The sequence below is a fragment of the Stegostoma tigrinum genome, chromosome 3 (genome assembly GCF_030684315.1).
Source record: "Stegostoma tigrinum isolate sSteTig4 chromosome 3, sSteTig4.hap1, whole genome shotgun sequence".
NCBI lineage: Eukaryota > Metazoa > Chordata > Chondrichthyes > Orectolobiformes > Stegostomatidae > Stegostoma > Stegostoma tigrinum.
This window is the reverse complement of record NC_081356.1, coordinates 8321033-8465211: the sequence shown is the minus strand read 5'-3', so window position 1 is coordinate 8465211 and position 144179 is coordinate 8321033.

Below are 144179 nucleotides of genomic sequence, written 5' to 3'. Positions count from 1 at the left end.
GGAGCCACCCACCCAGACCCATAACCCTATAACCCACCTAATCTACACATCCCTGGACACTATGGGCAATTTGGTATGGCCAATCCACCTAACCTGCACGTACTGGGGCTGTGGGAGGAAACCAGAGCACCCAGAGGAATCTCATGCAGACACGGGGAGAATGTGCAAACTGCACACAGACAGTCACTCGAGGGTGGAATTGAACCCGTGTCCCTAGCGCTGTGAGGCAGCAGTGCTAACCACTCAGCCATCTATGGGAAGAAAGCAGATTTAAAGTTTCGAGTCTGGAGACTCTTCTTCAGCCTTCCGATCCTTCTATTTGCAATACAGTGAACAGAGTACAATTAAAGCCATCCAAAACCCTCAAAATTGAATGCAATCATTCTTAACCACACTTTTAAGTAACCAATCCTACATTTTATGAACAATCAATTCCAGTCACTGGCTTGTAGCTTAAACGAAAGAAATAGCAATTTATTAACAATATAGTAAGTTTGGTAGACTAAAATTAAATAGCAAGGCAATTTAAGTGTTCTATTCTTTAAATCTAAAAGCCTTTTGTAGACAGAATTAGTCACACTGAAAAGCAGTGGAAGTGTAATTAGGGCTTTAAACGAGGTGATGACATGGTGGGGTTGTGAGTGGAGGTTTCAACTGGAGAAAGTTTTTTTAAAAATCAAACAAGAGGGCACAGGCACAGGCCAGTGAAGATGTGAGCAATTTTCAAACTGTGACAGTGAGGGCAGAAAGTAGAAGTGTGCAGCTGAAATTAGAGCCTGGAAATGTAATAATGATAAAAAAAGTCAAATTTTAAGGTTTTTTATCTTAATGCATGCAACATTCAGAAAATGGTAGATGAATTGGCTGCACAAATAAAAGTAAAAGACTATGACTTGATTGTTATACAAGAGTGTGCTTGCAGGGGGAGCAGGACTGGAAGCATTTAAGGATATTCAATGGTGTGGAGAAAAGGCAAGAAGAAAAAGGTGGTATAGTTGCATTATTCATTAATGATGGTATCAGTGTGGTGCTGAGTAGTCACGTAAGTGCAATAGTTGGCTTACGTAGAACAAAGTATAAATTAGGAAATAATGAAAGTATGTAACAAGGACATGGGTGATTTTAATCTGCATATTGACTGGACAAATCAGACGGTCAGGAAAAATACGGAAGATAGACTTGCAATGTGCATCAGGGACTGTTCCTTAGAAATGATGAAGTCTTGTTATGATGGTACAAGGTGCTGATGAGGTTGCACTAAAGAGCACTGTGTATAAGAGGTAACAAGGTGTAGAGCTGGATGAACACAGTGGGCCAAGCAGCATCAGAGGAGCAGGAAGGCTGACGTTTCGGGGCCTAGACCCTTCTTCAGAAAAAGATCTAGGCCCAAAAAGTCAACCTTCCTGCTCCTCTGATGCTGCTTGGCCCACTGTGTTCATCCAGCTCTACACCTTGTTATCTCAGGTACTCCAGCATCTGCAGCTCCTACTGTCTCTGAAGCATTGTGTATAACCCTGGGGTGAAGGCATTGTCTAAACATGTTAGGCCTTTACTCAGGAGAAGGAGGGGGGATTATCCAACCTTAAACCTATTGAAACATAGAAGGTTTAGAGGGAGCTGAAAATATCTCCTCATACACTTTTATCCCTTATTCAAAAGAACTGGACCTCCTATTTGAAAACCTAGAAAGGCTTCATCTGCTTTCTGTGACAATGAATTCCACAGGTCAACAATTAATATTACATATTTATTGATGTTACATCAATGATCAATGATTGTCTCTAGTAAGACATCAGTTTCAACTTCATATTACAGCTCCTAAAATATTCTCACACTTTGTAGGTAAAGAAGCGCAGATCTAGAAGCAAGGCTGTTTAAAACACATACACACCACCTCAAGAAGCTATGGTTAGCTTCTCCCAGAGGCAGCCTTTGTATTCTGATCAGCAGAGCTTATCACTTTAGGTACCAACTGTTTTATTCGACATCTTACCCCAATCACTTTACTGGTTATTAAATTCTTTAAACAGTTTTTTCAAAAAAATTAAAGTTGTTTTATCACTACCTCATCTCCCTCCAAGCACCTCACTTTGTAAATGCCTGATCACTTGGTTGAGGTGAAAGACTGCGGTTTAGGGATAAATATGCAAACACACTTTGTTGTTACATTGGAACCTTGGTGGACCTTTACAAATTCTCAGAAGCTCTTTGCTGAGGATGAAACATTCAAGCACAGTTCACTATCACATAGGAATTTTGCCAAAACTTTGAATTCGCCCATCTTCTTTGCTGAGAACATCCTCTGGCATCGATGTTGCTGTTGAAGGTTTGCCACTCTTGGAGCATCTTTTGTTTCCTCACATCATAGCAAAGACTGTGTTGTTGTGCTGCTAAAGGAATTAATTTTCTTTTGTGAGCTGTGATGAAAAATACTCATGAACCTTTTATACTTGTTCATATTCTTTTGGATAATATTGCCAATTTGTTACATTGAGTCATACACAGTAAGATTAACTATGTTGATTTGGTATGGCTTCGTTTAAACTTTTTTTTAGGTGACAATGGAAAGATTAAAAAAAATGTGAGGGGCAGGTTTTTTTTTTACACAAAGAGTGGTGAACTTCCAGACGACATTTAGATAGGTACATGATAAAGAAAGGTTTAGAGGGATACGGGCCATATGCAAGCAAATGGGACTTATTCAGTTTAGGAAAACTAGTCAGCATGGACGAGTTGGACGGAATGGTCTGTTTCCATGTTGCATGACCCTGTGATTCTATGACTCTGTATTAAATAAGTCTGCTTGCATCTCAGGTTTTAAAAAGACAAAATGCAAGACAATTACATGTAACAATACAACAAGAGCATTTAAAAATTACTTTGTAGTTTACAGCTTTACAGAGTGAATAAGGGGTTAGGGAGAAGATTAAAAACAAAACCTAAGATGTATTAATCTCTGGTTTACTCCTGTTTCTAAGCTTGAATGAGGGAAAGAAAAAAAGGATAAAAGAGATAAATCAATGACCGGAGAGGTGGTGTCATAGTCAGAGATTCAGGTTGTTGGATCGTTGGGATCTCTACTGGGACAGAAAGGACGTGTTCACATGAGTTTCATCTGAACTGGAAAGGGACCAATCTACTAGCAGGGAGATTTGCAAGTTCTATTAAGGGAGACTGCAAATTATTAGAGAGAGGGGTAAGTAGAATTGTAAACAGAAAGATAGAAAGGATGATTATGAATCAGAAAAGAGCAACTTAACTAGAAAAGACAGACAACAACAAGTCAGAGAACTAAGTAACTCTGAAGTATTAAACTGCATTTATTTCAAAGCAAGGAGTCTTCCTGGTAAGGCTTATGAACTCTGGGCATGTGTTGGAACATGGGACTGGCACATCATGTTATTTGTTATTCTAGAAAATGGATAAGACAATGTTCCGAGTTTTAGATGGGATGGGAAGTATAGAAAAGGAGGCAAAAGAGGAGGGAAAGTGGCAGTTTTGCTTAAGGAAAACATTACCATGGTAACGAGAGATGTTTCTGAAAATTCATCCAGAGCAGGTATATACGTTGAAGTTAGAAATAAGAGGAATGATCACTTTCAATTATATTATAGGCTCCTCCAATAGTCAGAGGGAAATTGAGGAACAGAGCCTTCAGTCCAACCAGTGCATGCCGACAGTAATCTCAAAATAAAGTAGTTTCATCTGCCTTTTTAATGCTGTATCTGACCCTGCATCTATTGTTTCCCCGGCACTTCATTCTACACCACTTTCCATATATTCGATTGATTTTTTTCTGGACTTCTTCTCTAAATCTAAAGCAATCTGGTAACTCTTGTAGTGTCTAGTTCAATACACTGTCTGAGGCATTCATAATTTTGTATCTGCTTAGAAGTATTATACCATTCTCCACTGTTGTTATATTTAACTTAACTTTTCTCCAACTGAGATTTACTTAAAAACTATCACAGGATTCATTTTGTTTTCTTGTAAAATAAAGCTTTTACTGTTTTATGGATTTTACTGTTCTGTGTCTGATTTTTAGCAACAGTTAATTGTGTTAAATGATCAGTCTTTGGCAAATGGTATAACTTCTTTCAAATATTGTAATTACTTTCTTTCATCACTGAATAATGAAGATAACTTGTGAATAAAGCTTTATCCTAAACCTCTGTTGTCTTTATGAGGATATTTAATTTCTCTCTCTCCCTTTAGCTTGGCTTTTCAGAAATTCTCCTTAGATTCTGTTAATTAAAGTTGAAAACCATTAAAATATTTCAAAATTCTCCGGCTATTTTGGCTGTAAAACATATTTTCAAATGTTTAAGTATCATTGAAATATTATAATTTGGGGAAATACATGTACAAAATGAGAACCCCTGTCCTTTTGCACGCTATCTACTCCTTCTCCAAATTTATGTTTGAACAGTGTGGTAAGATTAATGCAAGATTTTGTACAAAGGCACCCCGAGATGACAGTGACAACAATATGAATGAATTTTAAATCCAATTTGCAAAAGAGAGGAGGTTGGAACATTATGTTATGGCTGTACAGGACATTTGTTAGACCACAGTTCTGGTCTAGGTCACTTTTGGAATACTGTGTGTAATTCTGGTCTCCCTGCTGGAGGAAGGATGTTGTGAAACCTGAAAGCGGGGGGAGGGGGGCAGAAAAGACTGATAAAGATGTTGCCAGGGTTGGCAGGTTTGAGCTGTAGGGAGATGCTGAATAGGCTGGGGTTATTTTCCCTGGAGCATCAGAGGCTGAAGTATGACATTATACAGGTTTTTGAAATCATGAGGAGCATGGAAAGGGTAAATAGACAAGGTCTTTTCCCCAGGGTGGGGGCGTCCAAAACGAGGGGGCATAGGTTTCAGGTGAGAGGGGAAACATTTAGAAGGGACATATAAGGGGCAACTTTTTCCAACGCAGAGGGTGGTGCGTGTATGGAATGAGCTGCCAGAGGAAGTGTTGGAGGCTGGTACAATTACAACATTCAAAAGGCACCTGGATGGGGATATGAATAGGAAAAATTGAGAGGGATATGGGCAAAATCTTGTCAAATGGGTTTAGATTTACTTAGAATATCTGGTAGGCATGGACAACTTGGGCTGAAAGATCTGTTTCTATGCTGTACCAACTCTGACTCTGAAGGCAAATAAGTGGACATGAAAGCAGAAGTGAACTGATATATTAGACTAGGGCATTAATCAATATAAATGCAATGGCAGATTTTTAAGGTGATACCAAGTTGGGTTGGGGAGGCTGAAGAGTGACAAGGATGCAGAGATCCTTCAGCATGATCTGGACAGGTTGGGTAAAGGGGCAAATCTATGGCAGACGCAGAATAATTTGTATAACTATGAACTTATTCACTTCGGAAGCAAAAACAAGAAGGTAGGTTACTACCTGACAGAGATAGCAGAAGCTGCCGATGCTGGAGAATCAGTGATAACGAGGTGTCAAGCTGGATGGATACAGCAGGCCAAGCATCATCAGAGGAGCAGGAATGCTAACGTTTTGAACCTAGACCCTCCTTCAGAAAACGAAGATTTTCTGAATAAGTGTCCAAACCTGAAACATCAGCTTTCCTGCTCCTCTGTTGCTACTTGGCCTGCTGTGTTCCTCCAGCTCGACACCTTGTTATCTCTTACTACCTGAATGGCTGTAAACTGGGAGAGGGGAGTGTGCAGTGGGACTTGGGTGTCCTTGTGTACCAGTTGCTGAAAGTAAGCATGCAGGTGCAGCAAGAGGTAAAGAAGGGAAATAGTATGTTGGCCTTCATTGTGAGTGGTTTGGAGTACAGGAACAGGGATGTGTTGTTGTGGTTATACAGAGCCTTGGCGATGCCACACCTAGAATATTGTGATCAGAGATAATGGGAACTGCAGATGCTGGAGAATCCGAGATAACAAAGTGTGGAGCTGGATGAACACAGCAGGCCAAGAGCATCTTAGTAGCACATTAGATGACATTCTGGGCCTAGACCCTTCATCAGAAAAGGGGAATGGGGAGAGGATCCTGAAATAAATAGAGAGAGAGGGGGAGGCGGATCGAAGATGGATAGGGGAGAAGATAAGTGGAGAGGAGATTATAGGTGGGGAGGTAGGGAGGGGATATGTCAGTCCGGGGAGGACGGGCAGGTCAAGGGGGCGGGATGAGGTTAGTAGGTAGGAAATGGAGGTGCGGCTTGAGGTGGGAGGAGGGGATAGGTGAGAAGAAGAGCAGGTTAGGGAGGCAGGGACAAGCTGGGCTGGTTTTGGGATGCAGTGGGGAGAGGGGAGATTTTGAAGCTGGTGAAATCCACATTGATACCATTGGGCTGCAGGGTTCCCAAGAAGAATATGAGTTGCTGTTCCTGCAACCTACAGGTGGCATCATTATGGCACTGCAGGAGGCCCAGGATGGACATGTCGTCTAAGGAATGGGAGGGGGAGTTGAAAAAGTTTGTGACTGGGAGGTGCAATTGTTTATTGCGAGCCGGGCGTAGGTGTTCTGCAAAGTGGTCCCCAAGCGTCCGCTTGGTCTCCCCAATGTAGAGGAAGCCAAAACGGGTACAGCGGATGCAGTATACCACATTGGCGGATATGCAGATGAACATCCGCTTGATATGGAAAGTTATCTTGAGGCCTGGGAATCGGGAGAGGGAGAAGGTGTGGGGGCAAGTGTAGCACTTCCTGCGGTTGCAGGGGAAAGTGTGGTGGGGTTGGAGGGGAGTGTGGAGCGGACAAGGGCTCTCTGGAAGGCAGACAAGGGTAGGGATGGGAACCTGTTCTTCCTCTCGCCCATCCCCTCCTCCCACTTCAAGCCGCACCTCCATTTCATGCCTGCTAACCTCATCCCGCCCCCTTGACCTGTCTGTCCTCCCTGGACTGACCTATCCCCTTCCTACCTCCCTACCTATACTCTCCTATCCACCTATCTTCTCCTCTATCCATCTTAGGTCTGCCTACCTCTCTCTCCCTATTTATTTCAGAATCCTCTCCCCATCCCCCTTTTCTGATGAAGGGTCTAGGACCGAAACGTCAGCTTTTGTGCTCCTAAGATGCTGCTTGGCCTGCTGTGTTCATCCAGCCCCACACTTTGTTACCTAGAATATTGTGTGCAGTTTTGGTCTCCTTTTCTGAGGAAGGATGCTCTTGCTTTCGAGGGAGTGCAGTGAAGGTTTGCCAGGCTGATTCCCGGGATGGCGGGTCTGACGTATGAGGAGAGATTGACTAGCTTAGGATTGTTTTCACTGGAATTCAGATGAATGAGGCCGGTGGGATCCATAGAGACTTACAAAATTCTAACAAGGCTAGACAGGTGGATGCAGGAGGATGTTCCTGAAGGAGGGTGTGTCCAGAACCAGGGGGCACAGTATGAGGATTTGGGTAGATGATTTAGGATGGTGTTGAGGACACATTTCTTCATCCAAAGAGTGGTGAACCTGGGGAATTAATTACCACAGGAAGTTGTTGATACCAAACCATTGAATGTATTCAAGAGGTGATTCGATATAACTCTTGGAGTGAATGGAATCAAAGGTCATGGGGAAAAAGCAAGATTAGGCTATTGAGTTGGATGATCAGCCATGATGGTGATGAATGGCAGAGCAGGCTCAAAGGGTTGAATGGCCTCCTCCCACTCCAATCTTCTATGTTTCTATATGTTCAGGATATTCAGATTAAGTATATTACTACCATAAATTATTGCTGCTATCAATAAAAGTGCCTCAGGGAGGACCCAACTTTCATGGTTAGAAAACTAAGTTAGAAACTAAATTTTCAACTTAATGGAAAAACATTTAACTACACAAAGATGATTATTAATTCAGATAATTGGTCAAAATATGAAGAATGACAGAAATAATGAAAACATAAATAGAAATGAGTATCTAAGGAGAGGCTAGCTACACATATAAATATGCATTGCGAAATTTTCCACAGGAAATTTGAAAAAGAGAAGTGTGAATAGTGTGAGCGCCGGTCCTCTAGAGAGTGACAGTGGGGAATAAATCATAGATCATAAGTAAATTGCAAACAAAGTGAACAGGCATTTATCTTCTGTCCTTGCTACAGAAGACATAATCAAGATTAGAGGGAAAGCTGTAAATCAGGAGATGAAAGTTTGGGGTCAGGGACCATTATGAAATTTCAATAACCATTGAAATGGTTCTAAGGAACTGATGGAGCAGTCGACCAACATATTTTTAGGTCCATTATGGACATTATCCTCGGACCTGAATAGGGATTGCTAATGAGCAAATGGATGCAATGGGTATTTGACATACTACCTGACACACATATTAAGTGTGGTTAGACCACACTTGGAATATTGTGTTCAGCTCTGGTCACCTCATTATAGGAAAGAGGTGGAAGCTTTAGAGAAGGTGCAGAGGAGATTCACCAGGTTGCTGCCTGGGCTAGAGGGCAGGTCTTATGAGGAAAGGTGAAGGGAGATAGGATTTATTCCATTGGAGTGAAGAAGGATGAGTGGTGACTTGATAGAGGTGTAGAAGATAATGAGGGGCATAGGTAGAGTGGATAGTCAGAGACTTTTTCCCAGGGCAGAAATGACTACCACGAGAGGACATAATTTTAAGGTGAATGGTGGAAGGTATAGGGGAAATGTCAGAGCTGGGTGTTCAATGTTGAGAGTGGTGGGTGGAATACGCTACCACCAGTGTTAGTGGACTCGGGTAGTTTAGAGGCTTTTAAGCAACTCTTGAAAAGGCACGTGGAGGATAGTAAAACGTAGGGTATGCAGGGTAGATTGATCTTAGTTAAGATAATAGGTCGGCACAATATTGTGTGCCAAAGGGCCTGTATTGTGCTGTGCTGTTCTATGTTCTATGTATGTTCTATGTACTGACTAGCTTGTTGCATTGCATCTAAAATGCAATACTGTCTCTTATGAGATATCACGCTATTTTAAGAGTAAGTTCACAAATTAGCTGCTAAAGTATTCTCACGTAGTATTGGTAACCAACACAAAACCAGAAGCCAAGCCAGTTAAAATGCACACACGGTTATATTTGTTTTCCTTCGGAGAGGCTTCGCAGTGGATGCTGCTTGGCCTGCTGTGTTCATCCAGCTCCACACCTTGTTATCTAAAATGCACACAACTCAGGTTCGCTCCTTGTGGGAGTCCTTTATATTCTGATGGGTGGAGCTTATCGAGTGCTGTCAGTTAACCTTTCAAGTATTAACTGGCTGGCACAACAATACTGATTCCACATCCACAATATTTCTGGCCTGACCAACGCCAATGTGGAATTCAGGTGTTCCCATTCCCTACCAATCCCCACTTCCACAACTCTCCTTTCAATTTTTTATGGAGTCAGGTTCCACATGTGGTTCATGACCTCTCAAAGGAATCTCAAACCATAACATAACAATTTTGTGAAGTCATGTGCTCACCAAATCTTCAATGATTTTCCACATTATGACTGCAAAGTATGGGCAAAGATAGCAGTGGCAGGATGGGAAGTATTCGAGCTCCTGGTCCATCTGCTTTTTTGTGTAATCACACCATGCCTTTGGGACAAGCACACATGCCAACTTAGAAGACAAGTAGAAATCGGCAGCAAATTTATATATAATTTTTACAGAATCAAAAATGCTGAAAACTGAAAAACATTCTTGAACAGTCTTCTGATAAATGAAGTCGAGTTGTCCATTGGGATATGCCCAAGTTATAAATTAAGCTGTAGGTATGGCCAGTCGTTCATCACATTTATTGTTAAAGAAAATTCTTAAGTACATGACAGGTTTAAATGGCTAAGATTTGTTTTCTTAAGGTATGCCTTCTGCCAGAAGATTTTGGCCTTTAATATTTCACATGGTCTATATTCCTGCACTTTGGAATTTATAATGACTCTCCTTCTGGACAAAGCTAGTTTCGTTTGCTGGAAAATGGAGGCATTTTAAGTGTTAAAATAAATGTATTTGTATGGATTTCAATACATCATTCCAGATAAAGGTAAAGTAGTTTAACAGCCCTTGCTTTTAGAACTGATGTTCTTATCTTCTTAATTTCCGTCACAATGTTTCATCCCCAAGGATTATCCAACCGCATCATGTCTCCATATTCTTAAGAGTAGGAATTGTACCAGGCAACGTGACTGGCTTAAAAACTGACAGAACTGTAGATGCTAGAAATCAGAAACAAAAACTGAAATTGCTGAAAAAGGTCTGGCAGCACCTGTGGAGAGAAATCAATGTTCTCAGGAAGGGTCACTGGACCTGAAACATTAACTCTGATTTCTTATCACAGATGCTGCCAGACCTGTTGGGCTTTTCCAGCAACTTCTGTTTTTGTTTGTGAACGTGACTGATATGGTTGGCAGCCAATGACCACCTAAAGCAATATTGAATTTACCTTTTCTCATCTAATTCCTTCAATTTGCAAATTATTCTTAGGACAAAGGAAACCCAAACTTTCTTTGTTTAATAACAAACTACCTGCTCAGATACTCTTCTTTTGCTCATTCCTGTCTAACCTATCTGTTTAATGTATGGGGCTAATATTTTCTGTGTTTGCAGGATTAGTGTTTCTATCTATTCTTCTTTCAAACTCTTGTCCAGATCTAGTATCACTTAACAGTTCTGCACCAAACTGTTTAGCTCTGATAAAATACTCAATTCCTCCACTTACAACTTTCTATGGGCTACATCATATATACACCTTTTCCATCATTAGTCTTCAAGTTCTTTCTTTGGTGTTATCAGCCCTTAGTTCAAATAATCACATTTTATTTTTCTGTCTTCTCAAATTACTATCAATGGGGTATAAGGAATGTGTGATTTATACATCTTTTGACATAATTTACTTCGGAGTTTGGATTTTGAACTAGTGACATATTGATTTTGCTCTCTATTTATAAGAGGGATTATTGATTACCTTGTCAATATTTCTACACCCTTTTGAAAAATAAACTATATGAGAGTGGCTAATGGGAACATGTTTGTATTGGGGTAGATAGAATAAAAGTTGAAGATCATTTGCCTGGTTTCAGTACAAAGGATCAGAATTTTTTGCTTTAAGGAAATATCCATGGCATGGAAAGCTTTTGCTTTTACTTTGCAGATGTTTTGGTTGAAGTTGCATGTTTTGGACAGTATCTCCAAGAGAAAGGAGTTAGTTCAGAAAAGCTAGGAAGTAAATAATCACCACATAAGAGCTTTAGTTTGAAATTTACAGACCAGAAGTGTTTGGTTAGAGCCCTGAAAGAGTTATTCAAAAATGAATGAACCAATGCTCAAGAAAAATGCTGTCAGACGCTCAAGACCATGACTGGAAAGCAACAATTAAGTGAAATGTTTAGATGCAACAGAAAAGGGCAGTCTCTCTAGCTTGGAGTATGATTAATAAATGCTGCCAGGAGAGATTGAACATTGTATTTTACTGTATTCTGAAATCGTTCAAGCAATATCATGTGTAAATAGTTTGGTTTCTTCTATTTTATCTTTTGTGTCATAAACTTCAGTTTTATTGTTAAAACCAGTTCAGCAACATTGCATGCTTGTGTTTCAATGAAAGACAACCTTGTTAAATTAAAAGCAAATATGACCTAAGAAGCCAAATTTAAATCTGGAATCAGAGTTGTCCAGTAACAACATCAGCTTGGATCATAATAATTGTGGAATTTTGCAGGATTCAATTCATTGGACTTAAAAGGACCTGTGCCTTTCTTGTCAAAGTAATGGGCATTCACTTGTTCTGGACATAAAGCATCTATCTTGTGGTAAAGAGTATTTCACAGAATTTGAATATGGCTCTGACTGTTTCCAAGGATTTACTGAAAGTGGAAAATATAACAACGTAATACAGTCAGTTCTACTATAATACGTTAGTTGCATTCCTGCGCAACATCACGTTATAGAAAATCACGCTATAGAAATAACATTTGATGCTACAGACAACTGGCCACTGTACATATGGAAGAAGCTATCATTGCAAATGCTGGGGATATGTTATGCATTCTTGAAATGATCTCCTCCAACTTCTCTCCAATAGACTAGTTTACAATGATTTTCAGACAAAGCGTATTCTCTGCTGCTACTCAAGAGGTCTCCTCTTCAACAATGATTCCCAAGGTACAGCAACTGCGTCCATGTGAATTAACCTTGGAGCTGCTTCTGTGCTATCAGCACTCCGATCACTGCTCCCAGGGCATTAAAACACAAGCCCTCTGGCTTCAAATTTCCCAATGTTTAGTTGGAGTTGATTTCTGTTTTCCAGTACAGGATATTGGTCAACAGGTCAATCAGACACAACGGGGGGGTTGAGAGAATTTTTGGTGGACTGGAGCTGGATAGCACCAGCCTACACACATACAATTGTTCTGTTCAATGCATATTTGGTATTATGGACCAGACAAAATCCCTACAAAATGTATTAACAGATTAGCTTAGTCCTTAACTTTTTTTTTAATTTTCAAGGTAAATGCCAGGCATTGCATTTCAGATGCAATTCAATTGGTCAACCTGTAAGGTTTGAAGCAAAACACACCTTAATCATATACCAAAGTTAAAATACAACAAAAGAAAGAATAGATTGGATTAACTAGCTCTATTAGAAACTTAACAACATAATGATAGGTTATTTAACGACTAATCAGTAACTGGTCCTATAAACATGCCATTGGCAAAGGCAAATTCAGTAAAATTGATTGTCTCACATGTAATTCTCCAGTCCAGGAGGAAAAACATCAATAGAAAACTCAGAGAGAGAGTAGCAGGGATAGATACACTGCTGTTTTCAAACTCAGCTTCAAGACCCCAACAACTGTTACTGAAAAACTCAAACTAAAAATCTTAGTTCTATGGAAGCTTGACTCCATCCATTCAGGATGCTTCTTTTGTTCCAACATTTTAAAAAAGAAAACAGTCCAAGGCATCACATCAGGTTACTTTATTGAATTCAAATAGACAGCTCTGCACATCTGACTTAAAACATCCCTTCAAAAAAAAGGACAAAATACATCTCTTAAATTCATTTCACATTAACTATTTGGATTCTTGGTTTCCATCTAATTAACAATACATCATTCACAATGTATTAGCACAGTCACATGAAAGGCCTCGACCTGCCTGAATTAAATTAGACCCTTCCTTATGCATTTTTGTCCAGACTTTGTTAAGTCTTCAGTCGAAACATGAAGTTATTATCTTCACATAGAAGGTCCATAGAATGTAGGAAAGGATATAAAAGCACTTTGTTGAGAGTTGATTGACTGTTTCTTAAATTAATCTTTTAAAAAAATGCCAGATATTTCCTCAGCGACAGGCCTCAGGATTATTATTGTGCGGAAGGAGGCCATTTGGCCCATCCTGCCTGTACAGGCTGGATTGTCCAGTCTAGCCCTACAATGCAGGTCCAATTTCTTGCCTTTCCCTCATTTGGTCAGTTCAGCCACAATGCGATGTAAGTTGCATTCCTAGACAACATCATATTGTAGAAAATCTATAGAAATAATGAGGTCTTTGGGAAAAGTGAGGTTAGGGACAGACCACCAAAAAATTACATTCAAAAGCCACTCAAAAGCCTAACATAAAAGATAGCACAATTTTAGTAAATGCTTAATTCAGAGCTAATTATGAAATAAAAGTAAATTTAACACCTTATCTTGAAAAAAAAAGTCAAGATGACTTGATGGGGGAGAGGTTTTGAGGTAGCTCTGTTGTTAATGTAGAGAATGAGAGTCATCAACATCAACACCTTCAGGTGCAGTTGTGGTTGCAGGTTTATGGCAAAAAAATTAGTTAATCCAGAAGTAGATCGTTGCAGTTTAGTGTCTTCTGAATGTTTCTTGGGGGTTGCCTTAATAAAGACATCCAGTTTTTGCTCCTTTACCCTTTATCTTCGTTCGTGAAGAAGTTGCTCATAGGGTGCAAAATAAGATCTTATTTCACAAACTGCTGCCCTGCTGCATTCTGCATTGTAATCGTTGACCTCTAAGAGCTGTAACTGCTTCTCAATTTCCCTCAGGATAGAAGACAAAACAGAAGACGAAAACTCTTGTGGTGCTGCATCCTGGACTTCATCTCCTCATCTCCACCTTTCACATCCCCCTCAGCGACAAGTTGTTATAGATCAGATGTTAGAGAGGTTTTCACAGTGGGACTCAAGCAATTATTTAACATCGTCACTCTCCACTTCTTCAAATCCAACTTGCTTTGTAAGATCAACACAATGTTCTTTGATTCTTGGGAGTTCCTCTGATGGATCAAAGCCTTTAAAATCTTTGGACAAAATCTAGGAGAAGCTTCCGCCAAACTACATGCCAGCAATTCTTGCTGATATCACCCCAGGCCTCCATGGTAATGTCAAACGCACTCTTGATGTTAAAGCACTTCCAAAATTGAAGAAGAGATAATGGGAACTGCAGATGCTGGAGAATTCCAAGATAATAAAATGTGAGGCTGGATGAACACAGCAGGCCAAGCAGCATCTCAGGAGCACAAAAGCTGACGTTTCGGGCCTAGACCCTTCATCAGAGAGGGGGATGGGGAGAGGGAACTGGAATAAATAGGGAGAGAGGGGGAGGCGGACCGAAGATGGTGAGTAAAGAAGATAGGTGGAGAGAGTATAGGTGGGGAGGTAGGGAGGGGATAGGTCAGTCCAGGCAAGACGGACAGGTCAAGGAGGTGGGATGAGGTTAGTAGGTAGATGGGGGTGTAGCTTGGGGTGGGAGGAAGGGATGGGTGAGAGGAAGAACCGGTTAGGGAGGCAGAGACAGGTTGGACTGGTTTTGGGATGCAGTGGGTGGGGGGGAAGAGCTGGGGTGGTTGTGTGGTGCAGTGGGGGCAGGGGACGAACTGGGCTGGTTTAGGGATGCAGTTGGGGAAGGGGAGATTTTGAAACTGGTGAAGTCCACATTGATATCATTAGGCTGCAGGGTTCCCAGGCGGAATATGAGTTGCTGTTCCTGCAACCTTCGGGTGGCATCATTGTGGCACTGCAGGAGGCCCATGATGGACATGTCATCTAAAGAATGGGAGGGGGAGTGGAAATGGTTTGCGACTGGGAGGTGCAGTTGTTTGTTGCGAACTGAGCGGAGGTGTTCTGCAAAGCGTGCGAACTGAGCGGAGGTGTTCTGCAAACCATTCTTTAGATGACATGTCCATCATGGGCCTCCTGCAGTGCCACAATGATGCCACCCGAGGCAAATACGGAAACAGATCGTCTCACAGGCAACACTAGCTGCAGAAAGAGAACCCCCAGCTTTTGTTGTAACTGAGGGAGGGACAAATATAGCTGTTCCTTCTTCAAGATCCTAACAGCAACTTTGAAGAACTAAAACTAACAATCTTGGCTTTGTGAGAGCTTGACCAGACCCTTTTCAGGCTGTTTCTATTATTCCATTAAAAAAAAACACCAAGGCTTCACTAGTTTATTGTAGTGGCTCTGGTGGACTGCTCTGTACCTCTGCCTTAAAACATTTCTTCAAAACAAAACAGAACAAAATAACCTCTTAAAGCCATAGAATCATTACACTTGAAAGAACGGAAACCAGAAATTGGGGTAGGGCAGCTTAATTAGCTAATTTATAATTAGAAGTGGAATTGGTTGAGGTTGAAGGAAAGCAGGGAATAATGAAAATTGTGGATAACAAAGTGTGAAGCTGGATGAACACAGCAGGCCAAGCAGCATCTCAGTAGCTTTTGTGCTCCTGAGATGCTGCTTGGCCTGCTGTGTTCATCTAGCTCCACACTTTGTTATCTTGGATTCTCCAGCATCTGCAGTTCCCATTATCTCTGATCACAATAATGGAAATTGTGGTAATTGCTCTTTTGTTATAAAAATAGATTTGAAGTATTACATGCTTGTTTTAATGAAAGGCCAGCTTGTTAAATAACAAAAAAAAATCTATCAAGCCATATTTCAATCTGAGATCTGACTTGTTGTGTAATAACATCAGCTAGAACCAGAACACCCAAGTCAAATATTCTTTCCCTCTTTATAGTCCTTGACTATATCATTAACAAAATTATAAATGTAGTCAGATATTTGTTCTCCTTTCCTCACTGACTACAATTGGAAGTATTTTAAGAAAATACATTTTTTCATCATGCGTGCTGTTACTTTAAAGTGCAGAGATGAAACAAGTCTTCTGGAAAGTCAGAAGAAAAGATAAAATTTATCTTCCATAACACTTAAAATGTAAACACCACAAGCACCCATTCCCGAAACAGATAGAGATTTATAGACAAGAAAAGATTATTTCTAAGAGGCAAGGTGCAATAGATTACAAACAGTGCGGAAAGAAGTGGATTATTTATTTGCACAGTCTTTAGAATGGTGATTGAAACATGGCAACCTTGTAAGAATCTCTCAAGATTCACCAGAGAAAATGCAGCTTGGTCATTTCTTGTTACTTTCAATGAAACTGTGGCTGAACGTCGAGAATAAAGAAATATAATCTTTTGAATAAAATGTATGAGCCTTTTTTGTCTTCACAAAGGTGCATTTTAAGGTCCTCTGATTTGATGGGTAGGAGATAGTTTCACACTAGTCTTCTTAGCCAGACCATCAACTGACATGTTTTATGCATTAATGACGTATTGATGTTCTCTCCAGCTATTTCAGTCATGTGATGACAATATTGACATTTCTATAGTCCACACAATAATTCGAAGCTGGTGTAATTAACACACAATGAGAGTGACTTTTGATTTCCATTAATATTCCAGTTACTATTATCCTCTTGAATGACTTTATTTGAATAACTTCTAGCTTTTTCATCTTGATCACCTGTGTTCTGTTGCTTTGTTACCACTGAAAACAATTATTTCAGCATTCTTGTGGCTGAATTCCACACATTTGAATGTTGTTCATTCAAGTCTCTGCTAACATATGTTGTCACACAGTGATTTGTGCCCCTCTGAACCTCCTTGTTTACCATCCTTCACTGGATATCTGTAAGGCCGGGTATCAATTTCAGGTCTTATCCTCATTTAACAATGCCTCATTCCCCTTTAACTCTGCAGCTTCATTCACTCATGTGTTCCTAATTTCTTTGGTATCTTTCCTCATTAATGTTTCAATTTTTGGGTTTTGAAGCCTTCCTGTGCTTTACCTCTATCTCATCTCTCCACTTCTACAAAGAAAATCTTCTCAAAACCTTTGATCATTCCTTTGGCCACTATGCTCAGCCTCTCCATTTCCTGATTCAAATTACTTTTGATTTCACAAAGCACTTGGAATGTTGTGTATTATACATTATAATCAGATCTCCTTTTATTATTCGACATCCCCTTGTCATCAATTTCCCAAATAAGTCATTTAATATTTAACTAAAGAACCTTACCAAAGCTTTCACAATTTTGCATGCATTTATTAGATCCCATTTAAATTAAAACTACTGAAATCATAAGCATCTATTTTTGACCTGTTTCAAATGCTGATCTGCATGCTGTACCTCAGGAAACCTCATTCAAAAACAGAGAATCAGTGTCATCTTTACATTTAGATTACTGTAAACAAAGTGCAAGATATTTACATGTGGAGACAATGGCTGTAGTCTTTGTTTTTCCACGATTAGACTGGATCTCCCAGAGTTTCACATTTTAAAAAAATAACATATTTATGGGACGACAGCATTGCTGGTTAGGCCAACATTTAATGACCATCCCTAATTGCCCAGAGAGCAGTTAAGAGTCAACCACATTGCTGTGGGCCTGGAGCCTAATGTAGGCTAGATCAGGGAAGGACATCAATTTCCTGTACTAAAGGACATTAGTGAACCAGATGTGTTTTTCCTGACAATTGGCAATGGATTCATGGCTGTCATTAGATTCTTAATTCAGAGTTTTTTTAAAAATTGATTTTAAATTATACTATCTGGCTGTTATGGGATTTGAACCCAGGTCCCCAGAACATTACCTGGGTCACTGGGTTAACAGTCCAGCAATAATACCACAAGATTGTTACCACCCCCCCACTGAAAGTAATTAGATTGTAAACTGTTGTTGTCAACTGTTCTGGAGATGAGAGGAAGTTGGGAGTCAAGGATGGCTAAGCAGCAGCTCTACTTACCTACATACCAGTGTATTGTGTTTTAGATTGCCTTGGGAAAAAGGGAAATGGAAGCCATGTTTAAGATCAGGGCACATTCAATGGACTGAATAGCTTTTTCTCTATGGTTGATATTCGTTGTTTGCAAAACTCTTGAGTTGATGTTGGCTCAAGTCTCATTTTCTTATTATAACCAACAGTCTGGCAGCAGGTAAAACTCAGTTATTGCTCTGGAAAAGAGGGTTGACATTCTTGGACATTTCTTGAGGAGTGATAATAAAGTCATCTCATTTTGATTAATGAGCACAATTAACAGTAGACCATGGAATGGCCACAATGCTGCTGGCACCCGTGTTCACCCTCCTGATTATCATTTAAGCCTTCCTTTCCACAAATTGCTTTTAATTAAATTTATGAAATGTGTTAAGCTGCAGCAGGAATATGGTCCAAAGGCAGATGTAGGGAATTAGGCCATGATCTCTTTCTATGGTGGGACAGGTTTGAAGGGCTGAATAGCCTACACCTGTTCCTATGTTTCTATATTTTGTTCTGGGTTCTTTGACTTTTTCAGCTCCATAACTCACCTTGCTGTCTCTCTAAGCAGCACTCTTCAACACTTTGCATAGTAAATAGAGTCATACGGCTATGGCCTTTCGGCCCTGATTGTCCATGCTGACCAGATTTCATAAACTGCTGACCTAACGTATTATTGCCAGGAGATGCTGGAGGCAAGAGAAATGTGTCTTTTCATTAAACACATCAGGCCACCATCCATCAGTCACACAGCAATGATGTAGTGACTGGTAAAGACCAGCATGCTGGGAACAGTGAAAAATTAACAAGATAATAAAGTGTGGAGCTGGATGAACACAGCAGGCCAAGCAGCATCTCAGGAGCACAAAAGCTGACGTTTCGGGCTCCTGAGATGCTGCTTGGCCTGCTGTGTTCATCCAGCTCCACACTTTGTTATCTTGGATTCTCCAGCATCTGCAGTTCCCATTATCTCTGAAAAATTACAAGTTTTTTTTAATGGAATTTGACATTGGGTTTCACCAGCATCTCTACTTCTATATTCCAATTACTGACAGCAGTCTATGTACCACCCCATTTGGATGTGAAGAATGCCCTGGATAAAATTTACTGTCCAAGAATATGGAGCAAGAGAAAAACACAACCAGCAAAAACAAAGTCCAGTTCAACTACAAGAATGCCACTTCAACAAGAGCAAACTATTAATTCTTATAAATGTATACTAAACAGTTGTCAAGTTTGCATCCAGGGCAATAAGTGTGGAACAAGAGATCTCAATAGAAATGTTACAGTGGTACAATAATTGATGGACCAGAAGCAATCATTACATGTTCACGTATCGAATGAAACTGAGGCAGAAATTGCAGAAATCTTGCATCATTCACCACCAAAGCCCTTTGCTACTGCAGTGGAATGATCATAATGATTTATAATATGAGAACTATCATTCATAATCTACTCAGACATGCAATCAAAATTCGAAGCAAGCACCCTTATCCAATAACATGGCAATTGTTTGAGTCCAACATGTGCATGCTCTGAAAGAATACAGCAACAAAAACAAAGTGCTGGAAAAGCTCAGCAGGTCTGGCAGCATCTGTGGAGGAGAAAACAGAGTTAACGTTTTGGGTCCAGTGACCCTTCCTCAGAACTGAAAGAATAGTCAAGCCTCCAGATTAATCAGAATTGTCAAGCCGTAGACTTGAAGGAAGAAGGGATAGCTGTAAATTGACACAACTTACTTAAACATTTATATGGTTGCTTTGACTCGGGAAATATAAAAGTTTAAAGAGACCTTATAGCTGACCTGAAAGTGTTAACCTGGGAGCTTTGAATCATTGATATATGTAGAACTGTTTCTGGGAGGAGCTACTCAGTTCTGGTTACTCTTTCATAAGAGATAGCAATGTCACTGACTTTGCATTAATGTAGCTAGCCAGTTTTAAGTGAATCTAACCTGTTATCTTACTGTTACATAATTTAACTACTTCTTATTATTGAAGCTCTTGCCCTTTCTGTTGAAGATTTAGATGTGGTTCACCGTTTAAAACGACCAGCCCCGCAGATAAGTTTAAGAAAAAAAATTGGCATTTCTACACAAAACAAATGCTAACACTGTGAAGTGCCAGCTGCGGACATCATTAGTAACATCCACTGTGTTAACAGATTTGAAAATAAACTTGGTATTCAAAAAAAAACAAGCATTTCCGCCCACAAGTTACAGCTGCTTGGCACTCAATTGCTTTGTTGGCAGGACAGCTAGCAGCAGTCAGATAAAACACTCCAACATGTGTTGTAGCTATTCCGAATGTCGCCTGGCCTGATTTCAGCATGCTGATTAAATGGCAAAATTCAGAAGGGTGCACTTTGCATTGAAATTAACATTGCATATTGGGAAGCCGAGTTGATGTGATATGAAATTGCAATTGTTTGTTTGAGCCCATTGCTGGTCGTGTGTGTACAGCACACAATTGGAATTAGTTTTGTCTGCATTTGCAAGTCATTAGTGAGGCTGCATTATCTGCTTATGTGACTTATGTGCACTGTCTACTTTATCCAATTTCTTCAACAAATATTTAACAATACTTGCGAAGTATAAAACTATAAGGTGTCAGCAATTTTTTATGACATCTAATGTTGTATGAGTCAGGGTGTTGTTTTTATTGTCAGCTATAAACATATTTTTGGTTTATTTACTTGCATATTGAGATGTGTGTGACCTACAACATTGGCTTAGTCATTTAAAGTTGGAATGTTATGAAATGAAAAAAAAGTGGAGAAAAATCAAGTGTGCTATTGTACGTCCTATGATTATTATTTATATTTCTTGTTGGATTATTCACACTGTACAAAAGAGCATGAAAAATTGGAGCTGAGTTAGCCATTCAACTCTTTGAATATTCTCCACTACTCACTAAGATCATTGATTATCCTCTGCTGCAACTCCTTCTTCCTGCACCATCCTTATTCCTTTGAATCCTATCGTATCCAAAGATCTATTGCTCTCTCTTTTGCTTATATTCAGTGACTGAACATCCATTCTGAACAATTACAAGCCTTTGAAAGGAAATTTCCTCTCAGCTCAGTCCTAAATGGCTGATCCTTTATTATGAGATTTTCAATGTGGTCATGTCTTATTTTTCTAGGCATTAGGAAACATAGGCCTAGTCTACTCAATCTCTCCTCAATGGACACCAAACATTAAAAATGATCTTGATAACAGAAACAGTGTTGTCCCAGATTGCTGTGGTTACAGTTGGATAAATACAGATATTCTCTGAAAGTTACTGATATGATTATTGTTATCATATATGAACCAATGTGATTCTTATCTCATTGTTTAGCTGAACAAAGCTTTGACCTTCAGATTTGCTATCCTTTCTTGAGCCATTTTATCTTAACTCTGCAGAGAAGATGTGAAGGTAATCTTTACAAAGACAGGCTAACATTCCAAAAAGGATAGGGTTAGTTAATTTCCAGGATCACTAGTTTCTGTTCTCAAATATTTTCTACATAAAATGATGCAATTTCAGGGACAAAGTTCGAAAGCATTGTGAACAGTGAAACAGCTGGTGATAAAGTTAAACCAGCTTATTGAACACACACGACGGAGGAAATGTACTGCAGAGAAGCATGAAGAGATATAGTTTGGTAAGAAGAACAAGGAAAGACAAGATAAAATAAAGAAGATAATTACGAAATGCTGAAGAGCAGTGGGGTCCGAAGTAAATTGTTAAAAGTGAAGAACAGTTATGTGGAGTCCCAGGCTTTATTAGCTTAGAGTTCAGAAACAATGAAGTTATAGTAAATGTTTTCTGCAATAATTTTGACCACACCTAGAGCATTGAACTCAATTCTAGCACTACATTTTAAGAGGAGAGAGAAGGCACTGGAGAGAGTGCGGAAAAGTTTTACAAGAATTATCCAATTGATGAGAGTCTTCAGTTACAAGAATAGATTAGTTAAGCTGAGGTTGTTCTCTTTATTGTTGGGAAAGTTCATAGGTGATTTGATAGTGCTCTTCAAAATCACGAGGGGTCCACTCAAAGCAGATAGGGAAAAATTACTCTTGTTGGGAAGGGATGTTCCAAATAGAGGCCAGATCAAGAACTAGAGGGTATTGGTTCAATGCAGTTGGCAATGAGGTGATTTGAGGACAAACTATTTTACACAGCAAATGATTAAGATCTGTATTGCACTGCCTCAGCATGTAGAGGAGGCAGATTCATTGTAGCCTTCAAGTGGGATTAAAACGTTATCAGAAGAGAAAAGATTTGTAGACCAAATGGAAAAGACAGGGAAGTGGGATAGGGATTAGTTAAACTCTGACAAAGAATTCTCACAGACATAACAGACTGAATGATCTTCATTTATACTGTAACCACGCTATAATTCTGGTACTTATCACTGGCTGTTTCACTGGAGCGGCACAGTGTACAGTGGTTAGCACAGCTGCCTCACAGCACCAGGGACCCAGGTTCGATTCCAGCCTTGGGTGTCTGTCTGTGTGGAGTTTGCACATTCTCCTGTGTCTGCATGGCCTTCCTCTGTTTGCTCCGGCTTCCTCCCACAGCCCAAAGATGTGCAGGCCATGTTAAATTGCCTGTCGTGTTCAGGATGTGTCGCTTAGGTGGGTTAAAGGGGGAATGGGTCTGGTTGGGATGCACTGAGGCTTGGTATGAGCTTGTTGGGCTGAAGGGCCTTTTCCACACTGTGAGGATTCCAATATGGAATACATCCTCTTGATTTGACACAGGATCTACTTTCTACATCATTCATAAGACTTTCAGGCTAAGAAACCTAATTTCAGTAAGACCATACATGCAGATATTTCTGCTGCAGATGGAGAAGTTGCTCATATTAAGAAAAAACACCATGAGCCATGTTCGTTTTCAGGAGATTTGGTGTGAAATTTGGATGTGTCAAACACTGAAACGATGGATCTTCCATGACCTAAGATGAATAAAGGAAAATAATCCAACAGTGTTAACCAGGCTCCATGTGTCTTCTATGGATCAAGATTTTTAGTGAGCCTTGTGACGTTTGGGACATTCCACAAATATTTAGAAACGCTCATCAATTCAAAGTGGTAATTCTATTTCTCTCTCCACAGGTGCTGTCAGATCTGCTCAGCATTTCTCGCATTCCCTGTTTTTATTTCAGATTTTTAGAATCTACTGAGTTTTGCTTTGGTTTAGAAAGACTGAGCTGAAAATTCCATTCTTTTCAGGTAAAGTGCAAATTATGTTGAATTTTTTGGGAGGATTTTGCTGCTAGGTGCAATGAGGTTTCTCCCCTGTTCCTAACAAATTTGCCTCATTAATTACGTAGCCCACCCCCTCTGATTCTAGCATCATCTTACAACGAGCCCATTCATGGAACAACTCAATAATTACCAAATCCCTGTGGAAGGATTAGTATCCCTGGTGCCCAGGCTGTGTTTGAAAGGTCATTACGTACAATAGCATCCTGAAGCAGCACTAGTCGGTCACGGATGAAGGTGGGAGAAGGGATCAATGCCACCACGATTTCTTGACAGGATCCTGGGACATCCTGGTGAAAGTGTTAGTGTAAAGGAGACAGACCCCATCCCAGATGATGAACAGAGGTGCCATGCCACCAGAGACCTTAGGAATCATCATCAAGGTCATCAGCGCAGATACTGACACCCCAGTGAAAATAAGCCTTAGAAAGTTTGGCGGTGAGGACCTCTGTCAGGCAGCCTGGCAGCTTTCAAGGAAGAAATGTCCTGGGTGCTGGCATCCTAAGGATAGCCAGAAACCAGGCACCTGCTCAGCTCCAGGCAGAAGAGAGAGGAACCTGTATTACCAACAGTCAGGGATTTCATCCAAATACCCAGGCAGGAGTGGGAGTGCCAGACAGCAATGTGGGAGAGAGTAGCCCTTATTGCACAGAATTTGCAGAGGTGTAGACAGTCTTGAAACTGTCTGGCTGCCTCTATTGCCAGGTTGTTGGCTGCCACGGAGAACCAGGTCCAGCACTCTCACGCTCTTCTGGAGAGGCGCACACACACCTTATCTGGGCTCTCCATCGCCCCAGTTATTGGTCCCCAACACCAAAGGCATGCCTTTGGTGACAATGGTTGGTGCAGAGAACTTGGTTTGGACTCCAGGTGCCTGATTCTCACAAGGAGACAGCGCAGCGCTAGGAGGCACCCAGCTCGAGGAGGAACCATACACTGGCCCCTTGCCAGTTTTCACACAGGACACTGTGGAGGTAACAGGATCCTGCCCCCTTACTCTGAGGACGATCAACCTGCCATTGGCAAGCTGACCCTTAGCATATCTGATGTATATAGATACAAGTGCCCCAGGGGGTTGCCCTGCCAAAAGTGCAGGCCACAAGGGGTCTATATCAGAGCAGCTCTGCCCCAGCTGCAGAATCAGGGTGCACATGCAGACACACCGTGTGGGATTGGAAGGAGAAAATGTGATGAGAACACTTGTACAATGGGTGGAGAGAGCTGTCTTGTTTTTCATGTTTTGTACATTGCTGTTGGTGACTGTAACTTTCATGCTTCAGCTTCCCAATCTCTCTCTGTGGAGATGCTTGTCACAGTGTCACATGGTCCAGTGGCAGTTCACGGTTCAACGAGAGGTTTGTGCACAAAACCACCAACATCATCTACAACCAGGAGAAACATAGTGTTCACTTAGCTCTGTGTGTGCTGCAGGCACTTTTGGCTCTCCTGGATGACAATCCCTGATGTCTGGATCCCTCTGTGCTATCAAAGAGTTTCCAGCAGTGATTGTGCAGGTGAGATGCCACCTTTAGAGAGGGCCAATGGTAGCCAGGGAGTAGGTATCCCACGGGCCTTTACACTAAACCTTTCAGGGCAAATGACCATTGGTTCCACCTTGAAATCCCTCTGAATGGAGTGTGTTATAGTCACCCCTTTCAAAGAGTCATACAGCACTGAAACAGACCCTTTGAGCAAACTAGTCCACACAGACCATGTTGCCAAACTAAACTAGTTCCACCTGCCTGCTTTTGATCCATATCCCTTTCCTATTCATGTACTTATCCAAATGCCTTTGATGCGTTGTAACTGTAACTGTGTCCACCACTTCCTCCGGAACTTCATTCCGCACATAAACCACTCTCTGTGTAAAACGTTGCTCCTCGTGCTCTATTTAAACCTCCTCCTCTCACCTTAAAAATGTGCTCCCTAGTTTTGAATTTCCCCATCCTAGGTAAAGGACCTTTATTGTTCACCTTATCTCTGCCCCTAATGATTTTATGGACTTCTATGAGATCATCCCTCAACCTCGTATACACCAGTGAATAAAGTCTCAGCCTATTTTTATCTCTCAAATGCTTCGTTCCCAACAATATTCCTGGTAAATCTTTTCTGACCTCTCTCCAATTGAAAAATATCCATCCTTTAGCAGGGCAAGCAAAACTACATTCAGTACACCAGTAGAGGCCTCACCAACATCCTGTACAGTCTCAACATTCAAAGGCCTGAGCAATGAAGGCAAACGTGCTAAATATCTCCCTAACCACCCTATCAACCAATGAAACAATTTTCAAAGAATTATGTACCAGGATCGCTAGATGTCTCTGTTCGACAACACTCCCTAGGGTTCTACTATTAATTGTATAAGTCCATACAAATCCAGGAAATTATCCTGACCAGTCCCAGTGGTGGTCACAGACATTTTCTTCCCCTTGTACACTTCCAAGGTCCAGTGCAATGGAAGGTGACAGTGAGTGCTCCTTCCTCAACAGTTCCCAGCCTCAGCCTTACCATGTATGAGAGCCCCCAGACATCCATTTCTGCCTCCTGGTAGCCCAGGCAGTCAACCCCAAAGGTGTCACATTTCCCAAAACCTATAACCAACCCCAAGACATTCACCAACAATTCCTTACACTTCCTACCGAGACTCAAGCATGTGAGATGACCATGCCTGGTACTGTCATTCACGTTCCCCAATCCCCTTGAAATCAGAGAGTGTTACATACTGTTGATGATTCTTCCCACAAATTATGCACTTTACAGCCTGTACTTCCCATTGGAATTCTGTGCCGTCCCCCGCTGCGCAATGCCCTTGTCTTTATGCTTGACTAAGGCCTGCTATGCAGCAAGCAAGCTGCTTGGTTGTGTGAATGTACTAGTGGGTACAGCAAAGCCAGGTGAGGATGTTGCCAAAAAGCAGGTTGGCACTGAATGATTACAAAAAAAAGGCAGTCCAAAGATGTGCAGGCTAGGTGGATTGGCCATGCTAAATTGCCCATAAATTGTGTTCAGGGGTGTGTGGGTTATAGGGGGATGGGTCTGGGTGGGATTCTGCAAGGGGCGGTGTGGACTTGTTGGGCCGAAGGGCCTGTTTCCACACTGTAGGGAATCTAATCTAATCTAATCTTAGCTCAGAGTCAGCAGAGCCTAGATTACTACATGATTCATTATTAGATGCTGAGAGAGCTGACATCTTAGACTTGTCCAACATCTTCAGAAGATGAAAGATTGACCCAAGGATCACAGACATTTGTAAGAGGTATGGAAAAGTTACAAAAACTCATTGTGAGAGGACCCCTGTACCTTCTTCCAGTTTTGGCATTAGATCACTGGATTAAACTGTGCACATTATCATGGAACACTCTTTCCCTTAGCTGTGCTGAGCCTGTGACATTGGAACATTGAATATGATTTTAGAAGCATCATCAATAACATCACCCTTCATCTCCATGACCAAGGGTTAGAGATTCAACAATTCTGTTTGTTTTTGGAAATAAACCAGGACCAAGAATTTCCAACTTTGGACTGAGAGCTCCAAGGGAAATCGGAAAACGTTTAACTCAGAAACAAGTGGGGCCATTTTTAGGTGTTTTGGACAGCTGCCTAAAACACGTGTTAGAGACAATGAGGAAGGGAGGGTGAACAGAAACATTTTACACATGTAGTGACTGGAGATATCGTGGAGATGGTCAGTAATGATGGGTTGAAAGGGGGAGGCTGATCATGTTCAGGTGTGGGTGGAGATTATGGAAGTGGGGATATGGTTGGACAGATTGTTGATAAGGCTTTACAGGGTTTGTTGGGACAAGAGAAAACACTCCACTTTCTCCTGGCTGACCAGATGTTGGGATCCAACATATTCAAAAGACCCAATGCATGTTTAAGTACGCCCGCAACAAATGCTTTCTGATAAGCAAATCTGTTCCTCATGGAATTCTGCAGCAGAAATGAACATATGAGCTTTAAAAGTATTCCTGAAAAGCCCGAGGAAACAGGAATGTTTTGCCTCAACTCTACAGCTTTAATGACAACTACCATAGCATATGTTTGAACACCATTCAGTTATGTTTCTCCTGGGAAATATCTGATGGTGTTGCAAGCAAAGTAGATGGTCTTTCCTCTAATATTATCTTACTATATGCAGCAACGCTTATGTTTTCTCCCATAATAAAAGAAACTGGGCATGGATATCACAGTATTGGAGGTTCCAACAGACATTTATTAGAAACGACAAGAGAAATTGCTGGGAAAACTCAGCAAGTCTGGTAGGATCTCTGAAAAGACAGCAGGGTTAACAGTTCAGGCCCAGTGACCTTTCTTCAAAGGCATGTATTAATGCACAAACATTACCTTGCTCAGGCATAATATCAAGACGTAAGTTACAAGTAATTTGTCATGCTTCAAGTGATCTGAGATAAGATGTAGAAAAGGATCTTAAACATTCAGGTCGCATGCTGTGATACAGTGATTATATCATGAGCATGTTTCTTAAACGTAAACAGAAATTGATGGGGAAACTCAGCAGGTCTGTGGAGAGAAAAATAGAGTTAGTATTTCAAGTCCAGTGCTGGGAAATGATGGTATTTATGCTGATGATGGCTGGGCAGGAAAGGGAGGGGTGCACAATGGTGTGGAAGGAATGAGACAAATAGATGAAGATGGGGCCCAGAGAGGCCGTGAGAGAAGAGAAATAAATGGGAAGCAAAGGGATTGCTGATAATAAGCTGGGGCAGATGAGAATGCCAAAAAGATGATAATGGGAACTGCGAAGAGTTGAAAATGGGTTGGCAATACAGACAGCAACTACACTGGACAGGTCCCGTGTGGGTAATGAGGTGGAGCTTTTCAAGCTCTGAAAGGTTTAAATTCAAAATTGAATCCTGAGGGCTGTTAGGGACCGAGGCAGAAGATGAGGTGTTAGTCCTGCAACTTGCATTGAGCCTTTACTGGCCTTTTTCTTCCGCCCTGTCCAGGCACAAGTTATACCTTTCTCTACCATTTCCCAACTGTTTTTAGTTCTAAGGAAGGGTCAATGGACCCAAAACATTAATTATGTTTTCTCTCCAACCTGCTGAGTTTCTCCAGCAATTTCTATTTTTACTTCAGGTTTCCAGCTTCCACAGTTCTCCATTTTATTAATTTTGATTCACAAGCTGAGAGATAACACAATGCTCCCCCATTTTTCCCAAACCATATAAATATCTCCATCAGATATACATAATTACACAAAGGCACTTGTTGTTAATTCAGTGATTACAGAGGCCTCTTGTTGCACAGTGGTAGTGTCCTGATCTCAGAGCCTGGAGGATGGTTTCAAGTCCCACCTGTTGTAGAGGTGTACAATAACATCTCTGAACATGTTGATGTAAAAATATTTATAAAATGCTCAAATTGAATTTGTAAAACAATCATTTTAAACTTACATGTGAAACTTTGGAGGTTTGACAACTTATTCTGATTTGATGATGACATAATTGTCTAACTAGGTATCTGTTGATCTCTGCTGTGCTTGCACCATAACATGGTTGTCCTGTTACTGGTTGCATTCACTCAATGTCACTGCAGAACTATCATTGTGGTGTGATTCCATTCCCAGGAGGGTGTCTGGCTCAGTTAATCCAGGCTGATGTTGCTGAATCAGGGCAGCTACAACTTAATGAGATATATGCAGGACTGAACAACTTCCAAAATACAGGTTATGTTGCTTGCAGATAAGCCTGAATACAATATAGCGGCAAGAATGAATTGTATCGTCAATCAATCATAAAATTTTGTGCGGCGTCATTGAGAGCTGATGTTGCCCCCCCGGTCTGATCAGAATCAAGTAAGTGAGGAGTGCATTGGACGCCACAACAGGATTGCTCCTCATATCTCTCATTTGGTTTTCTTGAGATCATTACAAAGGACTGGCAGATCTGTGCAAGTAGTACATGGCCTATGGCACTGTAAACCTAAATGACTAAAATGTAACCTCAAATTTCTTGTTATTGAGAGAAGGACAAAAATGGCCAGACTGAGAGCATCCAGGAAAGGGATGGTTGCAGACACAGATGGAGAGTTTCACAACAGAGATGCCCAATGTGCCCCTGGGGCCAGGGCAATGTTGGCAGCAGTTCCAAAACCTCCTCTGTTTCAAGGTGTGTGAACAAAATGCTCCCATCTGCCAAAGGTGCTTGAATCTGAGTGTCAGGAAAGGCATCCAGAACTTATACAGATTGAAGCAGAGAAGGAAGTCCTCATGCACTAGGTGAAGGCTTTGGGATGTGCAACGTAATTTCTTGATTCAAGTCAAAGTGCAGCATCTGGGTAAGAAGGGAATTTTAGATAAGAGATAATAGGAACTGCAGATGCTGGAGAATCCAAGATAATAAGATGTAAAGCTGGATGAGCACAACAAGCCAAGCAATATCTTATAGGTAACTTTCTTTTGCAAATGCACAAAAAGCTGGAGAAGTTCATCAAGTCTGGCTGCACCTTTACAAAGAGAAACAGAGTTATAACTTTTCAGATCTGGTATGCCTCTTCTTCAGAACTGAAATTTTTGGATAATAGTTTTTTAATACTTTCGACAGAGGCAGATCCCTATGCAAAATACAGGGGGGATTTTACTGATAGAGAAAGAAATAAAGAGATGTAAAATGGGTGCAAAAATCTTTCTTTTATTGAATCATAGCCTCTGCAGCTAAATCAAACCACAGTTCTCATCACATCTGGACCATATAGGTCATTACAAATGAGTAAGACTCTTTGCACCATTGAATTGCATAGGCAAAGTTCCCAGTGATCATGTAGGTACCCTCTGTATTTCCATTAATGGGATATCAATTCTCCTAAAGTACGTCTGGTAGATATGTGTGGCATGATGAAGATCAGGTTTCTCAGCGATCCTCCTGCTCCAAAGCATATCATCCATGACTGAAAGTTCATATTTCAGTCTGTAAAATTTCCAGACTTCCAAGGCAGAAAATTTATGTTTTCTCAACTGAGGCAACTGCTCGATTGTCTGGAGATCACAGAGTGTCAAAGGGAAAATGCTCAACTCCAAGATAAGCTCAATGTTAGTCAAGGCTTTGGCTGTCACTGTGTGGAACTCAGACATACTCTGTGACAAATCGATCTATGGCAAACATGGACATTCGTTCTTTCTCCTGTTAAGCTGGTTGCTGTTAAGAGTAAGCCTTACTGTTATAGTTCTAATTGTATGCTCACCTATATGCTGTTCATACATTTTTACAAAACTTTGACCAATATCTCAAGTCTTAATGTCTTGGTTGTGTTTTGCAGCTATTAATGCTTGCTCCCTCTTTTCTCCCCATTGGCAGCTTGTTTCAATATCTACCTATGCTCCAAGGGATGACTGATAAAGGGGCCTACAAGGAGCAAGCCCAGGATCACTGTTGCATCCTGGATAATGGACTCAAACTGAAGGTAAGCCAGCAGGCTATGTTTATTTCGGGGTGCAGTTTGTAGTTCCATCTGATATTCTTTGCACTGTGAAGTATCGTTCATATTAGCTATGCATTTTCAGTTGTATTCTCAAAACAATTTCTCTCAGATTATTAAGTAAGTGCCTCAATTGATGTTGCCATTACACCCCCAGCTGCACAAACACCCAAACTTGAACAACAGTGAGCAAATTATTCCTTTGCAAGTACTTACGTATCAATTGTCAAAAACAAAGCTTTGTAGCCATCCAGTTTTTTTGTAGCTTTACTGTCCTTATCTCCCAGCTTTAGGCTGCACTTCAGCCTTCTCATTGCTCAGTGAAACAATCTTAAACATTTGTTCTTACTTGAGAGAACATTCATTCTAATCGGAAAAAGATTATGTCTGTCTTTTTGCTGGTTAATGCCCTACCTAGAAAAATGTACATTTTTTAACACTCAGAAACAAGTGTTGATGATGGTTGAGGAATTCCTCTTTAATCTGAAGTTTCTGTTGTCAAATACTTTTATCTGGTTGGCTTTCAATTAGTTTTCCAAATAACTTCCACAAAGGCTTTTTTTTTCTTATAAATGGCCACCACTGTTACCATGATGTGATTTTGCCTCCAACAAGCTTTTTTTTATCTGATGTAGCAATGTTTAGTTCATTACTGAAAACTTAAGAAATTAGGTGTGAATACAGTGATATTGAAGGCTCCAACAGATATTTATTACAACCATTTACTATATACAATCATTACATCCTTCATTCACTTGAGTGTCTAGGCTTATATTAAGCTATTACATTATGACTGTATATCTTGTACACCACAACTGCGTGGCAAAATTTTGCATGATCACCATGGACATGTTCTCTGACGACACCACCATGGTAGGATGGATATCAAGCAATGACAAGTCACAATACATAGAATGTTTGGTTTCCTGGTGCAATGACAACAATATCTCCCAGCAAAACTAAAGAACTGATCATTGGTTTCAGGAAGAAAGCCCCAATCCACATCAATGGAGCTGAGGCTCAGGGGGTTGGGAATGTCAAGTTCCTCGAAGTGGCAATAACTGACAATTTGTCCTAGACTTGTCATGTTAATTCTATAGTCAAGAAGGCACAACAATGCCCTTTCTCCCTCAGGAGGCTTAGAAAATTTGGCATGTCCATAAGGACCCTCACCAACTTTTATACACTCGAACCATAGAAAGCGTTCTACCTGGGTACATAATGGCCTGGTATGGCAACTGCTCTGCACAGGACTGTGAGAAATTAGAGAAGGTGGTGTGCACAGCCTAGACCATCATGAAAGCCAACCTCCCATCCATGGACTGCATTTATACTTCTTGTTGCAGCGGAAAGGCTGCCAACATCATCAAAGAGCCCTCTTATCCCCTGGCAGGCAGGAGATTAAGAAGCTTAAACACATGTACCAGCAGATTCAAGAATAACTGCTTCCCTGTGGTTATTAGTCTTCTTAATAGAGCTCTCTAACTGCAAATCTAATGTTGATCTCACTTTTATGCATCTCCTGTGCAGCCATAACCCATGAGCTGTATGTCCTTGTACATTACGATCTGCCTGTACTGCTTGCAAAACAAAACTTTTAACTGTACTTAGGTACAAGTGACAACAATAAATCAAATAAAATAAAACAACAGATGAATGTGTTTTCAATAGTCTGTCATGCTTTAAATGACTCCAAGTAAAATGGAGAATGCGATCTTTATACTCACAGGGAGTGTGCTATGAAGCAATGATGATATCATTAGTATTTTTCTTCAGGCTTTACTGACATTCTGACTATGAGACATAAAGCAAGAAAAGAAATAGCCTGCAGAGGAAGAGGAAGTAGCATTCCTTAATAGTTCAGAGGTGTAGGCATGCTTATCCTAAACTCTGCAGATTTCCTGACAAACACTGCCAGATGTGATCAAGCACCCTCCATTGGCTTTTCCCAGCAAAGAATGTAGTCTATAAATTGTTCTTGGAAGCACATCCAAGCTTGGTTAACTGGTGAAAACAAGATCCAAAGCCTAATTTTCAGCTGTCCGACTCATTCTTACATTGAATGGATCCTGAACCTGAAAGCAGCACCCAGTAGAATTTCTAACCCCTCCTGAGATTATTTCTATTTTTTACAGGCTTGTTAGCTTCTTCTCCATCACTTTGAGAAATATGAGACAGCTTCGTTTACTGTTTTGTTTTGGCCACGAATCTGATGCTTTATGCACTCTCTCTCCTATCACAGCAACACAGTATAATTTCCGTGCATCTGACTGTGGGAGCCAGTGGAATAAATGAATCCCTTTTCAGCAAATAACCATTAGTTACACAGATAATAAAATGTGAGGCTGGATGAACACAGCAGGCCAAGCAGCATCTCAGGAGCACCTGAGATGCTGCTTGGCCTGCTGTGTTCATCCAGCCTCACATTTTATTATCTTGGAATTCTCCAGCATCTGCAGTTCCCATTATCTCTGATATTAGTTACACAGACATTTGCAAAGATTTGTAGAATGTTGTTAGCACGACCAAAAACAACAGTGGAAACAAACTTCATAGAAAACTCATAAAAGTAAGTTGACCAATATGCACAAGAAGAGAAATTTTAACTGATATAAATGTGATAAAGTAGAGAATGGAAGTAATTGAATAACTGGGCTACTATGATCAGCAAAAATGGCCTTCATTGGTAGTGAGCTAGACCTGCCATCAGCACTGAAACACAAAGCTGCCTAGCTCAAATTTACCTATCGATCTGGACCCTTATGTAAGAGTTACATGCATTTAATAGCATGTAAATTTTAGTGGTACTGTACTGTTCTCCCACGTAAGTTGTGCTGTTGCCATTATCTTTGATTTTATTCACAATATTATGAATAACCTGATGACTCAGATAAGGAAAACAGATAGGCATATAGGTTCAGAGATAATGGGAACTGCAGATGCTGGAGATTCCAAGATAATAAAATGTGAGGCTGGATGAACACAGCAGGCCAAGCAGCATCTCAGGAGCACAAAAGCTGACGTTTCGGGCCTAGACCCTTCATCAGAGAGGGGGATGGGGGGAGGGAACTGGAATAAATAGGGAGAGAGGGGGAGGCGGACCGAAGATGGAGAGTAAAGAAGATAGGTGGAGAGGGTGTAGGTGGGGAGGTAGGGAGGGGATAGGTCAGTCCAGGGAAGACGGACAGGTCAAGGAGGTGGGATGAGGTTAGTAGGTAGCTGGGGGTGCGGCTTGGGGTGGGAGGAAGGGATGGGTGAGAGGAAGAACCGGTTAGGGAGGCAGAGACAGGTTGGACTGGTTTTGGGATGCAGTGGGTAGAGGGGAAGAGCTGGGCTGGTTGTGTGGTGCAGTGGGGGGAGGGGATGAACTGGGCTGGTTGAGGGATGCAGTGGGGGAAGGGGAGATTTTGAAACTGGTGAAGTCCACCCCCAGGCCTCCTACCCTCCCTCGACCTCTTCATCTCCAACTGCCGTCGAGACATTAACCGCCTCAACCTCTCCACCCCTCTCACCCACTCCAACCTCTCCCCCGCAGAACGGGCAGCCCTCCGCTCCCTCCGCTCCAACCCCAACCTCACCATCAAACCCGCAGACAAGGGTGGCGCAGTGGTAGTATGGCGTACTGACCTCTACATCGCCGAGGCCAGACGCCAACTCTCCGACACCACCTCCTACCGCCTCCTCGATCATGACCCCACACCCGAGCACCAAACCATCATCTCCAACACCATTCATGACCTCATCACCTCAGGGGACCTCCCACCCACAGCCTCCAACCTCATTGTTCCCCAACCCCGCACGGCCCGTTTCTATCTCCTTCCCAAAATCCACAAACCTGCCTGCCCTGGTCGACCCATCGTCTCAGCCTGCTCCTGCCCCACCGAACTCATCTCCACCTATCTGGACTCCATTTTCTCCCCTTTGGTCCAGGAACTCCCCACCTATGTCCGTGACACCACCCACGCCCTCCACCTCCTCCAGGACTTCCAATTCCCTGGCCCCCAACACCTCATATTCACCATGGACGTCCAGTCCCTGTACACCTGCATTCCGCATGGAGATGGCCTCAAGGCCCTCCGCTTCTTCCTGTCCCGCAGGCCCGACCAGGCCCCCTCCACCGACACTCTCATCCGCCTAGCGGAACTCGTCCTCACACTCAACAACTTCTCTTTTGACTCCTCCCACTTCCTACAGACTAAGGGGGTGGCCATGGGCACCCGCATGGGCCCCAGCTATGCCTGCCTCTTTGTAGGTTACGTGGAACAGTCCATCTTCCGCACCTACACAGGCCCCAAACCCCACCTCTTCCTCCGGTACATTGATGACTGTATCGGCGCCGCCTCTTGCTCCCCAAAGGAGCTCGAACAGTTCATCCACTTCACCAACACCTTCCACCCCAACCTTCAGTTCACCTGGGCCATCTCCAGCACATCCCTCACCTTCCTGGACCTCTCAGTCTCCATCTCAGGCAATCAGCTTGTAACTGATGTCCATTACAAGCCCACCGACTCCCACAGCTACCTAGAATACACCTCCTCCCACCCACCCTCCTGCAAAAATTCCATCCCCTATTCCCAATTCCTCCGCCTCCGCCGCATCTGCTCCCACGATAAGACATTCCACTCCCGCACATCCCAGATGTCCAAGTTCTTTAAGGACCGCAACTTCCCCCCCACGGTGATTGAGAACGCCCTTGACCGTGTCTCCCGCATTTCCCGCGACACATCCCTCACACCCCGCCCCCGCCACAACCGCCCCAAGAGGATCCCCCTCGTTCTCACACACCACCCTACCAACCTCCGGATACAACGCATTATCCTCCGACACTTCCGCCATTTACAATCCGACCCCACCACCCAAGACATTTTTCCATCCCCACCCCTGTCTGCTTTCCGGAGAGACCACTCTCTCCGTGACTCCCTTGTTCGCTCCACACTGCCCTCCAACCCCACCACACCCGGCACCTTCCCCTGCAACCGCAGGAAATGCTACACTTGTCCCCACACCTCCTCCCTCACCCCCATCCCAGGCCCAAAGATGACATTCCACATTAAGCAGAGGTTCACCTGCACATCTGCCAATGTGGTATACTGCATCCACTGTACCCGGTGCGGCTTTCTCTACATTGGGGAAACCAAGCGGAGGCTTGGGGACCGCTTTGCAGAACACCTCCGCTCAGTTCGCAACAAACAACTGCACCTCCCAGTCGCAAACCATTTCCACTCCCCCTCCCATTCTCTTGATGACATGTCCATCATGGGCCTCCTGCACTGCCACAATGATGCCACCCGAAGGTTGCAGGAACAGCAACTCATATTCCGCCTGGGAACCCTGCAGCCATATGGTATCAATGTGGACTTCACCAGTTTCAAAATCTCCCCTTCCCCCACTGCATCCCTCAACCAGCCCAGTTCATCCCCTCCCCCCACTGCACCACACAACCAGCCCAGCTCTTCCCCTCTACCCACTGCATCCCAAAACCAGTCCAACCTGTCTCTGCCTCCCTAACCGGTTCTTCCTCTCACCCATCCCTTCCTCCCACCCCAAGCCGCACCCCCAGCTACCTACTAACCTCATCCCACCTCCTTGACCTGTCCGTCTTCCCTGGACTGACCTATCCCCTCCCTACCTCCCCACCTACACCCTCTCCACCTATCTTCTTTACTCTCCATCTTCGGTCCGCCTCCCCCTCTCTCCCTATTTATTCCAGTTCCCTCCCCCCATCCCCCTCTCTGATGAAGGGTCTAGGCATATAGGTTCGTTTTTTATAATACCCCTCTTCTGGAAGCTGGTAAATGGGATAATGTCTCTGTGTACCAACAAAGGCTTGGCAGCATTCTGCTTATCAGGCTTTCATTGTGTGATCAGTGTAGGCTCAAAGCAATAATGGTGTAAACTTGATGAGTAATATAAGTGTTCAGTGCCACTGTTTTTATTTCAATCCAATTTCAACTTCCAATAAATCAACCTTAATGCAGTTGAGTAAAACATAACAAAAACACTATTAAGTAGATTTGTAAAGATTAAGTGTGCTGTCATTAGCATTTTTTTTCAAGGTGCAAGTTATCTTGTCAGGAAAGTAAGTGCTGGAGCTTAAAGATTTATAAGAAGACATAATTGACAGACACTTTGCAAACTTGAATGATATGGGCCATGATGAGAAATTTAGGAAAATTAATCAGCCTGTAGCGAGCACCTTCTTGATATCAAGATCAAAAAAATCCCAGTTTCCAGATTGGATGAAGAGGTGAGATTCTCACTCAATTTCTGCCTAACTGGATTCTAGTAACATTCCTGCTTTGCTTTGTCTCACTAGTGAATAGCCACAGGCCTATTTACATGGATTATCGTTCATTATTACAATTATTAAAGCCTAACCTCACCTCATTTATTTGCTGTTTCCTGTTCTCCCATCCGCTGGCTAGGAACTAACTGCTAACAGCTTGTGACATGATAGTCAGAGCAGCTACCTAATGACTCATCTTACTGCTTATTGATCCAGACCTCCAACCAACGCTATAACAGAATCCCTGCAGTGCAGCAAGAGGCTATTCAGCCCAATTGAATCTGCACTGACTCTCTGAAATGCATCCCATTCGGACCTGTAACTCCGCATTTACCATAGCTAATCTGCCCAGCCCTCAGATCCCTGGATACTACAGACAACTTTTGCATGACTTATCCACCCAAGCTGCACATTTTTGAACTGTGGAAGAAATCTGGAGCACCTGGCAGAAACCCACACAAACACAAGGAAAATGTACAAACTCCACACAGACAGTCAGCCAAGGTTGGAATTGAACGCAGGTCCCTGGCACAGTGAGGCAGCAATGCTAGCAATTGGACAACCACGCTCTCCACAAATATAACCTCAGAGCATAATTTATATTCACCAGCTGTGCACACCCTACATCCATTTACATTGTCATCAAATAAATACCAAGCTCACAACATCATTACTGCACATCAGCAATCTACATACAGTCCACTGCTGTACCTCAATGCTGTATTTTGGAGCACACAGGCACTTACAGTGGGAATGTTGCTGCAAGGACACTGTACGTGGATATACAAGCAACCAAGTCATGGATTGGACAAGGCTGCATCTCAGAGATGCTTGCTTGCTCCTTGAGCATTCACTCTCTTTGCACCTTCCTGGATGCTTATCGTATTCCTGCTTTGCCTTGCCTTTGAGCGAATTGGGCCATTAAATAGATCTGAATGACTAATAGACCTTCTACCTCGCCTACCTTTTAATTGAAGCACGAAACCAAGGAGCTTAATATGGTGGTCATTGGTCAAACGACATGCTGTATAGTATAGCACTATCTTATGTCGGTGTTAAGCCTTCACTGTGTGCTAGCCATGTGTTAGCTAAAACACTGCTTGTGCCTCAGATGATTTTGTCTCAAAGTCTAAAGGAGTAGTCCTTAGTCAAGTCAAGGGATACTGGTACAGTGTTTAAAGGGTGGCCTCCAATAAAATGGAGTGGTCATGGTCAACATGTATGGTAGGATGTGGGATTCACTGGGTAAGTGGTGATCACCATTACCATGGCCTCAACAGGGGGAGAGTGCACCATAATGGTGGGCAGGACTAAACTATAGAGTCAGGTCTCATGGAGCAGGGCTGAGAGTTGGGGTCAAGGGGAAGCAATGGCATAGTGATATTATCGCTGCACTGCTAATCCAGAAATGCAGTCAATATTTTGAGGACCTTGGTACGATCCCCACGCAGCAGATGGTGGAATTTGAATTCAATAAGAAAATAAAATCTGGAATTAAGAATCTAGAATGTCATTTGTTGGAAAAACCCATCCTGAACACTCATGTCTTTTAGGGAAGGAAATTTCACCTGGTCCGGCCTACGTGTGTCTCCAGACCAACAGTAATGTAGTTGGCTCTGGGCTGCCCTCTGAAATGGACAAGCAAGTCACTGACATCAAGGGCAGTGAGGAATGAGCAATTAATGGTGGACAGACAGTGATTCCCATATCTCATAAACAAAACAAAAAAAAACCGCTTAATGGTGTACAAGGTAATGAGAGGCACAGATAGAGTCGATAGCCAAAGGCTTTTCCCCAGGGCAGGATTGACTGCCACGAGGGGTCATAGTTTTAAGGTGTTAGGTGGAAGGTATAGAGGAGACGTCAGAGGGAGGTTCTTCACCCAGAGAGTTGTGAGCGCATGGAATAGTTTACCAGTGGTAGTCGTGGAAGCAGAGTCATTAGTGACATTTAAGCGACTGCTGGACATGCACATGGACAGCAGTGAATTGAGGGGAGTGTAGGTTAGGTTATTTTATTTTTGGATTAAGATTGCTCCACAGCACAACACCGTGGGCCGAAGGGCCTGTACTGTGCTGTACTTTTCTATGTTCTATGTTCTATGGGTTGGGTCTTGTGGGTGATCAGTATTGATGTGCAGTCTAGATATTACCAGGTAAAAGGGGATGTGGAGACTGGGAGGTGAGAATAGTGAGGCCTTTGATGATTAGGTTGAGCCGGTGACTCACACTGCCAAGTGAAACCTGCTTTCCATTCCATGTTCTCTCAATTCCTAACTGAGGGTGGCATGGTGACTCAGTGGTTAGCAGTGTTGCCTCACAGCACCATGGGCCTGGGTTCAGCCCCACCCTCAGACAACTGTCTGTGTGGAGTTTGTACATTCTCCCTGTGTCTGTGTGGGTTTCCTCTCACAGCCCAAAGATGTGCTGGTTAGGTGGATTGGCCAGGCTAAATCGCCCATAGTGTTCAGGAGTGTGCAGCTTAAGTAGATTGTAGGGGGATAGGTCTGGTTGTGATGCTCTGAGGTTGGGCGTGGATAGCATTTATTTTTCTGTCCCAACACACAGGCTTCTGTCCAAAGTGTGGGAGGCCCTCCAAGGTGAAATAGCTTCAATCATATACTTCCAGGGTACAAGTTAAAGCTATTGTTATCACATCACCATGCATGAGAAAGGCATGCAGGTCGGAGTTGGAGAGGTGCTCGTGCTGCTTATAGGCAATCTTGACCAAATACTTGGTCATTGCAGTATGAAATGAGTCTTCTGTGTAAAACAAAAGAGATCACGTGACCGCAAAAGTGGCATCTGGGGCCACAAAGAGCAATGCTAATAGATAATCTCAAAGGAAAGGTGAACTGATTTCCAATCACCTTGAACTGTCAGTATAATGCAACAGTGTAATACCTTCTTTAGTGATGTTGAACAGGGAGCACATAGTCTCAGTTCTCAGGCAACATCTACAATCTCCAATTGTCTCTTTGCAAAGTGATCAGTGATGCTTTCATTGGAATAAGGTGAAAAATCCAAGTCCTATACAGAGGCATTCCATGACCCTCCCCATCAGACTGCACCGTATGGAGGAGTCATTGTGTGTGAAGTGGTTTTTGAATTCCTATATTGCTAAGGGCACGCTCTGTTTTTTCTGCCCCTGCAGCAGAGGGATTTTGGCGCTGTTGCCGTGATGAACTAAAGGCGTAGAGCCACGGAGGAGGCAGAGATGGGCCAGCAAGCCCAGGACTAGCCACGACCCCAGAGGATACCAAGCATCCAATCTGCAGATGTCTCAGGAAGTTGTTATGAACTAATGCCAGGTGCTGGCCTGGCACCTGCAAGCTAAAGCGGAGCTGGGCATCCTGTCCCAGTGCTGTCAAGATGATAGCTGTATTTAAATTTTATGCACCTGGCAGTGCTTTGTGGGTTCTCTCAAACATCGGCTAACAATTGTGCCACCTCAAACTGCTTTATCTCATTCCCCCATTTTGAAGTCAGTGCTGCAGCCTGAGCACCACGTTTAGGCAACATCTTTACATTCAGCAGACTGTCCAAATGTCACGTTCCATTCCATCAATGTCCAAGAGATCTGTGATCATTGCTATCACATCTTAGAACTCTGCATTAGGTACTTTGGAATCAGCCATGATGTCCATATCTTTGAGATGTCCTCTGCATTTGAGAGGCCAGGTGCATGTCAATGTTGGTTACTGGAGGACAAAGTGCTACAACTTTCAACCATAGCTCACGTTTCCAGTAAGCAAACTCTTGACTGGAGTTCAACAGAGATAATATGTAACCTATTCTTTGACCATGACCAGCAGACAGTAGGCCTTATGAACATGGAGTCCTGCTACTTGGACATGTCTTCAGGATCAGGCAAACAGGGGATTCATTGGAGGTTGAAGAACTGGGAGAATGAAAATAGGTTTCCAAGGAGGAAGATGAAGATGTTGAGATAAAGGAACACCACTTCCTGCGTGATAGAGTGCAATAGTATCAGGAGCTACAAGTTAAGCGGGGCTTACTTGACACTTAGCTCCAGTGGAATAAGACTGGGTGCATTGGTCAGTCATTTATAGGAGAGATAGTGGAGTAGTGGCAATGTCACTGGACCAGTAATCCAGAACACCAAGTTAATCTTTTAGTTGCATGGGCTCTAATCTCACTACTGCAGGTAGTGAAGTTTAAACTCAATAAAAGGTTGGTATAATAGTGACCATGTAACCACTATTGATTGTTGTAAAAACCCATCATGTTCACTAATGTCCTGTAGAGAAGAATATCCATAATTTTTATTTGGCCAGGCCTCCCTATAACTCCTGAACCGTAACAATGTGCTTAACGTTTGACCGGCCTCTGACAATAAGTGCGAGCCGAGCCAGTGACCACTTCCTGTCAACAAATTCACTCCATTGTTGGTGCTTGAAGGGCAAGCCAACTGTTTCTATTCTGACTGACAAATACAGCTTCAATTTATTTGTTTTCAGTTAGATTTTGCTGGCGTTTGATAAAATTGATTGGTTCGACATATTTGAAGGCTTTACCATATGTGATAGACAGGAATTGAACAATGAGAAGATACTGGGCTATAGTGGACATGAGGAAATAGTTGCAGTGACGTGATGGGAAAATGAGCTGGCTAAGGACGGGTAAGTTATCTGACTTGGCCTTAAACAGCAATAGGCATAGGAATGTGTAAAACAGTGTCAGCCCTGAGAAGCCTTGGTTTGTGGATGTTGTTCCACAATGTAGGTAATAAAGGTCAACTCCAGTCTGCCAATGCTTGATCAGATGCAGGGCTGGTGTTCAGAAATGGTGCCAGAAATCACAGCAAATTCCCGCTTTTGACGAGTACATCTGCTTACAGAGATTGGGAGAATCAGGCTAGCATTAGGCGAGTATAGTGCCAGTGCCATGTTCATAGAATCAAGTTGAGGCCATTCGGCCCAAAAAACCCATACCAATCATCTGAACAGGGTGCCACAGAGACTCACTTCACTACCTTATCCCTGTAACCCTGTGTTTCCCATGGCTAATTCACCTAGCCTGCACGCCTCTTGACAGAATGAGCAATCTGGTATGGCCAATACACCCGAACCAACGCACTGTTTGAACTGTGGGAGGATACCTGAGCACCCAAAGGAAACCCATGCAGACATAGGGAGAATATACACTACTACATCTGAAAGTTTCTAACAAAATTATGTGCATTTCCTGCTTAAAGAAATCTTTGTTTCCATACCTGAGCCCACAGCTGCTATCTAATATGGGAGAATGTGTTGATATTTGGGCAATTACAGAAGCCAAAACCTTTTACTCTACAAAATGGATTTTTGTTGCAAAATCATATATCTCAAACCAACTACCTGGAGAAAATGCATTCCAACTCTGAACACCCATTGCCTAACAAAATACATTACATATAATTCCATTTGCACTAACTTAGACAGTACATTGAAATCACAAGAACCTAATGAGACCTAACGAAGGGGGAAGTGGCTAAAGCAATGTGAGACTATGATGAACTTGTGACTAGAACATCTTTTCAAACACAATATTAACGAGTTATTTAGTCAACAAGGCAAGATTGGAACGTAGTGCAAGAAAACTTGCAAAGCCTTGTGGAGAGAAACCTTCCATGAAAATTGACAAAAGTGACATGTAGTTGATATCTTGAAAGGTTCTGCCAAATGTTTTTCTCCCTTCATTTTCTCTTTTCTTTGACTGTATGTTGACGGCTGTTATTTGACATCTGGTTCCATCTGGAAATGATCATGCATGAGTTTTAAGAGTAAATACCAACAGAGTGAGACTGGGTAGTCTATATAGCTGTGGCATGTAGATGATGCCATGTTGAAGACTATTTTTGAATCTTTAAACTAAAGGAAGTGACATCAGAATTGGAAAGTTTGACTGACATGCTCATTGAGAAGTTTTCAATGAAATTAAGGCTACAGCATAAGTAAGAGTTAATTTGGCAGAAAGTTGTTTTTTTTCTCCTGGTTCAATTTCATCAAGGCTCTGACAAGACCTATGAGATGGACAGACATGTAAAATTTAAAACAAAGATGTTTGCAATGAGACATTATTGGAGGAGGAAAGGAGCGAGGGAATATAAACTAAATGGCACAATTCTAATAAGATTGCAGGAACTTAGACATGGGGTCTACCTAATTGTATCTTGGAAGTGGCTGGCCAAGATAAAGAGGCTATTTAAAATCCATACGGGATTCTTGGCTTTTTGAGTAGAGACAGAATGCAATGGCAAATTAATTTAACTGAACTTTTCAAAAATAACCATTTACACTTCAGACGGAATGTGATTTCAAACTCTGGGCATAACATTTTAGGAAGAGTATCAAGTTCTTAGAGAATCTGCCGCAAATATTCACTAGAATGATAGCAGGAATAAAGGGCTGCTGTTACATGTGGAGACAGGAGCGAGCTGTCCACGTGAAAGCTCAGACAAAGTTGGCAGGGATATCTGCAAGCATGAAGATTTTGATAATGAAATGAAAGAGAAGTGTTCAGGTGGCAGGAGGGTGGAAAGAGACAGGGATTTAAGGTGTTCAAAAGAACAAGTGACCACAAGAGGAGGCATTCTCTTAACAAAAAGACCCTAAAGAACTACCATTGCTGGCAATCAAAAACAAAAACAGAAATAGACAGGAAAACTCAGAGGTTCGACAGCATCTGTGCAGAGAAAGAAGATTTAACATTTTGAGTCCAAAGACCCTTCTTCCGAACTGATTGTAGCCAGGAAACGTTTAGGACATTTACTAAAGATATTGGGGGAGTTGGGGTGCTTGGGAAGGAGTAACTGACAAGTGGAGGTGAAGCTCAGAGTTTACAGCAAAGAAGTTTGGTATTTGTCAGCATAGACATTGGTAGCAGCAGAGTCAATGTAACCTTTCAAAATGGGATTGGACAAAAACTTAGATGAGAAAGATTTACAGAATAGGAGGAAAGAACATAAGAGCTAGGATCAAGTATAGATCATTCAGCCCCTCCAGCCTATTGATCCCATCTTGGTCTCAACTCCACTTTCCTGCCCTCGCTTCCTATTCCATTATGAGTTAAAAATCTATCTATTTCCTCCCTACATTTGCTCAATCTTCCAGCATCCAGTGGTCTCTTGGATTGTGAATTCTAAAGACCCTACAGAAAGGGCAGAAAGGGGCTGGGAGAAATTGGACAGTTCTTCCAAATAACTGACACAAATGCAATGGATTTCTTCTGCATGCACTACAATCCTAGAGGAAGGATCAGTTTTTAAAAGTCATCAGCAAAATGGCCCTTAAATAGAAATGGTGAAATGTCCTAAGATGTATTAAGACAGGAGGCCCATAAATTTTAGGAGGTAAAAAAGATTGTCAAATTTCTCTGAAGAATGCAAGGCATAGTAGGTACATTTTCCTCAGAGTTTTGGAATCACGCTATTTTCCTGTTGTTCTTCAGTTACTTCCTTGCATGTAATCTATGTTTCTGCAGTGCACTGAGAAACCATTTCTGTGCCTATAGTATTGTTTACCTTTCCAGAGCTGACAGTGTTTTCTTTAGGGTGGGCTGTGGGATGGGGCACTAACTACCATCGTATGGCAGTATTTATATAGAGTTCCCACGAGCCTGTCAATTACTGAGAGCTGTGGAGTGTGTCATTATTTGGATATGTGCCACACATATAAATTTAAAAAGAAAACACCTTCTCAGGGAACTAATGGCTAAATCGAAAATTATCTGGCAGACAGTAGTAGAAAGGACTGTGATGGAAATATTCAATTCTAATATAGATGAACTTCTAGTGAACAAAGAAATAGCACAGTGAAATTAGATGGGGAACTCTGGTCATCTCAAATCAGGAAATATAGAAGACTGGTAAATACAATATTTTGGTCTGACAAGTTTTTTTTTACAAGAGAGTTCTCCAAGAAAAAGGATAGCTAGATTAATTAAAATAGGGAGCAATATCAAAATCCTACAAGAGAAGAAAAATTTTGGCGAGAAAGACTTTGAGGATTACCAAAATAGTTTGAAAAAGATACTAACTGCAGCTAAGATAGCGCCAGGATGGATAATGTCATGACGCTTTATGTTCATAATCTTTATGATGGAGCAGATGTGATTGAAAGCTCGCCTTCACACCGAGATTATGAACAATCTCATTTTTTTTTACCATAGCTACAGAATACTAAGTAGCATTGGGCAGATGGGACAACACGGAGGAAAGGAGTCTAATGTAGATTGTGCCCAGGGCTAAAGGGAATTGGTTCAGTTTCTGCAATACCTGCAGAATCAAGTAATGACTCATCCAAGATTATGTTAGATGAACTATCTGATAGTATAGAATCAGAAACAAGTTACTGCAGATGGAATCTGTAGTGAAATTTTAAAAAATTGCTTGAAATCACTGTGGTCAGAGATAATGGGAACTGCAGATGCTGGAGAATCCGAGATAACAAAGCGTGGGACTGGATGAACACAGCAGGCCAAGCAGCATCTCAGGAGCACAAAAGCTGACGTTTCAGGCCTAGACCCTCTCTGATGAAGAGTCTAGGCCCGAAACATCAGCTTTTGTGCTCCTAAGATGCTGCTTGGCCTGCTGTGTTCAACCAGCTCCACGTTTTGTTATCTTGAAATCACAGTGGGCTAGGCAGCATCTGTGGAGAGAGAGCAAGCTTACATTAAGTTAATGTTAAAGAGTCATCTGGATTCATAATGTTAGCTTGCTCTCTCTCTATCCACAGATGCTGCCTGACTGTGATTTTCAGCATTTTTTTTCTTTTCACTTAACATAGAATCAGAGGCAGTTTGCAAAAGGCGCTGAAGGGTTCGAGCGTTTTGCATGCTGATTCAATCACTGCTGATACTGTCAGCTTGGGACAGCATGTGGATGAGGAAGAGAAAGATACCAAGGATTATTTACTTAAGAGTCAAGAGTCATGAGATGTACAACATGGAAACAGGCTCACTGGGCTTATGGATTGAAAAATGAAATACCATTGAAGATGCATTGGTTAGGAGCGAAGAAATAAGCATAGATCTAAAAAACATTCCTCAATGGAGCAGGAAAACAGGAGAGGCATTGGAAGTGTGTTAAATGATATCTACTCACCCAAGTTGTTTAAATTGCATTTCACCTGACCATTCAACCATGTTTGTGTCTCAAATATGGACCTACATGAAATTTTGCAATACTCAAGGAGGCCAAATCATGTCTTGTGCATGAGAGATACATCTGCCAATGTGGTATACTGCATCCACTGCAGCCATTGTGGGTTCCTCTACATTGGGGAAACCAAGCGAAGGCTTGGGGACCGCTTTGCAGAACACCTCAGCTCGGTTCGCAATAAACAACTGCACCTCCCAGTCGCGAACCATTTTAAATCCCCCTCCCATTCCTTAGATGACAGGTCCATCCTGGGCCTCCTGCAGTGCCATAAGGTTGCAGGAGCAGCAACTCATATTCCACTTGGGAACCTTGCAGCCCAATGGTATCAATGTGGACTTCACATGCTTCAAAATCTCCCCTTCCCCCACTGCATCCCAAAACCAGCCCAGCTCGTTCCCGCCTCCCTAACCTTTTCTTCCTCTCACCTATCCCCTCCTCCCACCTCAAGCTGCACCTCCATTTCCTGCCTACTAACCTCATCCTGCCTCCTTGACCTGTCCGTCCTCCCTGGACTGACCTATCCCTTCCCTACCTCCCCACCTATACTCTCCTCTCCACCTATCTTCTCCTCTATCCATCTTCGAGCCGCCTCCCCCCTCTCCCTATTTATTTCAGAACCCTCTCCCCATCCCCCTCTCTGATGACGGGTCCAGGCCCAAAACGTCAGCTTTTGTTCTCCTAAGATGCTGCTTGGCCTGCTGTGTTCATCCAGCTCCACACTTTATTATCTCACATCTTGTGCATGGATGTTCTCTGAAACAACAATCACTCAGCCTCATTTCCCTTCGAGTCCCCATCTCCATACTTTAACCTCCACAGGTCCCACTAAATTAGGATTATCATCACAATCAAAGTGAAATACTAGAAGGCTTTATTTAGCGTGCTGAGGCTTGTTGTGATATGGACTGCTCAAACAGACAGTAAGGTGAAAATCAAATCCAAAATTGATTTTCAAACAGAAGTGGATAAATATTTGAAAATATAAATAATAAATAAAAGGGAATTGTTGTCAGCTGCTACCACTTTTCTGTTATATCTTGTCAATATCCCTCAAAATTTTGAACACATCAATCAGATCTCCTCTTATTCATATCTTTGGTTTTTCAAAGAGACTACAATCTACCATAGTTTCTACTAGAAAACTACTCAAACTGCAGCACATCCAATAAGAAATGTGACCTTTCACTCATTTACCCGCTTTTGTACTACTTACATAAAAGCACTTTCACAGCTGAATGAACTTGTCTTTCCACCTCTTAAGATTTATATAGTTGAATATTTAATTCTCCGCTTCTCTACTTTTTTATGTTTCATCACTTAATGTATATGTCATCTCGTTATTCACTGTCCCAAGTATCACTTTATATTTCTCTGTATTAATTTTTATCTAGCATCTATATATCCAATTTAATTTCTACCCAATTGATTACCAATCTATTTCTTCATGAAGTCATTTATGGTTAAGCGCATTCCCAACTTGATACATCCTCTACAAGTTTTGTTAGTGGGACCTTGTTCTTCAACCTGTTAAAACTATTGAGAAGAGCGAAGGCCACAGAACTGATCCCTGAAATACAAAACTGCCTATTCTACAGATTGAAACAATATAAACATTCACCTTCACTCTTTCTGTTTTTTATTCTTAACAATTTTGCTACGCTGACTGTCAGTGATGTTCAGATTACCAACACATGCCTTACTAATTTAATATTGTATTGTGTTCAGCTGTTATTCCCCTGTCAATATTGCAAGGATTCTTCTTTGCTCTTTCAAGGACATTTCCTTTGCACCATCTTGTTTGTATTTTCTTTTAGCTCCCTTTAATTTGTTCTTTTCGTTCATTGTTTAAATTTGAACAAATCTTTCACAAATGGTCTAGTGACATTTCAAATGTATTATAAATAAAATAAAATAAATTTCCTTTTGAAGTATTTGATAGTACTCATAATTCCATTTTCTTTTGCTTCCTTTCATCTTCTGCAGTTCAGATTTTTTTTTCAGTCTATTAGTACAGTAATTGGTTGTATCTCTGTGTGTGTGGGTGTTGGAGTAGTCTGCTGTGAGAATATTGTAGTTACCAATCTGTAGTTATGTAAAGAATTAGCACGCACAGATCTACTGAATCCTATGTTAGAACGCAATCATCAACGAACTAAAACAGGCCATTCAACCCATCATGTTTATTTTAGTTATCTGCAAAAGTAGTTCAGCTATTTCCAGTCCCTTGCATTTTACCTGTAAACGTGCACATTCTTTCTCCTTAAATAATCCATCAATTTATTTTTGAAATCACATTGAATATGACTTCATCGTACACTCATGGAGAGCATTCTGGATCCAAAAGGCATGCTGAATAAGGAAGTTTATTTCGGATGTCACCTTCTCGACTTTTTTAACCAATTTGAAGAGTTTCCTTGTTATCCACTAATTTCAGACACTTTATCATTTTGAACATTTCTATCAAGTCTCCTCCCAACCTTCCCTGAAGCAAACATGTCCAGCCTCTCTCATTTAAACAAAGTCCATTATCCTTAGAAACGTTTTTGTAAATATTTTCTGCACACCTTCAAAGAGCATCAGGTCCTTCTGAACATGAAGTACCCAAGATTGGGCACGATAACTCAAGTTGACACAAGTGCTTTGTTAAGGTCAACCCTAACAACCTCTGTAGCTGTCATTATTTTTCTCCTGATGCAGGTAGAAATGTAATCAGGAAGCTTGAAATTTTTAAAATTTTGACTGCAAGAACAATTTTTTTTCTCTTCCAAATCCTGCCCTACTTTGTGTGGCATTTTGCAACTACAGATTTCCTAGAATCATGAACCTAATGACAAGGCATCTCATATACTTGGACTACAGTAATAAAAGATGTGACAAATTTAATCTTCCTAATATTGTATATTTTCCTGTCATTTTGTGGAATGTTTAAAATAATCTCTCCCCAGTTGAGTGGTAACCATTTCTGCCAGGTAGAGGAGATTGTGGGTTTGGAGTGAAGCAACTCTTGTGAGGTAATTCAAATTTTAAAACTGTAAAGCTCACCTTCCAGCCAAGGGATTCTCAGCCAGGGAGAGTGTGGACCTGCCAGGAAAAGATTCCTGTGTGGCCTCAGAACCTTTAACAAGCAGTTACTACCTTTGCCACATAGGCTGCACCAAGCACATAGCAGCACAAATGCAACAGCAGCCTGAGGTGCTTCACATGCCATGCACATGGGTCCAAGGGTGAGGTGTACAAAGACTCCAAGTTTTCACAAGGAGAGGTTGAAGGGTGGAGCAGTACACAGTTTGAAGAGTCTGAGGTTCTGCAGAAATATGGCTATTGACCTGAACACGAGAGACATGTCAGTGGAGGCCCCCTCTATCCTGAGAAGAGATCAGAAATCACACGACACCAGGTTATAGTCCAACAGGTTTATTAGAAATCATGAGCTTTTGGAACACACATCCTTTATCAGGAGAAGGAACAGTGCTCCAAAAGCTTATGATTTCTACTAAACCTCTTGGACTATAGCCAGGTGTCATGTGACATCTGACTTTGTCTACCCCAGTCCAACAAGGGCACATCCACATCACTGCTGTGAGTAGGTTGCTGATCTCCATATCCTTCAACAAGAAGAACAACACCGGAGGCAATACCACAAGCGAACACGCACAGTGAGGTAAAAGGTCACTATGGATAAATCACTCAGTAACTCACTGGTGTATACACCAAGTCACCACTACCCTTTTCACTCGGGAGATTCAATTTATCTTGTTTGAGAAAACCCCTGCATCTTAGATAGTGAGGGCAACAGGTTATACATTGGCCATCGACTTTCTCCAGGCACAGGATGTCGTTGAGTGCACATGTGTGGCAATAAGGTTACTACCCAGAATGTGGTCCATTGTATTGAAATCAAAGCATTCTGTTCTTTAAAAGTCCAATCCTCTGTGATCACATTAAAAGGTTGCTGTATTATAGCCTTTTATCCTAACAGGTGGCGAATTTTATTTTAAGGGAATTTGTTATGCAGTGAATGATACTCCCAACTCCCACTCTCTAAACCAATAGGATCATGGATGGGCACTCTGAGATTAGAGCAATTCTATCAAATAGCTTTTGGTAATCTACGTACGCCATGTCAATATGTACACTCATGGACACTTTGTGTTTCCTCATCACAAAGACACATCCCAGTTAGTTCAGGATAATTTGTCCTCAACAGACCATGCTGTGTTTTCTTCATTAATCCACACTTGTCCAAATACTTATTATCTTTATCCGGGATTATTTTTCTAAACTATTTCTTACTTTTGTGATTAAACTGACTGCCCTAGTTGCTGTCCTTATCTTTACACCCGTCTTTGAAAAAAATGTATTACATTTCTTGTGGTCTGGCATTGCGACTATATCAAGGGTGAATTGAAAGATTACAATCATTGCTTTTGTAATTTCCACCCTTACATACCTCAGCATCCTGGAATTCATCTGATTTGGATCTGCTGATTTGCTAAGTTTAAGGTCAACCAGTCGTTCCCTTAACTTTATCATTTCCTTTTAAAAGAGTTAATAACTCAGCATCTCCTCTTTCACTCTGACTTTGGTAAAAATATTCATTTAGTTTCTCTGTTATGTCTTCTATCTCCATGCATAAATCGCCTTTATAGGTACTTTCTTCTTTTTCTTATCCTTTTCAAGGTTCTCATGCCTATAGAAGGCATTCTCATTTCAACTGCCAGATTGTTTTTCATCATACTCTTTGCTCATCTTATTTCTTTTTTGCTACTTCTGCTCTGAATTTTCTATATTCAACTTGATTCTCACCTATATTATCAATCTGATGTCAGTCATTTGGACCTTTCTTCTGCTTCATCTTATTATTTATGGCTTCCATCCTGTCTTGCAGTCATCAGGCCAGACCCAAGAGTATCACCAATAAAAAGGAACAGCAATTTATATTGTGAGCGAACGAGTTGACAACTGGACTGTGGCCGAGGAGCTCCTATGGAGAATGCATCAGGGAACAATTACCCCAAGCTTTTGTTTGCATTCAAGAAATTCACAACCGTCAATAAACCATGGCCAGTCAGTGACATCTAAATCCCACAACTCAAGGTAAAAAAGTCAAGTTGATTCTGAAAGCCAAGGAATGGCATGAGATATATACCGGGCAGCAGTTTCCCCCAGCTTTTACTTAACCAAAGAGGCATGCCAAAGAAATGCCTTTTATCTGGACAGGATCCACCCCTTCTTGTGAATATGTATAGCTTGAAGCAAGAATAAGTAAACTACGTTGCACGTTTGACTGATAATTTTCAATTGACAGTTGGTGTAATTCTCGGTAAACATGGTGTGGTTCAGTCAATATTGCCCAGTTGTGGAATTGCATTCACTGTTTTTCACTGTTTTGGGAGCATGGGCTTGTTAAGGATAGTCAGTAGAGATGGACATGTTTGATAAATGTAGCATGGCATTTTGAACCCTTAAGTCCAACCCAAATGTGTATCTAGTGGGTGGACTGGCCATCATGCACTATGATGTGAGTGCAGGTTGAGATATTGGAAGGGTGACCACAGTGCAGCTATGCAATGACACCAAAACTGGTGTGCAGCAAATAGAGAAGGAAAGTTACTGAATCCTGTATGGCTGTGCTTTAGCGTAGCTTTCAACTCTGAATATCATTTCTAATACTTGCCACTTGGTATGCTGAAAAATGTTTGGCCAATTGTCTGCTGAGATGAAACTTGAATAACTGATTATTTCACTCTTACAGGAGGATTTAGCTGCAGCTGAGTGTGGTGTTGGAGCATCCTCATTGTGTCTTTAGAATGAATGACTCAAGATGAGCGTCATGGCGCATGTGGGCAGAGGCAGATGGTGGAGGTAGAGGCTATATGGGCTGCTCCCTGTGGAGGATGAAGGGTAGCTCCACTCGGCTTATCCAACCAGAAATGCTGAGCCTCGGGGCTATATACAAACCAGACACTATTGGAGCAGCAGTGGGAGATGCATGACAACTGTTAGTTTCCTGAGAAAGTCCTCTGTGATGAAAATGGAGGAGCTCATAGGTGGCAAAATGTCCAGTACATGAGGGCATAAGGTCTTGCATTGAAAGAGTACCCCTCTCATGGACATTAATATTGGGCAATCCATCAAATGGATTCAGGATCAGCATCAGTAGATTGTAATAGGCACTGTAGAACCATTGACTAGTTCAGTGCTTTGATTATATGAATGCATATATTAGGGAAGGCAATGGCCCAGTGGTTTATCGCTAGACTCTTAATCCAGAGACTCAGGTAAAGCTCTGGGGACCTGGGTACAAATCACACCTTAGCAGATGGTGAAATTTGAATTCAATAAAATATCTGGAATTAAGATTCCAAAGATGACTGTGAATCCATTGTCAATTGTTGGAAAAGATGATCTGCTTCACTAATGCCCTTTAGGGAAGGAAACTGCCATCCTTACCTGGTCTGGCTGACATGTGGCTCTAGCTATGTGGGCTATTAGAGATGGCAATATATACTGGTCTAGCTCAGCAATGCCTTCATCCTATGAATGAATAAAAAAAAGCCCAGTCAGTGTTCCCATGCTCTTGGGAAATTCAAGCATGCATATTGGTCATGAAAGTGATAAGACAATATTATGTTGATGCTGTTGCAACTCAAAGTGGCCTAATTGTATGAAACTGTCTCCTTTGTCCCTCTGTGACACAAGATAAACCTCACACCACCATAAATGCAACAGGTATGACAATAATAGTGTTATTATTTGCATAAGGCCCTGAGGAAGCTCACCATAGGCATCTCAAAACCTGTACAACTTCATGAACAGCTTGCCTCCACATTTACTCCAGCCACTGGAAAACATAAACCCAGAAAAAACCATTCAGACGATGAGTGAAGCAGAAGTCCAGAAGTGAAACTGATCAAAACTAAAAGATGATGATAAATCTTAGCACGGGAGAAAAGGTACAAAGCAACAAAATACATGTCAGATAACCCAAAGAAGACAGACACTAAACACTGCAAGTCCCTGCCTATACAATGGCACCAGAAATCTCACAGATATGAACATTGTTCAGCTTTTGAAAGTGAATGTCTTTATTTAAGGAAGTTTACAGAAAATGGTTCAAAGCTGGACAAAGCCTCAGAAGACAAACAATAGTCTGAAGAACCACCCATATAACAACATAACTGAGGTAGAATAATCGCCAAAAGAAGTTAAAATCAAGTTTTCCTAAAGGAAGTCAATAACAATTTGCTGTGAAAATATTTGTGAATTTGAAGTTAGGCACAGGTCAAGGAGTCAGAGAAAACCTTTATGAACAAAGTACTGCTTACAGTAAGCAGAAGATCAGCTACAAGCACCTCTCCAATATCGGGGACACCAACTACTGAAAAACCTTTCTACATTTCACATGACTCATTGAATAGAAGGTTATGCATTTACCTCCATTTCATTTAAAGGATGGAGAAGGTTAAACAGTATCAGTTGAAGGAAAAGCTACAGAACATTTTGGTAGGATCCACTAGTTAAACAAGAAGCAATATCTCTTGAGGTTAGTTATGAGGAGGGAAAAAATTGTTCCATTGTGTCAAAAATTGAAAAGTTGTGATTATAGTAGTTTAGTTGAAATGTTTTCCAATGTGAGCAAACTGAAGGGAATTCAGGTTCCAATTTACAATAAAGTTCAAAACAAAGGATAAGCAAAGAGGTCACTCAAACTGTTTACTCAACAAGGCTCCTCTAGTTAAACTAAAAAGGCAGAAGTTATATTCTACACAAGACCACTTTAGGCTTGAAGTATTCTATATGCAACAGGAAAAAAAATAGAAAATTGAGGACGTTTTTTTTAAAGAAGAAACTGCTTGAGAGTGTGCTTAGGCACATTCAATCATGGATTTAAGATGGAAATTAGAGAAATACCTGAAGAGAAAGAAAATAAATTGCAGGACTATGGAGAAGGGGAACTGGAATGGGGCTAAGGTGCTCATACAGAGGGCGAGCATAGATATCGTTAGCTGACTGCTTTTGTCTTATAAGCATTTCCTGATTCTGTGTTTAATTTTGTTTGGAAAATGACAGGCCAAAAAATACCAGGTGATGAAGAAAAACCCCCTCGTGTGTTTTGCAGATATTTAAATCCTCCCTATAAATATCAAGTGAATGGAACATTTTCCATTTCTTTGGTTCTTTGTAAATAATGGAAAAGCTTGTCACAGCACCTGTTCCTGCTACAGAATCAATGAAGAATTTAGATACTTTCCAATTATCTACAACATAATTATTATGATTTGCTCTTTGAATATGTAAGGTGATTTGCATTCATTTACCACATTTAACATCTTAAGGGCGTCCCAAAACAGTTTACAGCCTTACTGTGGTAATGTAGGAAATGAAGGGACAATAATTTACTTGCATCAAGTGAGTGCAAGCTTCAGCTTCATCTATGTCTTTATCAAGTCACAGAACTTACACATAACTAGCACAAAACTCCATGCTTCTTATGGCAGCCCCCTACATTACAACATAGATTCTGATTTGGCCGGTGGACATGGTGTCTCTGCTATCCCAAAATGCCTTATCATGAAAATATGTGATCTCTCAATTTCATTGAATTTTCTAAGCTTGCAAAGAAAATTGACTTTTATGTAGTCACCAAAATCCAAATTTAGAAATTCTAGTCATTAGCAGAAATTAAAAATCTGTCATACCGAAAATAGATCCTCATTTCGGTGAATTAACAACACACGAACACTAATATGCTAAACAGCAGAAACACCATGTCATAAAGAGATATCATGGCTCACTGGGATAACTGCAGTGGAAACCAAGTCCATCCATTCCTGGTGTTAACACAAATGTGAACTGATTTAGTCAATTTAGTCAAATTCATGTGACTGATGATATCAAGAAAATACTCACTTTCTGCACTTAATTCATAAAATAATTATTCATTATAAATAGATTGTCTTTAATCATGGGGAGGTGATGGCCTAGTGTTATTATTGCTGAACAGTTGGCCCAGAGACCCAAATAATATCCCAGGGATAACAAGGTGTACAGCTGGATGAACACAAACGGCCAAGCAGCATCAGAGGAGCAGGAAAGCTGATGTTTTGGGCCCAGAGCCTTCTTCAGAAATGGGGAGAGGGAAGGGGATTCTGAAATAAATAAGGAGAGAGGGGAAGGCGGGCAGAAGATGGATGAAGGAGAAGATAGGTGGAGAGGAGACAGACAGGTCAAAGAGGCGGGGATGGAGCCAGTAAATGTGAGTGTAGATGGGCAGTTAGGGAGGGGATTGGTCAGTCCAGGGAGGACGGACAGGTCAAGGGGGCGGGATAAGGCTAGTAGGTAGGAGATGGGGATGGGGCTTGAGGTGGGAAGAGGGGATAGGTGGGAGGAAGGACAGGTGAGGAAGGCGGGGACAAGCTGGGATGGTTTTGGGATACAGTAGGGGGATGGGAGATTTTGAAGCTTGTGAAGTACACATTGATAGCATTGGGCTGCAGGGTTCCCAAGCGGAATATGAGGTGCTGTTCCTGCAATCTTTGGGTGGCATCATTGTGGCACTGCAGGAGGCCCAGGATGGAGATGGCATCTAAGGATTTGCGGGGAGGAGTTAAAATGCTTTGCAACTGGGAGGTGCAGTTGTTTGTTGCGAACCGAGCGTAGGTGTTCCACAAAGTGGTCCCCGGGGACTGGGTTTGAATCCTGCCATGGCAAATGGTGCAAGTTGAATTCAGTAAAAATATAATCTAGAATTAATAGTCTAATGATGATCATGAATTGATTGCCAATTGTTGCAAAAACCCATTTGGTTCATGAATGCCCTTTAGGCAGAAAAAGTGCCATCCTTAACTGTTCTGAGCCTACATGTGACTCCAGGCCCACAGCAATGTGGTTGACTCTTCATTGCCCTGTGGGCAATAAATGCTGCCTTGCCAGTTCTACCCTCATTCCGTGAAGGAAAAAAAATCAATGGCAATTAGGAAATAGGAATGATTAACCTATAACTCTATGACTTAAATTGTACCCCTTCTTAAATTCCACCTTGTTCACAAACAGGCTGGCATACAATGACAGACAGAATATGCATATTAAGCATGGTAAAAGGAAACAAATCAGGGAACATACAGTTCAAAATCACCCATCTGGACCACAATAATGAGTGAACATTTTTGTTTTCCAAGTCCTTTTTATTCTTTGCTATTGGCACAAGATTGTTTGCACACCACTGCTGTCTGGAGATGAGAATTTGTCCTTTCAATTGCAAATGTTTTATTCCTCCTCCATCAGGAGGTTTGCAAAGCAAGTTGAGTGGAAGACACTTAGTTGCCGGAGACCTGCTGCTGCCTCCTAATGCGCGCGGGCGAGAGAGAGAGAAAGGTAGACGGTATTCAATTAATACTGAGTTTTCTACACCTATACCACACCCAGTTAACATTATCCAGGTGTATCCTTACAGATTTCATAGACTTCTGAAGCTACCTTACTTACACACACACGTACACACAGACAGACAGACACACACACACACACACACACACACACACACACACACACACACACACACACACACACACACACACACACGCACGCACTCACAAATTTCTCTGTTAGGCTATATCATTGGCCCGAGAGAAGCCATGGCCACGTGGTCAGGTGCCAATCATGACATTGTTGTTTGGAGACAATAAGGACTGCAGATGCTGGAAGCTAGAGTCAATAGGTGTGAGCCTGGAGAACCATAGCAGGTCAGACAGCATCCATGGAGTAGGAAAGTCGATGTTTTGGGCTGAAACCCTTCATCTGAATTTGTTATCAAATGGTTATCCCTTTCTTCAGTGCCAACTGGCTTTGTGATATGGGTTTTCGATCTCATTACTCCAGTCTTTTAAAAAAATAAACAAATCTCAATGTGCTCCAGTAAGCTTGAGTTTAAGAATTGCAACTACCTCTTTGTACAGTGTCCTTGGTTTAAGGCAGTATCTTCCTTTTTATGTTCACAATCCAAAAAAAGGGCATAAAAAGACATGGTTTTTTCATATTTCCACCCTGAGCAAAGATGAAATACTATTTCAAAAATATATTTCATCACATGATATGTGACACGCACTGAACTATTTTATTAGATATCTAAACTTCCATCCATTCATCCCTACTCTCTCCTTGAATAAGTCTTTGAGAAACTTTTACAATCTGTTAAGTGGTCGAATTATTTTATCATTTTACATTTGGAACAAGGCTTCTGTGACCAAACCACTTTTGTCAACAATGAGAGCCATCTTTACATTAAATGGCTCAATCAATATTCTCTATTTAACTGTCCTGATTTTTGAGTTTTAAATTTTTCACAAAGCAAATTTGCGAGAAACAGAAAATTCTGTTAGCTCTACGACAAATAATGATGGTGTTAGTTTCAGATAATAACATACAACATCTGACCCCAAGTCTTCACTTGAAACAATATTTGATGATACGATGATTTCCTTTGCACCAGTATATAAAATCATACTTAGTTTACCTATCTTTAAGGTCAATGTCCATGGGTTAAAGTAATTAAATTCCTCCTGTGACTCTAATTCAAATAAACACTCTAACTTCCTGCTTAAATGAAGTTACTCTCAGAACAGAAACTAGAATCATTTTCCTGCTTGTCTGCTTTCAGATCTATTTCCTTAAATTCAAATGTAGTCGCTTTATTTTTCTCAATTGCTTCACAAATACTCATTTCCTCGGATTGGAAGAGAAACCAATTTTTTCAAGTAGCTGATCAGTATTTTTGTTAAACAAAAGGACTTCACTGGAACAGTTATTGATTCAAACAAACACATCAGACTCAATCGTTCTTCAGATACCCGCTTTCTGAAGTTTGTTCTGAGCGATGCATGCTCATTGCTGTGCAATAACATTTAAACTTTGTGGCCCTTTTATTTCATTGAAAATTATTAAATCTTTTGCTCATTGAACTGAACATAGAAGCAACAATCAGTGTGAGGGTTTTGAAATTCTGTTTCGACCTGAGCTTGTTTTTCTACGTACATCCAGATGGATTTTGTTCATTCAACACTGAGTCTCCTACATCTACACTACGTCCAATTAACATTGTGTATCCAAGTGTATCTTTACAGATTTCCTAGATCTCTGACGCTACTTTACTATTTCTTCCCCTCATCCTTCTTCTAAATATTAAAGCCCAGTGATGCTTTCATATCGGGACTGGGATACAATTCCAGTGTTAGGATGGGGAGGCAATGGTCTCGGGTATTATCGCTGGGCTGTTAACCCAGAGATACAGGTAATGCTCTAGGGACCTGTGTTTGAATCCTGCTGCGGCAGATGGCGGAATTTGAATTCAATAAAAACCTGGAATTAAAAGTCTAATGAATCCATTGCCAATTGTAAGGAGAAACCCATCAGGTTTGCTGACGTCCTTCAGGGAAGGAAATCTGCCATCCTTGCCTGGTCTGGCATAAATGAGACTCCAGAGCCATGGCAATGTGGTTGATTCTTAACTGCCCTCTGGGCAATTAGAGGGCACTGCAGGAGATGGGCAACAAATGCTGGCTGAACTGGTAATACTCTTACCCTGTGAATGAATACAAAGATAAAGAGTATTTCTACATTGTCTAGTCAAATATGGTTGCAAACGGTAGCCGTTGTCTCCCAGTAATGATCCTTGTAAAGGATCTGGCCTTTAAAATAAAGCAGCAACCTGACAGTTCTGAAGGGTAAATGCATCATCGTATTTTCCAGGGCATCTGATGCAGATCACTCAGATTTGGTACCAATGATAACAGATGACTTGTACATTGATGGAAGGAGCACTTTTCTGTTGATGAACTCAGTTGTTTTATGACACATTTGACTCAATATGTGTACAGTCTATACTACCCTGCACTAAGGGAAGCCAGCTATCTTGTAAATGCCGACTGCCTGACCTGCAGCACTGACCTGCCCATGCGGTGAAGTGGTGTGACCTGGAAGAAATTGTATCAGTAGCAGTATTGATACATTTTATGGATTGAGGATTATGACTTCCCAGAGAGGTTCCTGGTTGCAAAAAAAATCTTAGTGCAGCTACCCTGTTGGCAGCCACTGGGATGGGGTGGCCAACTACCCCTTCAGATCATAAGTCCCGCTCCAGTAGATGGAATAGCCTCATTCTGCAGCAGCAGTGTGTTGTGGCTACCTGGAGGAAATAGCATCACAGGTGATGTCGCTAAAGCAGGGGATCAACCTTTAGTTCACTGAGGAGTGCAGGAGAACATGCCAAGAACTGCACCAGGAATATCAAAATACAGGTGTGGCGCAGTGGTAGGCACTGCTCCTACACTGCATTAGAGTCCCTGGTTCAATTCCACTCTCAGGCAACTGTCTCGGTGAAATTTGCACATTCTCCCTGTGTTTACATGGGTTTCCTGCGGGCGCTTCAGTTTCCTCCCACAGTCCAAAGATGTGCAGTTTTGGTGGATTGGCCATGCTAAATTGCCCATAGTTTCCAGGGATGTATAGCTTAGGTGAATAAGCCATGGGAAATGCAGAGTTACAGGGATAGGGTAGGGAAGCGAGTCTGGGGGGATGCTCTTGAAAAGTTGGTGCGGACTTGTTGGGCTGAATGGCCTATTTCCACATTGAAGGGATTCCATGATTCTATTGCAGACATCAGTCTGACGAATGCAGCGTCAATCATGTTACGCAGAGGCAGTCAGAGTGTGGGAAGATTAATGAAATCTTAGTCACCCCGTCACTCTATGCATCAACTAAGAAAGGCAGCATTGCATGCTAAAGTACATTAGCAAAAAACTTTTGGTTTAAAACAAGAGCAAATCATTTCCGTGCCCTTGTGCATTGTTTGGGATATTGGAGTATCTTTGTGGGATGACTTCACGGGTGACACTTATAAGGTCACTTGTGATTGCTTCTGTTTCCCAGAGATGACTGTGATCAATGTGTAATGACATGGCCAAGCTTGCATGTGGCCAGGATTTGTATCCCATGCAACTGGACACTGCATGCATTTCACATTCAGAGTGCTAAGATTATAGATCCCTTCAAGGGGCACTTGGTTTATGCAATTGCCCCATTAAGGTCCATACAACACATACACACACACACACACACACACACACACACACACACACACACACACACACACACACACACACACACACACACACACACGTCGAGCACGCATACTTAGAAAGAAAGAAAGAAGCACTTATGTCACATATCTTGGGTGTGATGGCAACCATTTTTGTTTCTATTGTGTGTTTCCTGTTTGGTTGAGGATGGAAGAGAATATAGCTTTCACTTGTTAGAATTTCACATGTCAGCCTGTTAACCAGAGTGACTCATAAAATCTCTACAGTGTGGTAAGAGTCCATTTGGCCCATCAAGTTTGCACCAACCCTGAAGAGCATCTTATCCAGAATCAGCACCCCCAACCTATCCCCATCACTCCACATTTAACATGGTTAATCCACCTAAACTACATATCTCTGGACAATTTTTACCGTGGCCAATCGACGTAACCAGCACATCTTTGGCCTGTGGGAGGAAACCGGTGGACCTGACAGAAATCCACGAATGCATGGGGAGAAAGTGCATATTTGAGAACGCAAGTCCCTGGTGCTATGAAGCAACAGTGCAAACCACTGAGCCACAGTGTCACACTCATGTGAAAGGAGTTTACAAAATCAAAACTCCTTCATGTTCTTTTTTCCTGCAGGCTGTGTAAATCCCATCAGAATTGATCTTCCACACATCTCCACTCAACTCTTTCATTAATGTCATTCTCTCCTAAAATTACCCTGTAAGCCCCAGTCTTACACTTAGCCATGGCAACTATCATGATTCACTGGACCACCTATTGAAGCCAGGATGAGGGTAAACCGATGCTGACACCACACTTTTGGTATTCCATGCCCTCCAACGTACCATTTCCTTCCACCCTTGTAATGCTGTGTTGCCCCATGTCACAATTATTGACCAGTCTGCATCCCAGGGTGCTATCTCTGATCCTCAAATTGACATTCCCAACTTCCCAAGAATAGCTGTAATCCCTGAAAACCTACTTTGATCTTGTGTGCATGGACATACAAGTTTTCCTGTGACCCAAGCCCCACCCAAATTTGGGTGGACCAAATTCTGTGAAGCTCTCTGATTGACCTGCTTTGACTGGGTGCACTGAGCCTATAGGGCTGACCATGGTTAACTCCTAGATCTGTAGTAAAATTGAACTTTTGACCTTATCCACCCCAAACGGCCCAACTCCCTTCAGTATTATTTGCAGGACACAGCTATGCACCTTTGGAATCTCACCACTTCAGGAGCTTCCTCTAAACTCTCTTCACCTTACTTTTCAACTCTACTTGTTGTGTGCGAATTCCAGGGCCTTCTCCTCAAAGGGGGTGAGAATGTTCTGAAGAAGAAGAGCCTTATTGGGATCAAAACATTAACTCAGGTTCTCATTCTTCAGATGCTGCCTGACCTGTTGAGTTCCTCCAGCGCTTTCTGTTTGTACTTATGTGCAAATGTCCAGGTTTGCAAGCGCACATCAAGTCCTGTCCATCTCTTGGACATTATGAGCCATTTCACCCTGCAAACAGAGGAACATTGGGAAAGAATAAAAACCGAAAGAACTGTGAATGCTGTAAATCAGAAACAAAAGCAGAAATTGCTGGTAATGCTCATCAGGTGTGGCAGCATTTGTGGAGAGAAACCAGAGTTAACTTTTCGAGTTGAACATTGTAATGGGAATCCTGTGCTACAATTACGCCTTCATGTTTGTGGCTGATGTGTTGGAAGTCAACCTTTCGCAGGACACCTCCTGTCCCAAAACTCAATCCACAGCTCCTGCATTTCCTACCCTGACATTAGTCACTCCGTTTATGAACAACTGCTTCTTTGAATTTGTTTTCTACCAGTTTGTATTCAGGCCCCTTATCCTAAGGTTCTGAATTAGCTTAGAGCAATGCTCTAGGTTAAATCTTTCTGTTCCACTTAGTATCAAATGGATTTCTGTAAGATCCCCTCTCCTTCCCCATCTTTCAAGACTGAAAATTCTGTCACCTAAAAATTGCCTTGCTACAACACAGAAATCCATCATCTCATACTTACTCACTTTAAATTGCATCTGCCACCTGTCTTCCCATTCCACTCGCCTTCTGCCTCAAGCTAGTCTAGCAACGCTTTCATGTAAGAATATGGTCTATTAGGTGTAATAACATGAGTCATATCCATGGTAATCTTCACCTGCAGCTTTATGACATATAAATGAGGCAGTTGAAATTACATGGAAATGTTGTAAATTAGCCACTTCTTTAATCATTGAGCTGAAGAAAATGCCAATTCTGATCAAAAGTGTAAAAAAAAACGGGTGGGCAGATTCCCAAACACATTCGCACCACAAAGTGCTTGATTTAAGGATAAGATTCTCATTGGGCTTCATCCTGCCTTGTGATGTTACAGCTGTTTAAAGATACCCCCCAAAACAACACTACTGTGCAAAACATTGCATGCAAATAAGTGAGTGAAAGCTGTCTTCAGCTTGCGTCTGGGTGACACATATTTAACTTCCCTGCTAGCTACACAGTTGACATTTTATATTTTTTTTGTTGCTGAGGCAGTGGTGAGTTTGTGCTGCATATTAATTTTTGCTTAGTGCAGGAATTCAATTTGGACTGTACATTTCATTTCTTTGCAGGTTTAGATTTATTTGATATTCACTGCTTTTAATTAACTCCTTGGCAGAGGTGCTGGATGGGTTGATAAAACTCATTGGTTTGCCCATATGATGAGTTACACCTGCAATCATTTTCCACATAGACGGCGGCGCAGCAACTGTCAGTTTCCATGGCAACTGAAATCTCGGTGATTGATTCCTTGCCAGTGTGGCACCACCACAGGGAGCTCAGGCTGTGATTTCTTTTATATGTGCTTGCAACATATGTCTAATTAAAACAGGATTACAAAGTCATTGTGGTATAGCTTCAAACAAATGCACTGAAAAAAGTCAGTTTGTGTAAATGTCAATCTGGTAATAAACATCATAGTTATAGGTTCTCTGAAGCACCGTTACTGAAAACAGATTTACTCTTATCCTTCTGTGTGCTGCTAAGTAAAACAAAATCATTGGAACAGAAAAAATTCATGGGAATTTCTTATCAGCCAGAAACACAATTATCATTTGTAAAGCACTTTAGAATTGGATACAGACTTTTCTTTGAGAGAGCAGCCCATTTAACAATGTTTAAAAGCGTTGTACCCTTAACACATGGTAAAGATATTACATTTCTATTGAAATGATCAAAAATTGCTTATTGAGGAGAATCTGCAAAATGCAAATTCAGGAGTGTTTAAAATAGTATATTTCATCTTGTGAAAAGGGCTGGGATTTGGGATGATTGTTGTCCCTTTATTTATTTGTTGGAACTTCTTGATACACATGATTGAGTTTATATTTGTGTCCTTTGAGATTGCAGGCTATTCCTTTTGGTTCCATAATTTTCCTATGCACAGGATTTGTCTGGCCTCCCCTGCAGCTACGTGGTTTCCCTTTCTTTCTCTCTCTCTCGTTCTCTCTCTCTTTCTCTTGCATTGTCCTGCAGAACTTACGTAGGTTAAACTGAGTGACAGATCACTCAACGGATGGTTGAGACGAAAGGGAAATGCATAGAGATTTGTAAAAGACCAAAAGAAAATGAAAACTGGTTGCTTTGAGAGCTGTGAGGTGTGAATACTGAAAAACAAAATATGCAGGAAACAGAGCAACGGGCAATAGGTCTATCTGGCTGTTTTTGCTGGAGGAGGCAAAATGCCACACAATACAATGTATATAAAGCCCTAGAGCATGTGACATGCTGATCACTGAGGTTTTAATTTGTTGGCCAGCAAGCTGTCATAATTTATTAGTATTATTCTTGTTAATAGAGGTTGTAAGCAAGCAGTTAGTGGATGTGTCATACAAACTGCAGCTGTGTTCCACTTCTTTTGCCCTCTGGATGGGTAATTGACTGAAATAGAGCTGGTAGCTCAGGTCAGAAAGAACTAAAGGAGCTCAATGTCTTCTTCAGTCAGGCAGGAAGAAATTGCCCATTAGTTTTGCCTATTACCATGAAAAATTATAGCCAAGGGTATGATTCCACTTGGAAGCAAGCTGCAGCATGCTGCTTGCTGTAAGCTTGCAGCCAGCTGTGACCACCTGTGATGCAGGTAGTAATTGGCTTGTCCTTGGCAAAACAACATGTGATATCTGCACTGGTTTGCTTGGTACTCATCTTGCTATAATTCCAAAGAAAACATTAAACATCAGTTTATATATTTTGAAAGAAATTACTTTGGTATTACAGCATGGAAACAAGGCTTACAGCTGAAGCAATTTGTGTTCACATACACATTCAGATGAACAGCCCACATGTGTCCCTGTCTTGTATTCTGTGAAATCCATTTACTCAAAACATTTAAATGAGAATCTTTAACTCTGGCAGTGCATTCTACAGCCATACAGCCAAAATTATATTTTTTTCCTGCTCTTTTTCTAAAGGCTGTGCGCATTAGACAACATCACTGCACAGTAGACCCAGGGTGGTGCTGCACAGAAACAAAACACTAATAACTAGACATTAGAGAGACGGAGATCGAGGGGGGACCTGACTGAGGGCTACAAAATCATGAGGGGTATAGGCAGGGTGGGTAGCAAGCAGCTTTATCCCGGAGTGGGGGACTCAATTACCAGGGGCCATGAGTTCAAAGTGAGAGGAGGAAAGTTTAAGGGAGATATGCGAGGAAAGTTTTTTACTCAGAGAGTAGTAAGGGAATGGAACGCTTTGCCTGCAACGGTAGTAGATTCGCCAACTTTAGGTACATTTAAGTCGTCATTGGATAAGCATATGGATGTACATGGAATAGTGTAGGTTAGATGGGCTTCAGATCGGTATGACAGGTCGGCACAACATTGAGGGCCGAAGGGCCTGTACTGTGCTGTAATGTTCTATGTAGGGTGAATAGTGGACACTTTGGATAACTCAAACTTTCTGCTGTACAGGTGTAGCGATTTTCTACAGCAATTTCCCTATAATGCAATTTTCTATAGCGCAACTGTAACTAAACTAAAACATTTTTTTTTCTGAAGAAGAGTCTAGGCCTGAAACATCAGCCTTCCTGCTCCTCTGATGCTGCTTGGCCTGCTGTGTTCATCCAGCTCTACACCTTGTTATCTCTTATTTAAGCTAATCCCCTGCCTGCCCTGTCATTAGGCTATAACAGAGCAGTTATCCCTTTAGTATTGGCTGTTATTTATTCCTCAAATAACATTTCAAAAACAGACTATCCACTCATTCTGACATTCTCAACTGTGGGAGTTTGCAGTGTACAAATTGCTGTGTTTCAAAAGTATTTAGCTGTAAAATGCTTTGGGATGTCATATAAAAATAAAACCTTCCTTTCTTTTGCATTTTACATGATTAAGTGGACTGTGAGTTTTAGATTAAGTCCACACCACAATAACCATACCATTAGGTTATTTATTTTTTCTCCAATATGTATTTACAACTATCTGCTCATTGATTTCTAAATGGGAGGGTTAAGACAAGCAGGTGAGCTACAGATTGTTTCATCCCTTTCTTCTTGAATTATTTTGCTTTGGGTGAGTGAACGTGAAGCGCAGTATTGTGATGAGAGCGACAGAAATGTCAGCTTTCTCTCACTTATGGGCCTAGACGAAAGCTGACAAAATGCTCAGATATTAACAAGTAGGTTCAAGTGTCAGCAACTACTGGGCCATAAACCTGTGACTGCCAAACTGAGATAATCATTCATGTAGAGTATCACAGCGAACAGTCGAGGTGATCAGCTTAAACCATTGGATGAGCAAACAGTCTTAATAACTGCTTAAGAGAGAGTCAGGACTCGCTAAGACTGATAGCATTGTAACAGATACATAATGTCTCTAATTTTCTTATTTATGTGACTGTTTAAATGAAAGGTTGGCCTTCAGCCTCTTGAATATGTTCATTCTATTAATCAAATCATTTATGACTTGTGCATTAGATGCATTCATCTACCTTTGATGCATATCATTGATATCCTTACTGAGCAGAAATCTATCAACTACAGTGTTGAAAATATCATTGCATCAAGTAGCCACAGCTTTTTAAAGGCAATGCATTCCAAATTTTTACTACCCTTTGTGTAAAAGATGCTTCCCAAATGACCTCGTTGTATTTTAAGATTGCAAACAGCAAATGCTGGAAACAGTCGGCAGGTCAGGCAGCATTAACAGAGCTAGAAGCAATGAAGAGGGCACGATTTTCCCTGTACTGAAGAAGAGTCAATGGACTTGAAATGTTAACTCTGCTTTTTCTCCACAGATGCTGCCAGACATGCCGAGCTTTTCCAACAATTTCTGTTTTTGTTTCAGAATTTTCCTAACCTGTTTCTAAGTACTTTTCCATCATTTCAAACGCTTTCCCCATCATTCCCCCCCTCCATGGCACCTTTCCATGCAACCACATAAGGTGTAACACTTGCCCTTTCACTTGCTTCATTCTTACTGTCAAGGCCCCAAGCACTCCATTCATATGAGGTAATATTTTATTTGCACTTCTTTTAATCTAGTCTATGGTATTCATTGCTCTCAATGCAATCTCCCTGACACTTGCAGGACCAAGTGAAGACTGGGTGATTGCTTTGCAGGATCATCTCCGATCGATCTGCATGAATGGCATCGACTTTCCAGTTGCTTGCTATTTCAATAAACCATCTTTCTCCTATGATAACATCTATGTCCTCAGGCTGCTGTGTTGTTGCAATGTAGTTTGGACGAACAACTTTCATTTTCCACTTTACAGTCTTCAGGAGTTGAGTTCATTAACCTCAGAGAAGAATCTCTCTCCCCTAAGTGGAGTGTAATACACCTCCCACTCCCAGCCTTTCTTCTTGGCTTTATTCTCAGCGGCGGACCCATTTTCACCTTTTCAACTTAACACTTACATCATTTTAGAGATAGCAGGAATTGCAGGTGTGGAGAATCTGAGATAATAAGGCGTAGAGCTGGCTGAGCACAGCAGGCCAAACAGCGTCAGAGGAGCAGGAAGGCTGCTGTTTTGGGCCTAGACCCTTCTAGACCCAAAACATCAGCCTTCCTGCTCCTCTGATGCTGTTTGGCCTGATGTGTTCATCCAGCTCTACGCCTTGTTATCCTAGCTTACATTATTTCACCTCTTTTACAACCATTAGCACTCTCTGTATATTTTGCTCTGCGCATTCTCACCATCTATTCTACTGCCTTCTCCTCCTTTTCTATCAATAGCATTAAAGCCACCATTTTCCAACCCTCTTCAAATTATAGTCAGAGGGTCATACCGCTTTGAAACAGACCCTTAAGTCCAACCAGTCCATGTCGACCATAATCCCAAATAAAACTAGCCTCACCTACTCGTGCTTGGCCCACATCCCTCCAAACATTTCTAATTCACATACTTATCAAAGTACCTTTTAAACATCACAACTGTATCCGCATCTGCCACTTCCTCTGTAAGTTCATTCCATGCATGAACTACTCCCTGTGCTAACACATTGCCTTCATGTTTTTTTTAAACCTTTCTTCTCTCATCTTAAAAGTATTCTTCCTCATGTTGAAAACCCCCACCTGGGAAAAAGATACCTGCCATTCATCCTATCTATGCCCCGTGTGATTTTGTAAACCTCTATACAGTTAGCTTTCAACCTCCACTGTTCCAGTGAAAATAAATCCCAGTCTACCCGACCTCTCCTTATAGCTCAAACCCTCCATTCCCAGTAACATTCTGATAAATCTCTTCTGAACCCTCTCCAGCATAATAATATCCTTCCTGTAACAGGGCAACTGGACACAGTACTTCAGAGTTCTGAAAAACAGTCACATCAGAATCAAACGTTCGACTCTGTTTCTCTCTCCGCTGATGTTAATGGACATGCAACATATAATGTTGTCATTAAAATAAGTTTCTCTTCTTGTTAAGGCTCATTCATGATTCATCTTCTATCGGTATTCACCAACCAGACTATTAGATTTGATGTAGGAAGCAAGTTTGATAATGGCTCTTCACACTAATCAGAATCTGGCCATTGTTAGTACCACAGCAGCCAATTTAACAATGCCTCAATCCAAAATTTCTCATTCTCGATTTCAATCCAATCTACTGATTATTTCCCTTGCTATCTCCACTACCTCCAGTGACTCTGCATAATTTTGAGATCTTTGTGCAACCCCCAAATCTGAAGTGTATTGGATCATCTTCAGCTGTCAAGTACTAAAATCTGGAATTACCTCCAAAACGTGTCTACTTCTTATCTTCATTGTACACATTTCTCAAAATATTCTGAGTATTGTTGGAAAAGACACATTTTGACAAAGCTTTCTATTTTGCATCCACCATTACAACTCACATGAAATTCCAAATTAGAGGGCAAACAACATTTACATCCTATGATTATCATATGGACTCTGATTGATGTAGGTGTGCCATGGAAATTTCAGCAGTCAATGATGACTGACAGCTAACTTGCAAGCTTTTTAAAATCTTAAAAAAGGCATGTTGACTCTGATTGGTCAAGGCCTTGTTTGAGGATTGAATCAGAACATGACTGTCACCTCTTTTTGTATTGAAGCATAAGTTGTGTATGTGCATATTCTTTTTATCTGTAAAAAGCATGACCGAATGCATTACTATACGTAGCTTCCCCTATCCAGTTAATGTTCTGGGGAACCAGATTCGAATTCCATCATTGCAGGTAACAGAATTTGAATTCTGATTTTTGGAAAAATCCCTCCTGGTTCACTAAAGTCCTTTACAGAAGGAAACTGCTGTCCATACACGATCTAGTTTACATGTGACTCCAGACATATGGAAATGTGATTGACTCTTAACTGTCCTCTGGTCAATTAGCAATGAGCAATAAAACGTGCGTGACATCCACAGTTCATGGATGAATAAAAAGAAACATACAAGTGTTCAATACCATATGCATGTTGTTTTCCCCTTGCTTCAGTATTCTTGCTAATTGGCCTGAAAGGTTGAAAATGAAATCTTTGACTCCTGCACTGCCACAATGATGCCACCCGAAGGTTGCAGGAACAGCAACTCATATTCCGCCTGGGAACCCTGCAGCCATATGGTATCAATGTGGACTTCACCAGTTTCAAAATCTCCCCTTCCCCCACTGCATCCCTCAACCAGCCCAGTTCATCCCCTCCCCCCACTGCACCACACAACCAGCCCAGCTCTTCCCCTCTACCCACTGCATCCCAAAACCAGTCCAACCTGTCTCTGCCTCCCTAACCGGTTCTTCCTCTCACCCATCCCTTCCTCCCACCCCAAGCCGCACCCCCAGCTACCTACTAACCTCATCCCACCTCCTTGACCTGTCCGTCTTCCCTGGACTGACCTATCCCCTCCCTACCTCCCTACCTACACCCTCTCCACCTATCTTCTTTACTCTCCATCTTCGGTCCGCCTCCCCCTCTCTCCCTATTTATTCCAGTTCCCTCCCCCCATCCCCCTCTCTGATGAAGGGTCTAGGCCCGAAACGTCAGCTTTTGTGCTCCTGAGATGCTGCTTGGCCTGCTGTGTTCATCCAGCCTCACATTTTATTATCTTTGACACAATGTGTCTTTGGTTAACAATACTTATATTCTGTATAGATCACAGATCATAGAATCCCTACATTGTGCAAACAGGCCGTTCAGCCCAACAAGCCCACACCGAACATCAGAACATCCCCGCAGTCCCATCCCCCATACCCCACCTAATCTACACATGCCTGAACACTATGAGCAATTTAACATGACCAACCCACCTACCCTGCACATCTTTGGACTGTGGGAGGAAGCCAGAGCATCCAGAGGAAACCCACGCAGACACGGGAATAACGTGCAAACTCTGCACAGACAGTCACCTAAGGGTGGAATTGAATCTAGATCCATGGCACTGTGAGGCAGCAATGCTAACCACTGAGCCACAGTGCTGTCCCAAATGGCTACTTCATAAATAAGAGATCCAGTTAAAGGAGAACTTCATTTTTCACAGTGTGAATTTTATTTTACCCACATTGCTACTTCTTAAACAAGTTAATTATCTGGCATCTATCATCCAACCCTGACAACTAATTCCAGATGTTGATTACCACCTGCATGAAGGAATAATGCCTGTCACATATCCTTCATAACCCTGTATCTCCATCCTTTGTTCCTAGTTCCCTGGCATGTGTGATGTTATTGCTCCCTGATGATTTTTCTATCCTGTTATACCGCAGTAAGATCCTTTCTAAGATGTTAATTACTTTTCTAATTGCATCAGTTTAGCTCTCCTGTGGTGTTTCCATCTTAACTCATTCATGCACTTGAAATCGTCACAATTCCATCAGAAATTTTGAACCAAGTTGCTCCCCGAGGAAGAAAAATGTTCCACACTGAACCAAATTTAAAAAAAAGTTCAAAACCTATCATAAAGGCTGGAGTTGCTTTGCTGATAAATCATGGATTTCATTGAGAGAACTGTTGACAGTAAGAAGTAAGGACAATGCATAGAGATATTTAGTGAAGCTGTGGGGATTGAAGTCAGTCTGCTCGCATTATACTAGGGTGGCATGGTGACCCAATGGATGGCACTTCTGCCTCACAGCTCCATGGACCTGAGTTGGATTCCAGCCTTGGATGTCCATCTGTTTGGAGCTTACGCATTTACCCTGTGCCAGTGTGGGTTTCTGTTGTGCACTCTGGTTTCCTCCCAATCCCTGGATGAGATGTATTTCAGAGTATTAGTGGAGATTTGACAGGCCAAGTGGCTTCTTTTTGCACTGTAGGCACCCTATGATCGTTACTTGATATCTGGTGAAATTCACAAGACATACTTGTTCATCACAGTACTCTGTCAGGATGTTAATGCATTCTATATGTATTTTGGAAGAATCATTTCCTTATTAACCTTCAGCTGAGATTGAGGACATCAAGGTGCCTCGCAGTGCTGAAGCATGGCATGATTCCTATAAATTTCTGGGCCTCAACACCCAACATGGAAAGACACAGAAATAACAAGGTGTAGAGCTGGATGAACCCAGCAGGCCAAGCAGCATCAGAGGAGCAGGAAAGCTGACGTTTCGAGCCTAGACCCTTCTTCAGAAATGGGGGAGGGGAAGGGGGTTCTGAAATAAATAGGGAGAGAAGGGGAGGCAGATACAAGATGGTTAGAGGAGAAGATAGGTGGAGAGAGGCAGACAGGTCAAAGAGTCGGGAATGGAGCCAGTAAAGGTGAGTGTAGGTGGGGAGTTAGAGAGGGGATTGATCAGACCAGGGAGGATGGACAGGTCAAGGGGTTGGGCTGAGGTTAGCAGGTAGGAGATGGGGGTAGGGCTTGAGCTAGGAGGAGGGGATAGGTGGGAGGAAGGGCAGGTTAGGGAGGCGGGGACGGGCTGGGCTGGTTTTGGAATGCAGTAGGGGAGGGGAGATTTTGAAGCAGGTGAAGTCCACATTGATACCATTGGGCTGCAGGGTTCCCAAGCAGAATATGAGTTGCTGTTCCTGCAATCTTCGGGTGGCATCATTGTGACACTGCTGGAGGCCCAGGATGAACAGGTCATCTGAGGAATGGGACGGGGAGTTGAAATGGTTTGTGACTGGGAGGTGCAGTTGTTTAGTGCGAAACCAAGTGTAGGTGTTCTGCAAAGTGGTCGCCAAGCCTCCGCTTGGTTTCCCCGATGTAAAGGAGACCACAATGGGTACAGCGGATACAGTATGCCACATTGGCGAATGTGCAGGTGAACATCTGCTTGATGTGTAAAGTCTTCTTGGGGCCAAGGATAGAGGTTTGGGGAGAGCTGTGGGGGCAGGTGTAGCACTTCCTCCGGTTGCAAGGAGAAGTGCCGGGTATGGTGGGGCTGGAGGGGAGTGTGGAGCGGACAAGGGAGTCACGGAGAGAGGGGTCCCTCTGGAAAACAGATAAGGGTGGGGAGGGAAAAATGTCTTTGGTGGTGGGGTTGGATTGCAGATGGTTGAAGTGTCGGAGGATGATGTGTTGTATCCGGGCGTTGGTAGGGTGGTATATGAGGACAAGGGGGATTCTGTTTTGGTTGTAATTGTGAGGAGAGGGTGGAGGGAATGAGTTGTGGGAAATGCAGGAGTCACAATCGAGGGCGTTCTTAACCACTGAGAGGGGGGAGGTTGTGGTCCTTGAAAAACAAGGATGTGCAGGAGTGGAGTGCCTCATCCTGGGAGCAACTGCGGCAGAGGCAGAGGAATTGGGAATAGGGAATAGCACTTTTGCAGGAAGGTGCATTAGAGGAGGAGTTTTCTAGGTAGCTGTGGGAGTTGGTGGTCTTGAACTGGATATCAGTTTCTAGACAGTTGCCGGAGATGGAAACAGAGAGGTCTAGGAAGGAGAGAGCAGTAACAGAGATAGAGCTGCTTGGTCTGCTGTGTTCATCCAGCTTTACAGCTTGTTATCTCAGATTGTCCAGTATCTGTAGTTCCTACTATCATGGAAAGACACCGAGCTGGATTATGCAATACAAGGGTACGCTATTTGAAAATAATGATCACTGAAGGAGGCAATCCTGCAAGTATTTCCACCTCTGGCCATTTTCAATGGAGCAGGAGATGGCAGCCTCAGAAGCCATGAACTGTGCTGCTTAAAAGTTGCCGAGTGCATTCAAGAAGTGACTATTTCAGAAATCCTGCAAATTCTCAGGGAGAGAGCTCTGTTTTGGAAGCCTTTCTAAACCATATCTGGAGGTTTGACTTTACGGATTGGAGGTGGAATGTGTGTGAAATATGAGCAAAAACTATGTAAACTCCTTCACAGTTCATGATTAAATTCTGCTTTCTAACTCTGTTTTTGGGGAAGTGCATGATGAAAGTGCTGTGATTGAAAAAAGTAGGTGACCATTATTTTATGTGGGTCCCAGGATTTCTTTTTGTTCTGACAAACCTACAATCTTTTGATTGAAAGAACAGTACTGTGTCAGTGAAAGAAAAGCACTATTCCAGATCTGATGGAATAAACTTCTTCAGAACTTTCAGATTCGTACTGTGGCAAAGCTCATAGAATGTAAATCTATGGTATTTGATGACAAATAAATGTTTGTTTGGCATATAATAAGAGGATAGAAAGGAAGGAAAAATAAACAAATGTAAACAGAAGCTTAAAACCTACAATGAAGTTTAAATGTTGGAAGTATTGTGAAGTAAGTTTATAATAAATTATCTTTTTGAGACCTTGAATTTTGGAGTAGCGATAGATGGGGTTTTGGTTTTCAGTGTTATGCATATCTGATTTTTTGTTTTGGGGAGAGTCAGAAAATCATTTGGAACAGTGAGCAAAAGGAAGCCTTTCCAAAATATCAAGTGATTTAAGGTGGGTGACTCAGAAAGCTACCTGGAGAAATAATTGTTGCTTACTGTTGAATTGAGTTTTTCTAAACTACTGTAAGAGTGATGACTATGGGCCACAGATACGTTGAGTTTAGAAGAAATGATCCTTGCCAGCAGAAGGGTAGACAGGCTATTGGCTGCCTCCAGACCAAATAGATGGAAAGTTGTGAGCTGCTGTAGCAATTCAAGTATGCAAGACTAGAAAAAGTCTTAGTTTATTTTTCTCAGGTTCTGTGATGAAAAATCAGTGAGTTAGCCTGTAAGCATGTCTTAGGGAGAGATAGAGAGATGGTATCTGTTAAATATTGAGTAAGTTATGGAAAGGAAATGCTCGTCACCTGATCAAGACATTTAAATTTGAAATTTTGGTGTTATATTTCTCTGGAATTGAGCATCTAGAAAGAACATTGCTAAGGAAAAGAGACAACAAAGTGTGGAGCTGGATGAACACAGCAGGCCAAGCAGCATCTTAGGAGCACAAAAGCTGACATTTCGGGCCGAGACCCTTCATCAGTCTTTTCTCGGATTCTCCAGCATCTGCAGTTCCCATTATCTCTGATTGCTAAGGAAAAGGGTTGGTTTCTTTCTGGCCGCTTATGATAAGATTCTTCACACCTATTATCACACGTTTATCTTTCTTGTGTTTGATAAACTTTTCTTTGGTTAAAAATATATCGACAGCTTTGTGTGACTACATTCAGTGACTGACTACAATGATAACCAAGCTGTGAAAATGAAATAAAAACAACCATCTAGACTCAAAACATTAGCTTGGTCTGTCTCCATGGATGCTGCCTAGCCCACTTCTATTTCAAGCATTTTTTGTTTCCATTACAAAAACAAAACTTACTTTACATCAAAGCATGTATCATTCTGGAATCTATCCTCTCCAGTATTGCCAGCATAAATTGGAATCTGCAGGAGTTTTGTGTATATTTAAGAGAATGATTAGTAAAATCTTAAAATGATAGAAAAATAAGACAAGTTTTGGTCATATTTCTCAGTGTGTAGTAAATTAGTGAGCTATTTGATTGGTATTTTCAAGACAGTAAGACAAACAGACAAGGCAGCTGAACCATTGATGAGTCCCCCATGGTTAACACTTTGGAGTCACCATTGATCAGCAACTGAACTGGACCAGTCATATAAATGCAATGTGTGCAAATGAGAGTGAAAGGCTTAGAGCTCTGTGGTGAATAATTCTTGTTTTCATCCACAGGATGTGGCCAACAGTAGCAATGTTAGCATTTATTGCCCATCTCCATTTGCCCAGAGGACACTTAAGGGTCATCTGCAGTACTATGAGCCTGGGTTAGTTAGCTCATTCGGCTGGATGGCTGGTTTGTAATGCAGAGTGATGTCAACTGGATGGGGTCATTCCCCACTTTGGCTGAGCTCACCATGAGGGGCCCTCTTCTCAATTTCTCCACTTGCCTGTGGTGAGTTGACCCTCAGGTTAAAGTATCACCACTTGAGTCTCTCTAATGAGAGAGTCGTCCTGGGATCCAGTAAGACTACATTAACCTTTTCTACTGCTATGGTTCTATGGTCACTTGGAAGCCAGGCCATTTTAGCCTCTTAATTCCATGACAGGATTCAAACCAAGATTTCTGGAATGTTCATGGTATCTGTGGATTAATAACTTATTGATAATGCCACTCAACAATTGACTCCTATTAATTCACCAACTGACTTCCCAAACTCTGCCCACAAGACACAATTGAGGAGTTAATAGTAGGGGATTCAACAATGGTAATGTCATTGAATGGTAAGGTGCAATGCTTCGATTCTCTATTGTTATAGCCTGACACCCATGTGGCATGCATGTTATTTCCCACTATCAGCCCAAGACTGTCTATTTTCTCAGTCATATTTGGACATGGATTACTTCAGAGTTTGAGGAGTTGCAAATTGTACTAAACATTGTGCATCACATATGCACATGGAAATGTCATGTTTCTAAGGCTGAATTTTTAGTTAAAGCTAGCAGAGTCAACTGTAACATGAGCAATATTTTCAAAGAACTGAAATCTATCCTCCTCTATTGTCTTGCTACTGCACAGTTGTTGGGTTGGAGATTATTCCCGCCAAATCCATACAAAAAGTATTGCAAATGTAGTCAAAAAATACTTCTGTTATTGCAATTTTATTTACAAATAAATAATAACGTCCATGGAGTCATATCTTAGGATATCTTATGTTTCCTCTAAGAATTGACAAAAATCTCTGCTCTGATTTCACCACAGCTCTCGACAATCCATTCAAACCAGGTTGCTAATGCCTGAGCTGGTATTTTGTCACCCTTGATGAATGTTATCTCTCTGAATACCATCCAATTATTCTCATTTTTTCTCATGTTTTTCTTTAATGACTTGTTTACAGTGACATGCAATGGTTAAACATAAAATTAAATTAAATTAAACATTCCAGCATTATGTACGCTACCTAATCTGAAAATGTTCTGAATAAGAAATTTTTATTTCTTTATATCGTCCTCCTGGTTGCAAAGTCTAAACTTTCCTCAGCCGTATTTTCAAGCCACTTTCATCCATCCATCCTTTACCATGAGCACAGAGGGCTATACTTTTTGAGAAATGCTGTTTCGAGAGGTTTTTCTCTTGAATCTCACCATAGGCTTCAGGTTGTCCCACCTGGTGTAATGGCAAATCTAGTCTTTTCAAGGCCAGTTGGTTTTGTTAACACCATTTGATCTCCAATTTCCTGCCTGTTGGACTGGCATGTCAGCATTCATGGAAATCTCATCCATATTCCCAACACAGGCCAACCTGCAAATGCATCTTTTGTTGACGTTTGCTTATAAACCACTAAAATGCCATTTGAAAGTTCTGCTGAGAGATGCTCTGAACGCTTAGGGTTTTATTGCAATGTAAAATGGCTTATCTTCAGAGGCCAGGTGTATCAATCAGGGCTGGCTTTGAATTCTGTAAGGTTTAATGTTCTGACTTGCTTCAGGGCAAACATTTGGACAGACCCTCACAAAGCTTAAACTCTGTTCTGATGATTTTCATTAAGGCAATTTGCAACTCCATTTTCCAACTGTAGTCACATTACAAGTTTTTCTCTCCACTTTTACTGAGCAGCTGCCCAAGCTACATAGAGACTATCTTCCAACTACAAATGCTCTTCTACAATCTTTTGAATTTTCAAGCTTTTGTACAATTATTTGTCTGATTAGCCATCTCAACAACTTTACCATTGAAGTGTGCTGTGTATCTGCCATTTCTTTTGATTGTCACATGAGCAGGCTGCATTGATGGATAGAGATCAGAGATAATGGAAACTGCAGATGCTGGAGAATCCAAGACAACAAAATGTGAGGCTGGATGAACACAGCAGGACAAGCAGCATCTCAGGAGCACAAAAGCTGACGTTTCGGGCCTAGACCCTTCATCAGAGAGGGGGATGGGTTGAGGGTTCTGGAATAAATAGGGAGAGAGGGGGAGGCGACCGAAGATGGAGAGAAAAGAAGATAGGTGGAGAGAGTATAGGTGGGGAGGTAGGGAGGGGATAAGTCAGTCCAGGGAAGACGGACAGGTCAAGGAGGTGGGATGAGGTTAGTAGGTAGCTGGGGGTGCGGCTTGGGGTGGGAGGAAGGGATGGGTGAGAGGAAGAACAGGTTAGGGAGGCAGAGACAGGTTGGACTGGTTTTGGGATGCAGTGGGTGGAGGGGAAGAGCTGGGCTGGTTGTGTGGTGCAGTGAGGGGAGGGGACGAACTGGGCTGGTTTAGGGATGCAGTTGGGGAAGGGGAGATTTTGAAACTGGTGAAGCCCACATTGATACCATTAGGCTGCAGGGTTCCCAGGCGGAATATGAGTTGCTGTTCCTGCAACCTTCGGGTGGCATCATTGTGGCACTGCAGGAGGCCCATGATGGACATGTCATCTAAAGAATGGGAGGGGGAGTGGAAATGGTTTGCGACTGGGACGTGCAGTAGTTTGTTGCGAACTGAGCTGCATTGATGGATATGCAGGGTATGCCATTGATGTGGTCATCTTGCTGGAGTGTGTTGATGTATTCAGACACAAGGACATGAGCAGCCAGCTTTATTAGGGTACTATTCTATGGTTCCAGGAATGTGCAAGTCTGTACAGGGTCAGATTGACTTCAGCACTGGGAGAATGGTAAGTAGAAAGCATTTGAATTTTTTTTGGACAACGTACATGCCAGAACTAGCCAAGCTGCTCAAGTACAACTACAGATCGGTGTCTACCCAACAATGTGGAAAAATGTCCCAGGTATGACCTATGCACTAAAAACTGAACAAATGTATCTTGGCCAACTATCACATCATCAGCTTACTCTCGATCGTCAGTAAGGTGATGGAAGGGACTGTCGACAGTGCAATCAAGCAGTATCTGCTTCACAATAAACTGCTCACTGACAGTACCTTCCAAACCCACACACGCTTCCATTTTGAGATGGGAGAGAGCCCACCTACAAGTTCCCATCCAAGCCACTTACAATGCTGAATTGGAAATATATTGCCATTCCCTCAGTGCCGTTGGTTAAAAATCCTTGGAATTCCCATTTAAGCAACTCACCACCACCTTCTTAATGATGATTAGGGATAGGCAACTAATGCTGACCCAGCCAATGAAGCACACCTATTCTGGATGAATAAATATAAATTATAATGTCCCTTATGTGTCGCCACAGTGATTTAAAAAATAAGTAATTTCTTTACTTTGTACTTTATAACAATAAGGCCAGCATTTGTTGGCTATATACAAGATTTCAGAGAGCTCCTAAAAGTCATCCACACTGAATAGATTAGAATAGATTAGATTAGATTGGATGAATTTGATGCAATTTATTGTCACATACACCAGAATACAATGAAAAGTACAAAGAGTCATCACTCTCCGGCACTATTTTAAATTTCTAAAACAAGCAAGAAACTAAAAGCAAAAGATTTGGAATTTGTCCAGTTCTGTCCAGCTTACGATGCCAGTCAAAAAAACAAAAACTAAGTTGCTGGAAAAGCTCACCAGGCCTGGCAACATTTGTGAAGGGAAAAAAACAGAGTTAATGTTGCGGGTCTGGTGACTCTTCCTCAGAAATTGCCTTTTCCAGCAACTCCTGTTTTTGTTCCTGATTTACAACATCCACAGCTCTTTTGGTTTTTATGCTAGTCTAAGGAGTCAGCTCTCGTTCAGCCGCCATCTCTTTGGTTCTCTCTCCTGATGATGGAACATTCGCTGCCCTTGACCCACATGTTGCCTGTTTCCACGATGAGTCCTACTCTGGACCCGGAGGGGTTTTGGATCTGGGTGCAATATCTGCCGCCAGCTTCCACGGCCGTCCTTGACAGGACCGAGTCCATCAAAAAGTAACGGTAGCGAGAAAAACATTGAAAAAGGTGAAGAAAGGCATGGATGCAGACCGGTTTTGCTACATGGTGCTGTCTCCATGGTGTCCAGGAGTGGACAAGCCCCAGGCCCTGGAGATAAATGGCGCCAATCTCATGACCACCATCTTGCTTACCTGCTTTGAAAATGTTTAAGAAAAGAATGTTTCTTCCTTTAAGGAGTATTGTTAAGCAAGTTTTATGAGCATGTAATAGATTCACGATTATCAACACCAATTTCTAGTTTTTATTCAAGATTAACTTGATTAGCCAATTTTAAATACAAGGGGCATTGATTTAAAATGAGAAGGGAAAGGTTTAAAGGAAAGGTATGAGGAAAGTTTTTTACGCAGTGCATGCTAGATGCCTGGAACATGCTACCAAGGGAAGAAGTAGAAACAGCTACCTTAGCAACATTTAAGATGCAAACAGACACATGAATAGACAGGGATTAGAAGAATATGGACCATGTGCAGGCAGATGGGATTTGTTTAGAATGCCATCATGGCCAGCAAAAACATGGTGGGCCAAAGGGTTTGTTCCCGTGTTGTACTGTTCCCTGTTATAAATCCACCACACCACTTCTCCCACCTCCATCACCCTCACCCCCAACAGTGCGCTATTTGATTCATGTCAGTGGGCTTTGGTCCATACTTCTGGGTTGCTAACTGAGTAGCAACCACAATATTGTCATATCCACCCAGTGCATGACAAAAATCTGAATGGGACTAGTTTTAGTTAAAAACAATAATCGTTGTGCGTGATGCTGCGGATTTGAGGCTGTGAATTAGAGCCAGTAGGCGGAATAGAACTAATTGTTTATTTTTGAAAAACTGTGTAATTATTTTTTATAATGTGAACAGAAAAATGTTCTAAATTCCTCATAAAATTTTCTGGGAAGTTGATTGTGTGCACAAAATTATTTTTACTGAGGAGGTAGTGAACTTCTCAGGGTGATTCTGTCATCATCTGAAAAGGATAAAATACTGCCCAGTGGGTAAGCAATGCTGTAGTGAAATCAAATGTTATTAGGAGTCAGTGCTGGAATAGGTGAAATCTGGCACCAGCATCATATGATAGTATGTGGCTAAATGTCAGGCAATAGTTTGAAAACTGATGTAGTCACTGGCAAGTGGATGAGAATATTGAATAATAGATCAGGTCTCATATATATGTTTACATTACATATTTTCTCAGTTTACAGGTTGTGAGGCAAAAATGTTATTAAACTTAAAATTGCAAATTTGAACTTTTGGGTGACAAAGATTTTCAAAGCATATTTATTGCACTATTAAAGGCAAAAACATTCAGTGAATAAAATTCTGCTCACCTGCCTCAGATCAAAGGATCTATCACTACCGTTTTGGAGCACATATTACTCACCAGGTGGCCATCCATTGTATCAAACACTTAATTCCATTTCTTCCTTCTTATTCTAAGGTACCACTTATTTCAGTCCTATAATGCAACTTCAGACATGGAAATATCACCCTTTCAATTTCACGCTGTGTAAAAAATAGGGCATTTATCAATAAAAGTTCCCTTTTAAGTATGCCACCCACATTTGTGTCTTGTTTATGTTGAAGGTTGGAAAATTTATGTTTTGCCAGTGAACATAAAATCTGATATTTATTAACATCAAAGGCTATTTTATAATCAAAGCAATTTTAATTATATTTTAGTAATCAATAATGAATGAAGCATTCATTGCTTAGGTAAACATTTATTTATGTAACATTGTACGTGTTTACAGTTTATGGCACTTTTTAAAAAAAATCAAATTTATGGTTTAGTTCCTCATGTTTCACTAAGAAGCATTTCTTTTCCAAATGTATTCTATATATTCCCCTGGGCGAGTGCTTTTGATAGCTGATACATCATGCTTCTTGCAAAAGCATTGTCATTCATTGTCAAAGAATTAAATGAAATTCAGGAATGTGCTGTGAAATGGAGGGCAGGCTCTTTCCAGGATCTGGAAAGTGAAGAAGGTTTTCTATGATTACAGAGGGGTCTTGTTCAAATTTGTCAATGGGCTAAAAAAAATGGCAGATGGAGTTTAATCTGGATAAATGTGAGGTATTGCATTTGGAGACTATAAACAAGGGTAGGACTTATACAATTAATGGTAGGCCTTTGAGGAGTGTTGGAGAACAGAGGGACCTAGGGGTGCAGGTACGTAGTTCTTTGAAGTTTGTGTCACTAATAAACAAGGTGATTAAAAAGGCATTTGGCTCCCTTGCCTTCATTGCTCAGCCCTTTGAGTAAAGGAGTTGCGATGCCATGTCAATGTTGTACAGGACATTGATGAGGCCTTTTCTAGAATACTGTGCCCAGTTCTGGTCGCCCAGTTACAGGGATATTATCAAGCTGGAGAGGGTTCAAAAGAAATTTACCAGGTTATTGCTGAGTATGGAAGGTTTGAGTTGCAAAGAAAGGTTGGATCAGTAAAGTTTCTTTTTCACTGGATGGTAGGAGTCTCAGAGGTGACCAGATAGAAGTTTATGAAATAATGACAGCTTTAGATAGTTAATTATAGTTGTCTTTTCTCTAGGATTGGGGATTTCAAGACTGGGGGGGCACATTTTTAAGGTGAGAAGACTGAGATTTAAAATGACATGAAAGCAATTTTTTTACGCAGATGGTAGTTAGCGTGTGGAATGAACTTCCTGAGGACGTGGTGGATTGTGGGTACAATTACAACATTTAAAAGACAGTTAGGTAAGCACATGAATAGGAAAGGTTTGGATGGATAAGGGCCAGGAGCAGGCAGGTGGGACGAGTTTAATTTGGGATGATGTTTCCATGCATATGGCACTATGACTCTAAGTGAGCTATGGCAAAATATTTGGCAAATACAGTTGAAGTATCCATTGAGGTTTTTTTCAATGTTGAAACCAAAACATTACATGTCCAACCAAATCCTGGATAACAAGATGAGATTCTCACTAGGTGGTAGCAAAAAGCCTATTAATGTCTGTTACTGGTTATTACTATCCACATTACCACTTAGCCTTGCCACATTAATGTTTAGTGTATCTGGTGGGGAGAAGATATGGTATGGAGCGGAAAGGGGCATGCAGGAGAGAAGTCGGCAACATTCCATAGTGGGGGGACAGTGGACTACCAAACCTGACATGCTTACTTGGTATGCCTCAGGCACAGGAGTGATGGGAGAGAAGTTAAAGTTGGCTGATGAAGATTGAAGTAGATGGGTTGAGTGGGGACAAAGGTCTGTTCAAAACCTCTGGGGTTGACAGGGAGAGCTACCAATATGCTTCTACTTGGTTTTTATCAATACTAAGTTGCCGAAAGGGGGGAGGCATTGGCCAAGTGGCATTATTGATGTACTGTTAATTCAAAGACTCTGGTAATGTTCTGGGAATCCAGATTCAAATCCTGCCACAGTGGTTGGTTAAATTTGCATTCAATAAAAATATGGAATTAAGTGCCTAGTGACCATCAACCCATTGTCAATCGTTTGAAAAAACCATTTGGTTCATGAATACCCTTTAGGGAAGGAAACTGCCGTCCTTACCTGGTCTGGGCTTCATATGACTCCAGATCCACAGCAATGTGGTTGACTCTTAACTACCCTTTAGGACATGCAATGAATGCTGGCCATTGCATGAGTGAATTAAAACAAAATACTAGCACCGCAGGAATAGTTGTTGTTTCCTTTCATCCTGACGTGGCTAACAAGTGTGCAATGAGGATGAAAATAGCTGTGCCATGTCTGTACACAGAGCAGGGTATGTGTTTCATTCTGTGAGGGAGGGGACTTCAATTTTGAGCAATGGGAGAAGTCAGTCAAAGAGCTACATTTGCACTCGGGCTCAAATACACCTACATAGGACATAGAACAGTACAGCACAGAACAGGCCCTTCAGCCCACGATGTTGTGCCGACATTGATCCTCATGTATGCACCCTCAAATTTCTGTGACCATATGCATGTCCAGCAGTCTCTTAAATGTCCCCAATGACCTTGCTTCCACAACTGCTGCTGGCAACGCATTCCATGCTCTCACAACTCTCTGTGTAAAGAACCCGCCTCTGACATCCCCTCTATACTTTCCACCAACCAGCTTAAAACTATGACCCCTCGTGCTAGCCATTTCTGCCCTGGGAAATAGTCTCTGGCTATCAACTCTATCTATGCCTCTCATTATCTTGTATACCTCAATTAGGTCCCCTCTCCTCCTCCTTTTCTCCAATGAAAAGAGACCGAGCTCAGTCAACCTCTCTTCATAAGATAAGCCCTCCAGTCCAGGCAGCATCCTGGTAAACCTCCTCTGAACCCTCTCCAAAGCATCCACATCTTTCCTATAATAGGGCGCCCAGAACTGGACGCAGTATTCCAAGTGCGGTCTAACCAAAGTTTTATAGAGCTGCAACAAGATCTCACGACTCTAAAACTCAATCCTCCTGTTAATGAAAGCCAAAACACCATATGCTTTCTTAACAACCCTGTCCACTTGGGTGGCCATTTTAAGGGATCTATGTATCTGCACACCAAGATCCCTCTGTTCCTCCACGCTGCCAAGAATCCTATCCTTAATCCTGTACTCAGCTTTCAAATTCGACCTTCCAAAATGCATCACCTCGCCTTTATCCAGGTTGAACTCCATCTGCCACCTCTCAGCCCATCTCTGCATCCTGTCAATGTCCCGCTGCAGCCTACAACAGCCCTCTACACTGTCAACGACACCTCCGACCTTTGTGTTGTCTGCAAACTTGCTGACCCATCCTTCAATTCCCTCGTCCAAGTCATTAATAAAAATTACAAACAGTAGAGGCCCAAGGACAGAGCCCTGTGGAACTCCACTCACCACTGACTTTCAGGCAGAATATTTTCCTTCTACCACCACTCGCTGTCTTGAATGCAAGCCTGAATGAATGCCTGTCAATGAAGCAATGTGTTGTCAGAATGCAAGCATTCTGTGTGAGCCTTAAGCATCGACCTGCTGTGTCCAGGGAAAATCCTTGTCATCCTGACCATATTGTGAAACATTACAAGTCAATTCCAATAATGGCAGCGGCTCACCAGCAATATTTTACTAGCTGGAAACATGTACCTGAGCTGTCGAGTGGCAACTAACTTCCAAGGCCTGACAGGCTGCATATGGCGCAGGAGATGCTCAATTCACACCTTAGACCATTGAACATTGTGTAACACCAAGGATGGCTAAGTTGTGCACCTTCAATATTGTAGGCAAAGTCAAAAGTCACATGACACCAGGTTATAATCCAACTTGTTTACATAAAATCACAAGCTTTTGGAACGTTGCTCCATTGTCTGACAAGGGAGCAGAGCTTTGAAAGCTTGTAATTTCAAATAAACCTGTTGGACTGTAACCTGGTGTCATGTGAATTCTGACTTTGTTCACACCAGTACAATACTGGCATCACAATTTCAATGCTGTAGTAATGCCATATAGACATTCAGACAAACAGGCGCGATGGGGAAATGTGAGAATAATGTATTTATATGGATGTATATTACCTGTGTGCACCTTCTTTCTTACCCTTCCCCACCATGTCTCAGCACAGTCGCAGGTTCCACAGATGGCCCAGAGGGCACATGTCCTATTGTAGAGCCCATTGGTCTGCCATTTTTGGCCTTGGATAACTCTGTGTGCTTTGTTGGCGAGAGGCCCTAGTCAGTCTGAATGTATCCTGCCCAGCAGTAACTGCACCTTCCCCAGGGCAGGGTAAGCTTCCTCAGGGCCTACACGGTCGGTTAGGGTGGAAATGGTGGGTTCAGCCACATTGGCAGTGTCCTGAGAGAAGATTCCTGGAGTCCAGAGGACCAGAGTGCTGACTGACGCTATGCCATCCTTGTAAAAAGGACATCTGGAGTGAGGTCAAATTCCTCTCATCTCCCTGCCATCATGCTGTTGTAGCTGAGCAATGGAATGCACATCTATGCAACAGGATCTGTGAGGGATGGACCTAGCTCCCAGTGGCAACTGCCAACCTGTCCACGGAGGCAACCAGCCAACCACATACCTGAGACTTCAGGTTGTTAACCACGTCGCAGCTTTTGTGAACAGATACCTAGTGCTTCTGACAATCCAACTTGCTGCTCTGGTGTCTGGTTGTACCTGTCAATGAAGCAATGTGTTGTTGAGACTGTGAGGACCTCTCCTTCCTAGTGTTAAGTAGGTGCCCGGATTCTGCAGTCCTCCGCGTGCCAGTAACCTTGGCCAGCTTCAGGAATGTGGTAATAAAGAACTCACCAGCAGTTACTCCTGGCTGTCCTCGAGCCAACGTGCCCATCAAACTGTAAGTATCTGAGCTCTGGAATGTGGAAGAGACAGCCTCCCCTGATGTAATCTTTGAGGTGCCTGTATGTAACTCCACTGAGTAAGGAATGTCTTGCATGGCTGTCCCTTTGACTGCAGTGCCTATGGACCTCCCACTGATACCTGCAGGAGACCAGGGGATGCATGCAGCATAGCCAACAGGTAGATATTGGGACATGATAATAACCCAATGGTAATATGGCATGCTAATGTTTAGAGTGGAGATAAGAGAAGTGTGGCTCACCAGTGAACAATTCTCCTCATTTGTTTGCTGAAGCCTGAAGTTTTCAGTGTCTCTATATGACCTGTACTTTGCTGAATGGCTGATTTGTAATGAGAGTGATGCCAACAGCGTGGATTCAATTCCTGCAACAGCTCAGAACACAATAAAGGTTCTGTCTTGCCAACCCTCCCTTTGCCTGAGGTTTGCTGACCCCCAGGTTAAACCAACACTAATTGCCTCTCTCTCTCTCTGATGAGATTTTATGACAACAACTAGTTCTCCATAGAAGGTGTGAAAAGGAAATTGCAGTATTTCACATGCCGTCCTGCTTCTTTCAGCATTGTTATCGACCATCATCTCTTGGAATGAAATGTCGAAAAGGCCTCAATGAAATGAAGGTGGGGTTGGGGGGTGGGGGTGAAAAGCTGCTGGGCTGGTGCAATTGGCGAAAGGTGATGAGGTATGTCAGGTGAATGAGCGGGAATGGGAGGTTGAACACATTTCTGAGTCAATGGGCATAATCTGATATGAAAGTATCGGGAGTTATATGTGTACAGAGGACATGAGGTGGTGTGAGTTGGCATGAATGTGTGATGAAGAGTCTTATGGACTCAGGGGAAATGCAGGATGACGACAGGAGGACACTTTATGTATTTCTTTTCTGAAATTTCATTAGACTGCTGGTACCCAGGATTCGGCATCCCATCCAACCCCTTCAAATGCAAATCTGATATCTGCGCAAACACTTCGAAAAGTTGGGAACACAATGTTTTCAATTTTGTATTTGATTCATGGATGAAAATCCAGGATTCTGTCTCCATGTTAGTAACGTTACAACGGAAAACTGAAAAGACCAATTGCCAACAAATGAAGTATGGAAGACCACCATTTACCTTGTATTGAATTTCAATGATTGCTCACATATGGCTGAAACTGGCCCTGATACTGAAATTCTTTTATACTGAAACTCAGGAGAGGCCTGGACAGCCTGCAGAATCACACCAACAAGACAACAGCAAGATGTGCCACCTTGCCTTCTCAAGGGCTAAGGGGGATTGTTGGAGAGTCATAAAACATGGAAACAGACTTTTCAGATCAATCAGTCCATGCAGAACATAATCCCAAACTAAACTAGTTCTACCTGCCTACTCCTAGCCCATATCCCTCCAAACCTTTCCTATACACATACTTATCCAAAAATCTTTTACATGTGGTAATTGTACCCACATTCACCACTTCCTCAGGATGTTCATTCCACACGTGAACCACCCTCTGTGTAAAAAATTTGCTCCGCATGACTTTTTCAAATCTTTCTCCCCCCACCTTAAAATGTGCTCCCTAGCCTTGAACACCCCCACCCTAGAGAAAAGACAATTACTCTTAACCCGATCTATACTCCTCATTCTTTTATAAACTCAAGAGGCTTGATTTTTTTTTAGAAATCTTCCAAACCTGATTCCATTCTCAGAAATTGGACCTCCTGATACAACAACCGGACCTCCCACCCACCGTCTCCAACCTCATTGTTCCCCAACCCCGCACGGCCCGTTTCTATCTCCTACCCAAAATCCACAAACCTGCCTGCCCTGGTCGATCCATTGTCTCAGCCTGTTCCTGCCCCACCGAACTCATCTCCACCTATCTGGACTCCATTTTCTCCCCTTTAGTCCAGGAACTCCCTACCTATGTCTGTGACACCACCCACGCCCTTCACCTCCTCCAGGACTTCCAATTCCCTGGCCCCCAACACCTCATTTTCACCATGGACGTCCAGTCCCTATACACCTGTATTCCGCATGCAGATGCGGCGGAGGCATTCCACCTCCTCCTGTCCCACAGGCCCGAACAGTCCCCCTCCACCGACACCCTCATCCGCCTAGCCAAACTCGTCCTCACCCTCAACAACTTCGCTTTCGATTCCTCCCACTTCCTACAGACTAAGGGGGTGGCCATGGGCACCCGCATGGGCCCCAGCTATGCCTGCCTCTTTGTAGGTTACATGGAACAGTCCCTCTTCCACACCTACACAGGCCCCAAACCCCACCTCTTCCTCCGTTACATTGACGACTGTATCGGCGCCACCTCTTGCTCCCCAGAGGAGCTCGAACAGTTCATCCACTTCACCAACACCTTCCACCCCAACCTTCAGTTCATCTGGGCCATCTCCAGCACATCCCTCACCTTCCTGGACCTCTCAGTCTCCATCTCAGGCAACCAGCTTGTAACTGATGTCCATTTATTGCCCACCGACTCCCACAGCTACCTAGAATACACCTCTTCCCACCCACCCTCCTGCAAAAATTCCATCCCCTATTCCCTAGTCCTCTGCCTCCGCCACATCTGCTCCCATGATGAGGCATTCCACTCCCACACATCCCAGATGTCCAAGTTCTTCAAGGACCGCAACGTTCCCCCCACAGTGATCGAGAACGCCCTTGACCATGTCCCCCGCATTTCCTGCAACACATCCCTCATACCCCGCCCCCGCCACAATTATCCAAAGAGGATCCCCCTCGTTCTCACACACCACCCCACCAACCTCCGGATACAACGCATCATCCTCCGACACTTTCGCCATCTACAATCCGACCCCACCACCCAAGACATTTTTCCATCCCCACCCTTTTCTGCTTTCCGGAGAGACCACTCGCTCCGTGGCTCCCTTGTTTGCTCCACACTGCCCTCCAACTCCACCCCACCTGGCACTTTCCCCTGCAACTGCAGGAAATGCTACACTTGCCCCCACACCTCCTCCCTCACCCCTATCCCAGGCCCCAAGATGACATTCCACATTAAGCAGAGGTTCATCTGCACATCTGCCAACGTGGTATACTGCATCCATTGTACCCGATGTGGCTCCCTCTACATTGGGGAAACCAAGCGGAGGCTTGGGGACCGCTTTGCAGAACACCTCCGCTCGGTTCGCAATAAACAACTGCACCTCCCAGTCGCAAACCATTTCCACTCCCCCTCCCATTCTTTAGATGACATGTCCATCATGGGCCTCCTGCAGTGCCACAATGATGCCATCCGAAGGTTGCAGGAACAGCAACTCATATTCAGCTTGGGAACCCTGCAGCTTAATGGTATTCATGTGGACTTCACCAGCTTCAAAATCTCCCCTTCCCCCACCGCATCCCAAAACCAGCCCAGTTCATCCCCTCCCCCCACTGCATCCCAAAACCAGCCCAACCTGTCTCTGCCTCCCTAACCTGTTCTTCCTCTCACCCATCCCTTCCTCCCACCCCAAGCCACACCTCCATCTCCTACCTACTAACCTCATCCCATCCCCTTGACCTGTCCGTCTTCCCTGGACTGACCTATCCCCTCCCTACCTCCCCACCTATGCTCTCCTCTCCACATATCTTCTTTTCTCTCCATCTTCAGTCCGCCTCCCCCTCTCTCCCTATTTATTCCAGAACCCTCACCCCATCCCCCTGTCTGATGAAGGGTCTAGGCCCGAAACGTCAGCTTTTGTGCTCCTGAGATGCTGCTTGGCCTGCTGTGTTCATCCAGCCTCACATTTTATTATCTTGGATTCTCCAGCATCTGCAGTTCCCATTATCACTCACACAACAACCAATAGCGTTTGGTTTTGTGACTTGCTGAAACATCTTCTCTTTGAAGAAACCTTGTAAATAATCCAAATAACTGATGCCCAGTAAGAAGAATGCAAGCTAAGCCTGGCAAAGTCTTCCTTCTTTGCTGAACTCTCAAAGTCATGTAAACATTTTTTTTTCCCCACTTAGCATTTCTATACATCCTTTTATAAATTGGATCTTCTAAGTGCATGGTCTGTGACTGATGTAGCACTAGATCATTCATAATGATGGGGAATATATAAACCTCTTTAAACTCTGCTGCTGATTTTTGTTTTAAGTTGACCACACACCAACTCAGATTTGGAAACACACCTACCTTTTCAAAAACAAACCACACTGAGTATGGACAACATCGAAGGAAATTAAGGTTTCCACGTTATTTTTTATCTCCCTGTCCATAAGACCAGCTAAAATTCAGGGTGCAGTAGCTAAACCAGGTAGACCATTCTGAAATGAAAGATAACAGAAGAGTCAGATGTGTTAGCATGGAAGTGCATTGAACTGGATGATATAAATGTAAAATGAAAAAAAAAACTGTGTTTCTGGCGTGAGAAATCATTGATGAGATGAGATGATGAGTAGACCAGCTCAATCTGTTAAAATAGTGGAGCTTGCTCAGTATAACAGTTTTGCAGAATGTTATTGAACTGTGCATTTATTCAAGTATATCAGTTTGATGATGGGTCTCTAATTGTATATCTGTAACTAGTGAAAAGGTAAAGTCAACATCATCCACGACGACCATTCAGCTGGTCTGTCATTAGAAAGAGCGATTCCTGTTTATTTAACCTGAAGGTCATCACACCTCAAGCAAAGGGAGAGGTTGAGAAGATGGGCGCTGTCATGGTGAGCTCACATATTTATCTTTCAGATCATTGTACACACTTATGTAGAACAGACAGTATGGGCTGAATCTTTTTTTAACAATTTGGAGTAGTGTCAATGTCTTTGGCAGGATTCTCACCAAGCCAGATATCTCACCATATCTTATCAAACACACCTCATTAATGACCAATAGCATCCCTCACATCCCATTCTATCCTCATTGTATCACCTGCTGTTTCTGGAACAATCGGCTACTCCCAGAATATCAGCATAATGACCAGAATCTCTGGCACCTCAGGCACCAACAGATCTTGGCAGCCTTGTCCAAAGTTTCCACCTTGTTCAGTGCCATCTCCGCAGTTCAGAGAAATAGCCAACAGTGTTAAAAGCAGGTCAGTGACCTTCTCAACTGTGCCAGGGTAAATGCTACACTCTGTTCTCCACTACTTCACACCCGGTCTATTTCTGCTACTGCACCCAACTCCCGCCAGGCTCATGCTGTGCCACTCTCACAATTGTCTGCAGCATCTTCCCTCACATGTACTCAACCTACCCGTACCAGTATCTCTGACGCCACAAGCTTGACAATGTAGCGTTTCTTCTAAGCTGTTCACCCACTGGGAGGTGTGGCACTCACTGATGGGCCTGCTAATGTATTAACATCCTCTTTCAGAAACTACTGCCTCGTACAGACCTCAGAGATATTGCCTACATGGCCATTGTGCTGACTCCTCGCTCACTTTGAACATCTCACTATCTTCTCACAACCTCCACCAGCATTAACAGCCATGTCATTGACTCTCAAATCACTCAATCCTTCTTTTCTGTCTTTCTAGGAGGAAATAGCCCACAACAAGGAACGTTAGATATCATGAGAGTGCTAGCTGGTGAGCACCTCGCTGTGACAGACTGCTGCCTGGGATAGAGATGTGCCTCGGGTCACTCGAAGGGCAGCCAGAGATGAGGTGGCACCTCAGTCCCAAACAAGAAAGGGCACATGGTGTTGGTAATCAGGGATTGTGTGTACAAGAAGGAACAGGAGGAGCAGACAGATATGCGGGATGCAATGCCACTTATGAGCTAGAAGCTCCAATGGTGCAGAGAATCATGACAATCTGGTTGCTTCAGGGTACTTCATCATTCTAGCCATTGGTACTTCCTTAGAAACAAGGACATGGTGACAGAGACATGGGGAACCTGATGTGCACTCCATGTGGCACAGACTCATAAGGAAACAGGACAGTGCCTGACTGTAGCAGGAACCACACATAGGTACCTCAGAAGCCTCTGTAATGTTTAGATGATTCTGTTTAAGACCAAAAAACAGATTGTGTTATATGTCAACAAAGTGTGGAACTGGATGAACACAGCAGGCCAAGCAGCATCTCAGGAACATAAAAGCTGACATTTTGGGCCTAGACCCTTCATCAGAGAGGGCGATGGGGAGAGGGAACTGGAATAAATAGGGAGAGAGAGGGAGGCGGACCGAAGATAGAGAGAAAACAAGATAGGTAGAGAGGAGAGTATAGGTGAGGAGGTAGGGAGGGGATAGATCAGTCCAGGGAAGATGGACAGGTCAAGGAGGTGGGATGAGGTTAGTAGGTAGGAAATGGAGGTGCGGCTTGAGGTGGGAGGAAGGGATGGGTGAGAGGAAGAACAGGTTAGGGAAGCAGAGACAGGCTGGGCTGGTTTTGGGATGCGGTGGGGGAAGGGGAGATTTTGAAGCTTGTGGAGTCCACATTGATACCATTGGGCTGCAGGGTTCCCAAGCGGAATATGAGTTGCTGTTCCTGCAACCTTCGGGTGGCATCATTGTGGCACTGCAGGAGGCCCATGATGGACATGTCATCTGAGGAATGGGAGGGGGAGTTGTGTTGTATGTTCATCTTCATCATTACAAAGCATGCATCCTTCAAATACAACCTTCCCACTCATTCAATCCTTACCGGATATAGTGCAACAGAAGTTAGAAGGATGATATTATTAAGTGGTTAATTATTTTTAAGTCAAAATCCAGTGTAGAATTTGCAGACCACATATGCTACAGTCTACCTATAATGCCATGATGAAATATTTATCTATATAACAAGTACATTCTTCCACAGTACTACAGCATATGAAAAATGAATATCATTCAAAGTTGCTGGGAAATTCCACAAAGCACCTAATCCGTTTTTTTTCTCTGTGTGTAGTTGCAAAGCAGGTTTTTACAACCTGTTGGTAATAATCTAATAAGATAGGGTAGGTCAGTTAGGACTAAGATGAGGAGAATTATCTTCACCCAGAGAATGATGAGCCTATGGAAATCTCTGCCCCAGAAAATGGCTGAGAGCAAAACAATGAATGCTTTCAAGAGGAGTTACATAAAGTCCTGAGGGCTAAAGGGTATGCATCGAAAGTAGGAGCGAAGTATTGAGTAGGATGATGATCCACGATCCTATTGAATGGTGGAGCAGGCTCGATGGACTGAATGGCCTCCATCTGTACCGATTTGTTTTGAATCTGTAGATGGTATCACAACTGAGCTAATATACATTCCCATCGCATGTTAATGCATTTGTACTTTCAGCAGGAGTCCCTCAATTATGATCATTTCTAGACATTCTGTTCAATTTCATCCTATCCTGTGTAATTGCGTTGAAACCGAAGATGACTTGAATTATGTCAGCTCATGGAACAAAGAACAGGATGGGCCATTTTGTCATGAGTATGACCTTTAACATTGAAATTAATTTCAAGTCTCCTTGTGAATTTCTCTGACCCTGTTCCTCCCATTGGTAAAATTCCCTGATGGTGGCTCATGGTTGGAGAACCAATCTACTGTGGTTACTGTTGACACCAAACTTGTAACTTCCTTTTAGAATCATAGATGCTTACAGTACAGATGGAGACCATTTGGCGCATTGAGTCTGTACCCCAGCTCCCAAAAGACCCAACAGGTTTGTCCCAGTTTTGCTGCCTGTTAAATTTTTCCCTTTCCTCATTCGGGTCATGGACCTCTAGCAAAAGGCTTTCATTTTGAAAGTTTTCGAAGGATGGCGCTGAAAACATTTTTAAAAGATACAATGAAACAAAAACAAAGTTGCTGGAAAAGCTTAGTGGAGTTAATATTTCGGGTCCGCTGACCCTTCCTCAGAAAGTCAGTTCTGATTTTTTCTTTACAGATGCTGCCAGATCTGCTGAGCTTTTCCAGTAACTTTATTTTTGTTCCTGATTTACAGCATCCGCAGTTCTTTTGGATTTTCTTTAAGATATAATATTTGAGAAAGTTATGTTCCAGGTTGACAATACTTTCCCTCAGACAGGCTATTATGCTAAGAAGACAGCAATGTGCCGGAGATCACTGCGGATCAGGCAGCATCCATGGAGAGAGAGCCAGCTAATATTTCAAGGAATTTGCACCGAATAAGTAAAGAACTTTATTCTGGCAAATGGGGAGATCCTTATCACAAAACTACAAGCAATCTGAACATACATAACAAAGTGTGGAGCTGGATGAACACAGCAGGCCAAGCAGCATCTCAGGAGCACAAAAGCTGACGTTTCGGGCCTAGGCCCTTCATCAGAGGCTCTGATGAAGGATCTAGGCCCGAAGTGTCAGCTTTTGTGCTCCTGAGATGCTGCTTGGCCTACTGTGTTCATTCAACTCCACACTTTGTTATCTTAGATTCTCCAGTCTCTGCAGTTCCCTTTATCTCTCAGCAATCTGAACATCTTGGGATTCTGGCAGTCAAGACTTGCAATGTAGGTTAGATTGAGTGAACAATCAGAAACAAATAACTGAAACTATAGAAAACTCCCCACAATGTTGCAGTATAATAGGGACAAGCAATTGACTAAAAAGAGACAACATTACAGGGAAAAACGTGGTAACCTCAAAGAAATAATATTAATACAAGAGTAAATTTGCACAGACCGGCATACAATATATAATAATTCTAGTTCAGCAAGTGACTGTACACTGATTCTTCTGCATAAGGAAGGGAGTATACCATTGATAGAACATTATGCATTGGAGGTGAGAATACAATGGTGCCTTGAAGCATATTAATTGCTGGTTCATTCTAATATTGAGCCAAAAACTACAACATAGAGCTCTTTCCTCATTGTGGGAATGTACCTATTTCTGAGCCAGAACGTCTGAATTCAGGTCCAACTTGTTACAATGTGTGCAATAACATCTCTGAACAGATTGATCCAGAAGTATCTAAAATCTGTAACATGTCTAATAGGCTGCACAAACCTCAATACCTGTTGGGTTATGTAAAAGGAAAATAAAATCATAAGGTGTGTTTAAAATTATAAACTATTTAGAGTAAATGTAGCCTTATCATGGAGATCAAGGGCTTATTAATCAATTCAGCCACTGAGCAGCTGAATGTGCTCAGAGGAGGACCCAGAAAAAGAAACATTTGAGCAGCTCACGTTTTTGTTGAGAGGCACTCGTCTTAATTTGCCTTCGATACTTCAGCTTCAAAAAAAGCCCTGCTGCTGATGCTTTGCTTGTCCTTGTTACAGGAGCACTTGGGTACGCCAGGAAAGTACTGAAATGAAATAACATTCTTGTGTGAATTTGACACGCAGCCACGGAACATTTGTGAAGTGTACTCCTGGTGGCACAGTGCTGTCAATGTTCCAGGTGGGGATGATGAAGAAAGATTAGTTCAAGGTGCCAACACATACTTCAGGCTGATATCGAGACCTTGAAGGATTTGGTAAAATCCTGGCCTTTCTTACTCAAGATGTGTCCACTGGTTCACTATTTAGCATTCATTCATTGATATCAAAGACAATCAAAATATCATTTCATCTTGTAACGGCTTTTGTGGTGACTGGTGAAAGCTAATTCTACTAGGAAAGAGCAAGTGTAGATTGTACTGCATTCTCCAAATCACCAAGTCAGGAATCTTGATTTTTCAAGTGAGACTTCCTCAGCTGACCTTTACATCTAGCATCAGCAATATAACAGGAGCTTATAGGCACTAATACCATCATGGATGATGCATTGCCAGTCTTTCCACTTCGCCTTGAAAAGTATATATGTGTGTGTGTGTGTGCGTGTGTGTGTGTGTTTGTGTATTTTGACCTTCACAAAGTCACTTCCTGGTTGTCATTTCTATATAGAATATTCTTTAGATATATTTATCCTGCCACTTGGCCTGTGCTCACATTCCAATGCCTTGCAGATTTAAGTTACTTAATCCTAAGTTTTATAAGAGATGACAGTTACGCTTGAGTTCTGTTTAAAGAGTTACTTTACTAAAAGCAGATCCGAAAATACAATTTAAGCAATGCACCACTAATGTTACACGTGTAACTGCTATTGCATAACTAGATTTGTGTTTCTTGTAGATCTTTTGAATGTCACAATTCTAACTTACGTCTTTAGTCACCATCATTTTTACTCCAGTTTAATGGATAGACCTGGCTATTATGCAGACAGGAATTTTTTGCTTAATAAAAAGATCTTCATAAAATGTGCCCCTTTGTACATTAAAAACTTTGTTGACAACCTTGAGATATCTTCTATTTAAGCTATGTTCTATTTTCCATGGACTGCTGTAGCCTTTACATGTACATGTTCTGAACTACTTTTTCTGACTCTTTCTGTTTCTGTTTGTATGTTCTATAATACCTTTAAATACCACTCTGAACCTTAATGCTTCTTTTCAGAGTTTTCATTGTTTGTATTTGCCTGCAGTCACTTATTTATGCTCTGACTGTTCAAAATGGTTATCCAATCCAACTGGTGTTACTTCTTATCAGACTATTCAAATCCAAGATGGTAATCCAAGATGGGGGATAGAAAAATATTGTGGCTGTAAGAGCTGCTTGATTTTTTTGAGGTATTTTCAGTGTTTGGAGCTGATTTACTCGAATTCTAGGAGCAGTAATTACTGTTTTAGAAGATGTTGCATTGTTTTGGAACTTTGGGGGAAAAAGCGCTCAAAACAACAGCACTATAAAAAAGAAGACAGACAAAGGCAGTGACCACATAGGCAGTGATTCAAATGGAGAAAGAAAACTACACTGAGACAACAAGGTGTGGAGCTGGATGAGCACAGCAGGCCAAACAATATTAGAAGAGCAGGAAAGCTGACGTTTTAGGTCTAGACCTTCTTCAGAAAAAGGTCCTAGACCTGAAACATCAGCTTTCCTGCTCCTCTGGTGCTGCTTGGCCTGCTGTGTTCATCCAGCTCTACACCTTGTTGTCTCAGACTCTCCAGCATCGGCAGTGCCTACTATCTCAGAAATCTACACTGCTGTCTGACCCAGCAGTAACCCGCAAAGCTGCTGCCTTTGCTGTCTCTAGACATTGACGTTTGTTTTAAGAAAAGTAAACAAACAGCAAAATTCATAGCTGACCTTGGAGAAACCTGTGTGTGGGGGGCCCCCAGCAGAAGAGCAGCGAAGTGGCTTTTTAATGTGTAAACTTACTGGTTTTCTTTTGTAAATCTAAAATAGTGAGTTGGTAGGCCATGTTGCAGTACAGGACATTGGTTAGGCCACTACTGGAATACTGTGTGCAATTCTAGTCTCCCTGCTATAGGAAGGATGTTGTAAAGCCTGGAGTGATAGAGTCATACAGCACAGAAACAGACCTTTCAGCCCAACTCATCCATGCCGACCAGATATGCTATATCAATCTATTTCTATTTGCCAGCATTTGGCCCATATCCCGCTAAACCCTTCCTACTCATATACCCATTCAAATGCTTTTTAGATGTTGTAACTGTACCAGTCTCGATCACTTTCTTTGGCAGCTCATTCCATACACACACCACCCTCTGCATAAAAAGGTTACCCCTTAGATCCCTTCTAAATCTTCCCCCACTCATTTTAAATCTATGCCTTGTAGTTTTGGACTCCCGCACCCTGGGGAATAGACCTTGCCTGTTTACGCTATCCATGCCCCACATGGTTTTATAAACTTCTATAAGGTCAACCCTCAGCCTCCGGCACTCCTGGTAAAAAAAAACCCAGTCTGTTCAGCCTGTCCCTATAGCACATACCCTCCAACACTGGAAACATCCTTCCAAATCTTTTCTGAACCCTTTCTGATTTCACAACATCTTTTCTTTACGAGAGAGACCAGCATTGCATGTACTACTCCATCTTCAAAGCGTGCAAGCTGAGGGAGTCCAAAACCAGAGGGCATAGGTTTAAGTGGGAGGGGAAAGATTGAAAAGGGACCTAATCGGCAACTTTTTCACTCAGAAGGTGGTGTGTGTATGGAATGAGCTTCCAGAGGAAGCAGTGGATGCTGGTACAATTACAGCATTTAAAAGCAGCTGGATGGACATATGAATAGAACAGGTTTAGAGGGTCTTAGTCCAAATGCTGGTAATGGGACTACATTTATTTAGGATGCCTCATTGGCATGGACAATTCAGTCTGAAGGTCTGTTTCCGTGTTGCACATCTGTATGACTCTATGCTTCTATAAAGTATTGTACTGTCCAGCAAATATTTTAATTGAACATGGTTAACTGAGTAACCTAATACAACTACAAAGTGTACTTGTATTTAGCTTCTTAGGTCCTCTGTTGGATCCAAAAGCCTCACTTATTATTGAAGCACAGCTTATAACATTCAACATTTGTTTTTACTTTATTTCAATAACTCTTTTGGTAACACATTCACATTCTGGCATATCAAATTTGTTCAATTCAAGTTCTAGGAATCTATATCTTATGTGATCTATCATCTTTCAGAATTTCACATCCTATTTTTGCCTAGACTAGCACATCTATGCCTAGTTTGACAGTTTTCCCAGCAACCTCAGTGTCAAAGACTTTGTTTTGTCATCTAATCTTCATTAATCATCTCAGGAAGCTTAGATAAAAATATTAATCTTTTCATAAGAAATCAGTATACCCATTCCAGTCAAACAGAAGAATGTAACAAAGTTGACATTGATCCAGACTTCCGTTCGTTACTTCGGTTTCTGTGTTTTGTTTTAAAGGTAGATAGATGGAAAATGATTTAATGATACAGATCATGCTGTAAAAATAATAGCATTAAAAAATAGCCTACTAGAATGCCATAAGTTGCAAATTCCTAGAAATTGTTTTCTGCGAATCCACTGTTTTCTTGTCACAAAAAGGGTTTTGCTTTAAACCTCAGCACTATTTTTTAAGAACTTGATTGCATTTGCACATTATTTGCCCACTAAACTCATTGCCAAAGTCATCTGGTAATCAAAAATATTAGTATCTTTATATCAACGTGCTAATTATTAATGTAATTCAATTCTACCACTTTGTCACAAAAAAGAAATAATTTAAATTGTTCCATCTGATTCTTACATATAGTCAATTGTTTTTAGATTACATACTTGAAAGATACAAATTTTATGTTTTATGATTTTTGACCTTAATTTATTTCTATTTCTTTTGTGGTTTCTGAATCCATTTCTCTTTTGATTTGATTTATTGTGGCCACATGTACCTGAGTACAATGAAAAGCTTTGTTTCGCGAGCAGCATTGGCAGATCATAGGAAACAAGGACATACAGATCGTAGGGTGTTTGGACACAGTGACGTACATGAGGTTACAGCTACACAGGAGGAACACAAAGCAAGATCGACATTAGCAAGATCAACAATTATTAGAAGTTAGGGAAGCCCATTCATCAGTCTAATAACAGCAGGAAAGAAGCTGCTCTTGAACCTGATGGTGCATGCGTTCAAGCTTCTGTATGTTCTGCCTGACGGAAGCGGTTGGAAGAGAACATTACCATGCTGTGATGGGTCTGTGATGATGCTGGCAGCCTTTCCATGGCAGCGAGCCATGTAAATGCAGTCCATGGATGGAAGGTTGGCTTCTGCACACAACTTTCTGCAGTTTCTTATGATCCTGGGAAGAGCTTTGCCGCAGCAGGCCATTATGCACCCAGACAGATTTCTATTGTTTATCTGTAAAGGTTGGTGAGACATGCTGAATTTCCTAAGCCACCTGATGAAGAAGGGTGTTGTTGTGCCTTCTTGACCATAGCATGTACGTGGGAGGTCCAGGACAGATTGTCGGTTATTGCCACTCCTAGGAACTTGATGCTCACAACCCTCTCAACCTCCACTCCATTGACGTAGATGGGGGCATGTCTTCCCTATTTCTACCTGATGTCACTGATCAGCTCTTGTGTTTTGCTGACATTGAGAGAGAGATTTTTATCATTGTACCACGACACCAAGCCCTCTATCTCCTTTCTGTATTTTGACTATTTTGACTCATCGTTGTTTGATATCTGTCCTACCACTGTGGTATGATCAGCAAACTTGTAGATGATGTTCATACAGAATTTGGTTACACAGTGGTGGGTGTACAGGGAGTACAGTAGTGGGCTGAGAAAGCATCCTTGTGGATTATCCTGGACAAGGTGCAGTTTATCTTCACTGATTGCGCTCTGTGGGTCAGGAAGCTGAGGATCCAGTTGCAGAGGGTGGAGCCTGTGTCCTTGAGTTTTGAGATTAGTTTGGTACGGATTATGCTGCTCTCCCCTTATGCTTATTTCTGAGCCTGATTTTATACTAATTTAAAAATGGAAATATGTGGAAGAACTCAGCAGGTCTGGCAGCTTTGTCGAGAAAAAGCAGAATTAATGTTTCAAGATCAGTGATTCTTCTTCAGACTGCCTTTTCTATAGTTTTCCCAAATGCTTACTTTTTTTTCTCATCCTGCATTCTTTTAACTTTCCATAGCCTGTTGCCAGCCTTCTATCTAGGACTCCACCAAACAACAACTTAAGAAAGAAAAGAATGCCTATCTCAAAAGCATAGAAATTTAGCTACCACTTCTAAAACATTTTAAAATGCTGGATATTATTTTATACTTTAGGGAAATGGAAACAAATTAAGCATCAGCAAATTTTCTGACAAAATGCAGATGAAGTTCACTTCGCTCAATAAATGTCTACTACTGACATGCCTGAATTTTTGCTCCTTGCCTATGAGTGCAGAGCAGAGCAAGCCCTTCCAACTTGGCCTGGGAAAAAGTGCAGAGTGCAGATTTTTATTCCGTGGCAGAAGAGAGGGCATGGGAGGGACAGAGGCATGCTCTACAGGAGTCATGGCCACTACTCCCTGGAAAGAGATTGGAGACTATTGGATATGGAAGTGGGATTTGTGATGAGTTGTCCTCAAAGTTTTGACTGGTTTGTTGAAAGCATTAAAGGAAGAAACTGTTCTTCACATAGCACCCCTCAACTGTCACAGTCTTGATGTCTCATCGATGCCATCTCTGTCAATTCATGCATGAACCCATTCCCATGATCATTTATACCTTTCTGCCAAGTTATGGACATCTTCTCAGCTTCCACAACATCTCATACCTGCCATGTCAACCTATGATCCTATATCTATCGTGACATTCCTTTACACTCTTCCTTCAATATATACCCTTCTAACAATGCACCTTTGTCTTCTCATACCTTCCACACTGAATAAGTCCTCCACGAACAATCCCATGGCCCTAATGTCCCCATGCCAACTTAGTTCCAATTCTAGCAACATATGGGACCCATCTAAAAATTTTTTGTCCTGATATGTTCCATGCCAACTCACCCAGTGTCCACCATAGGCAAACCTCAGTACCAATGCTGAAACTAATGAAAGCTCTTGTGTTTATCGATGAGCTTCAAACTAAAATAATATCATTGATAAAGACTCAGGTATTATACTTACCCTCCTCTAATCCCTTATAAGAACAAGTATCAATATTCATGATCCCATTCCAAAAACCTTAAAGCATTTGAAGTTATCAATTAAAATGTAACTTGGCAAGGAGGCTACTGTAATTATTATAGATTGTGAGATCAGACACAGTGCTAATCCTGTAATGGGTAACCTTTAGACTAATGTCAATGGAGAATGTGAAATTACAAGCATTGCCTTTTCTAACAAATACACTGCAGGCTGGAGATTTAAATGCCTTGACAGATTTGCAACTTTCTTTGACAGCATCTGCAACAATTCAAATTAGTTTATTCAATTTTTTTAAACCACATTCATGTCTCCCTCTGATCTGACTACTCCCAAAGTGCACCAGATCTCTATAAATGAAATGATAGTTATAAGGTAACCCGGCCTTTCTGAAAAACTTTGGTGTGTTTCGATCTTCCTTTTTCAGGTTTAAATTGCCCATGTCATGTTTTACTCGAGGAAATTGGATCTGAATGATGGTAGCTGCACTTTGACCCTTCCATTTGCTTTTGTGAAACATAGTAATACAAATCACAACCTTGCCCCTATTGCCCTCCTCCACACAATAAAAATGGCAGGGACTAGTGGTGGGGAGGAACACCTAGATTCAGGCCTCCAGTGTCGTTTTCAATAAATCAGAGAGCTTCTCCAATGATTCAGGCCACAATGCTTGCAGGTACACATTAGGCATCTGAAAACGTAAGTCACTAATCAATGCCCAGGCATTTCCATACTTGCCTAGGATTGTATTTCATCTAAGCTTTCCAAAAGGAGATCTCCAGCATCCGCAGTTTTTATTTTGTTTTCCAAATGTTACGAGTCTCTTGTGCTTAATAAAAGACAACTTAGCACAGTAAAACAACATTTTATTTAAAGATATAAATATAAACATTTAATTTAGCAGGCTTATGGTTCCCCCACTGTTTACCAGTGATACTTAAAGTATTAAAAAAATTGATGCAGTTTTTTTGAGAAGCTTAATTAATTCTAGGATTGATGTGATGGCACAACAGTTTAACAATAAAATATAAATATTGTAATTATGTTACTGTTAGTGACTGGCTACAATATACCTCTCCAGTCCCCCTCCACCGACACTCTCATCCGCCTAGCTGAACTCGTCCTCACACTCAACAACTTTTCTTTTGACTCCTCCCACTTCCTACAGACTAAGGGGGTGGCCATGGGCACCGCATGGGCCCCAGCTATGCCTGCCTCTTTGTAGGTTACGTGGAACAGTCCCTCTTCCGCACCTACACAGGCCCCAAACCCCACCTCTTCCTCCGGTACATTGATGACTGTATCGGCGCCGCCTCTTGCTCCCCAGAGGAGCTCGAACAGTTCATCCACTTCACCAACACCTTCCACCCCAACCTTCAGTTCACCTGGGCCATCTCCAGCACATCCCTCACCTTCCTGGACCTCTCAGTCTCCATCTCAGGCAACCAGCTTGTAACTGATGTCCATTTCAAGCCCACCGACTCCCACAGCTACCTAGAATACATCTCCTCCCACCCACCATCCTGCAAAAATTCCATCCCCTATTCCCAATTCCTCCGCCTCCGCCGCATCTGCTCCCACGATAAGACATTCTACTCCCGCACATCCCAGATGTCCAAGTTCTTTAAGGACCGCAACTTTCCCCCCACAGTGATCGAGAACGCCCTTGACCGCGTCTCCCGTATTTCCCGCAACACATCCCTCACACCCCGCCCCCGCCACAACTGCCCTAAGAGGATCCCCCTCGTTCTCACACACCACCCCACCAACCTCTGGATACAACGCATCATCCTCCGACACTTCCGCCATTTACAATCCGACCCCACCACCCAAGACATTTTTCCATCCCCTCCCCTGTCTGCTTTCCGGAGAGACCACTCTCTCCGTGACTCCCTTGTTCGCTCCACACTGCCCTCCAACCCCACCACACCCGGCACCTTCCCCTGCAACCGCAGGAAATGCTACACTTGTCCCCACACCTCCTCCCTCACCCCTATCCCAGGCCCCAAGATGACATTCCACATTAAGCAGAGGTTCACCTGCACATCTGCCAATGTGGTATACTGCATCCACTGTACCCGGTGCGGCTTCCTCTACATTTGGGAAACCAAGCGGAGGCTTGGGGACCGCTTTGCAGAACACCTCCGCTCAGTTCGCAACAAACAACTGTACCTCCCAGTCGCAAACCATTTCCACTCCCCCTCCCATTCTCTAGATGACATGTCCATCATGGGCCTCCTGCACTGCCACAATGATGCCACCCGAAGGTTGCAGGAACAGCAACTCATATTCCGCCTGGGAACCCTGCAGCTTAATGGTATTCATGTGAACTTCACCAGTTTCAAAATCTCGCCTTCCCCTACTGCATCCCTAAACCAGCCTAGTTCGTCCCCTCCCCCCACTGCACCACACAACCAGCCCAGCTCTTCCCCCCCACCCACTGCATCCCAAAACCAGTCCAACCTGTCTCTGCCTCCCTAACCTGTTCTTCCTCTCACCCATCCCTTCCTCCCACCCCAAGCCGCACCCCCAGCTACCTACTAACCTCATCCCACCTCCTTGACCTGTCTGTCTTCCCTGGACTGACCTATCCCCTCCCTACCTCCCCACCTATACTCTCTCCATCTATCTTCTTTACTCTCCATCTTCGGTCCGCCTCCCCCTCTCTCCCTATTTATTCCAGTTCCCTCTCCCCATCCCCCTCTCTGATGAAGGGTCTAGGCCCGAAACGTCAGCTTTTGTGCTCCTGAGATGCTGCTTGGCCTGCTGTGTTCATCCAGCCTCACATTTTATTATCTTGGAATTCTCCAGCATCTGCAGTTCCCATCATCTCCAATATACCTCTCCTGACAGTTTTGAAGTTTGGCATATATTGGCAGGAAATATTTTTTAAACATGTTAAGTATGATTTTCAAATGCCAAATGGTGAGGTATCCTTACGTCTCCTGTCATGGCTAAAGTATCTTTTAGATTTTGGAAACTTCCTCTGAGTCACTAAGGAAGAACCTTGATTTAATTTACTTTGATAAGATATACTACTAATTAAATCTGGCTCTTGAGGAAATTTCCAAAACAGCATTTTTGGGAATTGTAGAGTGTGAGAGTGTTAAAGAGATTCAGTTAACAGCTGTTCATTTCAGAGTTGATGTTAATTTTTGTCATTGGGATGACCAAGCCAGTTAAGATCAGCATGAGATAGTAGGAACTGCTGATGCTGGAGAATCTGAGATAACAAGGTATGGAGCTGGAAGAACACAACAGGCCAAGCAGCATCAGGGGAGCAGGAAAGCTGACGTTTCTGAAGAAGGCTCTGGGCCCAAAACATCAGCTTTCCTGCTCCTCTGATGCTGCTTGGCCTGTTGTGTTCATCCAGCTCTACACCTTGTTATTTGAGATCAACATGAGGTGTTTTCCTCAGATTCTACTCTTGGCCATGGGGCCTGTATGTGGATCTATTAGAAAATCTGATGGTGTTTCACTCAGCAGCGAGGAAATCAGAGACAGAGGCCGGACACTTCCCACAAAAGGAATGAAAACCAGAGAAAAGGCTCAAATATAACAAAGCAAAGAATTGCTGGAGAAGCTCAGCAGGTCTGGCATCATCTGCAGAGAGAGAAAACATAATCATTGTTTTGGGTCCCATGACCCTACATCAAAACAAATTCTGAAATATTAACTTTGCTGCACATGCTGGCAGACCTGCTGAGTTTTTCCAGCATTTTATGATTTTTATTTTGTGCAACAGAAAAGTCTAATTCTTTGAATCAATCTAACTTTAACCCATTGGATGAGATTTTACAAGGTGCAGGCAGTGGCTTGGGAGATGTCATTCTGGCTCCTCAATTCAGCCACACTGAATTCCCAATGATCTTACCAGAGGGAATCCCCTCTCTCCCTTGCCTTCCTTTAATTTTCGGCTCCTTTCTTTAGAAGCTCAACAAAACATGCCCTGCAGACATGTCCTGGAGCTGAGACAACTGACCTCCAACAACCATAACCATCTTCCTATATGCCAGGTATGACTCCAAACAATGGAGAGTTTTCCCGATTCCCAGTAATGCCAGTCTGGCGAGGACTCCTCACTGCCACCCTTGATCAAATGCGAAGTCAAAAGTAGTCATTCTCATCTTACCTCAGGAGTTTTGCTCTTCTATCCAAGTTTAAAGTAGGAAGGTAGTGAGGTCAGTAGCTCTGGCAGATGTAAACATAATGGAGGTGTTCCAGATGATGTTTACTAGCTTGATGCCTGGAATGATTGGGTCTGTTTTTGAGAATATGCAGACTGAGCTTATTTTCAGTGGAGGTGAGAAGAGTGAGTGGTAACTCAATTTAAATACGTAAGATCCTGAAATATCTTGACAGGTTGAATGTGGCACAGTAGCTCAGCAGTGCTGCATCATAACACCAGGGATTTGCGTTCAATTCCAACCTTGGTTGACTGTCTGCGGGGAGTTTGAATGTTCTCCTCTAATCCTCATGAGTTTCCTTTGGGTGCTCTGGTTTGCTCCAACAGTCCAAAGGTGTGTAAGTGAGGTAGATTAGCCATGGGAAATGCAAGGATAAGGTGGGATCCTGCTCAGAGGGTCAGTGTGGACTCAAAAGGCCAAATTACCCCTCCTTGCTCTGTAGGGATTTCATAATTCCAGTTTGGATGTGGAAATTATGGGCTGAATTTTTTGTCTATAAACAATGACAAGTCGGTGAGAAAATTTTGATGAGATCAGAAAATCGATTCTCGTCGTTGAGAAGTAGTAGTCTGATTTTCCGCCCAAAGTTCGAACAGCAAGATGAAAATCTTGCTAGTCAGCAGCTTATTTGGTTTTACTTACGTCTTGTTACATCAGCTCATTGATATGCAATCCCCTAAGGTCCTGTGTGGGGGATTCAGAGTGGGTACCTGGCAGTTCCAGCTCACTGATTGCTCTTTAGACCTCCAATTTGGCCACCAGCCCCCCAAAACTCAACTTATACCCAATGAAAAATGACTACTGATACCCTCTGCCCAGGGTGATTGGTATCAAACATGCATCAGCCTCACCACTTCATCCACAACTCATTTAGAATATGATTTTCCACTTCCATGCTCTTCTTTGGAACACACTAACTCCTTGCATCTCAGGAGCACAAAAGCTGACGTTTCGGGCCTAGACCCTGAGATGCTGCTGGGTCTGCTGTTTTCATCCAGCCTCACATTTTATTATCTTAGACTGCTTTTCAAACTCGGTTTTATTCACACATTCATAAACACATAAAGAAAACAACTGTCCTGACCTGAAACGGCAACTTTCCTGCTCCTCTGATGCTGCCTGGCCTGCTGTGTTCCGCCAGCTCCACACTGTTATCTCTGACGCCAATGTCTGCAGTTCTTACTATCTTTTATACAAATTAAATTAACTTTTCCCACAGGAGGCTGGCCACATGCAAGAATGACATCCTACCTGCTCTGTTCACCTTGACTGGCCAGCTGAATCCAATTTACTGAGCTCCATCGACAGTGCACTCAGGGTCTTCATGATATGAAAGTGGGTCTCACACGGAGTCTTCACAGCCGAGTCTTTGCTGAGAGAATGACCACCAGGTGTCGCTTCTTATGCCCCTTTCCTGAGCCTGTCTGGAATGTTCTTTGGCTTCAGCCAATGGTATTTCAGTGCAGGGGTCGCTATTCCCAAGGAGGTGAGGCCAGGTCATCCATTGTATACCCAACTACTTTCCAAGGTATGATGACTCCATGGTGCCAAGGAACCTAGCCGAAATTGGGAAATACACAAACGTAATGTCCCTCCCCTGTGTTCTGGCTGAGCACTTGGTTGTTTTGGTAGGTCATAATTGTTAATGTCATTCACCCTGTTCAGTACGCCATACAGGTATGGTCTGATCCCTGGTTCCTTTTTATTTATGGTAACATTAGCCACTTTGCATCCCACTGGGCCTTACTTGTTTAGCCAATTTTATATTGGGTCTAGACGTTTTGACAGTTGACCACTTGGCCACAGTACCCATCTCGTGCTTCTGAGCAGGGTGTACCTCGATGTAGTGATTGTACTAAAGTCAGCCAGATGGACCTCACAGAATATGAGTTCCCTGATTGGGGCTGTTAATTTGATGCAATCAGGGAGACTTGGCTGACAGATATAAACGGAAGTGTCAGACATCCTGTTTATTCTGAGAGTGGGCTCTGAGGGAGCTAAATCAGCGTTAAGGACTTTCCACATGTAAACAAGGGTGGCTTGGTGACAAGATACCAGCCTCTGTGGAGTTACTTCACTCAGGACACTGCTTGATCTCTTAGCATGAACGTAGATATTCACAACATTCACTTTTGCATGCCTCGCCTTTAAGTGCTTTGACAGACCACTCAGAAATTAAAGGCTAACAGTTCTTCAGTCAAAGGACAATATACTTGACATGGAGGGAAAAACTGCCTACAGTGTGAGAAGAGGCCATTTGGCCCATTGAGCTTGAGTACCACCCGCAAAAATATTACATTCATAGCCAGCCCCACAGACATCCCCATAACCCCTCATTAAACGTGCCCCCCTCAGAGGTTAACCAGGCTAATTCCTAGGATGGTGGGCTTATTTTGGAGTGACTGTAACAAGGTCAGCCGCTAGATCTCATAGAATACCCAGGTGGATAGAGTTGTTAAGAAGGCATATGGTGTGTTAGCTTTCATTAATAGAGAGATTGAGTTTAAGAGCCGTGACATTATGCTCCAGCTGTACCAAAGCCTGGTTCAGCCACATCTGGAGTATTGTGTCCAGTTCTGGTCACCTCATTACAGGAAAGATGTGGAAGCATTAGAAAAGGTGTAGAGGATATTTACCAGGATGTTGCGTGGAATGGAGGGAAGGTCTTACGAGGAAAGGTTGAGAGAGCTAGTGCTTTTCTCTTTAGAACAACAAAGGAGGAGGGGTGACTTGATAGAGGTGTACAGAATGATCAGAGGTATAGATAGAGTGGACAGCCAGAGACTTTTTCATAGGGTGGAGGTAGCTATTATGAGGGGGTATAGTTTTAAACTGAATGGAGGTAGATATAGGGGAGATGTCAGAGGTAGGTTCTTTACTCAGAGAATGGTCGTGGCGTGGAATGCATTGCCGAAGAGGGTAGTGGAGTTGGCCTCATGAGAGGCATTTAAGTGGCTATTAGAAAGGTGTATGGATGATAGTATAAGGTAGAGGTGGAGGTTTGATAGACCTTAGGTTTAGGGAAAAAGCTTGGCAGAACATAGTATGCCGAAGGGCCTGTACTATGCTGTACTATTCTATGTTCCATGTTCTGTGTTCCAATATGCGTTCCATGATTGGGGGTCTTGGTCTGGTCCAATCAGGGAGCTCTGGCTGACATAAAAAGATTGACTGTCATGGTTATTGACACTCTCGGGCCAGACTCTGTTATGTGGCAGTATTCTCGTCAAGACTGCTCATGTGTAAATAAGGGATGATTTGGTGACAGGATACCAGCCTCTGTAGAATTATTGCAATTTCATGGGGGGACATTGAGGAAACTGAGCCTGTATTCTCCGGAGTTTTGAATATTGAAAGGTGATTCTATTGAAATTTGCTAAATTCTTTTGGATCATGACTTGGTGTATGTGTTTTGAATGATTACCCTTGAGGCTGTAAACAGGGAATATATTCTCAGAAGAAGAGTAGACCATGCAAGACTGAGAAGGGGAAGAATTGCTTCAATCAGCAGGAATCCTCTACTCCAGCGGGACTGTAGACATTAAATTATTGAGCACATATGAGATAGAAATCAATAATTTTTTGGATAATAATGACAATAAGGGATTTGTGGATAGTACAGGAAAATAGTGTTTGGGGAAGCTGATCGGTCATGATCTGTTTGAACGGGCAGTATTGCCTACTAAATGCTCCTATACTCGTAGTCCCAAGCAGAAGTGGTTTGAAATGAGCTAATGATCATCAAGAATGTGTCTATTTGCCATATGTTTAATAAGCTGCTAAAATGCAGCCGTTGAAAACTTTTAAAGTTCGTCAAAGAAGTTTCCTCAGGTAAGCCCAACTACTATTTTATCCAGGAGCTTATTCCTTTCAAGCCTAGTCTCAAGCGATTTGTTCAAGGTGAGCAGCTGCTTCTCAGTGTGAATACTTTAACTGGAATTAAATTGACAATTCCATTTTCACTGATTGAGTTGCCAGGGTTTATAAATAAAACAGGGACTGCTGTTTATTCTCACATTTATGAATTTGCAACACTGTACTGATGTGATGCATCATGAAGACTGCTGGCTTGCTTGTGGGTGAATCATAGATCCTAATTACGCTCAGTGCCTCAGGAAGTTCTCTTCAGATTATTTACAAAAGCCTGGTTAACGTTCTTATGTAACAAAGGAACAGCTACATTATTTATATTAGAGCAGCCAAAATCCAGAGGAAAACGTAAGCAGTGATAAGAATAATCAAGGAGAACATGAAATTCAGAGCAGCAGAAGACCATTTCGCTCTTGGAAACCGGTCCACATTTTTTTAGGAAGACAACGGCTAATTTTTGGTTTCAACTTCACTTACTCTCCCTACATGCCTTTACCTTTGAGTGACAATGGAAAATCTGCCGATCTCAGCCTTGAATTTATTCAGTCACAACCCTTTTCAGTACAGAATTCACAACAGTTTGAGTGAAGAATTCTTTCCTCCTATCAGTTTGAAATACTGGGCCTCTTCCCATGAAACTGTACTTATTTATTCAGGGCTAATAACATAAAAAACATCGACTATGGAGCAAGAGTAGGCAATTTTCCCCCCCTTGAGCCTGCTCTGCCATTCAATATGATCATGGCTGATCACCAAGCATTAAACCCTAATCCTACCCTTCCCCAGATTCCTCCAACTCTTCAGTCATAAGAGCGATCCCTACATCCTTCTTGAAAACGCACCATATTTTGGTCTTTCAGTACAGACTGTGTAAAGACTCTTCATAATTTTAAATGCTTCCACGATATCAAGTCTCATTCTTCTAAACTGCAGCGAATATAGATGCAATTTATTCAATACCTCATATAAGACAACCTCTCATCCCAGGAATCAATTTTGTGAATCTTCACAGTACTGTGTTCAATTTAAGTACCTCCTTATTTTAATAAGGAGATGAAAACCACATACTATATTCCTGGTGTAGCAGTAATCAAGGTCCTATACAATTGCGGTAAGACTTATCTACGTTTTTTTCCTCAATCTTCTTCAATAAAGGCCAACATGCTATTTATTTTCTTAATTGTTGCTATAATGACATGCCAACTTTGTGTTTCTTAGACGCAGCCTACCATCTCTCCATGAACATCTAGTGAAAAATTTCACCCCTTTTAACTATGTCAGCTTTTCACTTCTTACAACCATACTGAATAAACTTGCACTGTCCTCCATCTTCCATCTTGTTGCCTACTCACTTAAACCATCTGTTTCCCTTTGAATCCTTTCATTTGCTCTCCTGACAACTTGCATTTCTCTCTAGCTTCGTATCGTCCCCAAATGTAGGAGTTCTCAGTCTCTTGGTCTAAATCATTAATAAAAGTTGTAAACAGCTGAAATTCAACCCCCATCCATGCAGCACTTCACCAGTCACAGACCGCCAACTTGAAAATGCTCCATTTTATCCCCCGCTCCCACACTCTGCTTTCTAGCAGTTAAACAATTTTCTGTTCATGACAATAAATCACATCACATTCCCGAGAGCCCTTATATTCTGTGTGGCTCTCTATCAAATGTCTTTCGGAAATTCAAGTATATCACATCTTCCGATGTATCTTTGTTCACTCCATGAGTTCTCTTTTCAAGTACCATGCATTGATGACTATGAAAACTGTGTCAGTAAATGGTTATACTTGGTAATGATCTTTTGGAGCATTATCCCATTATTAGGTGAAGGTGCTATGCTCTGAAAGCTTGTGATTTCAAATAAATCTGTTGGATTGTAACTTGCTGTCATCTGACTTCTGACTACCCACCCAGGCCAACACTGCACCTCCACATCATGGTAATGAGCATGGTAGGTTGTCCTTGTCTTCTGATCATGTCTGAGTAGAAATCTTTCAGGTTCTTATCATCTGCCCTTGGCAAGTGTCAAAAGGATTTGCAAGCTGCTAATCAATCTTTTTAACTGTGTATGAACACATCTTTGCTGGCCATCATAACCTGACATGGAACATCAATCTTAAACTCTTTGCTCAGAGACAGGGACATTACCCACTGCACCACAAGCTGACATGCAATGAGTTACTTTTCAAAAAATTCTATTCAGTTCGTCAAACAAAATCAAACATTTGTCAAATCATTTTGACTTCCATTCATACTGTGATTTTTTAAAATGCATTTTTACAACCTTCCTGAGATTTGATTACAGCACTTTTGTGATGAATAACTAATGACTACTTCCCTCTTTCCAGTTCCCTACTTTCTGAAATAGCAGTGTTTGTATTTTCAAACTTCTAATCTGTTGGAGCTATTCCTGAACCAGAACATTTCAGAAAATCACAGTGTATTTTTTTCTTCCGAAGCCATCTCTTTTAGAAGACTAAGATGTAGACCCACAGCTCCTGGGGATTCATCCAATTTTATTGCTTCAAATTTCTCCAGCACTTTTCATTTGTTCATATTAATTAGCCTAGTGAGTTTTGAGACGATTTGTCGCTCAGGTTGAGGTTCTGGTGGTGAGTTTGCTGGCTGAGCTGGAAGGTTCGTTTTCAGACGTTTTGTCACCTTTTTTTTATTTGAAAAAATATACTTTATTCATAAGATGTACAAAAAATAAAACATATTTATACACCTACCCAGTCATGCAAGCCGCTCCGGGTTACTCAGGGGTACATACACCAACTAAAAGGCAAAAACAAAACAAAGAAGAAAAAAAAAAGCAAAGAAAATATCCCGGCAGTCGTCACCCCGCACAGTCCCCGTTGGCCCCCTGACCAGTTGGGGAAGGCGCCAGCTGGGCCCAGGTACCAGATAGCGCCCTTTTTTCTATTCTGGACGAGGGGTTTCATACGGTGGTCTTTCCCCACTGCGCCTTGGCGGCGGCTGCCCCAAGCTTTAGTGCGTCCCTCAGCACGTAGTCCTGGACCTTGGAGTGCACCAGTCTGCAACACTCAGTTGGGATCAGTTCTTTCAGCTGGCAGACCAGCAAGTTGCGGGCAGACCAAAGAGCGTCTTTCACCGCATTGATGGTCCTCCAGGCGCAGTTGATGTTGGTCTCGGTGTGCGTCCCGAGAAACAGCCCGCAGAGCACGGAGTCCCGCGTCACGGAGCTGCTCGGGACGAACCTCGACAAATACCACTGCATCCCCCTCCAGACCTCCTGCGCATAGGCACACTCCAGAAGGAGGTGATCGACAGTCTCGTCCCCCCCGCAGCCGCCTCGAGGGCAGCGTGCGGTGGCGCAGAGATTCCGGGCATGCATAAAGGATCTCACTGGCAGAGCCCCTCTCACCGCCAGCCAAGCAATATCCTTGTGCTTGTTTGAAAGTTCTGGCGATGAGGCATTCTGCCAAACGACTTTGTCAGTCCGCGTGGGGAACCACATGATGGGATCCACCCTCTCCTTTTCCCGAAGGGCCCTGAGGATACTATGTGCTGACCACTGCCTGACGGCCTTGTGGTCAAAGGTGTTTCCTTTCAAAAATTTCTCCACGAAGGACAGGTGGTACGGAACGGTCCAACTACTCGGAGTGTTCCGCGGCAACGAGGCCAGGCCCATCCTTCGCAACACCGGGGACAGGTAGAACCTCAGTAAGTAGTGACACTTGGTGTTTGCGTACTGAGGATCTACGCACAGCTTGATGCAGCCGCACACAAAGGAGGCCGTCAGGGCGACGGTGGCGTTCGGTACGCCCTTTCCCCCATTTTCCAGGTCTTTGTAAACGGTGTCCCTGTGGATCCGGTCCATCCTCAACCCCCAAATGAAGTGGAAGATGGCCCGGGTGACGGCAGCGGCGCAGGTCCAGGGAATAGGCCAGGCCTGCGCCACATACAACAGTACCGAAAGACCCTCGCACCTGACAACCAGGTTCTTACCCGCGATGGAGAGGGACCGGACCGTCCACCTGCCCAGTTTCTGCTTCAGTTTGGTGATACGCTCCTCCCAAGTCTTAGTGCACGCCCCAGCTCCACCGAACCAAACACCCAGCACCTTCAGGTAGTCTGTCCTGACGGTGAAGGGGATGAAGGAGCGGTCGTCCCAGTTCCCGAAGAACATGACCTCGCTCTTACCCCTATTGACTTTGGCACCCGAGGTCAGTTCAAACTGGCTGCAGATGTCCAACAGCCTACTCACCGACCGACGATCGGTGCGGAAGACGGCGACGTCGTCCATGTACAGGGAGGTCTTGACCTGAAGGCCTCCGCTGCCTGGGATAGTCACGCCCTTCAGGCTCACGTCCTTCCTGATGGATGCAGCAAAGGGCTCCACACAGCACACGAACAAGGCAGGAGAGAGTGGGCAGCCCTGCCTGACTCCAGATCTGACGGGAAAACTGTCCGATTCCCACCCGTTGATCGAGACTGCGCTAACAATGTTGGTGTAGAGCAGCTGGATCCAATTGCGGATGCCCTCCCCGAACCCTAATTTGGAGAGGACGTCCCTCATGTAAGCATGAGAGACCCTGTCGAAGGCGGGTGTCCACCCGCCTGTCCTGCACGTAGGCCATCGTATTCCTGATGAGCGCGAGGCTCTCAGCGATCTTCCTGCCCGGCACAGCACAGGATTGGTCAGGGTGAATCACCGACTCCAGGACAGACCTGACCCGGTTGGCTATGACCTTGGCCAGGATTTTGTAGTCCACGTTCAATAGTGAAATGGGACGCCAATTCTTAATTTCTTCCCTCTCCCCCTTCCTCTTGTAAATGAGGGTGATGATGCCCTTCCTCATGGACTTGCACATTTCCCCTGCCTGAAGCGCACTATCGTACACCTCCAGCAGGTCCTGGCCGACCAGGTCCCACAGAGCGGAATACAGCTCGACCGGTAAGCCGTCGCTCCCGGGAGTCTTATTCCTATCCAAGGACTTGAGGGGTCTGGTCAGCTCATCCAGGGATATCGGCCGGTCCAGCCAGTCCCTCGTGCCGTCGTCTAAGACCTCCATGATCGACGACAGGAACGACTCGGAGGCCGTGCTGTCCGTGGGCTTCGTGTCGTACAGTCCAGCATAGAAGGATCTGCTGATCCTCAAAACGTCGGGCCGAGACGACGTCACCGAGCCGTCGTCCTCCTTCAGCCGGCTAAGCACAGAGCTCTCTTTGCGCACCTTCTGAAAGAAGAAATGCAAGCACATCTGCTCCTGCTCTACGGAGCGGACCCTAAACCGGAAGATTATCCTGGAGGCCTCTGCGGCGAAGAACAAGGCTTGCTGGCCCCTCACCTCGCGGAGGTCCTCCATGACATCGACCCCCATCAACTGCAGAAGGAGCAGGTTCTGCACCCTTTTCTGGAGTCATGACCGCTTTCCCCGCCTCTCTCTCGCCTTCCGAACACCCTTGAGGACAAAGAACCTCTCGACGTTCTCCTTCACCGTCTCCCACCAGTCGCCCGGAGACTCTAAGAGGGGTTCCACTGTTCTCCAACCGGCGTACTCCCTCTTAAGCTCCTCGACATTGTCTGGGGTCAACAGAGTCGTGTTGAGCTTCCACGTCCCCTTGCCGGCCGGCTGGTAGTCCTGTAAGTGACAGTCGGCCAGCAGGAGGCAGTGGTCAGAGAAGAACACCGACTCGATGCCGGTGGACCAGACCGAGAACGCCCATGACACAAACAGGAAGTCTATCCTTGAGCGAATAGACCCGTCTGGCTGCGACCAGGTGTACCTCCGCTGCGCTCCGTCTGCAGGGGTGCTGAATACGTTGAGCAGCTTGGCGTCCTTCACCATGCCCATCAGGAATCTGGACGTGACATCCAGTTGACTCCCCCCACCTGCTGTCCCCACGCCGGATCTTCCATCTGCATCAATGATGCAGTTGAAGTCTCCGCCTAGGATGACCGGCCTGGACGTAGCCAGCAGGGATGGAAGCCGCTGCAGGACGGCCAACCGCTCACTCCGTACCGCTGGGGCTTACACGTTGATCAGCCTCAGGGGAGCATTCCTGTAGGTGACGTCAGCCACTAGGAGGCGCCCCCCACCACCTCCTGAACTTGAGAGATGGTGAACTTGCGCCCCCGCAGCAGAATAGCCAGGCCCAAGGAGTGACAGTCGTTACCCCCCGACCAGATCGAAGGCCCACAGGTCCAGGCGCCGGACCATTTCCCGTACCTGCTGAGGTGCGGTATCCCGCACTCCTGCAGAAACAGGAGGTCCACCTTGACGGTGGTCAGGTAGGCCAACGTGGACACACATCTTGCAGTGGACTTGACGCTGCGCACATTAATGCTCGCAACTCGTACCCCCATTGTGGGCAGTGACCGCAGTACCCTCCCCAAGTCCAAGGTCCAGCCCCTCCATCTGTCCCTTCATGCCCATTGCCCGGGCTAACTGCTGGACGCTCTCCGGGCTCAGGAAACCGTCCGTGCTGCCTTCTGGGTGGCATCCCCCCATTGGGGGTACGGAGGCAGGAGAGTCCGGCTCTGGGTCAGGCTGGGGATGCGCTGTTTCCTCCTTCCCGCCTGGAAGTTCCGGGTGGCCCTCCAGGGTCCCAGCGGCATGTGACTGGTTGTTGGAACTGGGTGTTCCTTCTCCCTTGAGATCTTTAGCTTCTGCTTTGGGCGGGCCCCCTCCGAATCTCCCTCATCAGAGGAGCTCTTATAGCCCCCCCTGTAGCTGCCTCTTCCCGCCTGATGGTTGCGGTTCCTGGGCCCAGCGACGCACCTTCCTCCTCGCTTTCCGGATCATCGTCCACCCCCCGGGTCGCCTGTCGCCGCCTCCATTGGCTCCAGGTTGTCGGGGGGGAGCGGAGCCTGGAGGAGCGCTTTGCTGGCCTCGGGCCCATCCTGCAGGGCTGGGCCCTCCTGCATGACCTGGCCCTCCGGCACATTAGTGGGGTCCTTGCAGGGCCCTGGTGCCTTCCTCTCCTCCGGGGGGGCTGGCCCCGCATTGCCCCTGCCGGCGATGTGGGCATAGGTGGTCCCCCGCCGCAGGCATGCCCTATGGAGGTGGCCCGTTTCCCCGCAAAGGTTGCAGCTTTTTTCTTGTGGGCAATCCTTTGCAAGGTGTCCCTCCTCCCTGCAGTTCCTGCAGATGGTGGCTTTGCAGTCGGCCGCCATGTGACCTGACCTACCACAGGCATGGCAGACTTTAGGTTGCCCTGCATAGGTCAGGTAGCCCTTGCTCCCGCCAATCGCGAAGCTGGACGGTGGGTGTACAATGTTCCCGTCTGCGCCCATCCTCAGTGTCACCTTGACCTGCCTCTTACTGGTCCAGATGCCAAAGGGGTCCATGATGTCAGTTAGGTCCCCTTCCACCTTCACGCACCTCCCGAGGAAGGTCAGGACATCAACTGCTGGCACATGCGGGTTGTACATGTGTACAGTCACCATACAGCTCCTCTGCGCTGGCATCACAAACAGCGGGACAGCGGTCAATACAGAGAGGGGGCCCTCACCTCCTTTCTCCTTGAAAACCTCCAGGAAGCGCTCGCAAAGCTTGGCACACCTGAAGGTCACATCGTAAAAACCTCCTCCGGGGAAATCCTGCAGCCAGTAAATGTCCGCAGCAGCGAACCAATAACAGTCCAACAGGACCCCCTTCACGAAGAAGGTGCGGTCCACAGGTGCACCTTCATCCACCTTCTTTACGGAAACACGGATGGTGTTCCGGACCTCCTGACCTGGGGCACGAGCACTTGCCGCAGCCATTGTTGCAGGTTGGCTGCTCCCCTGAACCAGCGTTAGGCCGAAGCCAGCATTAAGATCCACCGGTTGCGAGGGTGCACAGCCAACCCGACATCTTCCTTCCACCTCCAACACAGCACTCCCCTCCTCTCGGTCCACAAAAGAGTGGGTCTTTATTTTGTTCCGGATGTAAGCTGGTTCACTGAGCTGGAAGGTTTATTCCCAGACAATCAGTCACCATTCTAGGTAACATCATCAGTGAGCCTCCGACGAAGCGCTGGTGTTATGTCCCGCTTTCTATTTATCTGTTTAGGTTTCCTTGGGTTGCTGATGTCATTTCCTGCATTGGTGATGTCATTTCCTGTTCTTTTTCTCGGAGGATGGTAGATTGGCTCCAAATCAATGTGTTTGTTGATGGAGTTCCGGTTGGAATGCCATGCTTCTAGGAATTCTCGTGCATGTCTCTGTTTGGCTTGTCCTAGGATGGATGTGTTGTCCCAATCAAAGTGGTGTCCTTCCTCATCTGTATGTAAGGATACGAGTGATAGTGGGTCATGTCGTTTAGTGGCTAGTTGATGTTCCTGTATCCTGGTGGCTAGCTTTCTGCCAGTTTGTCCAATGTAGTGTTTGTCACAGTTCTTGCAAGGTATTTTGTAGATGACGTTCGTTTTGCTTGTTGTCTGTATAGGGTCCTTTAATTTCATTAGCTGCTGTTTTAGTGTGTTGGTGGGGTTGTGGGCTACCCTGATGCCAAGGGGTCTGAGTAGTCTGGCAGTCATTTCGGAAATGTCTTTGATGTAGGGGAGAGTGGTTATGGTCTCTGAGCCCATTTTGTCTGTTTCTTTGGGTTTGTTGCTGAGAAATTGGCGGACTGTGTTCATTGGGTACCCATTCTTTTTGAATACGCTGTATAGGTGATTTTCCTCTGCTCTGCGTAGTTCCTCTGTGCTGCAGTGTGTGGTGGCTCGTTGGAATAATGTTCTAACGCAGCTTCGTTTGTGGATGTTGGGATGGTTGCTCCTGTAGTTCAGTATTTGGTCCGTATGTGTTGTTTTCCTGTAGACGCTGGTTTGAAGTTCCCCGTTGACTGTTCGCTCTCCTGTGACATCTAGGACTGGCAGTTTGCTGTTGTTTTCCTCCTCTTTTGTGAATGTTATGCCAGTAGGGGTATTATTGAGGAAGGACACCACTTTGATTGGGACAACACATCCATCCTAGGACAAGCCAAACAGAGGCACGGGAGAATTCCTAGAAGCATGGCATTCCAACCGGAACTCCATCAACAAACACTTTTCATCAACACTCCAACAACAATTGATTTGGAGCCAATCTACCATTCTCTGAGAAAAAGAACAGGAAATGACATCACCAATGCAGGAAATGACATCAGCAACCCAAGGAACCCTAAACAGATAAATAGAAAGCGGGACGTAACACAGCGCTTCGTCGGAGGCTCACTGATGATGTTACCTAGAATGGTGACGAAACGTCTGAAAACTAACCTTCCAGCTCAGCGAGCAAACTCACATCCATTAATTACCCTAATTTGCTAACTTTTATTAGACCCAACATTATCTTCTATTACAAATATGCAACTTATGGAAATTATTATAAAGGCAGAGGCAAAATATTTTTTCAATATCTCTGCCATTTCGTCATTATCCACAGTAATTTACCCCTTCTTTGCTTCTAAACTTCAAATATTTACTTTAGCTGCTGTCCTTTTTCAGCAATTAAAACAAAATTCTCAAAATCTGTTTTCGTATTCCTACCAATTTATTTCCAATTTCCAATTTTTATCTACTTTCTTTTTTTTTGCTGGCTCCATCCTATTTCTGAGATACTCCAACATTCAGATTTTCTTTATTGCAATATTGTAATCTGTTTATAACCTAAAACAATCTTTAACCTTATTAGCAAAACACAGAAAGATGTTTCTTATTAGAAGTTTGTTTTTTTTGTAATGGAATGCATACTTGTTTGACATTTTGGATGTTTTCTTTAAATGTTTCCCAATGTCTATTTACTGGTATATATTGCAGTGTATTTAGCAAATCCACTCGCATAAAGGGTCACACACACAAAGAACAGAGATGAGGAAGAATTTCTTCAATCAGGCATTATTTAATTTATAGAGTATTTTGCCACATAAGTTGGGCCTTAAAGAATATTCAGTGTAGATATAGACAAATTTTTAACCGATAAGGCTTATAAGGGAAAGGCAGAAAGTTGGAGTTGAGTATTATGAATTCAACTATGATCTCAATGAATAGTTGAGCAGACTCAATGGGCTGAATGATCTACTCCCGGTCCTACATCTTCTGGTCTTATGGAGGAGAACAAAATAACCCAGGTAAGGCTTCAGTGAGGCTTATATAATTTGTTTATTCCTTTTGTGGGATGTTGGCATAACTCGCTGGTCAGCATTTATTGCCCATCCCTAGTTGCCTTTGGGAAGGTGGCGGTGAATGATTGATATTACTGAATTGCTTGCTAGGCCATTTCAGAACACAACTGAGAGTCAACCACATTGCCATAGGTCTGGAATCATATGTAGACCAGACCAGGTGTGGATAGCAGATTTGCTTCCCTGAAGGACATTAGTGAACCAGAAGAGTTTTTCTGACAATTGGCAATGATTTCATGGTCATCAGTAGATTCTTAATTCCAGAGTTTTTTCCTGTATTGAATTCAAATTCCACCAACTGCCCTGGTAGGATTTGAATCTGGGTTGACAGAATATTACCTAGGTCTCTGGAACAGTAGTTTAACAATAATACCACTAGACCATCGCCAATTGCCATTATAAGCTAACTATGTTGTTGCAGAGGGGATTACAACTCACTAATGGCTGTAATCCCATTTTAATGTGTGTTAACAACCTAAAGAGAGTAGAATGCACAAAGCCAGAAATGAAAGGAAACAGTAACAGATTAGCTTTCGGGATCAATAGCAGCATGATTGACTTCACAAAAACAGAAATTACTAGAGAAACTCAACTGGTCTGGCAGCACCTGCGGGGATGAACATAGTTAATGTTGCGGGCTCAGTGACCCTTCTTTTGAAATGTTAACTCTGCTTTCTCTGGACAGTCTGACAGACCTGCTGAGTTTCCCCAGCAATTTCTGTTTTTGTTCCAGGCTTCCAGCATCCTTTCTTTTATTTGTATGAATGACTGCGCCATATTTCAGATCCGAAAATCACTGACAGCATTTTTTTAGACACTGAAAGCAGAGTATACACTGGTGATTTTTGTTGGCTTGTGAACTGAAACTGGTTCTTTCTGTTGAAAATAAGCTCTGCTCCATAAGTTCCTCTCAACCTTAAACGCTAGCTGCTGGAAACTGCTGTTTCTGCTTTTCTATAATAGAAAATTTTCTTCTCACCAGACAAAGTGGTGGCATGAGGAGACCAAGGACAGATGGAGTACAACGTGGGAAACTGTGAGGTCATGAACTTTGGTAAGAAGAACAAAAGCATGGACTTTTTTTCTAAATGGAGTGTAAAGAGATTTGAGAGTTCTAGTCCAGGACTCTCTCGACGTAAACTTTTGGGTTGAGTCAGTAGTTAGGAAGGCAAATGAAACTTTGGCATTTATTTTGAGAGGACTTGAACATAAATGCAGAGATGTACTTCTGAGGCTCTATAATGCTCTAGTCAGGCTACATGTGGAGTATTGTGTGCAGTTTTCAGCCCCATATCTCAGGAGGGATACATTGGCCCTGTAGTAGGTTCAGAGGAGGTTCACAAGAATGGTCCCAGGAATGGAAAGCTTAACATAGAGGAATGTTTGAGGATTCTGGGTCTATACTCAATAATTGAAACTTACAGAATACTGAATGGCCTGGACAGAGTGGATGTTGGGAAAATGTTTCCATTGGTAGGAGAGACTCGGAGCTGAGGGCACAGCCTTTGAGTAAAGGGAAGACCTTTTACTTCGGAGATGAGGAGAAACTTCTTCAGCCAGAGAGAGGTGAACCTATGGAACTCACTGCCACTGAAGGCAGTGGAGGAAAGTCATTGAGTATATTCAAGACAGAGATAGATAGGTTCTTGATTGTCAAAAGGATCAAGCATTATGGGGAGAAAACAGGAGATTGGGGCTAAGAAACTTATCAGCCATGATTGAATGGTAGAATAGACTCAATGGGCCGAATGGCTGAATAATTTCTGTTCCTACGTCTTATGGTGTTATTATTCACTTGGGGATCAGAATGAGAATTCTTAAGAAAGGTCCTTAAAGCAACTGCAATTTGCACTGCTGTAAATATCCTGTGCTTAGGAGCTGCAAATTATATATTAAAATAATTAGAGTTGATTTTTGAGGTGCTTCCCCACTCCCTACTCCATCTGGCTTCGTGGAAGTCGTGAGTGTGTTGGAGTAGCAGAAATGAAGGATTTTCATTTCAGTCCAAACCCCGTAATTATTACTTCCCAGATATCAGACACAGGAAGCACACCTGCCTCAAACCAACAAGTGCCTAATTGAAATGCTGGAGCTGTCTGCTGATCCTCCTGTTTCAACTTTGTCCCTAAGGCCTATCTAATAATTAGAGGTAGAGGATGCTCCAAAGTAATGTTTTTACAGAAAGATGTGGATGTTGTTGGCAAGGTGAATATTGATGCCCCTGTCCTTGATTCTCGAAGCTTTACTAGGGCATTTCTGTTGGCATTTGCCAGACAGCCACAGGCAGCATCAGAGGAACATGAAAGCTGACGTTTCGGGTCCGGACTCTTCTTCAGGACATTTGATGAAGACTTCCAACCTGAAATGTTGACTTGCCTGCTCCTTGGATGCTGCCTGACCTGCTGTGTACCTCCAGCTCCATACTGGATTGACTCTGACTTCCAGCTTCTGCAGTTCTTGTTATCTCCTGACAGACAGCCAGATTGCTTTTTGGTGGGACAGAATTGATGGGCTGACAAGCTTCTTTTCTTTTGTATGATTCTATGTCTGGGATCAGATGTTAGCCAAATCAGAAAGGAATAATGGATTTCTTTCTCTAAGAGTCATTTATGAACTAGATGTGCGTCTTGCAAGAAATAGTGATAATTGCTTTGGTCAACATTACTAGGAATAGATTTATGTTTAAACTCCATTGGTTGCCAGGGTGGGATTCCAGGATATTAGCCTGGGGCCTCTGATAACCCAGCACCATCTCTGTCTGCAACTCTGGGCTGCATATGCCATTTTAACCATGGAAGTGATTACACCCTTACAGGTTGTGAAAATGAGTTTCCAAGCACAAGTAATTACTTTAGAAACATATTATTGAATGTGAGAATGGTATCCATGGATACTTACCAAAGACTATTCTCCCACTAAATCTGCCTCTGGCTCATCGGTGATGAAGGTGACTGAACACAGTATAAGTGACATCTGGAAATTCAAACTTCCTAGGCCTCACTGTCCAAGCAGTCTGAAAGTTCCAAAACTGTTCCTGCCTTTCCACTCACAATTAGCCACTGAGGTTAAAATCAGCTTCAAAGGATAGTTCATGGTAGAAATATATTAAAACTTAGAAATATCACCCTTCCTCACTTCAAAATTCATTTGATAAACCTTGCATCTTGAAAAGAGAACAGGAACATATTTTTCTAGCTTGCTGTTATTCTTCTCACATTGCATTTTATGCTTCACCAATGTCAAATTCTACTTTCTTCTTCTTTACTCTCTCTCTTCCACTTCAGATACCCTGCATGAAAGGGCATTGATGACCCTGAGCTTTATGTTAGTCCGTGTTTAAGTTTGGTTACATACTACAGTAGATTGGTCATCTGCACAACACAAAAGCAATCAGGAATCTCTCCCACTCCTACCATTGGCTGAGAAGCGGTATTTAAGTAGATAATTTAGAGTAGAGAAAATCATTTGTGGCATTTACATTCTAGGCTGATCATGTGAAAAAGAAAAAGAAAACAATGGTTGATTCCAAATAAGGTACAATCTCTCATTCTTCTAGCCTCTCCCATTTTACTTGGACAAAATGGACATTTCTATATCCCAGCTCTGAAGAAAGCTTCTTAACCTTAAACAATAACTCTGCTTCGGTCTGAACAAATGCTACAAAATGTATTGGGTACCTCCAACACCTCTGGTTATGTTATCTGTCTTAGTTTCTAATTTATCCTCAGATCACAGTCATTTCTCATCAATGTGCTACTCTTAGGCCACATCATCGAAAGGTAAATCTCTTAGATTCACATATAAATTGTCAACACCTATTTCTAACTCATAATCCACTCTCTCAGCTCCTCCACTGTTGCTAAATTATCAGACAGCTTGTCTGACATCAAGCATGAGATGAGCAGAAATCCTCCTAATTAAATATTGGGCAGATTAATGAATTGTTTTTGGTCCTTATGCAGTCTGTTCCCTAATCACCAAATCCATTCCTCTCCCCAGATAACAAAGTGTGGAGCTGATGAACACAGCAGGCCAAGCAGCATCTCAGGAGCACAAAAGCTGACGTTTCAGGCCTAGGCTCTTCATCAGAGAGGGGGATGGGGTGAGAGTTCTGGAATAAATAGGGAGAGGGGGGAGGCGGACCAAAGATGGAGAGAAAAGAAGCTAGGCGGAGAGGAGAGTATAGGTGGGGAGGTAGGGAGGGGATAGGTCAGTCCAGGGAAGAGGGACAGGTCAAGGAGGTGGGAAGAGGTTAGTAGGTGGGAAATGGAGGTGCAGCTTGAGATGGGAGGAAGGGATGGGTGAGAGGAAGAACAGGTTAGGGAGGCAGAGACAGGCTGGGCTGGCTTTGGGATGCAGTGGGGGGAGGGGATGAACTGGGCTGGTTGTGTGATGCTGTGGGGGGAGGGGACGAACTGGGCTGGTTGTGGGATGCGGTGGGGGAAGGGGAGATTTTGAAGCTGGTGAAGTCCACATTGGGCTGCAGGGTTCTCAAGCGGAATAAGAGTTGCTGTTCCTGCAACCTTTGGGTGGCATCATTGTGGCACTGCAGGAGGCCCATGATGGACATGTCATCTGAAGAATGGGAGGGGGAGTTGAAATGGTTCGTGACTGGGAGGTGCAGTTGTTTGTTGCGAACCGAGCGGATGTATTCTGCAAAGCGGTCCCCAAGCCTTCGCTTGGTTTCCCCAATGTAGAGGGAGCCACACCGGGTACAATGGATACAGAATACCACATTGGCAGTGTGCAGGTGAACCTCTGCTTAATATGGAAAGTCATCTTGGGGCCTGGGTGAGAAGGGTGGAGAGGTTGAGGCGGTTAATGCCTCGACAGCAGTTGGAGATGAAGAGGCCGAGGGAGGGTAGGAGGCCTCGGGGTGGTGTCTAGGAGGAGGACTTGTGTTGGAGGTGGGTGAAGGGGTCACTGGAGGGACGGTTAGGCTCCCGGTTGAAGAAGTAAGCGTGGAGGCGAACGCGGCGTAAAAACTGCTCTATGTCCAAACGTGACTGGTATTCATTGATGTGTGGTTGTAGGGAGACAAAGGTGAGCCCCTTGCTTAGGATTGACCGTTCGTCCTCAGTCAGTGGAAGGTCTGGGGGGATGGAAAAGATGCGGCAGGGCTCAGTGTGGCTATCTACTCTGGGGTTGCTGGCTGTGGAGGTTGAAGGCGGAGCGATGAGGTCGTCGGCTGTGCGTGGAGTTCCGTCGGCGTCGGCCGTGGGCGGGGTTCCGTCGGCGGTGGAAGGAGCTGGGTGGGTGGCAGCAGCAGCGGTGAGGCTGGTGTGTGCAGTGTTATAACTGGAAGTGGAGGCGGTGACTGCCACAGCGGTCACGTCCGCGGTCCCGGAAGTGGTGTGCCCGGCGGTGGCAGATGTGACGTCATCGGTGGGGTCTCCGGCCATGTCCTCATGGTCAATGGCGGCGGGTGCATGGTGGGGGAGGGGCAGGGACAGGCTTGGGATTTGGGAGATGTGGGAATCCTTTTTAAGGTGGCAGGAGCCAGTGAATTTGTTGTACTTACGATTCTTGGTGTCCAGTAAAGCTGAGTAGAACTGGGTTTTCCATCCCCACCCTTGTCTGCCTTCCGGAGAGACCACTCTCTCCATAACTCCCTTGTTTGCTCCACACTGCCCTCCAACCCCACCACACCCGGCACTTTCCCCTGCAACCGCAGGAAGTGCTACACTTGCCCCCACACCTACTCCCTCACCCCTATCCCAGGCCCCAAGATGACTTTCCATATTAAGCAGAGGTTCATCTGCACATCTGCCAACGTGGTATACTGCATCCATTGTACCCGATGTGGCTCCCTCTACATTGGGGAAACCAAGCGGAGGCTTGGGGACTGCTTTGCAGAACGCCTCCGCTCGGTTCGCAATAAACAACTGCACCTTCCAGTCGCGAACCATTTCAACTCCCCCTCCCATTCTTCAGATGATATGTCCATCATGGGCCTCCTGCACTGCCACAAGGATGCCACCCGGAGGTTGCAGGAACAGCAACTCATATTCCGCTTGGGAACCCTGCAGCCTAATGGTATCAATGCGGACTTCACCAGCTTCAAAATCTCCCCTTCCCCCACCGCATCCCACAACCAGCCCAGGTCGTCCCCTCCCCCCATGGCATCACACAACCAGTACAGCTCATCCCCTCCCACCATTGCATCCCAAAACCAGCCCAGCCTGTCTCTGCCTCCCTAACCTATTCTTCCTCTCACCCATCCATTCATCCCATCTCAAGCCGCATCTCCATTTCCTACCTACTAACCTCATCCCACCTCCTTGACCTGTCCGTCTTCCCAGGACTGACCTATCCCCTCCCTACCTCCCCACCTATACTCTCCTCTCCACCTATCTTCTTTTCTCTCCATCTTTGTTCCGCCTCCCCCTCTCTCCCTATTTATTCCAGAACTCTCTCCCCATGCCCCTCTCTGATGAAGGGTCTAGGCCCGAAACGTCGGCTTTTGTGCTCCTGAGATGCTGCTTGGCCTGCTGTGTTCATCCAGCTCCACACTTTGTTATCTTGGATTCTCCAGCATCTTGCAGTTCCCATTATCTCCCATTCCTCTCCCTGGCAGCTTTCTGATGCTGAGAAAGATAGTTTGTAACCTTGATGTCATATTTAACCTTGAGATTAGCTACTGACCACATAGGCACAGCATTTCTGAGATTGCATATTTTTATCCCTAGTGTTTCTCCAATTTGACTCACCTCATTATCTTCTACAACCTCATTCTTGCCTTAGTTGCTTCTAGACTTAACTGATCCAATGCATTCCTACATGGTTTCCCATCTTGTATCTTCCATAAGATGGTCATCCAAGGCTTTGTTCCCCTTTTCACCAAATTGTCACCATCCCACAGCCCTATTATCCCTGATCTGCACTGGTTCTGCATGAAGCAATGTTACATTTTTTACAAATCCTGCCATCGCCTTGCACATCTATCTCTCGCATTCACAATTTTGTTTGTTCTATCATTGGTGGGCTGTGTCTTCAGTTGCTTGCCTCGCATGCTGTGCAACTCTCTTCCTGAACCCCTTTGGTCTTCCATCTTTGTTTCTTCTTTAGAATTCTTCCGTGGTCTAGTGGTTAAGATTTGGCGCTTTCACCGTTGCAGCTTGGGTTTGATTCCTGGTCAGGGAGCAGATGTTCTGTTTGGGGCAGCAGGGTGACTCAGTGGCTAGCACTGTTGCCTCACAGCACCAGGGAGCCACGTTCAATTCCACCCTCGGGTGACTCTGTGTAGAGTTTGCACATTCTCTCCATGTCTACATGGGTGCGCTCCAGTTTCCTCCCACAGTCCAAAGATGTGCAGGCGAGGTGAATTGGCTTTGCTAAATTGTCTACAGTGTTCAGGGATGTGTGGATTAGGTGGGTTATAGGGAAATGTATCTGGGGGGGCTGCTCTGAGGGTCAGAGTGGACTTGTTGGGCCAAAGTGCCTGTTTCCATACTGTAGAGATTCTATGATTTAACACTCTTGGAGTCTACCCTTTTGACCCAGCTTTTGCTGTAACATTGCCTAAGTATCTCAGTGTCAAACTTTGCTTAACAATGTTCCTGTGAAACGCCTTGGAATTATTATTATGTTCGGGGCATTATATAAATAAGCATTACTCTTCTTGTTGCTTAGATCCAGATTATCCTGAACAATTTTAAGAGACAGCCAAAATGGAGCGACCAAGTAGTCAAGGGACAATCTGGATGTGTCCTCAAGCTTCCTCAGAATAAATCAATCTGTCTATCGGCACAACCAGGTGCTTTGACATAGATGGTCTTATGGACCTTATTGGCTCCTAAGGAAGGTTGGTTCAACGTTTCAATACCTTGCAATGTCAGCCAGAACTGAACAGACAAAATCTGCCAACTTGGGTAGGACATGAACGCAAGCAACCTTTTCTGATGAAGGGTCGAGGCCCGAAACATCAGCTTTTGTGCTTCTAAGATGCTGCTTGGCCTGCTGTGTTCATCCAGCCTCACATTTCACTATCTTGGATTCTCCAGCATCTGCAGTTCCCATTATCACTGGAACATGAGTTGCTGTTCCTCCAACCTTCGGGTGGCATCATTGTGGCACTGCAGGAGGCCCATGATGGACATGTCATATAAGGAATGGGAGGGGGAGTGGAAATGGTTCGCGACTGGGAGGTGCAGTTGTTTATTGTGAACCGAGCGGAGGTGTTCTGCAAAGCAGTCCCCAAGCCTCCGCTTGGTTTCCCCAATGTAGAGGAAGGCACACCGGGTACAATGGATGCAGTATACCACGTTGGCAGATGTGCAGGTGAACATCTGCTTGATATGAAAAGTCACTTCCGCCATCTGCAATCCGACCCCACCACCCAAGTCATTTTTCCATCGCCACCCTTGTCTGCCTTCCGGAGGGACCACTCTCTCCGTGACTCCCTTGTCCGCTCCACACTCCCCTCCAACCCCACCACACCCGGCACCTTCCCCTGCAACCGCAGGAAGTGCTACACTTGCCCCAACACCTCCTCCCTCACCCCCATCCCAGGCCCCAAGATGACTTTCCATATCAAGCAGTCCCCGGACTAACCTATTCCCTCCCCACCTCCCCACCTGTACTCTCCTCACCACCTATCTTCTCCTCTATCCATCTTCGGTCCACCTCCCCCTCTCTCCCTATTTATTTCAGAACCCTCTCCCCATCCCCCTCTCTGATGAAGGGTCTAGGCCCGAAACGTCAGCTTTTGTGCTCCTAAGATGCTGCTTGGCCTCCTGTGTTCATCCAGTTCTACGCTTTGTTATCCTGCATATTGTTCTCTCCTGAGTCTATTTCCACCTGTGGTTTGCTCCACTCTCATCCACCCCATTCCATCTTCAGCATAGCAAAAGGAGCAGGAGTAGGTCATTTGGCCCTTCGAGCCTGTTCCACCATTCATTATAATCATGGCTGACCATCCATCCTGACAGCTTGTTCCTGCTTTACCGCCCTTATAGTTTGATCCCTTTAGACCCAAGTGTTACATGCATTTCCTTGTTATAACCATACAATGTTTTGGCCAGGTTTTTGTGATAGTGAACTCCACAGGCTCACTACTTCATAAATGAAGAAATTTCTCCTCATCTCAGTCATGAATCGATTCCTGATATCCTTAAACTGTGACCCTTGGTACTGGACTTCCTTACCTGCCTAGCTGTGCCATTCAGTGCAGTTATAAAACCAGGAAGCTTGTCATGGTTATCAGCAGGCCTCAGTCAAGTTAAGGGGGATAGCCTCCACTCAGGGATTCCTGGCACAGTAAGTCAAGGGCAGCCTCTGATATCAGTCTAAACCCTGTTTGATTTACCCAGTGTCAGGACTGTCCATTTGTAAGGAGTGAGGAGTCGAATGACAGACAGCACACCATTCATATTGGCTCTTACTATGTCCTACTGTGGGCTGTTTTCCACTTGGAATGAGAGAAAGGCAGGTACTACAGGAAACAGAAGTGAGTGGCACAGTTAGTACAATTGGAGCAAATGGGGCGATGTCCCCTGCAAGTTAATAGGCAGCAGAGAGAGCTTGCAGGGTAAATGGTGTCACAGGTAGGTTGGAAGATGTTACAGACAATATTGAAAGTGGTAGAGCATGAGCCTTGGTGGGAGATGGGCACAATAGCAGAGGGTGAATGAGTGTGACATTTCAGAGAGAAGATGGTGGCACGTATACTGCCCAAGTGAAGAAGGTCATTAATCTTCTTTCTACAGGGTTGAGCATTCCTCCAGATAACTGAGACTTCTTTAGCCCGGTTGGCAACCTCAGACCAAACTGGCATGGTGAAGTGCCATAACTTCCACTATTGTCCCTGGGAGAAGAGAAAGAACCACCCGTGTATTACCCCATCACCTGGAGCTCCAGGATTATGCCCGTAAATCAGGATGCCATCTCCCCCCTGACCAGGGCAAATGTTAGAACCTGCGCTGGGCAGATCTGGATTGACTTTTCTTGTCTGGGAGCACCAAGTCCTTTTAAATTTGGTGCCAGGGCAGGGCATGCCAGTCAATTCCAGCATTTCCAATGAGTGGTGAGATGCCCTGAGGATGGCATGTGGTATCATCCTTGCCATGATGGTTGGATTGCTAATTAATACTTCGGGTTTGGCCAGGTATAACTTGAAATCTCATTCAGCCTAACAGCAAAAATCCTTCTAAAACTCCAACTCAGTGCAGTTGACCATATTGTTTCTTTCTCTGTCCACAGCATCTATTTTGCATAAATATAAGTTCCTTACAAATAAAAAGCATCAATTTGGAAATCAGATTTGTTTTATGAAGTGTACTCTCTATCTGAAACCAGTTGTATCATTTGGTATTTCACAGAAAGATGTCCTCAGCTTTTAAATTAGTGCTGGAATTTCTTATTAGCCTGATTAGCATCTCTGTGTAATAAATATGTAAATGATGAGTTCACACAAGAGATTTAATTTTGTCCTCTTATTTCTTATTAGTTGTAAATGGGCTCCAACTCTGTCAGATAATTGGTAACACTGCATATCAATAAGGCATTTCCCTTCACTTCTCTGTTACTGGCTTAAACAGAATGGGCAAGGCTGTTAAAGGTTTGATACAGAAGTTATAATCTAGTTATCTGAAGAGCTTATAAGTAAAAGTATTGCTTTTATTTTTAACACTCTATGGCAGGTTAAGCAGTTATTTTGATGTATTCTATCAATTCTTATTTTTTAATAAATGCATCTTAAGGTTATTTTAATGGTACGTTATTAGCCATTTCCACACTATCTAGTGTGGTATGATTGTGTTCGTACCCTCATTCGGCTAACTTGCTCACATCAAACAGTCTGTGAACGGGAGGTCATAACAGCCTCATTAGCAAGGAGATGCCAATGTCAGTTGCCTCATTGATTAGTATATCCTGAAAATCGACACATTATGAAAACATTCTCATTCATGTGAAATACTGTCATAGGATGACTACAGCCCAAAAATAGCTACTTCACCCAATGCGCCCATGCTGGCGCTCAGCAAGAGCAAATCAGCTCGGCCCAATCTTCTGCCAATTTCTCATAGCCCCGGAAATGGTAATTCTCTTCTGTTGGCCATGATTGAATCTGCCTCCTCTGCTCTCTTCAGGCAGTGCTTTCCGGATCCTAAACACTTATTGACGATTTCCTCAATTAAATTTAAAACTAAGTTATTTTGAAAATGCATGGTAAACTTGATGATTCATGATAAATACCTCCCATAAACAAAATCAAAAGAATTAGTAACATTTTTCTGTCATGTTCCAATAGCAATCAAGCAATTACAGACATAGGCCCCATTGTGGCCTTGTTTTTGGGTGCATTACAGGAGCAAAAAGTGTTGTATTTGCAGCGTTCCCCAAATGGCCTTTAGCATATATCCCATGCAACATTGGCTCAGGCTATACTTAAGTTTCCCTGACAGCTGCTTGAAACATGCTTCGGGTCCCCTGTGCACTTCAGGTCTCCAGCACACGCAGTTCTTTATTTTATTGTTGCCTGCTGGTGTTGGGGAAGGCGATGATCTAGTGGTATTATCAGTAGACTGTTAATCCAGAGATGTTCTGGGGAGGTAGTAGGAACTGCAGTTGCTGGAGAATCTGAGATAACAAGGTATGGAGCTGGATAAACACAGCAGGCCAAACAGTATCAGAGGAGCAGGAAGGCTGATGTTTCGGGCCTAGGCTCTTCCTCAGAACATTTTTGAAACATCAGCTTTCCTGCTCCTCTGATGCTGCTTGGCTTGCTGTGTTCATCCGGCTCTACATCTTGTTATGTCTGATGTTCTGGGGACCCAGGTTCAAATCCCACCACTGCAGTTGATGGAATTTTAATTCAATAAAATATCAGGAATTAAGAATCTAATGGTGACCACGAATTAATTGCTGATTATCAGGAAAAACCCCTCTGGTTCACTAATGTCCTCTGGGGAAGGAAACTGCCATCCTTACCTGGTCTGGCCTGCATGTGACTCCAGACCCACAACAATGTTGCTAACTTTTAACTGCCCTCTGGACAATTAGGGATGGGCAATAAACGCTGGCCTAGCCAGTGATGCCCTCATCCCATCTATGAATAAGAACTTTATATTTCTGCTTTGTCATTCAATCAAACTGAGCAAAGCAATTTGCTTTCAGTTTTCCCGGTGGTTCTGAGCCAAACCAGCAATACTTAATTTGGGATAGTGATAATGGAAACTGCAGATGCTGGAGAATCCAAGATAATAAAATGTGAGGCTGGATGAACACAGCAGGCCAAGCAGCATCTCAGGAGCACAAATGAAGCTCTGATGAAGGGTCTAGGCCCGAAACGTCAGCTTTTGTGCTCCTGAGATGCTGCTTGGCCTGCTGTGTTCATCCAGCCTCACATTTTATTATACTTAATTTGGGTTTTGGAGGCCTGCTACCAGACAGGAATTTTTCTTGGTGTGGAGCTGAGGGGAAACAGTAGTTTTTATTTCATTCTAACTTTCCTTGATGTCATTTTAGTCAGTAATGCTTTACTTCCTTTGTTGCTTCCTTTGTCCATTCTTGACTCTCTGCTTAGTTTTACCCAAATCTGCCTTGACATTCCCTAATTTGTTTCGAGTTTACTCAGCTCTGAATGCTCCCAGCATCTCTTTTATTTGTTTACTATCCTATTGCCTGCAGTAATGATTCAATCTAACAGTACCTTGGACCCAACCCACCTTAAGTGGAACCCCTTCCAAGGAGTAATTGATAAATGGAGGAAACTCCATCAGAATAAATTAATTTATTGTACTAAATACATTGGAGTGAAAATAGATCGCTCGCAAAATACTAGAAAACTTCTTTAGTTTTACATCCATTAGTGATGTACCAGAGCATGGATTCATATTGAGTCATAGTCATACAACATGGACATGGACACTTCAGTCCAACCAGTCCATGCCAACCATAATCCCAAACTAAACCAGTCCCATCAGACTGTGCTTAACTCTTACCCCTCCAAACATTTCTTATTCATGCGCTTATCCAAATGTATTTTCAACACGCATCCTCCACTTCCTCTGGAAGTTCATTCCACACATGAACCACACTGTCCCTTCATGTCTTTTCTAAATCTTTCTCCTCTCACCTTAAACATATGACCCCTAGTTTTGAAATCATCTGCCATCATTTTTCTAATGAACATAATCTGACTACCTTCAATAGTGCAAACTTTATAGAAAAAGTTGCATCAAAACATCATGCTCCTGAAACTGTCAGTAACCCACCGTTTCTGTAAAAAGCAGCGATCTCACATTTTCCACTACCACTTTGAATATTGAGTTGGTAACATTGACGGTGTGATGTGATTGGGTTCACCATTATGATTTAAGTTTATGTCAACACAAGAGTCAGACTTGCAAGGGCATAAGTCACACCAAGTGTCACAATCCTTTTAACACTTTGATAATTCTCAGTTCTCTTCTTCCCGTTTATCTATTTACGTTCAGCATTGAAGGTATTCTTTTGTTACATTATGGCTCAAAAGAAAAATTTGTGCATGTGTGCATGTCTCAGAAAATGCTTTGAGATGAGTGCCTGTGAATAAGTACCTTTCATTGAAATAACTTGAAGTTTTCTTCTGCTACTTGATAATATCTCACTGTAGAAGCTTTAAACCAGTGGGTGGTATTCATAGGTCATTTAAGCTTTGGTTGTCAGTATATTTGCCCTTTCTATCATGCTGTTTGTCAGTGTGTGACATAATTAGGCAAACCATCTCTGCTAGCAAAGCAGAAAGCTGTTGAAGACTGCCTGGAGTGATTTTGTAATAACATTAAGGGGGAATAAAAGCCAAGTGTGTAAATTGGCCTACTTACAATCTTAGCGCAGTTGACAGTACCATTTCTGTGTGCTTAAAATGAGGCCTTCCTTAAGATCTCCATTTCCCTTCAAATAATTGCGCTGTTGGACATTACCCCACTGTTAAGATTTTTATATCACAAACAAAAACATAAGTTACTGGAAAAGGGCAGCAGGTCTGGCAGCATCTGTGAAGAGAAATCAGCGTTAATGCTCCGGGTTCAGTGACCCTACTGCAGAATGTGTTGACAGTGAATCATGATGGTGAACCCAATCACATCTCATGGTCAATGCTACCAGCTCAATGGTCAAGGTGGTGATGGGGGAAGATTTTGTTAGTAGTTCTGTTAATTTGATCATGTTAGAGTTAGATAAATAAATAGTTATTTGTTGCTTCTAAAGTAAATATAAAGGAGTTCATTTCATTTAACCATCCCCTCTGTGACACAATTTTCATAAGATATCAATGACTTTTGCTTCACTTCTCTCCTATAGGGCCTGCCGCTTTAGTAATACTGAGAAAATCAATGTAAACATTTACAGTTTTCTGATTAGAGGAAGGCAGGGGCCAGCAATATCAGATCCTATCTCCACAGCATTCACCAGTGTGGTCACTTACTGTGACAAAGCCACAATCTAAAGTTAAAGCAGGTAACACTCAAGTGAGTTGCACATTAACAGAGAGTACGTAGAGTCAGGAAAATTCACCTTGGATGATGGAAGACAGAGACTAGATGAAGACATTGGGCCTTAGGTATAACAGAGAAGGAGGATCTTTCTGGAACAGTAGAGATAAATGAGTTTTGAATTGTCTTTGAGTCATTGCAAAGCCCTGGGCAGTAATGAATGAACAGTTGCACTGTACATGCACTATTAACACTCAGGAATTTGAGGAAATTATTATGATCCCAATTGCTATTGACATTGGATAAGCCAGATCCCAGAGAGAGATACCTGGCATGCTAACTCATAAGTTTTATTTGATACAGTTTGGTTATAGTGATGGTCAGTCAGTGAACATTTTCACATAAGACAGCCAAAGTGCTTTTTATAAAAAAAAGTTTTGCTTTTCCTTTCAGACCTTATGCACAATCACTGCATATGATTCACCCTGGTTCTCCTAGATAAATAAAAACACAACCACATCCATTGAATTTTCTCACTGAACTTGAAGAGAAGCTTAGCGTCTTTCCATGGCCTTCTCTTTGATCTACTATCAAAACTAAAGACCTGTCTGAAGCTTTAAGACTCACACAAACTAAACTGCCCTTACGCTGATTAGATTTTTTTTCCTTCTGAACTCAATCCATTAGTGGCCCCTGACCATTTGCTCTGTAGATCATAAAACTCAAACTGTAATTGTACAGCAATTAACTATCCATGAAGTCATGTGGTCTCTTGGAAAGACTGTCTTTGGTTTGCTGTTCCAAACAACTTTCTGACCCTTTCTTAAAAAATTCACCTTCACAAATCAAAAGCTAAAAGCCAATTTTCTTCTAGTTTCGAATTCAGCTTCTCAAATAATGACATGATATATTAAATCTTCATCATACAGGTGAGGCCTCTTTTGAAATACAATGTCTGGCCCTTGTCAACAGGTATAGGAAGGATATTATTAAGCTGTAGAGGGGTCCAAAGAGATTTACCGGCGTATTGCCTGGTACAGAAAGATTGAGTTATAAAGAAAGGCTGAATTGGCTAGGCCCGAAACGTCAGCTTTTGTGCTCCTGAGATGCTGCTTGGCCTGCTGTGTTCATCCAGCCTCACATTTTATTACCCTGAATTGGCTGGGATGTTTTTCACTGAAATGCTGGAGGTTGAGACGCGACCTTATAGATGTTTGTAAAATAATGAGGGGTATAGAGTAAATGGTGATTATCTTTTCCCCAGGATAGGGATTTCAAGTCTAGGTGGAAAATTTTTACAGTGTGGGGCGAGAGATTTAAAAAAGACATGAAGGGAAAATTTTATTTACAGAGGGCATTTTGCACGTGGAATGAATGAAGTGGTAGATGTGGGTACAATTACAATATTTAAAAGACGTCTGGATAAACACATGAATAGGGAAGCTTTGGTGAGATATGGGCCAAGAGTAGGCATGTGGGACTAGTTTAATTTGGGATTATGTTTGTCATGGACTGGTTGGATCAAAGGTTCAGCTTCCATGATGTAAAACTGTACGACTCCATAACATAGGCTCCCACCACTGACAGTGGTCATCCTTATGGAGACGCATTGCAATTTCTGCTTGAAGAGATGCCCCCGGATATTGTACTTCTCTGCCTCTGAGTCTGGGTGCTTGGTGAGCAACAGGATCCATATTTTTGGATGGTAAATCTTATCTCCAGAAGGCTCCTGCTGAGTTTGGATGCTGGACTGAAGAAGTGCAATGCCAATGACTCTTGGCTGAAGAATGAATAATGACAACTTCCTGGAGGGATGGGAGTTTAATCTAATTTCAACATGTAGTAAATCATTGCTAGTGATTTTGAAAATGTCAAGTTTATTGTTTTTTCTTTTCCTGTCTTCGAGGAACATAGGAACAGGAGAAGGCCATTCAACCCCTGAGTCTCTTCCACAGTTCAATGAGAATCATAATTTATGTTTTTTTTATTCTCCTAAAATTACTAACTAATGTGCAGATTAATATTGCTTTTACTTAATTCATTCATAAAATATTGTGTTGCTCTGTAAAGGTAGTTAATTATCAAAAACACATTACTCTGGGCCTGGCAGCATTTGTGGAGAAAAACATCAGAGTTAATGTTTCAGGTCCAGTGACCCTTCCTCAGAATGCAGAATTCTGAGGAAACTTTAAGACTGACATTTTTTTCACAGACACTGCCAGACCTGCTGGGCTTTTGCAGCAACTTCTGTTTTTCTTCCTGATTTGCAGCATTCGCAGTTCTTTCAGCTTTTATCAGATAAGGACGGTGGTTTCCTTCCCTACATGACATGAGTGAAGCAGATGGGATTTTCACTGGCCAATCGATAATGGCTTCATGGTTATCAATAAGCACTGAATTCCAGATTTTTACTGAATTCATATTCCATCGTCAGCCTTGGCAGGAGTTGAACTGAGTTCCCCAGAACATTTTCAGGGCCCCACTGTATTAGTAGTCTTGCAATAATATCACTAGGCTAACACCTCCAGCATACATCATGTTTCTAGCAAGATCTGGTGATCATATGAGATCTCAAGGATATGCACTTCTTAACACTAAACATGATCTGAACAAAGCTGATAAATGCCTCTAATAAAAAAAAAGTTGACCCCAAAAGTGGTATTGGAATATATCTATGTCCGTCTAGGATGACAGCTTGATTTTCTAATACAAAGGCATGATTAAGACTGTAAATGTGCAAATGATATTTTATGACCAATCCACATCACAATGACAGAAATATGATTTTGTTTTATGACTTCTTGAATTCAGTGAGCAGAGTAACTTTATTTAAGAACTTTTTGTTACTTGAAATAGCAGAGCACATTGTAGCTGTTGATATTTGATATCAAATTATCACTTCCTTTCTAAAGGTTGAAAATGTGGATATTTATCTAATTAAGGAAAGGCTTTATAATTAGATGCTTCCTTAGATCTCTTGGTCAACCAAACTAAGCAAGCTATACATTTTTATTAGAGCAGTTAATTTGACCATTATTACCAGTTAAATATTGCCGATGGGTCAGTCCGTGATATATAGTAAAATAGGCATGAAATCTAATTTATGTATTATAATTTTCATATCTGATATCAGATTAATTTTATTGAGTTATATAATGATGGGATTAATCTGTTCATCAAGTAATCATGTGTTTTAGGTTGTACTCCTCCTGTTACAGTTGTAGGAGCTCATTACAGTCAAAAATTTTATGGTCTATTCTTATCCCATCCTAGACGCTGTTAAAGACTATATCTTTATGAATGATGGCCCAAAATTTGATGAATTCTTTATTGTGCAATGTTTTTGTGACTCAAAATGTCAGAAATGTAATAAAGTTTGAAACTGACAACATAATCTCTGGAATATCAGTATGTCACAGAATCACAGAAGGAAACCTTTTCGCCGATTGTACCTGCACCAGCTCATTAAGTGAGCATCATTACCTTTTGCTAACCTCTGCTTTTCTTCCCATTCTCCTGCATACTATTTTTACCCAAAGAATAATCCAAAGCCCTCTCCAATGCCTCAATTTCAACTACCTCCACCACACTTTCAGGCAGTGCATTCCATATCACAACTACTCATTCAGGGAGAAAGCTTTTGCTTGCTTCTTTTGTACATCCTTTTAAATCTATGCCCTCCTGTTCTTCCTTTTACAAGTGAAAACATTGTCTCCCCATCTATTCTATCCATCCATCCATTAGAAAACCTTTATCAGATCTTCTCTAAGACTTTTTGTCTGCACAATGAATAGTCCCAACTTCTTCACTCCATCATCATCGCTGAAACCATTCTCCAAATCTGCTCCTGCACACTCCCAATGCATTCATATCCTTCCTGTAATGTGGTGCCCTGAACTGTACACAATACTCCAGTTGACATCTAACAAGTGTGCTATACCTGTTTAACATCAATCCTTGCACTTGTACTCTGTGCCCTTATTACTAAAGCCAAGGACACTGTATGCTTGACATACTGTTCTGTTGACATGTCCTACCACCTTCAATGGTCAGTGCACTACTGCACCAAGTGACTCTACTTCTGAAACATCTCCGCACTTAGAATTGTACCTCTATTTTCAATTGTCTTCCAATGTTCTTCCTACCAAAATACTATCATCATCTCACACTTGTCTACAGTAAAACTCATCCGCCACCCACCTGTCAACTCCAGAGCACATGTCCTTCAGGAGTTCTAGACTGTCCTCCTGACAATTTACAATTTTTTCAGGTTTTATAACATCTGAAAACTTTGAAATTGATGCCTGTGCTCCAAGTTCCAGACCATCAACACAAATAAGGAAATGCAAGGATCCCAATTCTGACCCCTGGGGGCCTCCTCTACAAACGTTCATCCAACACAAAAAATGTCCATTGCCTATTATGCTCTAATTCCTATCACTTAGCCCATTTTGTATCCATGTTGTTACCCACCCTTTCATTTCATGATCTATAACTTTCCTCACAATTCTGTTGTATGGCACAGTACCAAAGACCTTCTGAAAGTCCTTTGACACTGTATCAACAGCATTGAGCCTTTCTATTACCTATTCAAAAACAGTAATTTTCTCTTTAGAAATCCATACTGATTCTTCACAATCAACAGTTTTTACCAAGTAATCGCTAATTCTAACCCCAAGAATTATCTTTAGAAGTTTCATGAAGTTATCTTAACTGATCTGTGAAAGCTGGGCATATGACATATCAAAAGTCAACCTCCTCTAAAAAAAAGACAAAGAAGGAAACAAAGGCAACACCAGTGAAGGAAATAGAGTGAATTAGAATCAAACTAAACATGGAGAAAAAAAAGGAAGGGAAGAAGGATTAATCTTGTGCACAATGGGTAATGCTCTTATCTCGGGACTAAAATCTTTACATTTAAGGGCTTAATCGCCACAGAAGATATATCCTAATGTGGCCAAGATGTTGATCATCAACCTGTAAATCTGTCCAACATGTCTATGGCGAGCACTAGCAAAGACAGAGACTTCTGATCAACATTGCTTGATGTTGATTGGAGCCCCTCAAACTATAGCCTCGGATTAATCATCCAATCCATTTCAAGAAAACAAATATAAATACATTCTTTCAGAGATAATGGGAACTGCAGATTTTGGAGAATCCAAGATAACAAAGTGTGGAGCTGGATAACACAGCAGGCCAAGCAGCATCTCAGGAGCACAAAAGCTGACGTTTCGGGCCTAGACGCTTCAGGCCCAAAATGTCAGCTTTTGTGCTCCTGAGATGCTGCTTGGCCTGCTGTGTTCATCCAGCTTCACACTTTGTCATCTTAAATACATTCTTTGTCTACCTCACGGATCTCGATACTAATAAAGTCTTCTAAGCCTAAGAAGAAAGATTTAACCAAGAGATGGATTAAACAAAAATAGACAAGAAAGGGGAAAATGTAAAATCTTAAATGTTAAAATCTAGGTGGAAAGTCCTACCTGCCAGCAGAAATAAAACTCTAAAATCTCTAGGTTTCCAAGATTGAGGGGCAACGCAAAGTCGGAATTCTCAACATTGAAGGGGTCATAAAGCTGTTAAAAAACTTCCACCTTTTTGCATAAATTTCTTTTAATAGTATAAATGCAGTAATTTCTTCAAACTCACAGCAAAATTAACACCAAGCTCTTGTCTTCAATGCTGGAGCAGTGCATAATCTACGATTTGAGGCAATTCGCAATACATTACCACATTATTGCAAATTGCTGAGTTATTTGTACGCTAATGATGATAGGCACATTGAACTCATCATTGTTTGATCACTAAATTCCAGACTAGTAAATTACATTTCAATATACCTTCTACAAGCTCCCACTGCAAATCTTTATCACAATTTTGTGTAGAAAAATGAGAGGTTTAGGGGTCGGGTTCAACCTGGACAATATGTGTTCTGTTGATCCTATAAATTAACTTCTAAATCCTCCTTTCCTGAGTCCAGACAAAGGGTTTTGGCCTGAAGCATAGACTCACCTGCTTCTCTGATACTGTCTGACCTGCTGTGCTTCTGCAGCCTCACATCTATAGACTGTGGCGTCCGACTTCTGCAGTCCTTATTGTCTCTAAATCCATCTTTAATCTAATTTTATGAATGAATTGGAGACAAAATAAAAATGATCACAATTGTTTTAGGTGAAGTCTGAGTTCAAATTTTTCTTTATTTTCTCATCTGTTATTTATAATTTATAATTTTCAACTCACTTTATGCCCACCTGACCCAGCCCACTTGATCCAATAGAATTTTGACAGTTTTTATGTCGTTGCTATTTTAGTTTGGACTCTGGAAAAGCATTGTTTGCAGGTTACCTCTGGTTATTTCTGTTGCTAAGCATGATATTGATCAGACAAGAAAACCAGGCAAACTTTAAGAGTCAACTGCAAAAATAAAACACATCCTCTATAAAATTTGATACTTAAACACTGGCATCTGACGAAGTGTAAAATTGCCCAGGCACGTTCTAGATACAAAAAGCAAGACAAGTATAAGCCGGTTAAATATCTTCCCACCTGTCTAGTCTTTACCATCAGTGAAGTATGGAGAGAGTCATAAAGAATGCAATCCAGCAGCATTTGCTTAATAATAATCCCCTCGCCTGGGCTCAGCTTGGGTTCTGCCAGAGCCATTCAGCAGTTGACCTTATTGCAGCATTGGTTCAAATAGGAACAACGGAATTAAATTCTCGAGCTGAGATGAAGATCACTGCATTTGGCTGAGTGTATCATCGAGGACATCTTGTAAAAATATCATCATTGGGATTCAAGATAAACTCTGCCGGTTGGAGTCATACAGGATACAGAGGAAGATGGTTGTGGTTGTTGGAGATCAGTCACCTGAGCTCCAGGACATCTGTACAGGATTCTCCTGGCAATGTCCTTGGCCCAGCCATCTTCAATTGTTTTATTGATTAACTTCCGTCCATCATCAGGTCAGAGGAGGGGAATGCTCACTGATAATTGCAAATGTTCAACACCATTCGTGTCTCCATAAATACTGACGCAGTTTGTAAAAATGTAAGAAGACCGAGACAATATCCATGACAATACCCAGACAACAACGTAGCTCAAGTAACAATGCTGCAATGATATTGAAGATGAGCCAGAACTTGTAAATAGCTTAGATTTAGATACTTTGGGCAAATCAGTAAAAAACAGAGGTAGTCCAAAGAAAATATGAAATTAAATGAACATTGTAGAACAAAATAAACTGAACAAAGTGATGACAATACATTTGCAAGATATGATGGGGAATGGATTAACAAGCATTATTAGACCTAAAAATATATTTTCATAGAAATTAATGTTCGCATTTGATCTCCCCAAGACATTTGGCCATACAAGATGGTCTATTTAAGCTGCTTCAGAAAATTAAACGTCCATCAAAACCACTCAAGTGTGATCTTCTCTTCCATGACAATATGATGGGCAAGGTGAGCTATGATGAGGATGTGCTGGAATCCCCTGATATCTGCAATGGGGTCAAGTAAGGCACTGACACTTTTTGTTATTACCGTCAATGCCCTCAGATTTAAGAAAGAGTGTCCACTTAAGTACCTGAACTGACAGAAAGAGGATCAAAAATGCTTGCTAAACTCTAAGACAAAGGCCCAATAACTCCAGGTCAGAGGGTGACTGTTCCCTGATAGTACCATATTAACATTTCATATGGAGGAACACATGCAGCACCTTGACTTCAACACTGGGAAATTCAAATCTTATGGTCCAGGATGGTGCTATATCATCATCTCCTATGTTGACAATGTGATGTTGGAGGCTGTGAATTACTCCACATATCTAAGCTTCACAATCACCAGCAATCTGTCACTGGATGTTTACTTGGGTGCCTGCCTACAATCTTCAACGCACCCACCCCACAACCCAATACACTAGCCCTGCCCCGATCCAAGCACATAGGGCTCCCTGGAGCACTCAGCCCTAGTACTGGGTTCTGAAGTGCATCATGTCCTGAACTCTGGCTGCAGGAAAGGTGCTGAGGAATGTGAGTGAATAAGAAGTGCACAGGGCAGGAGGGTTTAGTGTTTTGGGGGAAAAAAATGGGTTGTGTGAGAAGAAGTGAGGCAAGGTGCTACATAAGATTGTAGTAGTTTATCATGAGCCTTGGTGGGAGCTGGGGCTATAGTAGACTTAGACTGCGTATGACCCAGCAGAGAGAAAATGCTGACATTGGACATCAAGGTGTCTCAGTGGTTAGCACTGCTGCCACACTGTGTTAGGGATCCAGGTTCGATTCCAGCCTTCGGTGACTGTCTTTGTGGAGTTTGCACATTCACTTCATGTCTACTTGGGTTTCCACTAGGCACTCTGTTTTCATCCCATAGTCCAAAGATGTGCAGGTAAGATGGATTGGCAATGTTAGGGATGTATAGATTAGATGTGCTAGCCATGGGAAATGCAGGGTTACAGGGATAGGTTGAGTCTGGGTGGGATGCTGTTTGGAGGAGTAGTGAGAGCTCAATGGGCTGAATGGCCTGCTTCCACGCTGTAGCAATTCTATATTAACTTGTTGTCATTAAAACCTTCATCTTGCATTGTTGGGCATTCCTTAATACTATGGACATTGCACTGACCAGAACGGCACCTTCGGAGCATGTGGGCACGATCCCATGCTGTGGTCTCCTCTGGTACTCCTCATGAAAGAGAATGACACTTGTCAACACATCCCATCCATAAGATCCGCTTTGGCAAAACTGAGTGCCAATTTGCTTCTGTCAGACGTGCCAATGAAAGACTGCATCCTGTGAAGGGAAATTCCTCACAGCATTTAAAATGATGTGCAGCCAGAGTTTAAAAAGGGCACCTGCAGTGTCAGAGGGCCCTGGCACCGACCAGTACTTTTGCATTACAGAGCACGAGAATGTATGACAGCAATGCCACGGAAGCAGAATGTCTCATTAAAGAGGCCAGCAGGAAAAAAAATCAGTCAACCTCACTGGGCCAAACCATCCATTAAACTCCCCAAAACTGGCACAGCCAAAACATGAGAAAACTCAGCCCCAATATTTTTGTCATAAAGGAAGGAAATATTTGAAAATTAATGTCACACATTTTATCAGGTGATATTTTCTGATCTGTTTCAAACCATGCTTCAAAAAGCAGCTTAAAATGGGTGTGAAAAAGTGTCTGTAGATGCTGCTTGGCCTGCTGTGTCCATCCAGCTCCACCCTTCGTTCTCTTGTATTAAGCGAATACTTGTTTTGAAGGGAGCTGCAATCTAAGAAAACGATACAACTCAAAAACACTTGAGAAATCCTTTATCTCTATTACAGAGGTCTTACCTTAGCATTAATTTCCAAGATGCAGCCAGAGATACTTGGTGTACCACAAGGATCCATGTTGGGATCCCAGTCATGCACAAAACATGTATGATTTGGGTGAAGGAACTAAATGGAACATCTCCAGATTTGCAGACAGCGTAAAGGTGGGAGAACTGGGAGGTGGGCAATTGCATGGCAGACAAATGATAACATTGATATATGTGTGGTTATCCACTTTGGTAGCAAAAGCAGGAAAGCATATTATCTGAATGGCTACAAGTTGAGAGAGGAAAATGTGCAATGAGATTTGGGTATCCTTGTGTATCAGCTGCTGAGGGTAGGCAGGCAGGTGCTGCAGGTAGTGAAGAAGGCAAATGTTATGTTGAACGTCAGAGTGAGAGATTTTGAGTACTGGAGCCAGGGTGTTTTATAAAAATTGTACAGGATCTTGATGAAACCGGGCTTGGAAAATTGCATACAGCTTTGGTCTCCTTACCTAAGGAAGGATGATCTGGCTATGCAAAAATGCAACAAATGGGATACTGTCACTGATGTATGAAGTTAGGCTGAATCAGTTCGGTTTATATTCAGACAGGTTTAGAAGAATAACGGACGGGGGGGTTGCGGATCTCACAGAAACTTACAAAATTCTAACAGGACCAGACATGTTACACACAGGAATGATGTTCCCATAATAGGGGAGTCCAGAACCAAGGCTCACAGCCTAAGGATAGGGGGGAGACCATTTTGGGCAAGTATGAAGAGAAACACATTCATCCAGAGGGTGGTGAACCTGTAGAATTCTCTTCCACAGAAAACAGTTGAGGCCAAAACGTTAAATAGTTTCAAGGAGTTAAACATTGATTTTAGGATAAAAGGGACAGAAGGGTGTGGGAAGAAAGGGGAACAAGGTGGACGATTAACCATAATCATTTTGAATGGTGAAGCTGGCATGAAGGTTTGGAGGGTCGATTCTCTCTCCTATTTTTTATGTTTCTTTGTTCCCCGAGACCAGACTTTTTGTCAATTCTGCCTTCAAACTGCTCATAAAAGGTTCAAAATCTAATAAAACTGTACACATGGTGCTATTGCATTCTTTTAAATTCAAACACTAGATTCACTGCAGCACAGATTCTTATAGTAAGATGGAAAATAGGCAATGTTGGGGGGAGGGGGTTGATGGCACGGTGGCTCAGTAGTTAGCACTGCTGCCTCACAATGACACAGACCCAAGATTGATTCAACCTTCAGGCAACTGCATGTGTGGAGTTTGTACATCTTCCCTGCATCTACATGGGTTTCTGTCGGGTGCTCTGGTTTCCTTGCACAGTCCAAAGTGACTAGGTTGGGTGGATTGACCATGCTGAATTGCCCATGGTATCCAGGGGTATATAAGTTGGGTGGATTAGACATGGAAAATGCAGGGTTACAGGGAAAGGGTAGGGGAACGGGTCTGAGTGGGTACTCTTCAGACGGAGGTGTGGACATGTTGGGCCAAGTGGACTGTTTCCACCCTGTAGGGATCCTATGAACTAACCATAGGTTGGCATTCCATTGATATTCTGTCAGAACTTCAATTATTTAAAGGAAAAAAAATCTTTAATTCGTAGACTAATAAACAACTGATAAAGAACGGCAGGTAGTCAAATTGATAATTGTTTTAGAT